Genomic DNA, 143,398 nt, shown 5'->3' on the forward strand with positions numbered 1-143,398 from the left:
GGCCCACAGGAAGGTTTTCTTGGGCCGCGGCTGAGGCGTGAGCCCCCTCCTGCTCGGTCTGAACCAAACTCGTCCATCTGAGCAACATCAGACAAGTGTGAAGACTCTGAGACAGTGACGGCACGTCCCCGGCTGTTTTCCCTGCTGCCTGTCACGGAGAGAACGGCGACTCCAGGAGCAGAGGATTGGAAAAGTCATTGAATGGGAACCAACACCTATATGATGGTTTGTCAGCTCGTGTTTAAATTAAAAAAAATATATATATTTCTGCCAAGATATAGTACTTGAACGCTGCAGATTTTCTCTGAAGGCTCCCAGAACTGTGCGGAAGAGAAATACTGCTAATGGATAAAAAGGAGTACGGGGTCAGATGGGGGGGAAATGTCAGCATGATTGAGGTTCCTGCCCAATTAACTGGAGATCACTTAAATGGTTGGCGAGCTGAAGAGGTCATTATCCTGAAGAGCTCTAAAGAAGCCCATTAGGGCTTTCCACAGCTGGACCCGTGACTCCTCCACTTTGGTTTTCTCCAATGGAAAAAAAAAGACACATGGCTGATTCTGCTCCGTGGAGGCTGCCCGGCCCGTTTGTTAAACGCTTTACCTTCAGCGGATCTGAAGAAACATGTGCAGTCACCCATGTGTGCGTGCCTGCGAGCTCAATCATCCATCCATCACTACCCTGTAAGCTCCCCGTATAAGCGGAGGAGAAAGTTTATCCTTCAACGCCGAGCGAAGCCGAAAGAAAAATACCAAAAAGAACAAATCAATGCTTTCCACCAACTGAGCACTGCACACAAAACAAATCCCAGAAATATCGACTTCCGCGTTAGCCCCTGAAAAAGAGATGGTAAAGCAAACAAACAATGTACAAATGTTTTCCTGAACAGCCAGAGAAACAGGAATCGCAACGTCAATACATATAGCTGTGAAGGGAGCACGTATAGGAAGTCTTTTTCAACATGCACGGCGCCTCCACGTGATCAGGCCGCTCTGACTGTGACCATCATATCAGCATCTGCTATTGTAGTCACGCTGTCCGACCGGCACGTTCAACAGGACGCCGTCTGTCTGAGGCTCCCCCGCCTTGTCCTGATCACCTCACCAACACATGACTGAAATCTACAGTTATTTATCAGGCAGTAGTTCCAATTTAAAGTGGTTTAAAGAGAGTGACAGGGAGTAAGAGTGCTGCTAATTTGTCGCTCCACTTATGCAGGAAGGCTGAAGTTCACTGGGATCTCCAGGAACTCTGTTTTATGTGAGATGCAGTGTTAGCGGTCCAGAATAACGGCCCCAAATTGCAATTGTGCATGTTGCAGAGCTCACAGTGTTGGGAACATGGTGCACTGATGAAGGATATCAGAAACCTGCAGCGGTGGGAATATAACAAGACAAAGAACTGACGAGCTGCGTCAAAGTACTTGTACTTAATTCAATTTCACTGGTAAATATTATACATTTCCTCCACGACATGTATTTGACATAACCTAGCAAGCTACCTTGCTAATTAAAGGGATATTCCGGTGTAAATTTAATCCATGGTCTAACACACCGTGAAACTGTGTTAGACTCCCTCTCCAGAGATCAAGTTAGCAGACCGCTAATTTAAAGCTAAAAGCTAAAGCTAATTTTAAAAGCCACAAATAACGCTCAGAACAGCACCAAACTTCAGCAACAGTACAAATAGGGTCTCAGCACATAGTCCGGGGCATCTAACCTCCGCTAGCTTAGCTGGATTTCCACTGAAGAGCTGACTAAATTTACCACTCTTCTGCAGCAGCTTCCTGTTGACGGGAAGTCCTGACGAGTCGATTACCGAGTGCAGTAGAGTTCCGCGGCTCATGGATGAAAATGTATGATTATGACTCCATGGAAAAGCAATCAAAGTTCATATGTGTCTTACCTGCCAGTTTATAACAGTTATTATCGAGAGCGGACAGGGAAAAGAACAGAATTGAGCATTTCTAACCGCACTCGGTAAATCGTCGCGTCGGGACTTTCCCGACCCGGAAGCTGATGGAGGAGAGTTGAAATCTGTTTTTAGCTTCACAATAGAAATCCAGCTAAGCTAGCGGAGGTTAGATGCCCCGGACTATGTGCTGAGACCCTATTTGTACTGTTGCTGAAGTTTGGTGCTGTTCTGAGCATTATTTGTGGCTTTTTGGTGGCGGTTTATATTTGGATCCATTTACTGCAGTGTATTGTTGTCGTGCGGTCGTTTCTGAGGTTGATAAAACTCCGTAAATTAGCGGTCTGCTAACTTGATCTCTCGAGAGGGAGTCTAACACAGTTTCACGGTGATTTTGACCATGGATTAAACTTACACCGGAATTTCCCTTTAAGATCAAGAACCAAAAAAAAACTCTGAGGCATTCTTATGAATTTACCGACTTAAACTACCGAAAGGTGTAAGCAGCAGTTAGGATATGCTGCGTACACATTATTGCACAGTATACATGTTGCTCCATATGCACCAACATCAAAACTTCTTTTTAGAGATAATAATGCAGAAAAAGATGACTTTGATAATTTATGATTGTTAAAGTACCAGGAAATGTTGTTGTTTCCGTTGACTGATGTCAACACAGACAATAAAAAGGAAAATGTGGAAGGTGCAAAGACAACAAACGGCACAAACATAATATTTCATGAGCAAATTAAGATTTTGATGATTCAAAAGTGAGCAGAGGGCTTCATATTTTCTCATTCTGGAGGCAGATTTTGCAGCTTTTCGGCAACAAGAGATCCTCACTTCACTTATCCCTCCTGTCATGTGGTAATATGGCGGGTACTCACTCACACTGGTGATGGGGAAAAAAAGGTCCTTTTCATAATGATAACTTGTTATTGCTAATGAACTGTTCATTTGTAATGGTGGTGCATAATGGTGATGAGACGCTGGAGTTCATAGTTTGCCCACTTTTTTATTCCTAACCGCTCTCGCAGCACAGCCCCGGCAGAGACGCTGCCATATGACCTAATTATCTCTCATTAGCGGCCTCAGTAATTACCGGCCCTTTTACAGCTCCATCCCCTCCGCCTAGCATAGGAGGGGATTTCAATTAGGCCTGCCTTGCAGCTCTGCCCGGCTCGCTTTCACAGCTAAGCCACGCTGTCACCTGTGTAGCCAAGCATGGCCAAGAGGCAGGCAGCACCGGCGCACACGGAGAGCTCCCCATCTCTGCGGCCGGGTTTTAATCTATTCTATATCATGCGCTCATCAACGAGACATGACGGCGAGACAGCTTGAAGAGGAGGGAGAAAGATAACCTCTTATGCCGTCTCCTGAAAGCGGCACATCATGAAAAATACATAAGAAACAAACTACGCACCGCAGCACAGGTAAACGGCGTGTGAAATGCTAATTCGGAGGCATCGGAGTGGCAGAAAATGCCTCAATCACGACAGATTCGTCAAAAATAACTAGGAGGGGGGGGGAACTGCCTGGACGTTTTTCAGCTAAAAGCTCAGTCGACTCATAAGATGGAGAAACAGAAGAGGAGGAAGAGGAAGAGAGCAACAGAGGAGGCTTAAAATTGTCGAGTAGCGGCGAGGAATTACTCCCCACTCCCGCTTATCATTTATCTCTCACTCCAACCCCGCTGCCAAATCAGTCACCCTAATTAACAGGCCAGCGAGAAAACACCAATCAATACTGCAGGGGGATAATTAACCCCTTGTGTTCTCGATCGTCCCTACAAAGGTGAAATTGAAATTGATTGAGATTACCTTTTGTCGGCTAATTGCGGCCCTCAGTCGGGTGAAGGAGGGTCGACTGATGGCATGTGTGCCGTTATCAGAAATCGGTGAGGATGGATGTGAGCTGAGGAGATGCAGCGGTGAGGTGATGAGGGACGCTCTCACACTGGAAAACAACGCAAGCATGTGACGCTACGCGGCCTCATCCAGGCCAGGACTCAGTCAGCAGACCTTTATCTCCGCAATATCGGATTTTAAACTGTCGGTCCAGGTGCTGTGGTTTGAAATTGGAGAGAAGAAAGATGTCTGCAACTCCCAGCAACACAATCTAGGTGGATTAAAGCGTGACAAGCTCAGATCTGGTGACTTTTTGTGAGCAATATCAGTTCCTGTGTCTTTTAAGTTATATTCTTTAATACATTTGGTGAAATCAGCTGAAAGGTATGGGAGGTAAGATGCACAAAAAACAGACAATCTCTACAAGGAAAGAAACATCTTAACGTATGTATTCAATGCCGATTCTACAAGAAGGCACCAGTTCTTCTAACGTTGCTGCAGCTGTTTCACAAAGCTCGTCGAGTTTCTCCTCACGATGCGAGAACTCTTAAAATCACCTGATCTGTAAGGGAGTCTGGGATATCGGCCATATATCCATTCATGAACATGAGTTTCACTGCAACACGGCCAATCCTAGCTGACATGCAAGACCAATTACAACTCGCTCCATCGACAGTAATTCCTGCCGACCTCTCTCCATTCTGTCTCCTGGTTTGTTTACCTCTCGCTTCTGTTTACGTAGCGTACACTGCGTCATCTTTTGACTATATTACACTTTATGTAGTTCATTCACTCAAAACAGTTCATGGAAACGCACCAGATTTTGAAAGTTCGCTTTAAGTCGCTAGACATTTTACGGAAACATGAGGGACATCATGTAGTTATCATGAGTGGTGAACTGCCCCTTTAAAATGCACAGATTCTTGATTAAACACATACCTGCTGAGTGTTTGTTGGAGGTTCAGGTTTGTCATTTTGTACAAACACCGTGTGGTTTATGCATTGAACACACCTGAACCCAAACATACACACACCCTCCTCTCGTTACTGCTCTCACTGTTTGCTTTGTTTGCATTAAATCTGCTTTTATTGTCTTTTTCTTTGCGCCGCCTGAGAAATAAGTTTATGGGTCAATAAAGCTGGAAACAGGAAGGAGTTTAGAGCACCACGCAGGTAAAACTAATCCCTCACACTTCCATAACTATAAGGATATATATATATATATATATATATATATATATATATATATATATATATATATATGTATATATATATAGAATGTAAGGAGGAAAGTTGGAACATTTTAATGTGAGCTGCAGGCCACAGGTGTTAATATTCTCAGTAATTATATGGAGGGATATTAAACAGCCCACAAGGCCCAGAAGGCCCAGCAGAACCACACCACCCTGGGTTCATTTGCATCATCTATTGAAACAGGTGTAAGGATCAGTTCACCTCAGGGACGCTGGAGTGCAGATTAATCCATCTGGTTCTGGGTGACAGTCCGATTTCTCTGCAGAGCCTCCTCCACCCTCTGAGGGGGGAAGGTACCACCGGCCTCAGGAGCCACTTTACTCCACCACACAGCGGGTGGGTGAGTCCAGGTGGAACAACCCGGGGGCGCCGCAGGTGTCCTCGCGACAACTTCCACGTCCAGAGTGATGAGCCTGGTTCTGAGACCGGTCTGTTGAGCATACAGAACATCCAACAGAACCGCCAGTATGCACACTTTACCCCGACCTTTCTTCACTCTTGTCAAACTTTCGTCAAACTTTGCTCACCAGTCGACTGCGCCACGCAACCACCTGCGTCCTGACGTCATAATTAAGTTTCTGCTCACATCAGAAAAAGAACAAAATAAAGGATAAGGTGACAGAAAAAAGTAGAGAAAGTACAACATCAAGTCCAGGGTCAGCTGAGTCAGATATGATCACGATATGATTCTTTTTATTTTTAAAGCACCTTTTAAAAACAGAGTTACAAACAGCTTCACAGCAGGAAAATACAAACAGAACACGATAAATGATGAAAAAAAAGCCAATTAGAATGAACATAAAAGTGAGAATAATGTATAAATATATCTTCGTCTTCTTCCTCTTCTTCTTCTTCTTCCTTCTCCTCCTCCTCTCTCTCTTCCTTCTCTTTAAGCTTTTACTGATATAATAGAAACATCAGCCTCTGTCTGAGTGACAAACAGCTGGAATCATCTCTTTTCTAATGAGGTGTTACCTCTTAAGTCGTTCAAGTTGTAAGATGCAACAACAGAATGAGACAAAGCAGCATAAGTGAGCATTTAAAGATGGAGACAGAACATTTTCTAAAATGTGAATTTGCCTGTCACATTAAAACTAGTCATCAGAATCCAGTCCAAACAGTAGGATCCCTCATATTTTGTATTTTAATCACCGGACGACTGTTCCTGTCGGGAAACAGAAAGCTGCAGTTTTAAATAAAAAGACATCAGACTTCGGGCAGGTAGAGCTGTGAAACCTGTTCCAAAGAGATGTAACAGTTGGAAAGCTGTGGACAAAATATTTCTCATTAGGACCGAGAGTAAAGAGCAACGAGCGATTTAATATCGCTGTCGACACCAGCCAGGAAAAGGTAATTTGAGCTTGATGGATGCAGCCTCCTTTGTTAGCACAAATTATAAAGCCATCCCCACTGTGAAGGGGACGAGAACTGAAGCATCACGGGAAGGAAAACAAAAAGCTCATCTGGTCGTCAGTCCAGAGGTGTCGCCTGATTAACAGTGACTGCGTGGGATCAGAAACAGCAGTGTTTCTTCAGGTCAGATCAGGACAGGACCGGCGAATGATCTGTTATTATTCTCTCAACACAATTCAGAGAGTCAGTTTTATGGGCATTCACAAAAAAGTCAGATCATCACAGGTACACAGGAGGTGCAATGTGGAGAGGAAGGAGTTCTGTGGCGTTTGAAGCGGTGACAGTGATGAATCAGGATGAAGACCGGGACAAAGTTCACACGACTGGGAGGAGATAAGAAGAAACAAATTGGACGAAGAAAGAGTCGGTCTTTGTGGAGGTTCAACTCAATCAGCAGAGGAAATACTAAAGTATGTGTCTGCAAAACCACAGGATAGTTGAAACTTTAGGTTTGTTTAGGAAGTGAACATCAACGACGTCTGATGTTCCCACTATCAACATGACGAATACAGCAGCCTGGACCGCGGCACTACACTTCGAAGTTTGACGTTCTAGTTACCGCTCTAGGTTTCTTCCTGATGCGCCCCTCAACTGCAGGAGGACAAAGAGACAGAAGTCAGACGGTGGTTTGGGTGGTCGGATGGTTTAAACACTCGACTTTGATCATTCAGATTTTTTTGCTAACACTGACCAACAGTGCTGTCGCACCCCCTCGTGGGCCAATTGTTGAAAAATGCGCACTAAAGTGCCCTATGGGAGCCAAAACGTGTGCTAAAGTGCCCTCTTGGGCGCCAAAACTCGTGCTAAAGTGCCCTCATGGGAGCCAAAACGCGTGCTAAAGTGCCCTCTTGGGAGCCAAAACGCGTGCTAAAGTGCCCTCTTGGGAGCCAAAACGCGTGCTAAAGTGCCCTCTTGGGAGCCAAAACGTGTGCTAAAGTGCCCTCTTGGGCGCCAAAACACGTGCTAAAGTGCCCTCTTGGGAGCCAAACCGCATGCTAAAGTGCCCTCTGGGTTGGTAAAACACACTAAACTGCACCCTTGGCTGGTTAAAGGGTGCATGATAAACTGCCCTCTTGGGAGCCAAAACTCGTGCTAAAGTGCCCTCTTGGGTGCCAAAACGCATGATAAACTGCCCTCTTGGGAGCCAAAACGCACGCGAAATTGCCCTCTTGGGAGACAGAATTCGCGCTAAAGTGCCCTTCTTCGCCCCTGCCCTTCAAAAAGTCTGTGCAACTCACTGCTGACCAAGCAGGGTTTTTGACAACCTTACTTTACCGTACCTTTTGATATCGTAATAACAGTCCAAATGTCCTCAAATGTGAACTGTTCGCTTTATTTTGAAAGTCTAACGTGACGCCTCATGTGACATATTACTGCTAACTTGAACTCTGAGCCGTTCTCTTGCAAAACTGACATTATGGATGGGTAGAGCGTCATAGTTCGAAGCTTAAAGCCACCGACAGAGCTGCTGTGTTTGACGAGTTGGGAGTGAATACACTTTTTGCCTCCTCAGTGTTTAATCCGAGTTGGCGCCTTCTCCCAAACTGCAGCTGCTGTCGTTGCCTGAGACTAAAAACTAGAACGAGCGATGAATGTGGACAAATACGTGTCAAACAGAAGACCTCTGACAGTGTGTGGTTACAGGCGCCATCAAACAGTCTGATCTCCATATGTTCTGTTAAAGATGAGGCCAACGATTCCTCAGTAAATAACACAAAGACTTTTGTCTGGATGATTCCCGTTTGTTGAATAGTGGCGGTGCAGACATGAAAGGCATGCGGAGGAATCTCCAGAGAGACATTATGGGCTCAATAACTCGTAGATACACCGCTGCATCCACTCACCTGGCTGATTTGGTATCAATTCTATAGTGGCCAGCTCTGAAAAAAGGCATCAGTCAGACGTGTCGCCTGTGATGTGTTCGAAAAAGGTCGCCGCTGATTTCAGAAGTATTTTCAAAGCAGTCGTTATCACATGGGTGACAAAAACGGAGCGGCCATCACGCACGCAGGTGATTATTAAGCTGCCATCCCAAAATGAATGGGTATCCTCAAATAACAAGAACTCACGCTCGTGACAAATACAGGATAAAAAACAGTGTTTTAATACTTCAAACCTCCACTTTTTCATGTTGCACGCCGCTCTGATAAGAATTCCCCTCACATGTTAACCCTCGACAGAGCTCTAATCCGGTTAAACGTATGCAGTCGTCGGTCGGCATGAAACATGACAGCTGTCAGACAACATATTGGGGTCGTCACTGGGAGAGGTAATGGCCAGTACAGTGAAAATTGGACAGGCTTGCTTTTAGAGCGGATTCAACTCGCCCAAAGAGACGCGACTGACACCAGGGGCTGCTCCTGAGTGACTGCAGCTTACTGAGAGATGACATGACAAGCACATAGTGCTGTCTGCTGCACATCCCTGGTGTCATGCGTGACCCACTTTCCCTCCTCTAATTGCAATTCCCTCTTTAAAACTGTATTAGCTCGCACAAAGGATGTTCAGTGCTCAGCTTCAGTCTTCACACAGTTCAGAAGGGAATTAGACTTTATTGTCGGAGCGGGAGAGAAGTGTGATTAGTTTGTAAAATATGAACATATTAATGACTTTTCTCTGGATAACATGCCAATTTTAATTGTGTCTTTGTGTGGATTCTGCAGCGAGATGCTGAAGACAATTCGGACCTCCCCGAGTGAAACACCAGACTTCAGAGTTGAAGAAGTTGATCGCATGTACACAGATATTTTACAAAACAAACACTTTCCGCTGCTTTTTGACCTCTTGTCCGCTCAGGGTCACCAAAACAGACCTTAAAATGTCTCAAGTATAGATTTTTTTTTTTCAAACTTACTGAGGAGAATCTGGATGCAGCACTGTGGGCGGAGACCTGTCCATGCTCGTGAACGTTGCTCAGTTGCACACACACTGTAAAGCCAGAAAAGTTCAACATCCAGGGTGTAAAAGTCCCTGGATGTTCCTCCATAGAGTGTTCGTACCAAGTGGCTAACATCCGTTTTCACCCTCCTTTAACTTAAATGTTGATAAAATGATTTAGCTGTGCTGCTCTTTTGGACTTTTCTTGAACTGGTCGATTTCAAAACGGTGCATTCAGGCACGTCCTCCACAATACTCTGAACTGTGGGAGTGAACTAATATTGTACCATATTAATAGTGCGTATATCCATGCATCCTCGATTTAACAACATGTTCGGGCTGCTAACAAGAATTTTCTGCTTGGCTTTCCCTTATTTACACCCCGTAGCGGCTTTCTCACAGGTCGTACTCGTGATATATTCACCAGCAACAGCCTCCCGGTACATACGATGCGTCTTGTGATGCATCTCCACTTTACGATTTGATTAGGATCTCCAAGATGCTCCGTTAAACAACCTGTCACGGCACAATGGATGGCGTTCTGAAGCAAAACAAAGCCGCGGCGATTTGAAAAATGGGATATTCCAGTCCAGCGATTTAATGATAATGTTGACGCAGGAAGAAAGCTGCTGTTATCAATGCAGTTAATTGTAGAAAGGCCTCTCGAAACAGCCCGTAATTCATGTGAGCAACGCCGCGCGGCTTCTCCTGGGTCCACCGCTGCAGCGCCGGGTGTTTCCGCCCGTTAATAAGTGGCTGACGGAGAGAGAAAACCTCAGACACTTCCTGTTTTCCTGCCGGGGCTCACTCACGGGGGATTCTTCCACAGATGAATAATACATCTTCTCCATTTAATTTGGAAAGCAGCTGTAATGAGGCACTTTTGCACAGTATTTCCCCACTCAGGGCTCTCACGTGCTCTAAACACTCTGCGGTTGATGTGAAGCTGTTAATAGGCGGTGATAAACCGACAGAAGGGGCCACAACACGTACATAAACAGACGTTCGTATTCTGAGGAGGTGTAAATTGATTTATTTTACACAAATGAAGTCAGGGTGGCAACAGCCTGGAGATCACAGCCGAGGCAACGGCAACTTGTGACTTGAAGAGCGAAGGACTGAATGTTTGTTGTGTTGTGTTTGACTGGCTCGCTCTTCTCACAGGGATTCAAAACCTTCTCTGCAGGAGCATTTTAACCGGGTCTCTCATTAACAGTATTCCCAGCAACAAATAAAAGCAATAAATCAAGTGTACACCACCTGCCTGGAACCAAATGGCACAGTTAGCAACCAGCTGGTGAGGCGAGTGAAGTATCTTGACCTGGCTGCAGACCTCTGAAGTTAACAGCAGACCGCCCACAGCTCAGTTCAGTGATTCAAATCGATCTGGTGTTGTGCTCATTAGCAGCCGTTTCTTGTCTGGTAAGAGGAACTGAAGACCTTCGTAGGCGGGATTCAGGATGGTTGGGTTCCACTGCAACAGCTCGTGGAGTGCTTATTTGCTTCAACACATTAGCGCGTTTAGAAAAACAGGCAGCTAGGGAGGGACCTGTATTAATTGGTGTTTAAAAGGGTGGTTCGGGTCTTTTTGATGTGGGGCTGTATCATGTACATAACTGTAGTCGGCGTTTTACCTGCAGCAGATGACCGTCCGCTCTCCTCCTGTGTGGAGAAGCAGCGAGTCGCAGCAGTAAGACGTGTTTCCTGCGGGGCGATATGGCTGGAAAATGTAGCACGATATGAGTGTTTCATATCAGTCAATATCGATAATTATTGATTTTTTTTTTTTACCCATTTAAATAAGAAAAAATGTAAGAATAACCCTTTAAATGGTGACTACAGATGAGACAGAATAGTGTAGAAGCTGACATTGCTGCTTGACAATATATTAATGTGATAGTTCGGGTTTTTTGAAGCGGGGTCATATAAAGTACATATCTATCGTCAGTCTGTTGGCACTTTTGGCACTACATTTTCTCAACCATAGAACCTCCATATCCCTACGCATTAGCGCAACTGGGCCGTTGCGCTAATGCGTAGGGATATGGAGGTTCTACGGTCGCTTTTAGACAGAGCACCAAGCCGCGTCCTTTTGGCGGCTCGGTCCGCGGTTTTAGACAGAGGGCGGCAAATTGGGGGTCTGTTTTGGTCCGCCGATTTTCCGCCTCGGAGGGTACACTTATTTCCGCCTCATCTGCTACCTAAAAACAAGGCAGCAATGTGCCGGCCTCTGCGTGAGGTGGGCGGAGGTGTCAATGACCTGCACTGTTGTGCGACCCACAGCCGGGGAGTTTTAAATCCAGGAAACAGCTGATCACAGCAGTCAGTCCATCATTTCATCTGCAGACATTAAGATGAGCAATTGGACAGCTGCTGAGATCCAGGAGATGCTAGCGTCTCCTCGGTCTCTGTAGCTGTTTGGTTGTGTTAGCTTGTTGTTGTGTCGGCAAGCTAGGAACGGTTGCTACTTTCAAATTAAAAGCCCCCGCTAAGAACCCAGTTCTAAACTTCAATGGGGTGCAACGTAAAGCTCTTATTTTGAAGACAAATTCTATGTCACTGTTCACAGCCCGACTTCGAGCTTCACGTCAGGTCACATGTTTACGCCTACCTCAGAGGCGGCTTTTGGAAAAGGAGGAATATGTTTTAGAAAGACAGGGCGGCACATTGCCGTCCTTACCTTGGAGCAAATGTGCCGCCTTTTCTATCTAAAAAGGGCTTGTGTCTGAAATTGTTAAGTTTCGTTTTGATCGAAAGTAAACAGAGTTGCGTGCATAAACCTTTCGTCCAGCAACTGTGCCTCACACTGTATTTCGCCGCTCGCAGATCACCCTGTTTCTGACAGAGTTCAGTGAAATTATCGAACGTATTTTCTATTGATATTGATCACGTGTCCATCACGATAGATATCGTTATTATTGTATCGCCCAGCCCTAGGTGCAGCTGGACTCGTGCGTAGGAATACAGGTGTTGCGCGGTTGAGGGAAAGTAGTGCCGAAGGAGAGGGCTGTTTGACGTCAACGTAAAGCACCGAAAATGTTTTTTTAAAAATAGCGCACACTTGACCAAACACATACTTTTGAGATGGGGCTTGCTGCTGGTTCGGTTTTAGTTTAATCACATCGAGCAGTCATGATGAGCCGCATCAAGTTTTATCCAAGCAAGCGCAAAAAACACATTTCAAACTGAATCCAACAGTTTGAATCCACCACTCAGCCCCGACCTCGCCTCCTCCTCTTCCTCCTCCTTCATCCTGAGCGTCGTGAGGAGCAGGGAGGAGAAGTCGGGGAGTGTCCGTGTGATTAAAGGGGTGCGACCCGTTAAACCCTCCAGGCCCGAGTAAAATACAGCGGCGCACAGTCTGACTGCAATTTCACCATAAAAGAGTCGGCAGCCACTCTCGGATGTAAATTTATGGGGGAGGTCGTAACATTTTTACAGCTGGTGCTCCGTACTGGATATGATCACATTTACTCAGAGTTGTTAAGATTATGATCCCGGACGACGTGTTTTACGGCAAACAAGCCATAACCTCCTTACAATTACTTTAATCACTGGTGAAAAAAAATTGCAATTAATGACCAATTGTGGGCATTCAGGAAGCAGAAGGTGTCCTGCACGGTGGAGATGTGAGTTTCACTAATGAGCTTGTCGTCAAGGAGTTCTTGAGACCGAGGAGTGTGAAAGTATCTGCCTATCTTTGATTCAGATAACGGCGGAAAAATAATAAGACTTTCTTCCTGTGCAGGAGGCAGATGGGATCTGGTTTACCTCATAATCCCCTCTGAGTCGCTATCAGAGCATCAGGACCGCGTGGCCTTTTTTAAGTCTAGACTTCTTTATCACTTAGCTTATTCACAGAACAACAAATCAATTTGGGGGGAGAAAAACAAAAAGAGAGCTTAAAAAAAGTCCTCCTTTCCGTTTCTTATCCGTGAACTCGACTGTTTTCTCGCCTTTTTGTGACGATAGCGAGCATCGACGGCAAAAACCTGCACAGGAATCGCACTGCGGAGGGAGCGTAATTAAGAAATAATTGACTTATATTCTCAAATGATTGAGCTGTTTGAAGTGCTGTGAGCTATACCTTTAGACAAGCAGCCGCCGCATGCAGAGTGGTTGAAATGTGAAAAAGGCTTTTTTTTTTTTTTTCCTGAGCGGGGAAAAATAACATGAAGTAAATGGCTTGAAATTGAAAATCTAACACGATTTGAGATGCTAAGAGAGAACATCTCTCTTCTGATGCTTGATAGACTGGAGGGAAGACGCAATTCTCTTTGTGCATCGGTGAATATGCGCGCGCTTGTTGGGAGCTCTGAGAGGAATTCCAGGTATAAATTGCAGAATTATGGCCGAGGACCGACGCGAGGACGGTACGATTCTAACATCCGAGCTTTGCATGTCTGCGCCTGCAGACTCTGAACATATAATCTCCCTGCTACAGCGGCCGTGACTTCACAGATCTGTTGTGACACCTGATACGAGTGGCGTTTAGCCGTTATCGACAAGCATTCTTCAGGCCTCCACTCCACACAATCGAAAAACCACACTTGGCTCTCGCCTGTGAGAGGAATATTTGAAATTCTAGGGCTGTATGCATGAAAGGGAATAGAAATGATGCCTAATGTATATGAATGGGAGCCGTGGCGTTCAGGTATTTCACGCCGCATGCCCTGACAGAGGCTAAAGTGAATAAGTCGTCAACTCGCATTGAAATTCATATTGTATCCCCGGCTGGAGCTGAGCCCATTTTCTCCACAGTGCTCTCGCCATGAGCCATACAATAGTCAGGGAGACGTCTAATGAGGCAGGAGAAAAAAAATATTAAGAGGAAAATCCTTAAACTCAGGAGTTGGCATATTCAATGGCCAGTCTCTAAATTCAGTGAGAAAAAATCTTTTGTTGGGAGCTTCAGGCTGGTGGGAGGCAGAGAACAAAACTCAGGAAGAAGAAAAGATTGAGCGAGTGACTGAGATGGGCTGTGACAATGTCAGCTTTGGTCTGGTCCGCCTGCTCGGATGATGGGTGAATATGAGGGCAGCTCGGAAGAAGAAAGGCGGGAGGGGAGGGTCGGAGCGCGGAGCAAGAGCAGGAGGAGCTTCTCCAAGTGGTTGGTGGAGACGGTTTGAGGCCCCCGAATCTCAATCTGGAAAATCTGTGCAGGACGGCTGATCTGCGTCTAGATTTTACAGATCAAGCTTTCTTTATGTCACACACTGTGCTTATGCTCTGATTAGCTTAAGGCACAAAAACCACTTGGTCACGGTGAGAGAACATCGTGGATAGACCCAAAATACCATTTTTTTTCAGCACAAACACAGCTGGGGATGTCCCAATTTCCCATCAAAATATCACCTTTTTGTCATCACGAACACAACTGAAAATTGTCTCGAGGTCTCATTAAAAAACATCCCATTTCATCTCCACAAACACAGCTGGAGACGCACGGGGGTCTCGGTAAAAATGACCAGTTTTGTCGGCACTAATGTGGCTGCAGATGTCCTGACGTGTTGTTGAAAATATGAATTTTTTTGGTTGCTGCAGACACGGCCGGATCACTGTCACGAGTTAATATCAAGTTGTTCCACACTTACAAAAGCTGGAACTCCATCACAGCCAACTCCACGTCCCAATATGAAAGTCAGGTAAAACAAAATATGCTACACAGCCATTGACACGTACCGTACATATGGACGTATCTGTTGTTTTGCATTTTACTCGACTGTACTCTGCAGCTTCCCTCTCTGATCTGCTGCCACGGCGGCCTCGTGCGGTCCGACCCGTCCAGAACCTTCTCCGACTCTCCATCTGCTCTGCTCTCTCTCCGTCAGGCGGCTGCTGAGACGCACTTTGCAAAGTTGGTTAATGCTCCAAGATTGTTTCTTTGCTGCGAGAACTTTATGTACTTCAGTTAATGGCCTTCAATTTATCCCTTGCGTAAGTGCTATTGAAGCCTGAGAGTGGTCAGGTTTTCATTTCAACTACACATTAAAGCCGCTGATTTCACAGACGAGCTTGCGCCTCATGCTAATCAGGGAGCAATCACCTGCGGCGTTGTGCTGGAATAGGAACTTGTACGGTCTTGGGCTTGCGTGTCACTTAGTCGAGAAGCTTAATATTTTAACTTTGACCCCGGAATGGCCCGTTTTCGAAGCGAAGACCACTAAGTACGCTCACTCTCTCCAGCCCTGCAAGTTCAGTGTGGAGTTGCCCACCTTCTGACGTCCTCGCCTTCTAATCCACTCGTGTTTATTAGCACACTGTGATGTGTAACATGTCCATAAAGATAATCCGGCCCACAAACCAGGCAGAGCCTCCTCTGTGATGAAATTCGGTTTAACCTTGAAACCACAGGGGGATGAAAGCAAAAAAATAACAAACGTGCAAACAAACGTACACAAAATCTGCAACAAATACTGCAATTTTAATCCCCACTTGACATTAAACTCGTGCATTTTATCAAACAGCTGTTTACAGGCAAAGATCAACTCCCTATGTCTGTGCATCAGTAATTAGTTGTAATTATAAACTGATTTCACACACATGAAAACAATCTCGGCGCTGCTTGTTTGATGTCTGCCCGCGCATTTTAAATCGTTTCTAAGCAGCAGCAGCAGCAGCAGCATCCCTGATTCTGTTGCCTGGTGGATTTCTGCTCTGGTGTCACCGTTTGTCTCTTATTATCAGCCGCAGCTCAGACTGCAGCTCCAAGTCCTGTCCGGCTACACACTGCCCCCTAGTGGAGGAAGCCCTGTGGTCTGTGAGTCCTGACACTGCATTACTCGTCGTGAAAGTTTGTAATTCGGTGATGTGAGTGAAGCCGAGCGACCGGGTGCGTACTTCATCAAAACCACATGATGTTTTTCAAGATTATTTTTTTTAATCCGCACGCCACTTTCCCCGGAGCTGATGAGCGTGGAAGGTGTTTATAGAACAACCGTTTGGAGTTGACAGCTGCAAAAAAAAGATTTATGGATAAGTTCATCCAACAATGAAAAATTCAGTCATCACCTTCTCACCTCTGCACTGAAGTTGCTGGAGCTTCACGACAAAAAAGCGTCGCAGCATTCTCCTGATAAACAAAAGTAGCTGGGAGCTTGTTTTGAAATGTACAAAATATACGAAATCAAAGGTTTCATACAGGTAATAAGGTAATCCGATTAAACTCCCCCGACTCAACTACTCGATTAAAAAAGCCCACTTGCACTGGAAGTCTCAAGTTCCCTCATCTCACTCATTGAAAAAAAACTAGCTGTCATGTCCTAAACTCTACCCGCAGGTAAAACATGTTGAACTCAGATGTTCAGGTGAGGAGAGAGAAACTTTCCCCCCGTCCTCTTCAGCAGATCGATGTAAAAAAAAAAAACAGCCTTCTATCATCAGACTCTGCTCATACATCATTCTGCACCGCCAAGGTCAAACATCCAGCTGAAGTAACAATGTACAAAACACCTTTTCAGCGGTGGGCACTTTAAACGTTCGATGAAATTTCAGGGCTGCGGACCAAATGTTAACACTGAAAACTGCTCAGAAGAAATAATCCTCTTTGTGAAATGGAAAAAAAACACATTGAAATAGTTACCTTAAGGTTTCGCGTGCACCTGAACATTACATCCATATGTGCGCGTTGAGGCTTCTTCCCAAAACTGTGCATGTTAATGTGCCCGCCATGATAACAACCTTTCCCTCCCCGCAGCGACGGTAGACTCACAGTCTACAGGTGGATGCCTCCGGGTGGAGGTGGTGTTCATAAAAAGCTGTACGAGCAGCAGCAGCAGCAAGTAGCAAGTAGCTGACAGCTTAACTTCCAGGTGAGCGATGTAGCAGCAGGTGTGCGGCAAAGGTAGAGGGAGCAGAGCGCTGACAGCTTAAAAGTGCACCACCCGAATGAGAAAAAGGGTGCAGCGGATGTATATACTGTATCTGGCAGCGAGGAGAGGGAGCCGTGCGAGCGCAGTAGCCTGAAGTAACTGGAAGGCTCTGATTTATTCATGAGCTCGGTCTCTAATGTTGGGCGATGAGGCTCGCAGTCAGCGTTTCACTTCATCATAAAGATGGTGGATGGTGGGTTGAGGTCAGGCGACTTCCTCCACACTCAACTCAAAACCGTTTTTTTGTGGGGCCGGTTTTGTGCGCAGGGAGTGAAACAGAGCGTGTGCTTCTACAGACACGCCAGGTCTGTTTTATAAGATATCGTAAAGGTTCGTTTAAAGGTGCATTCTGTAGTTTGGGTGGAAGTTAATGCCTAAACAAACTCTCTTTGTTTTCATGTCTGACCTCCAAGGACGACACAACTTCACACCGTTTTACTTTGTTTGTGTTTGGCGGACCCTGCCACCCTTTCGACTTTCCCCTTTCAAAACAGTTTGCTGGCGACAGTAAGTGTGCACAGCAGCACCTTTCTACTCCTGACTCAGTACAAAGGCATATTTGATATCTAATAATCTGCAGATACCTGCAGGTGCTGGTCAACAGTGAGTCCTGTTGTTTCTGCCTTTTCTCGTTAACGGCAAACAGAGCAACTAAGTAATGTTCAGTACGTTCATGAAGTTCATGACCGGTAGTTTATTCACAGCTGAGGGTAAGAAAGGCTGAGATGGAGGATGTGAAGCGACTTTTACCTCCTCCACATACGTACATCTCTCTAGTCCACACTGTGTGGCTCCAACAGGTGACAGTTTGATGTCATGAGAGCCACAACAGCGTGCCGCACCTCTTCATTCCCTTCTTCATTCCCTTCTTCTTCTTCTCTTTGTTGTTGCCTTCTTCTTTGTTGCCTTCTTCTTCTTCTCTTTCTTGTTGCCTTCTTCTTTGTTGCCTTCTTCTTCTTCTCTTTGTTGTTGCCTTCTTCTTTGTTGCCTTCTTCTTCTTCTCTTTCAGGTTGCCTTCTTCTTTGTTGCCTTCTTCTTCTTCTCTTTCTTGTTGCCTTCTTCTTCGCCTTCTTCTTCTCTTTCTTGTTGCCTTCTTCTTTGTTGCTTTCTTCTTCTTCTCTTTCTTGTTGCCTTCTTCTTTGTTGCCTTCTTCTACTTCTTCTTCTCTTTCTTGTTGCCTTCTTCTTTGTTGCCTTCTTCTTCTTCTTCTTCTCTTTCTTGTTGCCTTCTTCTTTGTTGCCTTCTTCTTGTTGCCTTCTTCTTTGTTGCCTTCTTCTTCTTGCCTTCTTTTTTGTTGCCTTCTTCTTCTAATTCTTCTTCTTCTTCTTCTTCTTCAGGTTGCCTTCTTCTTCTTCTTCTTCTTCTTCTTCAGGTTGCCTTCTTCTTCTTCTTCTTCTTCTTCTTCGTTGTCTCCTTCTTTTTCTTTGTCTTCTTCTCTTTCTTGCTGCCTTCTACTTTGTTGCCTCCTTCTTCTTCTCTTCTCTTTCTTGCTGCCTTCTTCTTTGTTGCCTCCGTCATCTTCATCTTCTTCTTTCTTGTTGCCTTCTTCTTGTTGCCTTCTTCTTTGTTGCCTTCTTCTTCTTGCCTTCTTTTTTGTTGCCTTCTTCTTCTAATTCTTCTTCTTCTTCTTCTTCTTCAGGTTGCCTTCTTCTTCTTCTTCTTCTTCTTCTTCAGGTTGCCTTCTTCTTCTTCTTCTTCTTCTTCTTCGTTGTCTCCTTCTTTTTCTTTGTCTTCTTCTCTTTCTTGCTGCCTTCTACTTTGTTGCCTCCTTCTTCTTCTCTTCTCTTTCTTGTTGCCTTCTTCTTTGTTGCCTCCGTCATCTTCATCTTCTTCTTTCTTGTTGCCTTCTTCTTCTTCTTCTCTTTCTTGTTGCCTTCTTCTTTGTTACCTCCTCCTTCTTCTTCTTCCCTTTCTTGTTACCTTATTCTTCTTCATGTCACAGATCATAAACCATCTTTAAAGCTGCATACCTCCACCTACTGTGGTGTGTAGATGCTGCACTTTTGAGGTCAATGAAAGCCATTTGGCTTCACAACATCGGCTAAAAATGTACCAATACCAAATATGTAGTTCATAATATAAATGCACAAATATCAGACCAATATATACGATATAAATTTGGGAACATTGGATCTTGTAAACTGCACCTGTAGGTCTGTGTATGTAATTTTCAGCTCATTTAATTATCCTCTTTTTTATATTTAAAGTGGCAACAGACACTAACTTCCCACAAATTCACCCACTTTGTAGTATTTATGAACACAGTTTTTATTATTCTTTGTTGTCAGCTGTTCTAACAGGCATGTAAATAATGCCTACAAAGACGATGATCCCATGAAGAACAGCCACCAGACACACAAAACACACCAAAGTACCAGGAGTGTCGACATACTTACAGTGTTTATTAGTAAATCCTGCTTATGTTTTAGAAATGAACTTGAAGTACTTGACTTGATGTCCTTCAGGCGATGATTCAGACTGACAGGATCAACGTCGCCCTCTGCTGGTCGGAACCGTCTGTTTATCATATTCAGCTGCAGGTGTTTTTCAGCTGACATTGTCTTTTTTTATTATTATTTTTTTTATTCCCTGCGAGATGTACACAACCTTTTAAATCCTTCTCTCGTGTCTTTTAATATTCTGTCCCCCGTGTCTCGTTTTTTTTTTTTTTTGTGGGGGGGGGGGGGGGGGGGTGGGGGTAAAAACTGTGCTGTGTGTCCTTGATTGCAGAGGAACACAAGTTTTCAAAGAACACGCCTCTGGTGATTCTAAAATTAATTTTATTTTTTAATGCAGGGAAGAAGGAAAGAAAAAAGAGAAGATCAAAGCAGTTGATGTTGGCATCCAGACAGATTTCTTTCACCTAAACTCACCGCTCTGGTTTTTTTTGGGGGGGATTTTGTTGAAGTGGGGTTTTAAAAAGAGGCTTTTATGGAGGCCAGGAGGCGGAGCGGCAGGGGAGCCGGGCTTCAAGGGGGGGGGGGCACAGTCGGCGGTCCGACAGATGTTCACAAGATACAGGAGTACATGTGTAATACATTGTGTTCTGGTGTTTCAGTTGGAGTTGTTGTTTTTGTTGTGTGTTTTCTTCCTGTTTCGTTCTGTTTCCTGCGTGCCAGCGTTCCTGCGCATCCTCCCTCTGGTTTCATAATGTTTCGTGTCTCTTATCTTTTGTTCCTCTGTGTCTCAATAATCGTGACATTTTTGGTTTCCAAATGACATTAAACGGCTCTGACTCTGATCTTTTCTCTGCTCCATTTGTTACGATAAGATGAATCATACTTTGTGCACCACACACACACACACATATAACAATTTTACAAAAATGGAAAAAAAACACACACACATCCCGCCCTGGTGTCCTCCTACTCTCCAGGAACAAAAAGCTGCATTAGACGCCTCGTCGAGGTGATAGTTTAAAGTTTAAACTCCCGAGAGTCTTAAAAAAACAAGGTCGAGTGATTCCTCAAGGTCACACGATGACATTTCGAGCTCGGTGAATCAGATTAAAAGCCGTCTCTGATGTCGTCGAGTGGCTCTTTTTTTTTTTTTTCGCGGGCCTCTCCAGCTGCACTCCTGAATCTGCCACATTTTTCTTTCCACTCTTCAAATTTGACAAACAGGATTTGAACTGAAGCCTCCCACGCAGTAAACAGTCACCAGCGGAGGCTGCGAGTGGCTGAGGGAGATATTTACCACTCGATGTGTTTACCGCCTCGCGCAATCTGAAACGGCAGCTGCTGCCACCGGTCCCTTCACCAGCCTGTTTGTTTTGAAGGATGGCGGTCACAGCTAGCTGGGAGCCGGGAGGAGTCGATTGTGCCGCTGCTCTGGTTCACTTGGCCATGTACGCTGCCACCTCCTTCTCCAGACTCTGGGCGAAGCGGTGGTTGAGGAAGAGGAGCTGGCCGTGAGGGAGCAGGCGGCTGAGCAGAGCGTCGATGCGGTTGCTCCTCAGCAGGACCTGGAGGGGAAGAGTGTCGTTAGTGACGACCCTGCGCGGACTCTTTAACGATCAGAGTTACTTATAGTTGCTAATAAAAATCTGCACGGCTGCGATCTTGTTTCACTGCTGTTTCCATAACCTGTAATGACTTGTTCCTGCTCTGCGGAGGTAAACTGGTGCACTGGCTTGATTTCAGTCTAATGAGGCCCATAAACACGTGTACACACTCTGCTACAAGATGTTCCTATTTGAATACAGCATCGTTAAGGCCCGGACCAGAAACAAACACTTTGTTTTGTAATAATACGTCAAGTTTATCAGGCTTCAGGAGACACGCGGCGACACTCCGGTTAAAGTTACTCAAACTGGACTGAATGGTGCATTTGTTGGGATCTATTTTCTGCAGCGGATGAAGTATTTCTGTCGGCAGGACTGTGTTTGAATTCATGGAGATGATGCAGCAAGTCACCCAGTTACCCAGTACCACAGTGAGGGAGGGCAGGCCTAATATCAGAATTCAAGAGGTACAGAAAAGGCAGATTTTTAAGATTTATCTTTCATTCCGACCACATCAACAACCAGTGGCGTGCACAGACTTTTTGAAGGGCAGGGGTGAAAAGAAGGGCACTTTAGTGTGCGTTTTGGCTCCCAAGAGGGCACTTTAGCGCGTGTTTTGGCTCCCAAGAGGGCAGTTTATCATGTTTTAACCAGCCAAGGGGGCAGTTTAGTGTGTTTTGCCTACCAAGAGGGCACTTGGGCACGCTTTTTTGGCTCCCAAGAGGGCACTTTAGCACACATTTTGGCTCCCAGGAGGGCACTTTAGCGCACGTTTTGGCTCCCAGGAGGGCACTTTAGCGCACGTTTGTCAACAATTGGGCCACGAGGAGGGGCGACTGCCCCCCCTGCCCCCCCCTTGTGCACATCACTGTCAACAACTGTACTTCAGACCGTTAAATGTACAACACGTCCTGGAGCTCCCTTCATGAAGGTAAAACATGGTGCTCACCTCGCTGCCCGGCCCAAGCATGTGCAGGTGGTCCAGGCAGTGTCGGGTCAGGTTGCGGAGGGTCCCCTCGGCCAGCAGGAGGTTCTCGTGGGGCTCGCAGACGAGGGCGAAGCCCAGACTCTGGACCCCGAGCCACAGGGCGCTCATCTCCTCAGAGAAGGGGTCTCCAGCTCTCAGGCGCACCACCCCGCTGTCGGCCTCCTGCAGGGCCAGCGCCTCCTCGCCGGGCACCATCTCCACCAGCGGCTGGCCCGAAGCCTCCCGGAACAGAGAGACGGCGCTGCGGACATGCCTGAGTCACAGAGGGTCAGATCAGTGCTCAGTTAATATCCAGACATGACCTGGAGACGGCTGTGGCATCAGGACGTCAGCAGGATGCAGAGACAGCAGTGTGGATGCATGGTGAGGGACCAATCCTGAGGCTGCACGTCATCTCCACCATGTGTCTATCAGTGATCACAACTGATCCGTCAGAAACATGCTGATGTTGGTCAGTACAACACAGAGCAGCTTTGACTGATGTTGTTTAGCTGTTTGTTAGAGCAGCAACACGAGAAAGTGTTTGGCTGATATTCGATTAATAAGAAAAGTATAAAATGTGACCCACCTTGCAACCACAGCTGTCTTCTCCTTCTGCAGGAGTCTCCTCTCCTCCGGGCTCAGCTCGGACATCATGACCTCATCAGGTCCGAACACCCGCGAGTACAGAACCCGACTGTCCCCGGCAGCGACAGCACCGACCGGGCACACGGTGTGGATCAGGAAACATCGGACCATGTTGTGTTATGTGGACGAGAAGCAACGAGAAGCCTTTTGTTTCTCACGGACAGTGTTCACTGGACATGCTCATGTTTCTACTGGTTTATCACTTCCGCGTTTGTCAGCTGACTGATCACGTCTACGTTGCATTGCCCAGATCGAACCACCAGATGGTGCACTAACATAACATAATATAATATAATATAATATAATATAATATAATATAATATAATATAATATAATATAATATGATATAATATAATATAATATAATATAATATAATATAACATGATACAATATAATATGATATAATATAAAATGATACAATATAATATAATATAATATAATATAAAACAATGTAATATGATGTTATAATACAAAATAATAACATATAATATAACATAATGTAATATCATATAATATAACACAATATAATATAATATAAAACAATAAAATACAATATCATATCATATCATATAACATAACATGATATAATATAACATAACATAATACAATTTAATACAAAACAATAAATTATGATAAAAAATGTAATAAAATATAATATAAAGTATATAATAAAATTTTAAACAATATTATTTGACATAATATAAAATAACATAATTGTGTATTATATTATGTAATGCTATGTTATTTTATGTTGTTTTATGTTATGTTATGTTATGTTATGTTATGTTATGTTATGTTATGTTATGTTGTGTTATCATGTGATTTCAACCAAATAAGAAATTAGTTTCACAATTGTACATCTCTGGTTCTTCGTAAACATTGATATCTACCAGTGTGATGGTAAAATGTTCAACTTAGAGGCAGAAGCAGGCAGCAGACAGAACGAAGGAGGCAGCAGAGAGGATGAAGGAGACTGAAGGAGGCAGCAGAGAGGATGAAGGAGACTGAAGGAGGCAGCAGAGAGGACGAAGGAGACTGAAGGAGGCAGCAGAGAGGATAAAGGAGATTGAAGGAGGCAGCAGAGAGGATGAAGGAGACTGAAGGAGGCAGCAGAGAGGACGAAGGAGGCAGCAGAGAGGACGAAGGACGCAGCAGAGAGGATGAAGGAGGCAGCAGAGAGGATGAAGGAGGCAGCAGACAGAACGAAGGAGGCAGCAGAGAGGATGAAGGAGGCAGCGGAGAGGACGAAGGAGGCAGCAGAGAGGATGAAGGAGGCAGCGGAGAGGACGAAGGAGGCAGCAGAGAGGATGAAGGAGGCAGCAGAGAGGACGAAGGAGGCAGCAGAGAGGACGAAGGAGGCAGCAGAGAGGATGAAGGAGGCAGCAGAGAGGATGAAGGAGGCAGCAGAGAGGAAGAAGGAGGCAGCAGAGAGGATGAAGGAGGCAGCAGAGAGGATGAAGGAGGCAGCAGAGAGGACGAAGGAGACTGAAGGAGGCAGCAGAGAGGATGAAGGAGGCAACTGACAGAACGAAGGAGGCAGCAGAGAGGATGAAGGAGGCAGCGGAGAGGCTCAGTGACATGAGAGTGTGTCGGGGTCTCAGCAGACAAGCAGAGGCAGCTGTTAATCCAACAGCTGCTGCTGGTCACGCTTCTTTACTCTGAGAGGCCCAGTGTGTGTGTGCGTGTGTTAGTGTGTGTGTGTGTGTGTGTGTGTGTGTGTTTGTGGTGCTTTGTTAACACTCACTCCTCTGTCCTGTTAACCTCCTCACCCTTCTGCCCTGCACAGACCTGCTGAGACTGAAACGCACTGAAACACAAGCTGACCATGTGACGGTTTGAGCTCTTTGTGGGATTTCATCTTTTCTTCTTTTATTACTGTGGATGAAAACATTTCTGACTCTCTGCTGCTCCTCTGTCATTGACACGACTGACGCTGACAACTGGACGAGAGCGGCAACACTTAGGTGTTGACGTACGTGAGGAATGTGACCGACAAATCCACTGAAGAGAGCAAAGAAATAGCATCATCGACTGTTTATGTTGACGAACCAGCTCCTAACTATAGCTTAGAAGCAGTGGATCTATTAACTAGCAATCTCAACATATAGCTAATTAGCAATCCGGCATATTTACATGAACTATTGGATGGACTACCATTAAATTCTGAGACATTCATGGTCCCCAGATGATGAAACCACAGTGCTTTGATCATTTGATGATTCCTCTGGAACCACCAGCAGCTCAAAGTGTCCACTTATCCGCCTGCTGGATGGAATGGTACAACATTGTGTACATTCATGGTCCTCAGAGGATGAATCTCAACAACTGTAATGGTCCGCTGTCTTTTGATCTAGAGGTCAGAACCATTCAAAACCTTCCAAACAAATCCTGTGATTTAGCCTAGATTGCATGAAGTGATGGAAGGCAAAGTTTCTTCAAATGATGGCTGAAATTGAATTTCCAAGAAGACAGGTCTAACTTATTGTTGTTTCATTCAACTGTACTTCTTCTTCTTCTACAAGATTTGGATTTGCAGATAATTTTGCACAAAAAAAAAAAAAGATCACGGTTTCCTTAACTTCTCCTCTAGTGTCACAATGAGCTTTATGTTTTTTGGTCCAGACATTCATCATCATCCTGTGAACTCATCAGGTCAGAACCTGCAGAACTTCTCCTGGATTGCTTTTTTTTGTCTCGAGTTAATGGATTTGCCAAAGGATTGTAAAGGTTTCTCAAAGTTAAAGAAGGCTTAAACTGGATTTACCCTGAGATTAAGGTTGTGTTCCCCACAGTTTCCCAGTCTTTGTTATGCTAAGCTAACCAGAAGCTGACTCTGGCTTTATATTCCTCAATTTTTTTGTCTCTCTCACAGCAAAGTTAAGCGTAACTCCCCCCAAATTTTCCAGCTGTTTCTCAAGGCCAGGATGGACTACCTTTACACTGAGGTTGATTCTTCCATGATTAATGTTTAGCCCAGTTATGTGAAGCTTTTTATCTGCATATTTCTGCAGACGCCCACGCTGTGTGTGATCATTAGCCCGGACCGATGTGCAGGCACTCCTCTGGAGAGATCTCCGCAGGTAATCACTAACCAAAACCAGTGTGAACATTCAAAGTGAAAGTGAATTTTAGATTCCTCACATGGAGCTCCGCTTCATTTAGAGGATCGATATATAGAGTTTAACATTCACATCAAATGCAGCGAGCGTGAAGGATGTGCAGCCGCTCGTGCGCTGAAAACCACAAGAAAAAGTCTGAGCAGGTTTCAGTTCTTTCGGAGCGTGAGTCACAGCTACTCTGATGAAACAAACCAGCTGAATAACAACAACAGGATGTATCAGCCTGTATGCACGGACCAATGACTGCGAGGCCCGCTGGTTTGAAATAAAGGAAGCTGGCCGACTGAAATAACTTTCTATCCAGTCAGCGAAAAGATCCTGAACTTATTGTGAAATCATCCTGCAGATGGACGTCCAGAAATCACAATCACGCAAAAGAGAATACAAATCTTTGCCGTGTGTTTTTGATCCTCGATAACATCCGAGACCACAAACCCCCCCACCCCACCCTGCCTGCGAAACCACAGTGTTGTGCTAGATGTTCCTCCGCCCTTTGCAGGTTGTTAGGGCTTTCGTTTCACAGGCTGGTTTGTCAGCCTGCTGTCAATGTCAACGGGTCAGAGCAAACAGGGGGTTTAAAAGGTGACACCCAGGCTTGAGCTCTGGTGTGTGGGCACCTTTGATCGGCACTGTTGGTCGCCTGCAGGTGATCGTGGGTGGAGCGCATGAAGACCGAAACAGGCTGAGGGGAAAGAGAGGAGAGGAGAGGTGGTGATTGGAAGGGTGGGGTTTGTTTTTCAGTGCCGCTCTCTCCAGGGCGCTGTGAAGTTCCTGAGATGTCGGGTCAGTGTCGTCGCTGTGAGGACTCTGACAGAGAAGAAGATTTATGGATTTGTAGAAAAGACCAGCGTATTGTGTGTTTTGTTGCTGGTTTTGGTGCTTGGTTGTATCAGCACCAAAACACAACATAATGCTGGTCTTGCTGGTGACTCCAGCAAGACCAGCATATGTTGTGTTTTGGTGCTGATCTATGCTGTTTTTTTTCCAGCAAGGAAGCTAACTTTAGCTTTAAATTTAGCAAATAAGCACAACTGAACACAACCTGAATCGTGATTACTAGAGGTGTGCCAAAATATCGATACTACGATATATCGCAATATTTCGTCTTGAGGTATGTTATCAATACACTGGTGCCAAATATCGATATTTAAAAATGTAAAAAAAAAATATATTTTTATTTTTTGGCCCACCACCACCACCCCTCTTCGGAGGACAGCTTTATCTTTATTCAAACATAGGTATACAACCAAATAAAATTTAAGAAATGGTTTAAGTAGCTCTGAAACCCACACATATAGATATTTATTGATAGTTGTAGTCAGTGTGTGTGTTAAGAAGAGATACTGTGCAATATACTCTTTGTACATGGCTGTCATTCATGTGAAATTGATTGACAGTGTTTTGTAATTCCTGTGAAATGGATTCAGTGCAGTCAATAAATTCTGAATTTCTTCAGTGACACAGATATCGTGATGTATCAATGATGAAATTTCTTGCAATATATCGATTATCGCAGAATCGCTGTATCGTGATATTATCGTTATCGTGGGCAAAATATCGTGATAGTATCGTATCGCGAGGTACCTGGTGATACCCAGCCCTAGTGATTACAAGCCTGCCGACTTAATTAGGTCAAATTTAGAAGGTTTTATTTATTAGGCTGTCAGACAAAACACTCCGACTGTTCCGGCTTCTCACTGCAGCACGTCAGCTTTTATTCTAAATGTAATGATTTCAGTCTTTCGAAAGCTACAGTGTGCAACAAAACAAGCGACTCAGAAAGCCGACATTGTTAAACGTCGGGACAAAAGTTCCAAGTCCTTTTATCTTCTTCCTTTTTCTCCAGCTCCTAATTGGATGGGTCCAGTTACAAACCCCGGCTCAGGGAGACCTGCCAAGTTCTCATCTACATTTAAAAAAAAAAAAAAAAACCCACTGTTGAAGTGGAAAATTGAAGCTTCTCTTGAATGGCTCTTGCAAGTGTCGCATTATGTATGCCTCATGTAAAGGTGCGAGACCTCTCAAACCTCAGCGACTGGCCAATTAATCGCCTCAATGACACAAAGACGGGCAGCTTGATATGAATGGAGCGGAACCATTGACAAATACATGTAAAGATCACTGAAATTTAAAAAAAAAGTGCTCCTCTGTTTTTCCCCTCCACCCACATTAAATCTTCACTCTGCTGCCTGCAGTCATTCTGAGGGAAAGAATTAAAAACATCTTCAGTTGACTAAAACAACCGACAGACATGTCTGTCAGCTGGAAACTGTTGGCTGTAAATTAGTCTTTAGAGCTCAGTCGGAGGAATGCAAACAAAGGCCTTCCCTCTCTTTCCCATAGCCACATGGCCGCGGGGAAACTGCCTCATTTCAAACTTTGGTCAACTGCCAGAAGGGAGGGAGTCGCGCGTTTATAAGATCAGTCACGTTTTTACAGCACATGGTGGCTCTGATTTTTTTCCCCCTCCTCCTCCTGCAGCAGTGCTGTTAGGAGTCCTGTCAGAACGTGTCGGGCCGCCTGCCACAAAGCCACTCCCTCTACACACACACACAGGAATGTGTACATGTGTGTGTGGGCACGTGCTGCAGCGGGGAGGCCACTCCGAAACAAGGTCAACTCGAGAGGGAAAATTTGAAAAACAGGAACTGCCGTGTGAAGGAAAACCTGCTTCCCCGTCACATGCAGCAGAGGAGACCAAACAAACCGGCAGACGGGCTAAACTTAGAGTTCAAATGTGCAGAGTTGAGTTTGCTTTGGCTGAATCCTTCACACCGAGGGCCTCTCAGCACACAGCGTACAGCTTTTAATCTCACCTTGAAGTGCCTAACACTAGCTGCAACTAACAATTACTTTAATTGTAAGTCTATAAAAAGTCTATAAAATAGTAAGAAATGCTCATCACATGTTCCCAAAGCTCATTCAAAAGGATCCCACTGCTTTGTGAAGTGAAACCCAAACACTGTATTTACAATATAAAACTGACAAGCAGAAAGTCCTCACAGGAGCTGGAAGCAGAGAATGTTTGGCAATTTTGCTCAACAAATCAATTACACTGGTCAACACCAAATGTATTGTTTAAGTTTTTTTAGCTGATTTAGGATCATTTTGATGTGCTGAATCAGAGACGTTCTACTATTGTAGAGACAGATCACTCTGATCATTTTGAATGGGGAGATCTGCGACGCCAAAGATGGCGCATATCCCGCCCTTTTCACCAACAGCCAATCACCTGCGTTGTCACAGCCGAACCGGGAAAATTATAGCCCAATCATGTTGTTTCACCAGCGCGTGCGCACAAGTAGTTTTTACGACAGAGACCATCAAAGTCCTTCACGTCTCTGTCTTTATCTAATTTATAGAGTGAATGATAAGAAATGATGTATTAGACATTATCTGGTCCATACATCAATGGTCAGGTAGAGTAGAGCCAGAGCACAGCAGCCGGCACAGATTCAGCCGTATGATGGACGTCGGTGTCGTAAATCCGCACGCATGCGCAGTGGAGTTCTCCCTGTAGGAAAAGAGCGTTTTAAACATAATTTCTACAGTAAAGTCGATGTTTTTTGGTTTTTATTTGTATCTTATTTCACTGGCGAGCATGTCTGTATGTTTTTTTCCGTCCTGCTATCACGTTAAAGGGTGGATTTGACCATGCCTCCATTCATTTAGATAGGGGTCTGGGGCCGTATTTATCAAGCTTCTTAGAATTACTCCTAAGAACCCTGCTAAGAGTTGACTTATGAGTAAAAAAATTCTTCGCTGAAAGCTGTACTTAAAAGTTAGTTATCAAGCATCTTAGTCACACTTTCAGCGAAGTGTAGGACTGAATCTTAAGTGTCACTCTCAGAGCTGAATTACGACATTACTATGTGCCGTAAACGGAATTTTAGGTGACGTCACTTCTGTGTCCATAGAAATGACCAATCACGGGAGGGAATCCGTTGTCTAAGAATAAAGAAATATCTTAGAAATATTTAAGTGGACAATGGGAGTGTATATTTTGACAATAATCTACAAAATAATACAAAACATATCAGCAATTAATCAAAAATACATGTTTCCTTATCTTTCCAATTCATTAATTAGGCAACTAACTTGAAACTGGTGTGGGTGGCTCAATATAAACTAGCCTACTGCAGCCACATGCAGAACTCAACATGGAATCAAAAAGAAAACACAATTGGCGAGAGGAGATAGTGTGATTAGTGGAGCTAGTCGAGGTAAGGAAGCTCATCATTAAAGGCAAGTTCAGCCCAACGCTTACCAGCCACGATAAAAAACAGGCATGAGAAGACATAGGGAATCAACTATATGCTTCTCAAGCCTTCTGCCATCGGTCACCAGCTGACTGCAAGAAAAAGTGGTAGAAAAAGTCTTTGCCAGGCGGAGGACCACCTGGCAAAGACTTGAGCGCAGTTGCAGAAGTTGTGCAGCGCATTCTTGGAGAAGATAACCCCAGCAACTCTGGGTTGGACGGTGGCCAGGATCCAGCTGCGATGAAGCTTGAGTTGCTTTCAAAAGCGTGAGTTCACAAATTATTCCTGTTACAACTCTATAGGGATATTGCGCTGCTCCTAGGTGCATTTTGATGAGAGATACGTTCGTAATTGTTGTTGGATATTTGCCAGGCTACTGTTCAGTAAATGTCTAAAATGTGTGTTTGTTCAAGTTTTAACCATAACAACAATAGAACCATTTCTGATATTTCATCCATATTCTTTATTTTTCAGTTTGGATTGAGATGCATTAAGAGAGTCTCCTATGTCCCCTGGCATCTCTGACGCGCACTCTCCCTGTGCTTTGACGCGGTGCAGCCAGGCCCAAGCACTTCGTGTGAGGCAACGGGCATCAATCTCGCCTCAGTGCCATCCCCTGCTGGCAGCTCCTAACCACTTAGGACACCTCTGGAGGTCTCTTAAATATCTGGGAGAGTAGGAGTGATTCTTAGACTTAAGAAAGTTGATAAATAGCTTTTATTCTTAAGTTTGAGAGTAGGACTAAATTTCACAAATTCTCAGGACTTAAGTGTAAAATGGCACTCTAAGACGTTTGATAAATACGGCCCCTGGTCTCTTTGGGCTTTTCGAGGCGTTGCCAAGATGGCCGCCGAGTGGCATGACTTGCCAAGAAGGACTTTGGCTGAATCCAAAAATCACATTGGTTCTGCTCAATCAGGTCAACTTTCTGAACAACGCTACATATTTGTTTTTTAACGTTTTTGTTTACATGTACGGGTATTTTCACGTCATATGATGCAAAGTTCTTTTTCATGTCTTGCAATAAACAAATTCTGAAGATTTTGCATGTGCCAACTTATGACTAATTGTTTTTTTTTTTATATTACAAGTGAATGAAATGGCTTCGACTAGAAGATCTTGCAAAAATAAGCCTGACGTATTCTGCTACATCTGCGGTGAATACACCATTGTTCCTAACAGGAATCTGGTCACAAGTTTCATAAAGCATGCTTACCATGCTTATTTTGGTATTAAACTTGGTGACCGGGATAAAGCTTGGGCGCCACACATGGTATGCAAGTCATGCACCGAGTATCTGCGTCAGTGGACCAAAGGCAAGAAGAGTTGTCTGATGTTCGGAATTCCCATGGTTTGGAGGGAGCCGACAAACCATGTCACTTACTGCTACTTCTGCGCTATTGATGTGACTGGGATCAACAGGAAGAACCGAAGCAGCCTCAAGTATCCTGATCTTGAATCAGCACGTCGTCCTGTAGCTCACTGTGATGAAATTCCTGACATCAGTGATGAAGATTCCTTCAGTGTTCCAGAAGATGAAGAAGGAGAAGAAGTGGTTCTTAACGATGATGCTCCACATCCTTTTTCCCAAAAGGAGCTAAATGATCTAGTTTGCGATCTCAGCTTGTCAAACTCCTCTTGCCGAGCTATTGGCATCCAGATTGAAGGAAAAGAACCTCCTCTCTGACAGTGCTCGCATCACCTTTTACCGCAACAGACATCAAGAGTTCCTCCATTTTTTCTCTGAAGAGAAGGACTTGGTGTACTGTACAGATATTGCTCAGCTTCTGCACAAGCTTGGAGTGCCACAGTATGAACCCAAAGATTGGAGACTGTTCATTGACAGCAGCAAGCGATCGCTGAAATGTGTTCTGCTTCACAACGGCAACCAGTTTGCCTCTTTACCCCTTGCTCACTCGACTACACTGAAGGAGAAGTATGAAGCGGTGAAGTACGTGCTGGAGAAAATGTGTTATGATCAGCATGAGTGGCTTATTTGTGTTGACCTGAAGATGGTGAATTTTTTGTTGGGACAACAGTCCAACTTCACCAAGTACCCATGCTTTCTGTGCATGTGGGATAGTAGGGACACTGCTCAGCATTACACAAAGAAGGACTGGCCTGTGCAGGAGGAACTGGTGCTTTGCAGAGCAAGGAACGTCATCAACAATCCTCTGGTAGACAGAGACAAGATACTCTTCCCACCGCTGCACATCAAGCTCAGCTTGATTAAACAGTTCGCCAAAGCTCTAGACGAGGACGGTGGCTGCTTCACTTACTTGTGCCATGCTTTTCCAGGATTAACCATAGAGAAGTTGAAAGCTGGCATCTTTAATGGTCCTCAAATCCGTCAGCTCATCAGAGATCCTGAGTTTGAAAACTCAGTGAACGAAATGGAACTGGAAGCATGGAAGGCTTTTGTTCTGGTCGTGAAGAACTTTCTTGGCAACAACAAGGCCAGGAACTATGCAGAACTTGTCACCAATATGCTGACTGCTTTCAGAAACCTTGGATGCAACATGAGCATCAAAATGCATTACTTATTCTCACATATGGATCGGTTTCCTGAGAATCTGGGATCAATGAGTGATGAGCAGGGGGAGAGATTCAATCAGGACATAAAAGCGATGGAGACCAGGTATCAGGGACGCTGGGATGCAGTCATGATGGTTGATTACTGTTGGATTCTGAAGAGAGACATCCCTGCTGCTGAGCATTCGAGGGGTTCGAAGTAACGGAAGTTCATGCCCTGAATTTTGCACAATGACGACGTAACGTTCAGTTTACATGTACTTACCTTTATCAATGTCTATTGTTCAGTTTACAGAAATTGAAGTTTGTAACATTTAATTAATACATTCTGTTAGAAAACGATTTTTTTTCTCCTAAAACCTTTTTTAGATGAGAAATATTAACGAAAATCAACTGACAATGTCACAAAAATGTACTCAATTTAGTCAGAAAATCGCATTTTTTAAAATCAAATTAGCATAAAAATCTGACCTGATTGAGAAAAATTGATGTAATTTTTGGATTCAGTGGTGCAAAATGGTCCCAATTCATAGACAACTTACAAAAACATTTTTTTGTAACCCAGTGTTATCAAAACCTTTAACTTTGTCTTGACTAATCTTTTAAAACGATTACTGCCAACACTGAAGTGCTGTATGGTAGTTTATACACACAGAAGCTACGTTTCATTTAAATGTGTATACGCATTTTTAAGGGTGTCGTGTACTTTAAGTCGAGCGTGCAACATGCAGGAATTTTAGTTTAAAACATTCAAAAGTTAACAGAAGGTGAAGCTACAACTGTTTATGTTCTGTCAAAGACATCTGTGTGCTGTGTTGCAGATATATCTACTTAAGTTATGGAATTAGCATGCTAACCTGCTAGCCCTTACCTACTTTGTACCTCAAGAACTTTGAGTCTAATAAAACCGCTAGCTGAACAGTCACTTGGCTAAGCAGCCAACGTACAATTTGAAATATTTAACCTTTAATCTGGTCATTTTCTTTTCAAAATGTCTCCTTCAAATTTAGAGTAACTTCTTACCCTCCCGTTTTACACGTCAATGTTATCCAACCTGATGATTCCACCCATTAAAACAAAAATCTCACAATTCAACAAAGTAAAGATGCCGTACATCACATTTGAACACACGTTAGATCTTTATTTCAGCAGCTCCCCCGCGAGCCTGTACCAAAATATTCAAAAACCACCCAAATCATTAGAAACTGACATTAGCTGTGCAGAGGGGAAGACATTTTCTCTCTCTCTTGAAATTAAGGAATCAAATGCAAAACAAAAGAAAATCCTCACACTTGCCGACCTGCAGCATCAGAAAAAAAAATCTCACTGCAAAAGTTAACAGGTAGCTGGTTTGCTTTGGCATCTTCTGAGAAAACAAAGTTACCGTGTACTGCAACCGATCAGGAAGGAGAAAACAAAAAGCTCTGCGTTAATCTTAAACTTCTTTAAAATGTCCAATTTGCACTTTGAGTCGCCTACAGAAAGGCACACTTTGAACAAACCAGTGGAAACGGGGGGTAAAAACAATTCATAACAGAAAAATATCAAAATCAGTATCAAAAAAAAAGCACCTCACCATTTCAAGGTATTTAAATTAAGTGCTTAAATAAGGAGGGAAATGACAAGTGGAAAATTAAAACATATCCAGAGAGGAGACAGAGACTTGGCAGTGTGGTTTACTTGTATTATTGCAATCTGGCAGTGATTTGTGCTGTGAATGCCAGCATATATAAAAAAATAAAAACAAAAAAAAAAAGGTAAAAACAGGCAGTAGGTCCAAGTGGTTTTTAAAAAACAGATCACATTGCTTCAGATCACCTTAATGAAATCTGCTCACTGCACGATCATTTCACGTCCTTCCCTCTTTAAAATTTGCATAAATAACTAACTTTGCTATAGTTAAATGAAACTTGGAGATCTCCTTCAGTCGGCTGAATCCCAAAAGCAATTTCCTCGTTGGCGGTGCGAGGCCTCGGGCTCTGAGAGGAGTTCTTTTTACTCAGTCTGTTCAGGGGGGAGGCAGTGTGTTAGAGGCAGTGGAAGAGGACGAGGAGGCGTTCACAGCTTCTTCAGGCGGCTGTACATGTCTCTCTTGCTGCGCTCCCCGGCCCAGGTGCGACTCTTGAGGCGGAACTTCCTCAGGTCGTCCTTGTGGTCCTCGTGGTGCATGGGCACGTAGGACTCCGGTTCACATTGTGGCTGCGCAGAAGAGAACGAGAGGATGTTAAACTACTGAAGAGGCAGCAAGCATTTTATTCAACCGTTGCACAATGTGCCCACATGTGAGCGTTTTTCTGAACTTGCATCACCGTGAAGATGCACTTTGAAAAAGCTAGTGAGCAGGGACGGACCATTCAATTTTTGCCAATAAACCGATATTTTCCAACTCATTATCAGATTGCTGATGCAGATATATAGATTTAGTTAAAGCTCGACTGCAAGTGAGACCTCTAAAGCCGAACTGACCTTGAACTCATGGTAGAAGTCTTTGTATCCGCCCTTGAGGATGTAGAGTTCTGGGTAGTGGAGTTTGGGATACTCGTTCATGGCGCGGTCTCGCTCCCTGACGAAGCGGCACATTCGAGGGCCGCGCTCCGACGAGAACTCGCAGTGGAAGATGATGACGACGCGTTTGTCCGGGCAGGATGAGAGGATGGGTGTTTTGAGGAGGAAATCCTCCACCTGGTCTTCCTGGTGCAGGTTCAGAGCGCCCTGTAACAAAGATGAACCCAAACACTTTAACCACAAAGTACAGGAAATGAAACAGACAAGTGTGCGCAACTTGTGTTTCAACAAATATGATTTGAGATTTTGCTCACCTTGATGTGTCCTCCGATAAACTCGTAGGGGTATCTGCAGTCGATGATGATGAGTCTCTCGACTAGATGATTAAAGTGATCGGACACAGCTGCCACCATCTGTCGAGCAAACGGAAGACAATTTATTAGTAAAGAAGTAGAAACAGTCTATATCGGATCTCTTTCCATCTTTGCATCCCAAGAGAAGCCAACAGTTGAGCCTCTACTCACCGTCTCTGAGGTAATGTACTTGAGGTCTTGGTGTTTGCCATCCACTGTGGGGAGTATAAAAGGCTAAAAAGAGAAAAGGAATTGGATTAGAAGTGTCTAATCAAACAGAATTAAGTCATTAGTGTAAGAAACACAGTAGTCTTCCTTACCTTGGTGAAATCTCCTATTAGCTCATTAGAGCCGTCCTCACCGTCCAGCAGCTTCTCAATGTCTGTCTGGCAGAAGGACTTGGACCGCTGCAACAGAGCGGAGCCCTGGAAGAAAAAAAAAGGAGGTAGAGTTTAAAAGGAGGCAGTCGAGGAGAAAATTAGGTAATTTGAGATCGTCTATAAAGCCGGTGACAATAGCCAGACAGCCTCAGAAGACGTTCCTCCACTTCCACTAAGGAGGTGACAGATGGTGAGTGGAAACTGGTTTCTGAGCTGTCAATTTATCCCCACAACAGGTTTGTGCTTCTGTCTGAACTGATCATGTTTTCCCCTCCAGAGGGTTTTCAAATATCATCCGCCATCTCAATAACAATCAAATCCAAAAGGTTAGAACAGCAACCACCAGATGAAACCTACTAAAAAGGGGATGAAGACTGACCATTCTTGGGGATTCAGGGTTTTGTTCCAGGTTGGTGACGTGCGTTCCAGCCAGGCTGCGCCGCCTCTTCACCCTGACAGGCGTGGTTTCGTCTCCGGGGCAGTCGGGACGCTTGATAGAGGGACGGGACACCGGACTGGGCATGGAAGGGGAGCGGAACAGGCTCCGCGGCCGGCAGCGAATCACAGGCTGAACGAGACAAAAATATACAATTTAACTCATCATCCATTTACATTTAAAATTGATTTATAAAAATATAAATGGTAAACATTTCAGCTACTAAATTCAGACTCACCGAGTCTTCTCCTGCGCTGTCAGACACCAGTGGGGCAGTGAGCAAGCTGGCCATTCCCATCGGCATCCCAGAGTTGTTCTGTAGGTGACAAAGCAGTGTCATCAGACAAATACAGGACAGATCATCAAAGTGAAATCATGTGGCTCCTTAATTTAAAAAGCAAGGAATAAGAATTTTGACTTTCTGTGAACCCTGTTAACGTGTGATCTCTATTCTCCCAAGGCAGGGAGTGATTTCAAATATACCAAAAAACCGTTTTGGAATATTCTTAGTGACAACAAATGCGTCCTTTTCATGAACGTAAGCGACAGGGGCCTCACCTCCATGTTGTCATCTAGAACTTCCAGGAAGCCGTCGTCTTCATCGTCTAGAGACGAAGTGAGGGAAGAGCGTCTCAGGAACAGGGGACTGGAGTCACAGAAGTCAAGCTGCTGGATTGGAGGAGGTGAAGAAAACTGGACAGGAGAAAAGATCAGAAGTGTTAGTTTTAAGAACCAGATCAACACTTTGTGCACCAAGATGAAAACTGAGTCTTCACATGTTTACATACCATGAGGGCTGGTGCTGAACTGGGGCGGCGGGCAAACGCGTCCTTTGACTGACCACCATTAAAGGAGCGCATGCGGCACCGCGACACAGGCTTGGTTGGTTTCTTAAATTCAAAACCCTCCTAAAAGAAAAGAAACATTTGAAGAAAGTGAATCAATGCTCCAACTCTTTAAAAGACGACTTTCACAGACTTGAATTGTCGATTGTACAGAAACTGTTCAAGGGAATCTAACCCTCAACTTTCAAGTGGCTACTAATCTGTTTTTAACAATATTTCAGCAAGCGTCTCTCATGTTACTGATATGCTTTAATAATAAGATGATTCTACGGTAGCTTTAGTACTTGACCAGCCATCAGTTCATTTTACAGCAGGTTCTGTCTTAGTGTTGTGATCTAGTGATGACACAAACTGCATCACTGACCTCTGGCATGTTCTCCTTGTTGTCGCGTTGTGAGGAGATTTCGGCGGGTTGTTGTCCAAATATCCCGTAGCGGTGAGAATCCGTTTCCTGTCCCTTCATACATGGACTGAAGCCCTGGAGCTGGAGCTGTGGGGGAGGACGGGGAGAGAGCGACAGTCAGCAGAGACTCAGCCACAGTAAACAAGCTAACAAACTGTCCTGTGGTAGGTTTACACCGGAGGACCATTTCAGATCATTAATTATGAAAAACTGCCCTCAGGACAAAATTACAACACAGCTACAAGATTGGTTACTGTGAGGCAAAACAGTCAGTTGGGATTATTTTAAAAAACACCACTATGCAGTTGGCCCCTCGTGTGTTTTATGATCTCTTGATTTTAAATTTGTCTAGAGGAATATTTTCAGATGGGACCATTATATATTTTACAGCCTAATTAAGACTAATCTCACAGCATCTGTCAGCCCTGAACATCAGCCAAAAAAAACAAAAAAAACTAATTAAAACAAGACATGCAGGACTGTAAACAAAAACCATGACAAATCTGCTTACTGGCAATGAGTTGATTCTTCGAATTGGCATCTTTCTATAATTGGTACAAGAGGGGAAAACGAAAGGAATTACAGTCAGTACAATCAAAATCAACAGGCAGACTGGCAGTTTTAATTTGAGGAGTGAAAGACTCCCTGGTGGGCAATAATCTTCAAATAAGGAGAGGCAATCCCAGCCAAACACCAGTTAATAATTTGAGGTTATCGACTAAAGAGCAACTTACTGGTTGACAACTCTGCTTGACTGTTGAATGGCCTTTTCAAATCTGAAAGAGAAGACATGACAAATTATTTAAAATTAGATTAAAAGGTTTGGGATAAGAAAAGAAAAGTAGGCCTACAACTGACAATCCCATTTATATATCATTTTTACAATCAAGTGCTTAATTATTTTGTCAGAAATAATGTAATAAAAGTACATAAAAATGCTGCCAACATGTTCTCAGAACCCAATTTTTGGTCTTCAATACGCTTTCAAAACATCTGTATTTTTTTTTTTTTTTAAATCATAATCAGTAAATGTCAACATCTGAGTGAAACAAATATTACGATGGGATTGCTTAATTTAAAATATTAAGACTTAGGTTAACATGAATGATTGTACAGGTGACACGCCATATAATGTTAAGCATTAAGTTCAGATTCAAGGACATTCTTAAACTTAAAAATATAACTCTTTTTTTTAGCATTTTCCAGTGAAAACTAACATGCCTTTGGAATAAAACCTGCAGAGAAAGAGGCCAGAGGCACCTTCATTGGCAGTCAGAAAACACCTTGTGCTCATAAACTACAAAGACAAAGAACCTGCAGCTATATAAAGGAAGCAAGGGGAACGGTTGGACCAGAGGAAGTTGGGTGAATGCATAGAGGCAAGAGGTGGTCTTTGCACTGGAGTGATGCCCACCTGTATGCTAAATGAGTGGAGAGCTCAGTGTCTGGGGGGAGGGAGGGCAGGAGAAGGGCGATGCAGAGATCAGCTAATCTACCATATGCCTGCTGGAGCCAACGCCGCCAACCCCTTTTCTTGCAAGGGCCCTTTGTTTGTTGAGGAGAGAGCGTGTCCCATTCAATGCAGACCAGGAGAAGGGGGGGCAGTTCTGTGGGGGTGCCCTCATTTCTATAGCCCTGACGCAGAAAAAACTCCAGCCCCTCTTTTCCTATTGAAATAACAGTGCAAAGGAAGAGTGTGCCAAAACCCAGAGGGGGTGGGCTATCATTAAACCCAAGTCCTCCCCCGGCCTGGGGTCTCTTAGCAACCGAGCAGCTGTAAAGGAGGTGAATGAGGTCTCGAGGACCAAATGCTGCTGTAAAGGAACTTACACATCTGACAGCGGCAGATGTCTGCAAGGACTCGCCCAAGTGAGAAGTATGAAAAAAAAGGGCCACCCAAGATTAGCAAAGTATGGGTATGCTGACAAACTGGTCAAGATAACCAGTTCTTGTGCTGATAGGAGTTGATACAACCTAGTCTTGATGTGCCGTACTGAGGAAATTGCCAGTTAAAATAGTCGTTCCATAGCATTCCTCAACTATTTCATTTAATAACCTAAAGAAAGTTAAGCTCAGATGCCGTGTCAGCTAATCTGCTTAACAAAATGAGTGAAGCCATCGTTTTTAAGCCAACGGTAGAAACTATAATCCAACAGATGAGAAATAATGCTTGGCTCAGCTGAGCCCAAGCGCAGGGTGGAGGCAGTGGGGGGATGGAGGTGGTGATGGTGGTGGTTGGTTAGGGGGGGGGTGCACAGGGACACAGCTCACAGGCTGATTGATTAGGACAGACATGATGAGGACAGTGCAACTTACGTGTCCTCCATTTCAATAGAGTCCATGGGGCTGGGGGGATCCATGCCGAGGCCTGAGGGAAGAGATTTGTGTCTCAGATCAATAAAAGCATCAGGTGGTGCAGCAAACAAGAATACCAGCAGTTTGGCATTTTGGATTGACAAATTAAAAGAATTGCTGCAAATTAATTTCCTATTGATAAAGTTATCGATACATTCATTTTTCTATCGATTAACCTGCAGCATCTTTTGTCCAACAAACCACCTAAAATCTAACAACTATACATTTACTACAATAAATGATAAAGAAAAGCACCATATCCACACATTAATAACCTTTAAACAGCCATCTTTGGGCATCTCTGCTTTGAAAATGGCTTAAGTGGGTCATAGACTAATGGCTGCCGCTTTACTTGCAGTAATAAAAGGCAATCATTGACAATACTCACTACCATAAGACCACATCTAAGGTGAAAAGGCATGACTATTAAATCAGATGCAACACATGAACATTAGGCCCTCAGGCACCAATTCTAATAGCATCAATTAGCACAGACAATAGGTTCTCAGGGAGGGGGGCTCACCAGCATCAGATGAGACGTCAGAAGCAAAGGAGGGAATCTTCTCAAGGGGTGCGTGCTTTCTCCTTTTCGGGGTATCACATTGGCTGCATGGGGGAAAAAAGATGAACAAGGAAATCAGAGATGTAAATAATAAACTAGGCTGTGTATGCTAGTACAGAGATGCGGGAAACTAGTTGTAGTTGTGTCCATGGCTTGCATGGAAGAGCAGCTGCAGTTCAAGTTAACACAAGTTGAAGTAATATCATTAAAATTGAGTGATGGTACCTTCCAAGTCCTGCTAAATTGTTCATGTCCAGAGCCAAATTGGTGACAGGAGACAACACAGTCGCGGGTCCTGGGGAGAAGAGGTTCTTGCAGTGCGTGTTCTTTGTGCTCAGCTCGGGGTGAGTGAGCGAGGAAAGCCCGGGGATCCCATCGGGCCTAGTTTTCAAAACGTTGTTTACAGGACTGGTGCTGCCGAAAAAGTGAACCGACTCCATCTTCAGTGGTCCAAATTGTACAAATCCTGCCGTAGTTATTGCCTTATGGTTGAATCAGTTTGAATTTCGCGGTCGGAACGTGAGAATTAGCAAGACGGTCCAAACTTAAAAGCTAACCCGGAAGCTAACCAGCCAGCTAGCAACATTTAAGTAAACATTTCCAAAACATACGGTCCGAAACAAAGGCGGGAAGTGATTCGGCAGTTCCGTGTGGAGTGAATTTGATTCAGTCTTGCTCGAGTACTAAAGCCACATAGTTGTTGTTACTGTCAGAGAGCTGTAGCACAGCGTACTCCCTCTCTGACAGCCCCTGGTTTCTGAGAAAGAGAGGCCAGGGGCTGCCTGTATTTATGTTCAAAATAGCAGCTCAGGAGCGGCAATCTTCGAGCCAATCAGCGCTGTTGTTACATCGTCTCGACCAATCAGAGAGCGGTACGTCTCTGCGCTGTTGTCCCCCTCACCGGATGGGGCGGGGGAAAAATTAGGATGTGACACAATCCTTTAAAATTTTCATCTTTCTTCTCAGATATCTTTTGTTCTCGTGGGCTCTAACTTATATTATTATAAATGCGACAAAAATGGCATATTGTTCACCGATAAAAACACCTGCTTTTTTGACATTTTACTTGTATATTTGTGGAGTAAAAATGATTCAGCTGCAGATAAGAGATTTGGAAGAAACTGAGCAAAACAGGACAAAGCTTTGTAAAATGCTCTTTGCCATTACAAAAGGGCTGCCTTGCAACTCTCTCTGACCATAAATAACCTAATTCACACATCCAAGATTAAATCAAAGATTACTGGATAATTGTTATAGATAGATAGATAGATAGATAGATAGATAGATAGATAGATAGATAGATAGATAGATAGATAGATAGATAGATAGATTCTTCCTTTCACATATTCTCTGAGCACATTGTGACCTGATTTTGTGAATGCACGCTGGTAAAACCAGCTCATTCTCCTCCCACACAAAGTGACTCAGATGACAGAAATGACTTTTTCATTTTGATGCATCACTGAAAACTTCCTTTCTGCTGTTTCGTTCCCTCTCTGTTCCACCAGCGAACACATTCTTCTTCTCTCTAAAATCATGTTAAATTCATGAATGTTTTATCTGATCAAATTCATGAACTGAGCTGCTTATCGTTTCTGAAAACACGTGTGGTTTCCACTGGTGGTTGCGTAAGTGAGTCGGTGTGGGAGTGAGAAAGGATTTAAAGGTGGTTTGAGTTATTCTTCCCCACATCACGCATCACTTCCTGTCTCAGATGTGACAAGAAATGCAACTTAAGTTGCCCAACCATGCAAATTCAGTCTTATCTACTCACCTATATGTAAGTGGAATGGTGGATGAAGACCACAAGACATTTTTCTGGAGCTTCCCAGCAAAACAGTATTACAACATTCTCCTAAACAACTGAAGTAGATGGAGACTTGTTCTAAAATTAAAAAAAAAACAACCAAAAATATAAAATTTGAATATAAATGGCTTCATACAGCTTATTTGGCATTATAAGTCTCCAAGTGCACATTTACATCAGCTGTTTAGGCAAATGCTGCAATTGTTTTTTGGTGTAAAACCCCAGAAATGTTTTATGGACGCTGAAACGTCACCAGATTTTTCACCTACATGGTAAATTATTACTACATTTCACTTAGGGGTGAAGTGGCCCTTTAAGTCCCAGAAACCAGAAAAAAATGAAGCTAAAACTGTTACAAAAAAAGTTAAAGAGGGACACAAAAACAGCTACACTGCTTCTGCTGGCAATATGGTTATATGAAGAAACAATCTGGATTTCACATTGTTTAGTGTCGGTGTAGAGTAGAATCAAAAATAAGTACGTTTAGACGAGTTCTGTTGCCTGCTGGTCGTCTAATGTCTTCTGGATTAGGCCCTTGTGTCTTGCTGTGAGCGTCACATGCAGGCTTCTTCTGCAGGACTCCATTTTGAGAGTTTAAAACACTGAAAACAGGGACCGAGCCTCAAACTGAGGCAGTCCAACTGACGACACCAGACAGCTGTTACCACTAAAAACACATCAGTGTTTTGCATGAGGTTTATTTGAGGTCTCTGTTTGTTGTTCTGAAACTTTTTCCTCAAGTGTCTCGTGCACAGTCCTCTCTGTATTTACAATGCTGACCGTGCAGTTTTGTGTAATTTCAGGGTCTGATATGTTATCAGGAAGGCAGCACCCATTTTAGCACAACAACAGTGCTTTAGTATTCCAACGAGAAGCTCTTTCAGAATCATTTTTAGCAAACCTGTAGCTGTAAGCACGGGGGTGGACCTGACTGACCTTTGGCCGCTGTTCACCGGAACAGTCTTCATTCGGGCTAAAGTATCTGCTCTGTGATTGGCATCACGAATGTAAATGAGGTTTAATGAACTTCCCTGGAGAGGTACGAGCTCAGGCCCGAGACCCCGGGCTCCACACCCCACATCTGAAAAGAAGAGACAAAAGGAGGGGAGAGGGAGACTCGACTCACCTCGAATAAAACCTCCTCCAGCCTCCCAACACCTTCTGTTCCCACCAAACCTGCACCGACTCCCCACTGCCCGCCAATTTCCTCCTTATACAAGCTCACACCAACACACACATAACAAGGAGACAAGATTCACAAACTACTGACTTACCAAAGCTAATGATGCCACCATGAAATATAAGACAGATATCAAAGATTATTTAGATTTAGAGGGATCAATTTCCCACAGTTTTTTTTTTTTTTATCTCTTTATCTCTTCGTCCACTTTCTCATCACTTTGCTTTGTATTCCTGAGTTGGTCGGACTTTTCTCTCGTCTCTGCACAGATATTTCGGACGGATCGTTTGCGTTCGTGACCTCAGTCTGAGACATCTGTGACGTGTTACGCTCAAGCTGTGTGAAATAATCTGCAACAGGATCGACAGAAAGTGAATCAGCAATGATTTTGTTCCTCCAATAAGAGAATCTTCTGCTCATCTCTGTGTTATGTAAGACTAAACTGAATATTTTCTGATATGGGACTTTTTCTTGTGACATAACAACATTTGAAGACGTCACTGTGGACTCAATTTTATATAACTGCATCAGCAAAGGCGATAATCACTCAACTTAATTCCTTGTAAAGTATTGCAAAGGCAGAACAAAATAAACATTACATTACATTATATGTGACAGAATGTGAAACCAGTGAGTTGTTGTTCTGCAGGAGCTGACAAGAAATAGGTGGAGGCAGCGTGCAGCCTCGCCGACTTCCCTGTGAAACCACAACCTGCCAGTTTCACATTTCTATTTGTCTAGCGTACAGATTGAAGAAACAAGAATAACATGTTCATTAATAAAAGAAATGTCAACAGCATTTCCAAATTCGCTGCAGCTAGCTGTCGCTTCATATTTAGCCACGCATGCCATACAAACCTGAGAGTGGGATCAATGGGCCTCATTCATGAACCGTTCTCACGAACAAATTTGTTCTTAAGTCCCACTTACGAAGATTTTACGAAGATTGTGGCATTCATGAATTTTTTCTTATCTAGGATTTTTTCTTAGGCAAGAACAAATCCTACGAACACTCAGGAGTACTCTTACGCACATTTCAGTGCCGAAATGTTGGCATGGTTGTGTTTTCTTCACTTGTGTAGTTCAATAAAATGCAATATTACAGTGATAATTCTGTCATATTCATTCATTTATTTATTCATTTTATATTTTTGGTAATTTACAAATAGTTTAAATTCTAAAATAAATTAAATGTGCCAATGATTTAGGATAAATCAAGTAAATTGGAAACATGCCATCCATTAGTAACCCCCCCACCATATTTATACGTGGCATTTCTCCATCCAAGGCCCGCGAAACAATGGCATATATTGCTCCTGCGGCTTTCATCAGGGTTTTCTTAAGGAACCTCTTAAGAACAACTTAAGAAAGAATCTAAGAAGATTCTTAAGAAGATATTGGTGAATGAGGCCCAATAATCTCCTCCAACTCTTCAACAGAAAGCAAACAAGCACATTTTTCGCAATTCCACAAGTGGAAAACAAACAAATTATACAAAAGAAACTAAATTCATTCTACCACCGGTATTTAAATGCCTTTTTTGAAACTTCCTTGTCGGTTTTGGTTATATAACAGTCCTTGGATATGATCGCTTTTCTTCCTCATCATTAACTTTTATCAGGGGTTGAAAGGCGCTGTGTAGATTTGTACTCATTCACTTTATTACCCGATGAAACAACGAAGGTCAGAGTGCTTTATTTTGCTTTGATGGCTGTGAAACAGCAGAGGAAGGCCCGTGCTTTTATTTTGAGGACAACAGAGCTCGTTTGGCACTCCGGTGGGAAACTAAAGATTAGCTTGTGGTGAATGTGACAACTTTTTCGTCAGGGACATCTGATCCGATGAGGTCTCGATACTTTAATGATGAACCTGACGCATGATTTGGAGTCAGTCAGCTGCTGTTGGTTATAATGATCAACACATCTTCTCTTGTGGTATAGGAAGGTCTAAATAGCTGTGATCACACTGCAGCGAGCAGAATTCATTACAAACCGCTGCAGAATGAAGTTCTGACACATTTTTTTTTCTCGTGAGCAGCCTGTAATGTTAATGAGCCCGAGCCTGGTGTCATCAGCTCGCGGTGGTAAACTGTCTCTTCTGCAGCGTGGCTGCCAATGAGTCTGCGTTAATGGCCTGTTTGAACCAGCGTCAATGTTAATGCAGCGGCGTCAAAACATTTACAGATAAGACGAATGCAAATGTGCGAGTGAGCGAGCGTCCAATCAGACGCTCGTCGAATCATTCTCACATCAGAAGCCTGCACAGGAACTCGGGCCGTCTGTGAGGAATTTCTGTTTTACAAGCTTACAACTTACACCGCCGCTGATTATGAGAAGTTTATTTTTTCCCTGTCTTGAAATAATCTGAGTTTACTTAAATAACCCCTTTCATGCAACGATGCAAGTGCTTAACAAAGACAGGGATTCAAGAATACACAATAAGAAATAAGAAAAAAAGGGGGGGAAATGTTAAGAAACAGGTTGAAACAAGCAACAATAAAGCGAAATAACTCTAACTCATGTGTGAGATGCTGAATACTTGTAACATTTATGAGAAAATTGCCGCATTTCTGCAGCTCCTGTGGTCACACTCCAGGCTTCACACCTACAAAACTAAACTGGGCGACGGCTGTTTGTGTATGTGGGAGACGACAGCGACAGCTGTAAATGGAGGGAGGGGGGTTTAAAACTGTGCAGACTGTTGAGTACTGAGGCCACCAGTGACCCAATTACAGGTTAACCAAGATCCAACACAACTTTTAAACTGTTCGTTTAAGTGAGTCACACTGTGAGATAACAACAGATAAGACTGGGCCCAACGACAATACACCGCAGTGATACGCTTTATAGACAGAGGATTATTTTATAGCGGCATTTATTCAAATTTAAACTGTTATATTGTTTGCACGAGCTAACTGTGGGGATGGTGATGGAAAGCATTGGGGCTGGTTGGTGAAACTATTGGTCTTATTCTTAAAGGACCACAGTGTGTTTGCAAGTTCTATCTGACAGATATTTTGAATGCATGTCGTGCAGTTTTAGGTTTTTTTATGTTTCAAACGTGTGTAGCTGTGTTGTGTAATGGATCACAGCGAAACCAAGTTTGCATTCATTCTGTCCACTGGATTTATTCAGAACAATAACGTAACTTTGACAATCGTCTCATCTACTGTACTTCTTAAAAGCCAAACTATTCCTGTAACTATTTCCAAAACTACCCTAAAACAGGCTGGTGTCTCTGTGTTTCTCCTCTCCTATGAGCAGGTAAGAGTTTCCTCAGGATATCTTTTGGTTTCCCGCCAGAAGACTTTTTCAGATAAGAGGATTTTCAAGATAAGCTGTTTGCAAACTGAGCCGATGCAGATACGTTGTCAGAGCATTGGGTTTCATGTCAGTGCTGTAAACCAAAGAGGAGACCTCTGCTGCCACCGCTGCAAAACTGACTGCACCTGATAGAGCATTATCTTTTATAAAGCCTGGTGTATGTCCTGGTTTTGGTCAAAGATCTGAGTTTCATTCCAGTTGTTGTGACGGATGTGGGTCAAGATTTAGACAAGACTGAAACGGAAGACACTTACATTAGACAGGGTTCGTACGGGTGCTTGAAATCCTTGAAAGTGCTTGAATTTCAATTTTGTGTTTTCAAGGTCTGAAAAGTGCTTGGATTTTAGTTTAAGTGCTTGAAAGTGCTTGACATTATAACTCTGTGTCTTTCACAAAATTGGGATCAGACTGGATAATTAATTTCTGAAGTTTTTGCTATTATAAAATGTAATTTTAGATGTTTACAGCATGATACAATGTACATAACTGTGATAAAAAGTGAAGAAAAAAAATCATAAGTATATATATTCCTTTAGATACGTATTTCACCCCAGCGATAAGGTGCTGGAAAATCTTAAAAATTACCCTTAAAAGTGCTTGAAAAGTGCTTGAATTTGACCTTGAAAAATGTGTACGAACCCTGATTAGATAAGTATGCAAGAAAATGAGAGTGAGTGAGGAAGCAACCAACCTTTATCTCAGCACATTTTAATGGGCAGCATTGGGAAATTTGGATTTTTAAAGAAAAATGTGAGAAGTGTTTGTTTTACACTGAATCGTTCTCCAATTTTATAAACGTGAAAACACAAAATGACCATAAATGATCATCTTTCCTGGATGTTCTGGCTGCTGCATCATGATCCTCCACATGTTTAATATGTAACCTCTCAGGCTTTTCCTCCTACATAACTCCACACTCCCCTCACAGAGGACTGAGGGGTGTGTTTGCATGGAGACGGTCAGTCAGCCACTGCTTCCCCCCGCCGCCTCCCCCGGTGTTCATCCATACCATTGTTCCCTCTTATTGTCTCCCCTAGTGTCAATGCGGACTCTCCCCTGGTCGGGGTCACCCGTCCGCCGGTCAGCCACCACCCCCCACACACACACCTCCAGGCTCAGGTCGAGGGGAGAAGGAGCACACATCTGCTCGTGGAGGAGGCCCGGCACCCGACAGATGGAGGGCAGCGCAGGGGGAGAAGCTCGAGGCTCGGTCAGGAATTCTGGAGGGAAAGGGAGACAAAAGACGAGGAGGGGACGAAGACGGGAGGCTGCGGTGGATGTATGTGGGGGTTAAAGAAAGGAAGGAGGAGGTTAACTGAGTGCAGTGACACATCCTGACAAGGCTTTCAGTATACTCTCATATGATGTGGGGATTTAGAAGCATCTAAAAGTAACTACAGCTGGGTATCCAGTTTATTGTCCATCGCACCAAGTACTGAAAACTGTCACGTTGCAAAAACTGACATTAAAAGCCTCTTCTTTTTTATTTATTCTTAAAAATGTCTGAATTAAATAATAATGTCACCAATTTAATTTAAGTTCTTGCATGGCTGCTTATGATTTCACATAATTACAAGATTTAAGAGATAATTCTATTTTGACAAACAAACGTGTCATTTTATAACAAGGAATTTTTCATCTTAACAAAATGTCATTCATCTTGTAATAATGTAAAATAATATAGATTATTGAGAATGAAACATCTAAAATTTCTTTAACTTTTTCCTGTTACTTAATCGTCTTATATATCATGAAACATTAAATGTTGTCTTGTGTTGTTAGAACATGAAACGTTTCATGTAATCACAATAAATTAGCTCGTTACAACATGAAACGTGTCCCGTTAGAACGAGATAAACAGTATTTTGTTATGACAACAAACGTTTCTTGTTACAATATGAGTTTGTATCATGTAACAACATGAAAAAATCTTTTTTTTACGTTCTGGTGTTGGAGCAATAGACTGCCGTATCTTTGATATATATAAATATAATATAGAATAACATAGTTTTAAGATTATAATACAAGTAAAAGTGTCTTCTTATGTTAAATGAAATATCTCATTCTCAAAGTAAGGTTTCAGAAATGTATTTCAACTTTGGTATCAGTGCTGAAAATCCAATAAATTGTTGGCATTAGCGTGAAGAGCTGCTGACACTCGGCCATGAAAAGACAAAAATAAATTATTACTTAAATTAGTCACGGCCAAAAATGATAAAAGCAGAGTTTACAGGAAGTTTTAAGACAAACCAGATAAAAAAAAGATGAAACTTTGTTGCCTCCTGGAGAGAGATTCAGTAAAACCTGGTTGAAAGTGTGCACATCAAAACATCCCGCTGGGTTAACAAATCCCCAGAACAATAATGGGTTTAACTTTACACAGTACCAAATATTTAATTCATCGTCTTCCTCGTGCATTTGAGGATTTTCAGCTTTTTTGTTGAACTCATTTTATTAAGACAAGCACTGTGAAGGTGTCACTTTGGGCTCTGGGTCACCGGGAGGGTATTTTCAAAGGCAAATACATAATTTTATGCAACATAATGAAAATGATTTGACTTTAAGTGTATTTGCTAAATCAGGGAGACACTTTTGACCCATTTAGGAGCAACAATATCACTGATTACACTAACAAAACATTATACTTTACACTTAAAGCTCTACAAAGTTCAGTAGTGGAGCAGTCTGTGAAAAGGCGTCACCTTCTCAAAGACGTTCACATCTCGTCTCTCTTCTAATGTACATGTGTAGCAGTCCCTCCGCCCTGCTCGCTCCGCTGCACATTTACACATGTGAGACGGAGGGTTCGGCTCATTTGTGTTGAGCAGCTTGTGTGAGTGTCTGTCTGCTGGTTCCTGCTGCAAACTGGAAGAAAAAAAAAACACCCCAACAACCTCACTGAGAGAATTTGTGTGTGAATACACTCGACGGTTTAGAGCCTCTAATTAGCTGATGTTAATCTATGCAGCCCAAACACTTTGTTTAAGACCTCTGTCATCAGCGGCATTTACACTTTTACGATCAGGAGCTCCTTATATTTAAACGTTAAAATCTTCTTTTTTACAGAGTGGAAGACGTTTGTATAAATATATATCCTTGCTATGTTGACTTTTGAGTGTGTTTTGAAGCAGCAAGTACATTTACGGAATGTCTATTTTTGTGCTAACTGTTCCTTTAATGTACTAAAACACCCTGGTGAAGCAGCTTCAGTGAGGAGAGGATGCACCGAGTAATTACACATTTTCACTTAAAACCACCAGTGAGCGTTTAATCAAGTTTTAATCAACAGAAACTTCAATCATCACGTTAAAATCCTCCCTTTCGTCTTTATGTTTGAAGGTAATTTAAACACATGAACGAATAAGATTTATTTGACATACTAAGAGTCAGTTTTGCTCTTCGGGGCTGCAGTTTAATGTCTCGCACACACTGACACTGATTCATCGTCTCTCTATTATACCTGCCTGCTTTTCTTATGTAAATGATTTTTTGTGTCTACGTCTTGCTGATGAACTCATAGAAAAGACTGACTTCCTGTTCAGAAATCAGCCTCTTTGTTTGACTGCTAATAAGACCGAGGGGCACGCGCTGTGTGTATGTGCATGTGTGCATGTCTGTGTGTGTGTGTGTGTGTGTGTGTGTGTGTTACATACATCCTGCATATTTCATGGAAAGCAGTTGGCAGCAGTTGGGCGGCCCATCTGTCAGAGGCAGAGCGAGGCCTTCGTTTGAAAAAAAAAGGGATCAGACGGAGTTATTAATCATGGATGAGGTCAGGGATTAAAAGTTAATAAGTTCAGCGAGTATCAAAGGTAACGTTATTAAATGGTCATAAATGTATATCAATTAACAGCGGCTGACGACGATGTCCCAACCGACCGACTCTTAAAATGACCTCATCATTAATGTGTCTCACACCTTAAACACCGCAACACCTCATTGTACTTTTAGCACCTTTAGATGATGATCAGCAAATAAATTACCTCCGTCCTAAAACACTTTTTGTGTCCTAAAGGAACATTTTGCACATTTCCTTCACTCATTACGCTAATGTTTGCTCTTAAAAGGCTCATTTGATGGCATAACTCTTGTGCTTTCAGTGCTGTAAATTAACTAATAATCTAAAGTGAAATCAATTTTCCTCCAAAATAATTCACAAATGACAAGAAACTGCAGTTAACATGAGTGAAGTGAGTAATAATTTCTTTCTAAATGACCCAGATGACGTATACAATACAAACATGTGATATACATTGTGACAGTTGCAAAAAGAGCCTTGAGAAAGTGTTTATTTGTAGCATGGTGCCACCTGTTGGTTATTTATGGGACTGCAAGTTGGGTACAATTAAAAACTAGGACTACAACTAGTTCTTCTGGACTACAAAAATGGTGGCAACCGCTGACACATCAGCTGAGCTCTGAACTCTGACCCTGAACTGGAGGGATTTCTGGTAAAAGACTGTGATTCTTTTCCATGCTCTTTGACAAAAATAAAATAAAAACAAATGTTAAGCAGATATGTAAGACAAGTTTAAAAGTTCAATGTAACTATGTGTGTTTGACAGACAGTGTCGTTACAGGAGGAAAGTACAAAGCAACATATAAACAGTATGAAGCATTCCAGTGTGGAAACGCAAAATTATACACAACAAATATATTATAATCATAATAACCTAATTATTATAATCAGGACAGGAAAGTGTCTTAATGTTGTTCTGCAGATTGTCCACATGGGGGCGTTGTTTACACCTTCACACCTATATTTTAATACATGACATGAGATAGTTTACAGACATCTATTTATAATACAAGGAATCTCTGTCTGTCTGTGTGTGTGTGTGTGTGTGTGTGTGTGTGTGTGTGTGTGTGTGTGTGTGTGTGTGTTCCTCAAATATCTCTGCGGATCAGGATCAGACTGACCTGAGACTTTCAACATGGCTGCTGCGTGGTTCAGTGGTGTGCAATAAGCATTTGCTTGGACTGCAATGATAGCGTGAATAAATAATTTCATAAATGCTTTACAAATTCTGCAAGCATTGTCCACCGGAGCCACCACAGTCACGTGCGCACCAGAGCCAATCATTGCAGAGCTCAAGCCCATGACATACCTTAAAAAAACAAGTGGATTTATACCTGCAGCGGCGCGAGTTACAGCTACACGACCCACCGCCCGTGTCGACGGAGCGGACGCACTGGCACGTCCAAAACCGGATTTAGGGTAAATAATGTCCAACACGCCTTTTCGCGAACATTGCCGTTACGTTTGCTTTGTGTCTGGTGCAGGAAGAAACAGTAAAAATGTGCTTTTGTCACAAGCGGATTTATACCTGCAGCGGCGCGAGCTGGTCCGGGATTTTGCCGGCGGTTCGGTCCCATTCTGTTCTGTTCTGTTCATCTAAACTGACTGTTGTGGATTATAATGAGATTAAACAAGTCCAGACTGAGTCTGTTCGGGTCTGAGGAGATCAGGAGACGCGCGGTCAACAAAGTGGGATCGGAATCTGTGGATGTTTGTGTGTAGCTAGCTGCTAGCCGCTAGCCGACCCACACGGCCTAACGTTACCTACCGAGTTGACGGAGCGGGCGCACCGGCACGTCCAAAACCAGATTTATGGTAAATTATGTACAACATGCTTTTTCGCGAACATTGCCGTTACGTTTGCTTTATGTCTGGTGCAGGAAGAAACTGAAAAAATTTGCTTTTGTCACGAAAGTTTCCAAGCAGCAAGTTTGGTTGTTGAGGAACAGGAAGATGTGGGAGGGACATCGGCGGATGATTGACAGCAGCAGTGATGTGTTGGAGACAGCGACAGAGATAGCGAGTTTTGAGAGTTGAGAGACTTGTGACATATAGCGTGTTTGGAGTGTATAGTTAGTGTGTTATGTAGTGTTTGGTGTGGTGTGTTTAGTGAGTAGTGGAGTCGTGTTGTGAGGCAAACCAAGGAGGAGACGGCTGAATGTGGAACAGGCAGGAATGAGCTGAGGAGCCTGAGGCATTGCCTGTATTTAAATGTAAATAGTTACACATAGCTTTGTAAATTTCAAAAACTTGTGCACCAATTTAGCAAACAACAATTTATATTTGCATTATAACTGATGCAATTGGTCCATTAAACATATTTGTGGTTTTCACAGTAAAAAAACTAACTTTTTCTACTCTGATTTTATGTTATTTTGTGATTTTAGGTCCATAGTGTTAATATAGTACCTTAAAATGAAAAAATAACTGTACAGTCACACATGTGAGGTTGTGCTAAAAATAATTACACCAAGTAAGGCAAGGTAAATAGTTTTTAAGGTGACATATAATGGTATAATCAAAAACGGCCAATTATATCCCTGACGTCCCACCTTCAAACACAGCCTCATTTGGCCATCCATGAAAAAGCTACTTAACCTCCCACTTTTCTATAGAAATACATGCTTCCTACGGGCACTGCACTAGTATAAAACTAATAGAAATGTAGTAAACATACTTTTTTAATCAGTTATTTGTATTGTGCATGTTAGCTCACTGGACAACATGCACATTAGACAGTTTGATCGTCAGGTGTGGTTAATCAGAGAGCAGTTAAGTGCAGCTTGACACTTTTAAATTAAGCAATTTACAAAATACAGTACTTGCATTCTCCTATTTAGTCGCTTTACAAGAAATTAAATGTATCTCCACAAACATGTAGAGAGCCTCCTGATATTTTCTGGCCACAGAGCTGGTGAAACTCTGCTCTCTGGTGCCAGCTAGTGGTGATAACATGAACGACACTGTAGCAGTCCGACATTAATGACGTCTCTGTTGTCATCAGAGGCACCTGTGTTTGACTCATCTGCAGTTAAAGTGAAACTCTCACCAAAATGCAACTTAGGCTTTGTTTGTCAATGTACCCGAGTCAAACCTCCGTGTAAAAGCATAATTACGACGAAAGAGCCACTTTTAAGATTGACCGTATTTTAATTTTCGAGTCAAACTCATTTTCAATGGGAGTGCATGGGGCACTTTTACGATTGCATCAAAATCTCTATTTTTAAAACACTAAGAAGGCTCGACACAACATGAAACTTTGCTCGTAGTATCACCAGGGTCTCTACACATGAACACGAGCATTGAGAACATTGTTTGTGTACACAGAGTTTACTCAAAGAGAGTTTTGGAACAACTCACGTTAGCATTAGCTTGTTCCGCTCCCAGTCATCATGGCAGTGTGATCCCAGAATGTGACGTAACATGGAGGACAGTTAAGGTGGAACTGCTGTCTTCCAGCGCGATATCTCACGCAGTAGCGCGGGAAGGGGGGTGCTGCCGGGGCTGCAGCCCCCCCTGGTGGTGGCTGCAGGGTGCAACATCACTGTAAACCTAAATGTTTGAAATAAAAATACCGTATTGACCCGAATATAAGACGACCCCTCTTTTCAAGACTAATCTTCAGAAAAAGACTCTGATAACCAAAAATCGTTTCTCAGTAACAAACTCACATACCCTCCTGTCAATCTCTTGGAAGCGGCCGCTTAGAGGACCACGATAAGCTTTTCTCTTACTGTTAGCGTTTTCAGACGGTCTTTTTGGACCCGCCATCTTCGGACGTTACACTCCGTAACTCCATATTTCTTGGCTGGCTGACAGTTGTTTGGCGCCTCCGCTGCATTGATCACCATTATCTTAAAATCAGCATCATAGCTCCGCCTCAGATGTCTGTTAACTTGCCACACTTTTGATCCACTTTGCTCCGTAAAATCACCGCGTCTCTCCATTTTTCATCTCCTGTCACTTCTTCTCCGCTGTGATTGACAGATAACCGCAGCCACAGTGTCAGTGACGTCTCTACAATAAGCTGGCGCCCTCTGCTGTTGCGGTCGTGTAGCGACCCAGACAACTATCAGCATGTGTCAACGGTTAGACCCGATTATAAGACGACCCCACTTTTTCACATAATTTTCATAGAAAAAAACCTTGTCCTATATTCGGGTCAATACGGTATTATAAAAGAAAACGTGTATATATATATATATATATATATGATATCTATAAATGATATGGGGTGTAAATAGAGTTTTGGGAATGTGTGGGAAAATACATTAAAAATATATATATTTGTGGAGGAGACTCCCTCACCAGGAAGCCGCTTCAGCATCGAATAGTCGAACAACAATGGCGAGTGACAACCGTGGACGTGGAGTAAAACAGAAAGGAATATTGGATTTTTTCACAAGTAACGTTACTGTGCCTATTTAAAAAAACAAACAAAAAACGAATATCACCGAGGAGGAGGACAACAAAGAAGATGAAAACAGCAGTAGTGTGCGATGCGTTAGGGTACAGTAGCAGAAAAAAATACGATGACGTCACCCATTCATTCATTCAGTTGGCAGCCCCCCCTACTTAAAACATCTTCCCGCGTGCCTGATCTCACGTGACTTTTCCGGCTTTTTATTTTAGTATTGTTTCTTATATGAGGCTCCCTTTTCAACTTCAGGGTCAATATTGTTTTTCACTAACGACAAAACAACAAATTATCCTGCATTTATATGGAACTAAGCTTTAGGAGCGTTCCACCTTAACTGTCCTCCAGGTTACGTCACATTCAGAGATTGACTTCTCCGCTGCCATGACAACGGCGAGCGGAACAAGCTACTGCTAACGTGAGTTGTTCAGAAACGTTCTTTTTAGTAAACTCTGTGTACACAAACAATGTTCTCAATGCTCGTGTTCATGTGTAGAGACCCTGGTGATACTACGAGCAAAGTTTCATGTTGTGTCGAGACTTCTTAGTGTTTTAAAAATAGAGATTTTCATGCTATCATAGAAGTGCCCGTAGCACTCCCATTGAAAATGAGGTGAAAACGAAAATACGTTAAATCTTAACGTATGTAGTGGCTTTTTCATCGTAATTATGCTTTTACACGAAGGTTTGACTATATACAGTCACAAAAAAAGCCTAAGTTGCATTTTGGCGAGAGTTTCACTTTAAAAACCTCCATTCAGGTGTTTCCCTCACTTTCATTCCATATTCTCTATTTTGTATTTTTGTCATTTTTAAATAAATATTTACTGATATCTTGATCTCTAGTCCAAAATCATGCAACATGTTGGTGTGTAATTTAAAGTGTGTCTGTGTACATATATTTATACGTATAATTTGCCTCATTTTGTTCTTTCTATTCGATTTAGTTTCCACTGTTAACATGAATATCGTCACAGTTTTTTCATTGTTTATTTTTTTTAAGTTTTACATTTAAAAAGTTATCATTATTATTATTATTCTCATTATTTATCCTCTTTTTGGGTCAGAGGATATGTGAGCATCTCTCGATTGTATTGGAATATAACTAAGAACATAAATACTTATGCTTTACTTGAGTATTATACTTTATACTTCTACTCCGCTACACTTTGTCAGCCAGTATTCAACTTTTAACTCCATTATAATTATTTGAAAACATTTACTTACTGGATTAAGATCATTAATACAGAATCAACAAATAAATGATGGTGGATTATGATAAGATCCAGTCCCTTCTGGATTATTTGCTATATTTGGTATATTTTAATGCTAATGTACTTTAACTTTTGAATGCAGGACATGTGTATAAAAGGTATTTCCCTGTTGGATACATGCAGTTGCTTTCCTCACTTCGTCCAGCAGATGTCAGCAGACGTTCAGCAGACTTCCTGTCTACCTGTCAGCCTGTGTGTGGTCTTGTTTGAAGTGTCCAGTCAGCTCTTGTAAAAACACTAAATTAGCTGCACTCTTTACATAAGTTAAAAGACAGGGAAGTGAGGTGCATCGGTGCTTTAGGTGGGCTGTCTGCGCTCATTATTGCTGCCGGCACATCCCAGTCCACATGTCTGTCTTTGTTGGGCCCTTTCTCCAGGGAGACGGACGCTTTGATCTGCTGCCGGAGCCTCTGATTGTCCTCTGTTCAGCTCAGAGCGACACGGACAGACACAATGGACGACAACTGAGGTGGGACGACTGTAAACCTGAAGCTACAGTCGTCCGCACAGAGGCTGAAATACAGGCCTGCTCTCTTTATGGGGGACAACGTACTGCAGGAAGAAAAAGGGTTTGTCTGATTCCTGAAACTCACAGAAGATGAACAGCTACAAGAACCCTCAGTCATTGCCTTGAAGTGATGAGCATACTGGGATATAAATGACACATCAGTGCATTTAGGTCCTTGAATGCAACGCTGTTAACAAGAGGACAGAGACTACAGTACAGAAACCGGATGTAGTATTCCCCTTTCCTTCATCTCTCTACGAGTGAGACTCCAGATTCAGATTTTCACTGTTGACGCCTGAATGTTTCGTCCACCACCTGCAGCTGAGAGGCCTGCAGGTGTCTAATCACTAATTATATGACGCTATATCATTTATAAGGAGTTACAATGAAGTTTCCAGTTTCCAGGTTTCATTGGTTGAGGAAGCAAAAGCTTTTCACTACCTGTAAGAGAAGAATTTAGCTTTTATCTAAAGGGTTAGCATTTTAAGAATGCAATCAATAATTCATCATTACAAACTAACTGCTGTACCATACAGAGATGACTGCAGTCATATATTTCATGTTTTTAAAGAAAAAAACAATAACATTAAATGCTCTGTCCAATTTGTTGTGTTGATTCGTCACGTTTTCAGCCCTCCGTCTCACATACTTTCTGTATTTTTGGTGCCTGAAGAATGTTCAGACACGTCTTAAATGAGAAAAGCTGAATTATGTCGCTTTATAAGGTGAATAAACAGGTAGAAAAAATAACATTTAATGCCATTACAAGCTGCAAGTGTTAAACACGCACTAAGAACTTACAGTAACTTTTTGTTTTTGAGATTTTCAGTAGAGATGAGATGATTCGTTCGGTGAATTTAAAAAGAAAACGTCTTTTTTTTTATTTAAAAAGCCATTTGAACATATGATGTTTCTACATTTTGGAGATATAATTCCTTCCTTTCTCTTACACTGAATATCTTTGGTTTTAGACTGTTTGTTTGACAAAACAAGATATGTGAAGACATCATATTGGGCTCCTGCAGATTGCAATGGCGGGTGATGTTGGTGGTTTGTCACCTTTTACAGACCAAACGATTAAACGAATAAACAAGAAAACACTATGTGCAGCCTTAAAACGAACACAAAAGTCAGTGTAAGCCAAAGAAACAATGCTCTCTATTTCTAACTGGAATCATCCGTTAAATCTCTGTTACTAACCGGGCTGACGCTGAGAGCAACAGTCAGGTTGAATCATCAGGTTGCTCATCATTTTCCTATAAAAGGCCCCGGGGGGAGGTGTGGGTGGGGGGTCGAGGAAGTGTGGCAGTAATATAAGCAAACAGAGAATGTGAGGAGAGGAAATGGCCTGTCCTAATAATCACAGCCCCGGAGCAGCGGAGCATTCAGCTCGCAGCGCCGGGGTGCTCCAGCGCTTTCAATGCAGCGGAGTCCTGCAAGCGGCGCTTTATGGACAAGCCCTGACACCCACAGGAAGTGTAAACAGAGGTCAAGTGTTAAAGTCCAACCCGCCAATTCTCACCTCCATTAAAGAGGCAGGAGAAGGGGAGAGGAGGGGGGGGGGGGGTCTCCACACAGAGGACTCAATGCACCTGGGAAGGGACCCCTTTAAAACGCCGCTGTGATTGGTTTCATGTAGCAGCGATGTGAAAAAGACCGCAGGACGTTTGCTTTATGTGCATTTATCAACAAAAAAAAAAAACTGGTGGCCATGTTCCCTCGAGTGAAGCGTGAAAACACAGCTGGAGGTTTCATTTGAAATGGGATATAACCACGTCCGAAACTATATATTCATACAAAATGATGAATGAATCTCATCTGGAGGCATCAGCTGACCTTTAACCTTTTCTGACATTATATTGGCAGTTTTTGGTAACAATAATATCATACTTATAACAAGGAGAAATAGCTAGTTAACTGGAAAAAAACACAGTATCCGCACACTGGATCACACTCAGCTTCGTTTGACTTAAAGGAGGATTGCAGCATGTTTTCTTCCTTCAAATTTAAAACTACTCTCATATCTGCATCGTAAGTACGGAGCTACAGCCAGGAGCCGGTTAGCTTAGCTGAGAACAGGAGGTGAAGCCAAACTAAGAGCTAATTCAGCACAAACCATCAGAGAGAATCTCCTCATACATCTGTCAGCGTTCATCACATTTTGTGGCAGATGATTAAGTGGCGGGAAGAGTTTTAAAACAAAGGCCCTACTGAAGTCGTGCAACAAGTGCAGAAGCACCGTGTGGGCGTCTCCAGCTGCACCTGCTGTTTGGGTTCATGTAGGTGCAGCAGAAAGTGACGGAGTGAGGTGGATCATGCAGGAGACGCGAGGATGTGGTGATGAATAAATACAGTCTCACACCACCGGCCTCATCAGCCTGAAACAGCTGAGATAATCACAGTGATGCACGGCGACAGCAGCTTAAAGAAGCTCGTCAGGGAGGTCATGTGTAAAATCTGGATGGTGCAGAAATGTGACTCATGGCATCTCAGATCTGCAGCCATGACTTTGTGGATCCATTTTACATATAATATTGCACAACATGAACGTGAGGATGGTGCTTAATGAATTGTGAGAGGATCATTAAAGTCATTACAGTTCATCCTGAAGGAAACATGAAGGTCTGAACCAAGTTTCATGGAAATCCACCAGATAATTGTTGAGATATCTCAGTTTGGACCAGTAAACGTGGCTACAAAGTTAGCCGAGTGTAATCTTTTCCCGATCTGCATGTTCCTGAAGCTCTCCTGTGTTAAATTACACATAAAATATCCAGTGTGACTCCTACATTTCTGCATAAACTGGCCTTCGCTGCATCCTGAAGTGTCCTGCAGGAGTGGCAGACAGGTCCAATACACACAGCCAGCGTTCCCAGGACAGGACGGTCATGTCAGTCAACAGAAACCGTTCAAGGGAGAAAGTTAATCCCTCATTAAGTTGGTAATGACATGGACGGTCATTTTCTCTGAGTGGATGGAGGACTTGCTGGCACTAAAATGGCTCGCTGTGAGCCCGGAGGAGAGCTGCAGCTCGTACAGTAGCACTTCACAGCAGCCGGCGTCGATGCTAATGGAGGAGCTGGAGGAGCGAGCTGCAGTGAGCGGAGGGAAGGTCCTCCTCCTCCTGCCACACATGCAAATGAAAAACACACACAATCTGCATAGTGACATGCAAAAGAGGCAGAATCACTGCTGGAATTAGGCAGTTCATTTCACATTTAACTATTTAGCTGATTGTGTGTTAATTCAGGCGGTTTTATAGAGAGAGAGAGAGAGCGGGGCTGAGAGGTTTTGGCCTAAACACAATGACAGGATAGATTGATGCAAATACTACCTCTGTTAAGAGTCGCACAGTCACTTACAGACACATTAAATGATAAACCGATCATATAAACTGCTTACTTTTAATAAGGTTTCAAATCTTAGCGCTTCGATTAGTGAGATTCGACTTGGACTCGAGTCAAAAATAAGGAATTTAAGGTCTGACTGCTGTATGACTGGACATGTTCAAGTGCCAGAATAATGTCAATTTGAATATAATCTAATTAAAATACAAAATAAACAAAAAAATCCTATATAAAACACATGATAAAAGCAAGGCAAAAAAGGTTAAATGTGTTGGCTACGGTGGCCTAGAGAGCTCAACGCGCAGCGGCTTAGCAGAACACATTCAGACAGACAAAACAAAAGCTAACAAACACAATAAAATGAGAAAACTTTGCTTTCTGCAGAGTGAGAAAGACACTAAAGACAAAAAGTAGCACAGACGATGACGGGGACCGTTTCCTAAAAGTGATGAACACGTCCGGACATGACTGCGACACGCTTGTTGTCCTCAAGGTTCAAACTACGAGGGAGCTCAAGGCGAATATGAGACATTCAGTATTTTTGGTGCCACTGTTTCCTCTCGGATTTAGATTTACCGACATATAGCTATTTATATATTTAGGTTCCTCAGATAAATATAGGGGAATAGTCTTCTGATAATGGATCATGTGTATTCCTGCTGCAGCCGTCCACACTTTGGGGTGCATCAACATATTTCACACACCATTAATTGTCTTTAGAGTGAGTTTCTTTGGCTAAATGCTGCAATGTTGGATGATTTTCTGTTTCTTTGTTGTCTCAGCCTAAATACTGCCAGTAGATACAGAAAGGTATTGACAGTGTATTTCTGCATGCAGGCAAGAACGTTCATGTTCAGACATGTATGCGTCTCACGCCGGCTCCCATGAGCACGTTTTTAATGCAAAAGTCCTCAAACTCTGAGATTTTGATGAGAGTTTCTATGTTTTTTTTAACGCAAAAGTTGTGATGATCCCACACAGGTTGAAGAGGTTAAGCTGCAGTGTGTTGAGCTCTCCAGGCCACCATAGTTATCAGCGCAATGGTCTGTATACTAGAGACTTAAGAGAGTTTATTTAACATTTGAGTGTATTTTTTATGTATTATATTTGTATATTTTTGATAAACAAACTGTCAAAAAGTCTTACAACATCCTGTCTGAACAGAAACACTTTGCTCGCTGGACTTCTGCGCACAGACTGCATGTCCAGACGTGTTTTTAAAGTGTTGTCTTTGTCTCATTTTGTCGTAGCATGAAGGGAGGATCATTAATGAGTTATCTAGGTAAACTACAACGATGCATTTCTTTTCATTTATTTCTTCTTAGCTGTTAAACTGTAGCTCACTTTATTCTGTTTAAGCTGGCACACATAAACCGCTGTGTTGCAGCAAAAGTAAAATACTTTTGTAGTTTTCCCCTGCCGCTCGCATCAGACGTAGAAGAGCAGGTGTCTCAGTTGTACCTCTCCATCAAATCAGCCTCCTCGTGCTGCAGAAACACATCCCTCAGCCCACAGCAGAGCCCTGGATGTGTATTGGAGCCAGACGGAGCGTACCTGGCCTTTTTACTGGACTCCCATTCATAGTCAAGGTGAGGGCCAAGGCCCAGCAGGTCCCAGTAATGACCCCTCGGTCCCCGCAGCGAGGTGGCAGAGGCCGGTCGTTGTGGATCGTTCTGCAAATGGCTTCATAAACTCATTAGCGATGGATGTGCGTGGACAGGAAAGGCCCAGGTCACAGTGGCTGTTAAATGTGTCGGGCAGGTGAGAAAAACGATCCCCCTTTCACCTCAATAATAATAATGATGACAGTGTTTCTCCAGCGCTTTTGTTCCATTCAATCATGTGTGAACTGAGCCGGGAGGTGAGACAGAACCGGCCCACCGCCGCTCTTATTTTCTGCACATCTCACTCCTCCGTCGTACGTCATAAGAGGCAGGTTGATGTGAGGCATCCTCTGTGTGGCAGTCACGACTTTTGATCCTCAAAAACTGCTGAAGATAGGAGCAGAAAAGTCTATTCAAGGTTAAATCTCAGGGTTTTTATATGCAAAAAAGAGTTGAGACACTTTACAACTCTGAAATTAATTTAATGTTTTACATCAGAAAGTTGGCTGATGATCACCAGCTCAGGTGAGGTGGAGTCACTAATTACTGACTTCTTTTTCCACCTGTCAGCGTGAAATATCGTCCTTTCACTTTACTAGATTTACACGATACTCTAAAATGTTCCTTTACAAGTTTATATATGAAGTGCACTGGTATCATGTTGATTCATCAGGACAATCCAGTAATTAAATATTCTTTCTACAACAAGGGCCACCGTGTATAAACAGGACTTTTATTTTGACACTTTCAGTCCACTTTGCTTGTTTATACTTTTAAAAAGCTGCAATGATTAGTCGATTATTGGATCTTTTGATTGAAAGAATTCTCTATTTTGATGATTAATGATTCATTTAAGGCATTTTTCAAGCAAAAATGTCAAACATTTTGCTGGTTCTGGCTTCTTAAATGTAAGAATTTGTTGCTTTTCACCGTCATTTAGGACATTTATGAGAGTAAATTAAGAGTCTTTGGGTTTTGGTCAGTTGGTCGGACAAAAGAAGGGATTTGTAGACATCGCCTCAGGGTGAATAGAACTTTTAAGGGTTAGTGGAACAGTCTGTGTCAGGTGATGGTTTGGCTAACCCTGCATGTATTCTGCAGCATTTAGGATATCAGAACATGTTCACCACAATAACTGCTCCACACATCTGTCCAGCTGCTGCAAAACTACTGAGTTAAGTTGTTTTACATGCAAACTTACTGTTTTACAAGAAATACTTTCTGTATTTTTAATATCCGACATGTGTTTTTTATCTTTGCGTGAACACTAAAGTGCCCAAACAACCAGTTATAATACGCAAGAGAAAACTTGAACAACAGACAACCTTCTGATTCAGTTTGATCTATTTTTGCATGATTTTATAACTGTAGTTTTGTCGGCGGCTCCTGGAAAAGTCACACCGGGATACTCAGGAGAAAATGAGCCACCATTTTGCGTGTAAGCAAGCAACCACCAGATACTGAATGAGCGAGCGCTGATGAGGAGTTTCAAGCTTTTTTTGGGTGAGAGCCTCATTTGTGGACGATGGCCATTAGAGAGCAGCCCTTCAGCCTCTTTCTCTTCTCGGGCCATGACTATGAAAAGAGGACTCTCCGGGACAATGGTGCGTGTATTCCTTGTCTGGCTCCAATACACAAGGAGGGGACCGTTGGCTTCCCTGCAGCAGCTCAGGTTCCTCTCATTAGAGGGTGCAGAGATGCAGTTTTAAGGAGGTTTCAACCCGGATATCATGAAAACAGAGTGAGTTTAGTGAGGCAGAATACTGGAGGAGCACTTAGTGGAAGATGGGAATAAGATGGACGTACATTTACTCAAGCTTTAAGATATGTACTTGAGTATTTCCATTTTTAGCTACTTCATACTTCCGCTCCTCAACATTTGTAGGCAAATATTGAACTTTCACTCCACCACTTCTACCACTAATACACTTTTACACCACTCTGAAGATTGCATGCTGCATCAGAGCCAAAGAAGACGTACTTAAATACATTTCATATCAGATACTTCTACTCAAGTCAGATGCCAAAGCAACATTTTAGCACAACGTCTTTACTTTTGCTCAAGCATGACTTTTGGGTGACTGTTAAAATACCACCATGAACTATTTAGTTTTTGAAATGTCCCAAAAATGTATAAAAGTCTCCATTAGAAGTTTTCTGAGGTTGACGTGATGCCTTCAAATGTCCAAAATATAGATTTATTCGTCGGTTTACATTCAACAAACCAGCAAATATTCACATTTTACCACCTGAAACTAGTGTCTGTTTTTATTCTTATTTGAAGATTAATTGGTCATCAAAATAGATTACTGATTAATTTTCTGTCAGTCAGAAATTGGATTAATCCACAGATTGTTTTTCACTGCAACAGGTGTCCACGATCTGATAATTCAGGTATCATATTCAGTCTGATCTTGAAGACAAGACAAGATAAGATAAGATAAGATAAGAGTTTATTAATCCTAAAGAAAAAGTCCTGTGCCAGAGATGCAAGAAGTAAGTAAAGTAAAAATATAAAGTGTAAAATAAGATAAATTAAGAGAAACAAGTAACCTCAAATAAAACCAAATTAGACAGAGCAATGGTTTTGAGAAGTAATTAGAACTTATAAATAGATAATTAAGATAATTCCGCGTGTCTTATTGGTTTTCGACCTATTACAATCTGAAATCGAGTCATCGTCTGAAGGTTTCGACACTAAAATGTGAATTCTGTGACTCATCAGGAAGGAGATTTTCTGCAGAGCACGCCAGCAAACAGCCGCGGTGCAGGGGGTGGGTGGTCCGGTCGGGGAGGCATCAGAAGAAGCGGCCTTATTGTTCCGACGCAGGTCGAGAAAGTCTGTGTTTGCCCTCTTCATTAGACATTCTAGTGTCAGTGGAGGAGAATAAATAAAACGCTGCGAGGTCAAAGGGAGCGAAGCGCTGCGCCTCGGTGTTTAAATGTGTTTTAACAGTTACTTAAAGCTCGGGAGAAACTCTCAGCCACCTCCAAATGATGGAAATGAGCCCGGAGAGTTTGCAGAGCTGGCAATAATCCAAGTTGAAAGAGAGGATGTCTTTGTCTTCGGGCAGTGTAAGGAGGCAAATCACTTCCTTTAAAGACGCCGCGGAGCGCTTCATCTCCAAAACCTCTGATGACAAACCAATACAATAAAAGAAGTTTAAAGATCATTTCCTGCGTGAAATGGATTTTAGAGTGAAGGTCGCGTTTTCTGAGCCTTTTATTTACACATGTTTGTATTTACGCACAATAAATCCACTTTAATTTAAGGTTTTTAGACTTTGGGTCGTTTCTGGAGGCCTTTCCCAGCCCGAGCAGCGACATTCAGGGGTGGATCAACCTGTGGATTAACGCGCGGGCTGAGATTCGTTGCAGTTGCAGTTTGGTTAAACCAGCAGCACCAATCTGTCACCACAACCGACCCGCCGAATTTGACGCCTCAATTACGCGCAGGCCGTTATGCAAGTTTTAAGAGCGACACCGCCGCTGTTAAAAGACACACTCTAGACATAGGGGCGCATTCATTTTATACAGGAAAAAGATTATGGACTGTTTACATACAGGGGCGATTCTTGGTTAACAACTGGCTGAGAAAAAAACGTAAATTAAAGCCATGAAGCGGGAGGGTGAGCCGTGCGTAAAAAAGAGGAAAGACGATCCAAATGAAATCAATAAAACAGAAGATTCTCTGTCAGGCCTCCAGTCGCGAATCGACTTGTTACGCTGCTTAAAGCATCTGTCGGCCAGGCAGGACTTAAAAGGCTCCAAATAAGATGATTTGGCAACATCAAGGCTTTCCCAGCGGTAATGATTACATTTGGACTTAAGATCCATGCAAGAATTTGTAGCCCAGTAAATCTCCTGAGTTCCCTGCCCCCCTCCACTCTTCAAAAGCCTTGTCATTCAAAGGGTTAGGATGTTTGACAATCCCAGCTTGTACCACTCCACCAATTAATTGGGTACGTTGTCGGGATGTTCGTTTCTCTCATCTGCTACTTAGAAAGACAAAGGAGCGATGGGGGGCTGTTGACACCTCTGCGTCCGGCTCGAGTATAAATGAGGAGACTCCTCTGAGGAGCGGCATTCTTCCTCCTGCTGCACTTGGAGCAACAACTTTCTCCGCAGAGAACTTTTACAACTTTTTGAAACAACCAACAGAATGCAGGTGCCCAACAGACCAGTCGGACCGTATGGATACCCTGTGCGTAATTACGCACCAGCATCGCTCTACCCGCACTACCAGGGGAGCCAGTGCGCGTCGCCGTCGAAGCCTCCCAGTGGGAAATCTTTCACTATCGATGCTTTGCTCGCCAAGCCGGAGGACACAAGCAGCAGCCGGACGCCTCTTTCACCAGCAGCTCCGGTTCTGCCTCTCTCCGGACACGTCGGCTTACCGATAGCGACATCCCCTTACGTCTACTCCCCAAACATGCTGCACTCAGCGCTGCATCAACAGCCTGGATATTCAGTCTACTGCTGCCCGCCTTTCAGCTACCAGGCATCGTGTCGTGGAGCATTTTACGCACAAGGTAAATACAGTGGTTTTCATGACTACCAAAACCAGATAAATGTAAAAAACAAAACACATGTTCGTGTTTCGTGACAGTGTGATTAAATGTGTCATCTCTTTCTTCGCAGCTTCAATGTCCAAAGTGAACGCGGGGCTTCATTCGTTCAAGACTAAAGGTGGCAAGTCGAAACGGATGCGCACCAGCTTCACCAGCGAGCAGCTCTCCCGGCTGGAGAAGGAGTTCGCCCGGCAGCAGTACATGGTCGGCTCCGAGCGGTTCCTCCTGGCGTCCGCTCTGCAGCTCACAGAAGCTCAGGTGAGAAAACACTGAAACTCACACATCATGTAAACTGCGGCCTCAAAAACTTATCTGAATACTTGTGTCGGTACAAAGTGTCTAAATGCGTCTCGTTTTTCGTCTCCAGGTCAAAGTCTGGTTCCAGAACAGACGCATCAAGTGGCGCAAACAGAGTCTGGAGCAGCAGCAGGCCAAGCTGGCCAAACTGGGCCTGGCCGCTCCGCCGAAAAGTCCCGGATCTCAGGGACACGGAGATGAAGGAGATGAGGATGAGGAGTTCTCCGACCTGGACGTGGATATCGACGTGTCCGATGACTCCACGGACCACTGCTGACCCGCCGGACTGAAAGAAAAAAAGACTCTGTACATAGAAACAGCTGAGAAAAGGAGCCCTGTGTGTCTCCATATGAATATTTAATAGATGTATAGTTATATATTTAATTTTCTACATTTATTGCTCTTTGATGAGTTCACTTCATGTGTTTTTGTATATTTGGATGAAATATTCAGAAATATATTTTACGACATCAGTGGAAACGCTCTCCTGGTCTTCTTCTCTCCTTCAGCCATAAATCTGCATGTTTCAGTGATAGAAACTGACAAAGGATCTGAAAAATCTTCTGTCCAACTCCTGCTTATCACATCCCTGCTCTGTAAAATCTGACAAAGTGACTTTACATGAAAAAAAATAACAAAGTAGACTCATATTTGTAGGTTGTTGAAACTTTTTAGCTCACACAATTTGTGTTTAATCGTCCGCTTTACTTGCTAATTCTGAGGTAATCTGCCTCCTGACTTCTCTTCGCCATAAAAAGTCAACTTTTAAAATTCACAGTGCACCAAATTCAAGTCAAGATGTCAGTCTGGGATGTTTTCTAACCGCTTTGACTCAAATTTCACAGTAAAGATGAAGCAGATTAACTGTTTTTGGGTGTTAAACTCTATAAATCCTGTACTTTTAACTCTGATTGTGCCTCGTTTAGTTGTAAATGTTCCCGAGAAATATTAAAGCTCTGATGCCACATTATCAGGGGCTTTAAATAGTTCACATAAAATACATTTACATGAGAATCTGTGGCATGTTGCCCAGTTAAACAGCCGATGACATCTCATTTTAACAGACTATTTATCTGGAGAACAACCGAATTATCAAACTGAAGCACAAAATGAGATGAGATTTTCCTACACAGAAAGAAATCAGATGACACTTTTCCCAAACACTGACTAAAATGACATTACAGCGTCTGTTAATCTGCACTGATGAGAAACCCTCGTCTCTAATGTACCCCGTCAAACCATCATCCGACCCTTTGACCTCTCCTTATTGCCCAGTTTGAGGATGATGGAGACATTTCCTCCTGGTTTGATCTGACTCCGTTGTTTCTTCCCTGAAGTCTGTGTCTGACTCGGGGTTCCCCTCTGACTTAAGCTAAGCAAATAAATAACCAGCTCGGGGATTATCTGGGATATCTGTAACCCGGGGTGGTAGGGGTCAGTCTGTCTCGGGGCTACAGAGCTCGGTCTCACTGTTTAATCCCTTTTAAACGGTCGCTACGCCTGTTCTCACTGCTCCTCTGCGGACCGGGGCTCCGACGTGCCCACCCACCGCCGGCAGGTGTCCTGTCTCCGCTCTATTCAGACCCTCCGCTTCCAGGTGGAGAGGGGGCTTCACGCTGTCCGCCGAAGCCCCCTGCATGCCTGGCAGACATGAGGGATGAAACGGGAGAGAGGAGAGCGTGCAGAAAGGATTGGGATGTAGCAAATGAGTCCATCAGAGCAGCTAATTGGGGTGGTCAACCTGAAAGTCCCGTCCTGTGGAGGGCCGAGTCGCGCTAAACAAAGAGAGATGATGGGAACACAGAGAGCTGATCCGTCTCTTTAAGCCGTGCTTTTGTTTTCTGCGGTTAGTTATTGTGTTAAATATGTTGCGGCGATAACTCCACGGTCACCTGCTTCAAGCTTCAGCCAAACTGCTTTACTGGAGATAAAGAAAAGAGAGCAGACGGCAGTGAGTTAAGAGGCAAATAGAGGTATGATGATGTAGTAAGAAGTAAAAGAAAGGTCATATAGATGTTGAGTTAGTGCCCGTCTACATCCGTGCTTCTTTTTACACGCGCACCTTTAAAATAAAGCAATTTCTGAGCTCTGAATCGAAGACAATCAACCCGAAATCAGGAGATTGGTTCTGATGGTTCAGCCTTATCAATCATCAGCTGAAAAGTGCATCAAATGAGCATTTTACACTTCATATATCTGTTGGACTGTTTGGCTATTAGTCCTCAAACTTGACACCCTTTCTCCAAATATAAAGTCACAGCTCTCTGCCTTTTGGAAGCTGTAACAACAGGTCGATTAATGGAGCACTAATCAAACTATATTGGTCATTTTGAGTAATTTTCTAATGAGAAATGAGGGAAAAAATGGATTTCAGTTTCTTAAACGGGAATATTTTCTGTTTCTTTTACTTCTCTGTGAAAAATCAACACATTAGGGGAGCATGTTCGGCTTTGGGAGACACTGATCGGCATGTTTCAGCACACAAATGATCGATTAATCGAGAAAATTAGCAGATCGATCCACATTAAAAGTAATCATTAGTCGCAGCTCTGTCGTATTCTGAACACACCTGAGTAAAGAATCTGCATCCCCACAGGATCAGATGAATCTCCCTCATCTTTCTTTTGCTCTACTGCTTTTTATTTCCTGAGCAAAATGTTTTTCAGAACAAGAGTCTCTCTTCCAAGTACAACACGTGTGCTTCAGTTCCTTTACCATAAAAATATGAGATAAGAAACTGAGCAGAGAGATGAAATGCAAGCTGGAGATCACACAAGTTACTTCAGTCAGATCAAGACAACGTTAACTGTCCAAAACCACCACAGCTGCAGGCAGCAGAGGTTCTGCAGGGAGCAGCCGGCTGCTGACAGTATCAAAGAGCCCACTTTAATAAACAGTAACAGAGCTGATCTCCTTCTCCTGTCCGACACCCCCCGCCTGCTCTCTCCTGGCGTCCCCAAGCTCCGTCTGATTAGGGCCGAAGCGCCGCTGAAGGAGCAGAATTTGTGTAAAAACCCCAGAGAGCCGTTTCTGATGTGATCAGCCGGGAATCAGAGCTCCCCCCCCTCCTCTGCTCTCTCCACAGCCCAACGTAATCCCATTGAGGGGGGAAGAAAGAAGCAGTCAGAGGCCTGGGAAAACCTGGAGAGTCCTGGAGAGGGGAGGGGCGGGGGTCAGCGGGCTCGTCGTCCCAATTAGCACAGGGCACCTTACCGGCTGGAGACATGCCAACGCTCGCTGGGCTTCTTAAGACGCTCTCCGGTGTCTGAAGAGAAGCTCTTATCAAAGGACACTGTCACAGCTTCATTCTCTCCGTCCCGTCAGCAGAGACGACACGTTTTATTATCAATCCACACTGTTCAGTAGGACAGCGTTGTGTCTTTGCTGGTTTGTTCTGTGTTTATTAGAGCTGGAAGAATCAGCTGATTGGAGAAAAAGTGAATCTGCAGCAACTCTGACAGCTGGATTAGTCGTTCAAGTCGGATCTCTGAGACAGAAGATGTTTGTTTAAACCTCTCAGATGATCTTGAGCTTTTCTTTGTCATAATAATTTAAACACAGTTTGGATTTTAACTGTTCACCCCAGCTGCCAGAATACAATGCTGGCAAACCACTGATACGTTCACATTGGTATGCATCATATGCCACGTACCATGTTGACATTTTCGAAAAGTTACAGCGAGGCTGATCTCAGGACAGTTTCCACTTGTGTTTTTGGTGACCAAAGCAGGTATTTAAAGACAAAACATGATCTTTTCCTGAAGCTAACTGAGTGTTTTCTGTGCCTAAACCTAACCAGACCATAAGCACGATGTACTAAAGCTAAAACGTGAAGTTGCAACATGAAGAAAAGTGTCAACAAACGACGGTTGTCTCAAACGTATAATGCCAATATTTATTCTGGCGCTTCGATTGGAATCATACAAGCAAACTGAACAGTCACATCAGGTATTCCTCACAATTTCCTGGCATTTTACAGATGACAGAATTTGGCAGATGAACTGATAATGACAAAGACTTACAGTTATGTTTTTATAAGGCTTCCTGATTGAAAACAAGCAGCCAGTTACCCAAAAATAGTTATTAATATTATTATTTAAAGACAGCTGAGGCATTTTTCTCCCGGGTTGTAAAAGGAACCCAAAAGTCAGACTGTAGTAAAAGTAAATGAGACATATATTTACATGTATATATATTCTGTTTACTGTCGACAGATTATCAGACTGGACAATGTTTTAAAAATCCAATTGCCAATACAATAAATCAATCCTTTCATGTCTCTTCTAATGTGATTAGAAGTTATTGCTGGATGCTGACAACACTCACAAATTAATATTACATATGTTATATGTGTCTTTCTGCAGACTCTTTCAATATAAAGCAATGAGAGTCTGTCTTCTCTCTGAAGACTCTTACATTGAAAAGCAGTTGGTCACGTGACTCGTGCGGCTCTGAGAAGGTGTGAAAGTTCTCATGGAGAGCAATAACCTGAGTGCACTGAATTTGACCAACGCGGGTTTTAGGGTAGGCGATTGTAAAAAGAAAAAAAAAATCCTCCTTTGCATTTTATTTGTAAAGCTGAGGGCCCCTCTACTCCATCTAATAGTCATTAGCTTTCATTACAAGCGTTTGAAGTAGAAGCTGCTCTTTGTCCCGCAGTGAAAGAGCCGCACAATGACTTCTGACACGGGCTCTGAGGAGAGCAGAGCGGCTCTGCTGTCTGGAGAGGAGAGTCTTTTCCTCGCAGGAAGCAGCAGTTCCTGTCCGTGTTGAGCAACAGAACATGTTGGAAATCTTTTTATGCGTCCTGGATGTTTATTGTCGTTGTTGTCTGTGCTTTTTATTCTGCCATCTTGGCCAGTGTTTAATAAATGTCAATGGGACTAAGCTGGTTAACGAATAAAATATACAATGAGACAAGAGAACAAACAGAAAGACGTTTGGGAGGGCTGGAATTGAGCCTCGACCGGAATTAGCCGGTTCCAAATGAATGCGTAATTTATCCAACGTGCGTCTTTTACGCACAAGAATGAAGTTAGTAAAATCGGGAAATTATGGATCAAATCTTTAAAACGCTGTCAGTCTGTCCATGATGATCAACATGAGAAACATTTATACTACTTTTCAACATAGATTATTGCAGAAGTCATTCTCGGTGTTCTTAAATCGGTATGTAGCTTTTAAAAAAGATCATTTTACGATTTTTTTACAACATCTCAGATTTACGCCGTTGTCGTTAAATACTTAAAAATCGATTTTAAGATACGATACCATCGGGCGACAACTACCTTCTCTTGATATGAACACGTATTTTTTTCTCTAACCCGTGTTAAAAACGGGATGTTTGTTTATGCGGTGCGGAGGCGCGGAGCCGCGTACAGGTGGCTAAACGACCGCACTTCTCACGCAGGTGGCACAAACGCAGCGACGTGCTACTTTTCCCATCTCGTTATAACGGGGTGAAATTTTCCAAGTATTTAAGTGGAACAGATTAGCTGAACACACAACGCTAATGCGAAACAAAATGGCCAATTAGTTTATTAATGAGCGGAGAGGGAGGTGAGAGGGAGAGCCCGAGCTGCAGCTGTCTGACCGATTAATCAACCTCAGGGAGGAAGATCTGAGGGCAGAGAGCAGATTTATAGCTAATTAAAGTCAGATGTTCAGAATTATGTCTGCTGATTCCTGTTTATCACCACGGCTGAAACGATTAGTCGACCAAAGGAACATTAATGGCCAACTTTTTGTCACTTTTTAAGCAAAAATGCCCAAATTCGCTGCTTCCAGCTTCTGAAATGTGATGATTTGCTGCTTTACTTTGTTAATTATGACAGTAAATGACGAGATTTGGATTTGGGAACATTTCAAGACGTCCTACAGGCTCTTTTTTTCACATCTTACTGACTAAAGAATTAGTTGATTATTCGTGATCGACCACAGCTGAAGAGATTTAGACTTTTCTGGGCATGTTTTAGCTCTGAACGTGATATTAATTACTGCAAACATTGTTATCAATATTTTGTGACGGGGCCTCACATTTCTGTAACATTATAAACATATTATTTGGATGTTTTTGGTTTAGTTTGTTAAGAGTGTAACATTATGTTCATTACTAAGTTTTGTATTTACCTCCAAGTCATTAGGAAGCACCAGAATAAGCTGAACTGCAGCTAATTTAATGCAGGAAGAGAATCAAGTTATCTGTCAAAACAAAAAGAGTAATCAAGATTGACAAAAAAGGCAGCAAATAAAATGAGTTCATTGGTCAAACATGAACGAGAAATGTAATTAAATTCCCTGCTATTCATGGGAACGTGAAATAAATGTCAACACACACTAAAGAAGAAATCGGAGAATTAGATATAACAAAATTCTTCTTCACATATGAACCAAAGTTGGTTTAAAGTCGTGGGAAGAGTTTAATTTAACTATTTTAATCACTGTGCAAATATTAATGTAGTTTAACTACCAGCAAGCTGCTGCTGATTAATACTGATTTAATTAATTGTAGTTTACTCCACAGTTTTTCTAATCTGTCATTTTTATATAATATATCTAATTTCCCAAGTAATCAGTTGGAGGTGGAACCTCCTGCAGCAGAAATTAAACTGAGGTCTGAAGCTCCAGGTGAGCTCTGCAGGAAAATTTAAAAATAATAATAAATAAAAATATGTCCTGCCTTCATTCAGCCACTGGGTGGCAGCATTGGACTAAAAACAACAAACCATCTTCAGTGAGCACGTTGTTTTTAGTGCAGTAAAGTCAGAAATCATCTCTCTTTGGAGGTTAAATGATAAATTACGCTAAAGGAAAACAGCTGCTGGTGAGAGAGATGTAACATTTAAAAAAAGATCAATATAAAGAATACAAATATAAAAAATAATAAAAAAAAAAATCATATTAAAAGTAATAAATAAATAAATATATAATAAATAATACCAAAATTAAATCATGTTAAAAAGTAAAACATAAATAAATATATAATAAATAATAAAAAACATTAAATTATGTTAGAAAGTAAAAAAAAGTTTTTAAAAAATGAAAATAAGATAAAATGAAAATAAATAAATAAAATGAAAATAAATCAATTTTAAATAAGAATAAAATTAACTTAAAAACATAAAACATATTTTTTTAAATATGTGAGGTTTCCTCTCTTCAGGCCACTAACACTGTAAAAACTGTTTGATAAAATATAAATCTATTCAGAGCTTTTTCATTGTCACTGTTCAAATTCCTATATAAGGTTAATTTACTGTTAACACGCTCATTAACACGCATCACATGTTGTTAACAGAGTGACCACCAGAGGGCAGCACTCGTGCAACACTGACCCACCTGTCTTCAGAGGGCCCTCACACTTCCTGTCAGCACTGTGGATGATTCACTGCAGACAAACTTACAGAATGTTGCTTTTATTTTCAACATAGAACTTTTGGACAGACCTGTTACAGAAGAGTTGTACTGATTATAATTTAAGAAGACGAGAGTTAGAAGAAATCTGATATTCATGATGAGCCTGATGTGTTTTATTTGTTTTCATCCAGGTTAGAAGTCAGACTGGATGATCTTGGTGTCATTAAGTGACTTTGTTTTTTGAATCCACAGCTCTAAATTTGTTTCTACAATTTGCTCTGACGCATTAAATAATAACTATGTGTGTTTCTTCTTGTTTCTTAAATCAAAATTGTAGTTTTTCGTGTCACCAGTTGCCAGAATTTAACAACACCATGAAATCTGAGTTTTTACCCAAACATGATAAAAACAATATTCTTCACATTTTCACTGCATTAATAAGATGTGTGTGGTTGAGTGTTTCTCTGAGGCTTTTTCCTCCAAGAATGATAATATTTTTATGAGGAAATTAAAATACTAATTAACTCGTTTTATTATGTCTCTCACACAGAAACGTGGGCCGCGTGTTGCACCGCGGAGCGGCTCAAATAAAGAGGAACGCGTCCTGTTCAACCTCGTCACCATCTCTCAGTTTACTTAATCAGTCACTGTGTAACCAAACCTTTTCTCCTCCACTCTTATTAATAAATAATCTGAAGAATTGTGATTCCAGTGTGATTCACAGAGGACATAAATCTCATCATATCAAAATCTGGGTTTAGATTGTCACGTACGCGCCCCTAAAATGAGGATTTTCACAATAAAAGAGGTTTTACGCACAGATCTGATCAGCAGCGGAACAACATCAGAAACACTGCTTTGTTTTTCTTTGTTTTTCTTTCTTTTTTTTGCGGGTCTGGCCACATATTAACCAGCAGCCACCCGGGTCAGTGCGTAAAGGCCCCGCAGGGCTTCATCATTAAACTGGCGCGGCTCGGTCAGCCCTCCGGTTCCTTCCTCTGAACTGAGGGTGGAGAGTTTAAATATAAATTCCAGCGACTCCTGAGAATGTTTGATCAGTCTCTGCTTCATACGGTTATTAACTTGTGTTTGATTTGATTATAATATGACCTTTTCTTGTTTCGGGAAGGACGCGCAGACTAATGAACAGATCTTTTTTGTCCTGGTGCAAAATAACTCCACAGCAACATGTTGACGCACGCGTTTTTAATGAGATTAGAATCATTCACAGGTTTATTTTATTCAACAGTGGCTCCAGTGAGTCCTGCAGTTTCCGGGAAAAATGTGATCTGTCCGCAGAATAATTCTAATTATTTAAAAAAATGATGCTTAAAGAGAGAAATAAGGAGATTTTTGGGGGGACAAGTCTTTTAGGAGCCTTTAGCTCTAAACGCTCTAATCAACAACTTGTTTTACCTCATAATTTCCACCGGTAATGATTTTCTAATGCAACCTCCGCGCAAACGAGCGCATTAAGAGGATAATTATTAACTTGGTTAGTGCAGCTTGGAAGCGGAGCGCCGAGGGGATTCAGCTCCCAAACACAATTACCTGCTGCTTCCTCCTGCAGGAGCCGAGCGCTCCCACAGAGGACGAGCTCCGGCTCCGATCTGCGTTTTATTAAAACGTTCAGGCGTCAAACTCGATTCAGAACAACTGATTTGATTCTAATTGATGCATCTGAGAAGTCTGAAGGGAAGTTTGTGTCTTTGAATAAGTAAAACTCACATAAATGTTTGTTTTTTAATGTTTCTGTTTGTGTGTTTGTAATATTACCGTTTCTTTGCTCTTTCCCGAACAAAAAAAACAAATAAAATAATATTAAAATATGCATATACATGACGTTCATTCTATTACAGCTATTGATATTATTATTATGATCAATATGTTTTGCATTTATAGCGCGAGAAATAAGTGATAAATAAAAAATGTCCATAAAGAAATCTTTATTTCCTGATTCAGCGTGTATAAAACACACACACACACACTCCCACACACACAGTAATACAACGAATTACAAATAAAACTAATCAATAAAGATGATCAACTGTTTTATTTTTATGGGATTGAAGAAAATTAAAAAATGGTGCTTCTGTTTTTTTTTTTTATCTTTGGTGAAAGTTCACCTGAGCGCAAAATGTGCTTCAGCAGCGGGAGAGAAAATGAAGTTACAGGCCCGTCGGTGCTCTGGTGAACACGTCCAGCGTCACTTTAAATTACATGGGAGGATTTTTTTTAAGTGTACTATCTGTTAAACCAGGTAATTTAACTGTGTGGAGGAGTGAAACACGTCCAGGAACAACAACCACAACCCTGGTGAGGTTTCCACTCGTGTCCATGAGACTCTCCTCTGACCCCGCGCCTCCGTGTCAGCGTCACCTCTGGAGAATTTCCTGGCTGACTGAAGTTTCGCCGCTCGGCCCCCTCCGGCGGGTTGTTTCCCCTCCCGAACACCGACATATTACGGGCTGAATAGGACGCACAATGAGCCATTAATTGGAGCACACATGTTTTCTCAGCGTGCCTCTGTAACTAAGCTGCCCTCGCCGGGGCCCCCGTGTCGATCTATGAAGCAGGTACTTGAATGAGGAAGACCTATTGGCAGGTGCTCTGGTCCAATCAGCTCGCTCCCGTGCGCGGCGTCGAGACGCACTGAAAGGTTGGAGGCGCTTTGACTCGGTGCGCAGAAACCCTCTGAGTCCACGGATCGGGCTCATTTGCAGCTCTGTTGAGTTCTGTAGCAGCATCTCCTCCAGGACGAGCCCGCGCAGACACGAACCCGCAGACCGTCCTCAGCGCTCCACCTGTGGTCATGACGCGCCTCTGAGAGGGAGCTTTACTTCTTTCCCCCACAGCGACAGATTTCTTCTCTTCTGGTCTCGTTTTGCCTCCCAGAGATGATGTTTTCGTCTGCAGGGAAGCGCTGCTTCACGATAGAGTCTCTGGTCGCCAAGGAGAACCCTCTGACGGCCGAGGATCCGATCCGTCCCACGGCTCTAAGTTACTCCAACCCGACGACGGATGCCTTAATGAACAGCTACCAGGGGCCACCGGCCCGGTCCCTCTACCAGACCCCGGACCTGGTGTTCCCAGAGACGGTCGGCCACCCCTCCCTCACCGTGGCTCCACACCAGCTCGGAGGCTCCCACCTACAGCATCCGCACTTCTTCGGGACGCAACACCGAGACCCGCTCAACTTCTACCCCTGGGTGCTCCGGAACAGGTTCTTTGGACACAGGTTTCAAGGTAAAAAAAAAAGAAATGCAAAGACGCAGATTTTTATTCCACTTGAAGACGTGCGCAATAATTAATTATCCTCTCAAGCCAAACAATTAAAGTAATTCTAGACTCATAATAAACTAGATTTAGGAAGAAGAATTGTGTTCATTTCTCATCTCATTGAAGCCATCAGATCGATCAGTCCTTCATATTTCATCGCCACGACACGACTGTGAACATTTGTGCCACAGCTCGCATTAAACGAGCAGGCCGCCGGCTGCGCTGCTCTCATGTTCCCGCTCTCCCTGCGCCCTGCAGCGGCTCTCACACAGCCGCACAGCAGCGAGAAGATAAGCGCTGATTTTATTTCCTTTTTTTTTCCCCCCATTCATGAAAACTCGCCCTGGGTCAGACTACAGGTTTTTTTTCTAAAGATCTGGCACAACAGCCAGGCCGAGGAGACCAAACAGATCAAGTCCAGGATAATAAAGTCGGTTTAATGGGAACAGAAGGATTTACGCGCAGCCTGCAGTGATTTATTCACCGGACCGAGCTGAGCGCACAGAGGAGCCAACATGGCACAACCCAAACTGCGCATGTGTTTTTATCGACTTATACAATAAAGACAGAATGATGCCAGTTTTTAATACATTGCACGAAATTATTAGTTAGTTTTTTCCTGTGATTTTTAAAAAGAATATCTAATTTTGTCTTCTGGTTGGACAGAAACGAAGGAAACAGTTTAAATAATCAGTTTATAATTAAAAAGGAGAAAATTAGTTTGTTCAATTATAAAATCGGAGAGAAAACAAACAGTATTCTGGATGTTTCAGCGACACATAAACATTTAATAATGGAGAATATTTTGCAGTTTCTCTTTCCTGACGAAATATTGGGAAGAATTAAAAGATAATTGTAAGTGTGAACAAATATTATTGCTGCAATAACACAAATATTTAAATATATTTAAAAACATTTTGATGCAAATTAAGCTACAATGTATAATTGTGTATCCGACTGATACGTGTATTTTACAGGTTTGTGTCAGATCCACATTTTTAGTTTCCAAAACTAGAACCGAGCACGTTTGCTTCATTTATTTCAATTAAAAGAAAAACATACCAACCTTCAAAAAAATAACCGTCAGGTCTACAAAACATTTTTTATCGGGCTTGTTCACAGTTTTACAAATTATTTAGGCATTCTGGGACACGAGTTTAATAACATTCAAATTAAATGTGTCGCATAATTTTTTTTGTGCACCAGAAATAATCACAGAACACAAAATAATAATGAAAGATAAGTCACAGAAGTGTGTTTGTCTCCGTGTCAATGCGCGATATTCAGACGGATTTCATGGCGTCATGTGCGTAAAATAATCAAATTAAATTATGATTGAACTGTGAGGCTGATACAGAAATAAAACAGCAGGTCGGGTTTCACTTCAGAAATTAAATAACATATATATTATTTTTCTATTCTTATAAATATTAAACTCCCACATTTTATTTTCCACTCTTTTAAATAATACCTTTCCAGACGACATGTTGCTGGAGGTGTGATAATGACGCCGCAGCATCACTTCCTCACACCACAGCAGAGTGTTTGGACCTATTAACGCTGTTCACACTGTTTCTGATGAGGCAGCCGCCACACACACCTGACCGGTCCAGTCGGAACCAGGTGTTCCAGCTCCACCCTCACCTTCACCACCTTCGTTGTTTCTCTTCCAAGGTAACGACGTGTCCCAGGACAGCCTGCTGCTCCACGGTCCCTTCGCCAGGAAGCCCAAACGCATCCGGACCGCCTTCTCGCCCTCCCAGCTCCTCCGGCTGGAGCGAGCCTTCGAGAAGAACCACTACGTGGTCGGAGCCGAGAGGAAGCAGCTGGCGAACAGCTTGAGTTTATCCGAGACGCAGGTGAGCTGATGGTTAAAGTCCTTCACTTTCAAAGCATCAAACGAATCGAGTGTATCAATTAATATTCACATAACGCAACTTGTGCGTAATTGATTGGCACAAAGCTCAGAAGCAGCATTTATCCGAACAGCTGACTCGGCAGAACCTCTTCATGTTCTCCATTAAGAAGCCTAATGGACTCATTAAACATCAGCATCGATCAAATGTACACTCTTTAATCTTAAACACCTTTAACTGAACCCTCAGCAGCTCTGATTTATAGAAATACATACAAATAAATGTCTTCTTTTTGGTGTCACCGCTGCCGGATCAGTTCATCTGTAATTCCCTCCGTCATTAAAGGAGCAGTTTGTGGAAATTCAACTGAGAATTTCAATGAGTAATAACAGAAACTCAGAAACATTTTTTTTTGTTCGCATCGCCGAATAAACAAGCTGTTCTCAGAGGAAACACTGTCTGGAGCCAGAGAGGTGGCAGGGTCCGCCACTTACAAACACAATAAAACGGGTTTGATTTTATCGAGTCATGAAAAGAAGAGGTTTTTTTTTATTTATTTAATTTTATTTAGGCATAAAAAAGTGAATGAAGCTTTTTCACCCCTGACCAAAATGTACGCCCCGAAAACTACGTACTGCACCTTTAACAATGTAACAACCATATTTAGCATCATGATAATTTATATTCAGATAATTCATGATATGTAAATAATAATAAACCAAAGATTAAAGATATTAACCGATATTAACAATTACAGCCGTTTAAATAAAACTTGCAGCGATTAATCTGTAATTTTGCTGCTTTAAATTAAATTATTATTATTATTATTATTATAATTATTATTATTATTACTGACTCTGCAGTATCAGGAGTTCACCTCATTTTAGTCTATTATCTTTATATTTACTGATATTTCCATGTGACATTTCTCTAGCTAACTATTTTGGGAAAAAATCAGGAAAATGCTTGGGATGTATCTTAAACTAAACATGTAAAATAATATAAAATAGTAATCAATTATCCCCCAAACATCCCAAAAAACACCCATCCAACCAGATTAATTTATTTTATGCATAATGAGAAAATGGAGAAAAATGTAGCTAACTGTCTGTACCAGAAACAGTCTCACCACTTTGATTTTATTGTCTATATAATTACATTTTTGCCTGATTTCTCGCGATATTTCACAGCAACCATTCGATTCTGGACTATAAGGGAAAAGAAGGTTGTAGAAATGCTGCCGTGAGAAAATAAATGATGTTAAAACAAAAGCTCAGCATTTGACAAATGATAAAATGGCACACCTGTCTGTTTCCTGCCTCTGTAGAAACATTTGGACCAGCGGACTGACAAAGTCAGCGGTTATAAAAATGCCTTTTTTTTCTCAGTATCACCCCGAGCAGCTGAAGGGAAACAGTCAAACTGTGAGATGATGATTATTTCTCTCTTGCTTTTAGATAAACTAACAAAAAATACTGGAACTAGTCCAGTTGTTTGTGGCTCTTTGAGAGTTTCAGCAAAACTGTTTTTACAACGTAGAGTGAGTATGAGCGCTGTGCTGCTATTTTGAAAATGCATCCCGGCCACGTATATATTCCATATCATATTCCAAGGTCACACTAGCGTCGGTCAGGAAGCTATTAAACCCGGCTGACCTTTCCAGGACATTAATGCATCCTCGGTTATATAAACACGAGGGGCGAGAAGTCGTTGTTAGTTTGTTTAACCAGGAATCCTTTAAAATAAACATTTCTGCAGAATAAATGTAAAAAAAAACCCAGCAGGGATCAGATTGAAGGAGATAAACCATTTATGTGACGGTGGATTGAGAATACAATCAAATCTTTAGTTTTAAATGTAGAAATTGATGCACGGATTGTGAAATTCATTTTTTATTTCATTTTATTTTGACTTGAAGTGTTTTCCATACGAACCGGCACGCGTTCGTCGTCGCAAAAATCAAAGGTAGAGCCAAAAATATCAGCCGATTCGTTGATCGGTCAAACTGCAGGACGCTGTGAAGCATTTCTGATAATCGATTCACGGTTTCAGTCATTTGTCGAGCAGAATCTACGACGTTTTCATGACGCAAGTGTCAGAATCTAATATAACAAGACATTAACACGGCAGGTTTTTGGCATCCGATGGCGTCAGCTTGGACTTTGTACATTTTCTGACATTTTATAGTTGAAGCAGTTCATCGATTATGTGAGAAAAACACTCAGCGGATTAATAGATAATGAAAATAATGGTTCATTTCTAAAAACAGACACGTATTGACCCAGAACCCGTGAACTTAAACACATCGTTTATGTTATCGGCGACACCCGAGTGTGAAAAGTCAAAGGAATTCTTAAAAACTTGTGTCTGACGTGGATTCTTCCCCACATTTAAACACTTAAAAGTTCACAAGTTCTGTCCATCCTCAGTGTTTGAGCACCGGAGGCTTCAAGTGTCAACATCACACTTGAATACCGGCCCACGATTGGCTGGCAAATGCAGTTTGTGATGTCACAAATCATGCTGGTAGGCCCGCCTCTTAAAATCAGAGAGAAAATGCACATCAGGAACAAGAAGGAAAAGGTTTTACATCGGAGGTGGGCTTTAAAATGAGTGACCACCTGTGTGCATCCTCATCTTTAAACCCTGCCCGTGTGTCTGTGCAGGTGAAGGTGTGGTTCCAGAACAGGCGGACTAAGTACAAGCGGCAGAAGCTGGAGGAGGAGGGACCCGACAGCCAGCAGAAGAAGAAGGGGAACCACCACATCAACAGATGGCGCATCGCCACCAAGCAGGCCAGCTCCGAGGACATAGACGTCACCTCAGAGGACTGAAAGAGAAAAAAAACACACAACCTCCGACCCCGAACCCTGCGTCTCCTTCTGACGCACCAGAGGACCAACCGCTATTTATTATGTAATATCATTAAGTATAATTAGACCCGTTAGAGGACTGCTGCGCATCTCTTCATCGAGGTGTTTGTACTCTGTGACACTGGGAGAAGAAAAAGAAAGAATTATTTAATGACGTCCGTCGTGAACGTCTCCGGACGAGGAGACGCATCGTTTAATGAATCTTTGGTGTGACGACTGAAGACGAAGAGAGAAACAACGTCAACCTCTATCATAGTGTTTGTTTTTTGTTTGTTTTTTGTTTTTTTTAAATTGTACATAGGCCACGCATAAAAGTTGTTTTTGAAAAGAAGGCTATTTGTTTCATTAAAAGCTGTTTTTAAACCACCTGCTTAGGTCATTAACACCTCGTCGCGCAGCACCAACCCGTGAGCCACGTTAATTTAAAAGCTCGCGCTCGTTGTGGCACGATTTCGAGTCGGAGGGGACGAGCCAGAAGAACAAAAGCGGGGAAACGAAGCACGTGTGGGAGAAGATCCGCGGTTCCCTATAATGAAGATTCATCCCCACAGAGAGGTGATTCACGAGCAGCTGTGCGTGACTCTGGGACAGACGAGAAGCTGCAGAGACCTCTGGCGTCAGGGGCGAGTTGTGCCACATAATAAAAAAAAAAAAAAAGAAAAGAACAAAAGCAGCCCCACAGATTTGTGCTTCTTCTGCCAACGTGTAATTACAGAAAAAAAAAAAAAAAGATGTTTTAGAAATAAAAAGAAAAGATATTTCTCTCATGAGAAATGTACATTTTTCTGTCTACACCAGGTGCTTGATTTGTTCACCCTGACAGCCATGTTAGAGTCAGGCAGGGTTTCCTCTTGTATAGAAAAAAAAAAAAGCCATTACAGCGGCAGGTTTCACTCATTAGTCGCTTCCCCTCTCCCGGCTCGAGCTGCATGTGCAGATCAGTGTGAGGCATGCTGCTGCAGTGTTTGATTGGAATGAAAACGACCTGCAGACACTCGAGCCTCCCCGGCGCAGGGGAGCGGGCGAGCACTCTGAGCCGAGAGGGATTTTATTGTTTTGTGCTTTTAAAAAAGAAAAACCCTGAAAATTTGGAGGAGTGTCTGTGTGAGGTGGCAGGAGTGTTGCAGGGACAGTTGCACAGGTGTCAGGTGTGTTGTACCTATTTCCTCCAAATTCCAGCAGCAAAAGGAGGAGGAGGAGGAGGAGAAGGAGGAGGAGGGGGGGCACAGAGATGATTCCCATTCCAGAGGGAGCGACCTCTGGAACAAAAAGAGAAAAAAAGAGGGGAAAGTAGGTACTATTGTGCGGCGGCTCTTTCACCAAAGCGCCTCAGTAATCACCTGTCAAAAGAAACGGAAGGAATCTCCTCCTAATGACCCCGAGAGGCTTCAGAGAAGAGCCCTGACGTCTGACCCCTCACGTCTTGTTTTGTGAGCTAAGTGACAGAAAAGACAAGCAAGGGAGGGAGGGAGGGAGGAGGCGTGAAAGTCAAATACGGTGCAGAGTTTTTTTTTTTTACAAAAGGCCGACTAAACGTCAAGACATCTGCAGTCGCCTTGTTTTGAGTTTCCTTCAGGACATCCTATACTCACTGCAGGTGCAAATGCACGTGAGAGGAGATTCAGCATTCCTTAATGTCCAAATAAACAGCATGAGAGGTGGGACTTAAAGGGGCAGTTCACAAAATACAGATTTGCGCGGTTGTTTTGGAGATGCATCAGCTCGACAAAAATGACGGTCGGCGTCAATAGTTGCTGCGTGGAACAAGTCGAAAGAAGATCACGGAGACGTTTTCGGTTCGAGGCGTTCAAATGTATGATTTGGCGGCAACGAGAAGCGCCATCTTCTTCCATTGCATTGGAGAGAGAAGGCAGACATCTCTAAGGCAGCTCACCGTGACACTGAGAAGCCCTCTGAGGTTCGGGCCCATCGCATGTTGGGTCAGGCAGAAGGTCAACATGACTAACGAGAGCCACACCTCTCATTCGTCTGCTAGAAAAAACACTTAAGGGGGGGAAAAAAAAATCACACCTGTCTCCCTAAACGCCGTGTCTCCTGTCGCCTGAGTCAGCAGAGCGGAGAGTTCAGGAGGAAGTCTCTACGGAGAGCAGCGGAGCGCCGAACAGGCCGAGAGGGGGAACGAGTCTCCAGATCCCCGCTGCTGCTGCTGCTGCGAAGACAACCGGTTTTCATCATCATCATCATCATCGTCGTCGTGGCGGGCTTTGATTACTTGTTGTCTGCCTCTTTTCTCACCTAGCAGCACAAGACGCACGTGTTTTATTGTTGGTTTTAAAGTCGCGTGTCGAGTTGATAAATCATGCGGCGTAGTCACAGCTGCCACATTGCATCAGTTTCAGCCGAGCAGCGGGAGGCTCGCCGAATCACAAACTCACAGCCCAATTACCCAAAGAAGAAGACGACGGATTATTATTGTTCGGAATCATTTTTTGGGTGAAATGACAAAACAGTGGCAGTCTGAGCACTGCGGACCGTGACTGGAATGACTCCAATGACCCAATTAGAGACATTTGAATAAGATTTCTGACACCAGTAATGAATCTGCAGCATGTTAAATCTCGAGGTGACGTTTTCTGTAAAACTCTCAGCGTTCCAGGGTGAAACTCGAGCCAAATGTGACGCCGGTATCAACAAATGAAACCTGCAATAATAACGATAATAAAAGCAGATCTGATGTATCTCTTTGAGTGTGTGGGGGTTTTGTGTTTGTGTTGTCTCGCCCGGGTTTGTGTGCAACAGCTTCCACCTTCCAGCATCCTTCCCCTCCGATCCCGGCGTGTGGCTTCTTGTCGAACTCGCGTCTCCTCGCAGCCTACCGTGCCGGGTTCCCTCGGCAACCGCGCAAACACGTTAATCACAGAGATCGTGACGCGAGATAACACGCGAGGAAAGAAGGTTTATATAAATCAAGTTAAAAAAAAGAAGAGAATCAATTTATCAAAATGTCTTTATTTGACTGGGATTATTACGCTTGTGTATTTACAGACGTCGAGGCAAATATTGGAATTTGGTGCTGTAATGTTTCATGATTAACTGCCTCGAGGTGAAAATACGAACACACAACCAAAACACAGCTCAGGTATTAGAAAAAGACTTTAGATGAGAAACAGTTCTGAGCTGTTTTGAAGATTAATTTAGCAGCACTTCAACAACAATCACATCCCAAAGCTTTAGTTTCTTTAATCATGCAACAGATAGTGAAGCGTCGCTTTGCTGAACCATCACGTGACGTCTCTCTTCAGCAGGGAGGTGAGTGTTCAGGCAGGTCATGTTGGGAGACAAATTAAATCCTGATAAACACATTTATGTTTATTTTTCTCCCATTTTTCCTTCTGGTGAAATTCTACTGTCTTATTTTACATACACACAATCATGTCAACGGTTCCCGCTGCTGTCTTCATCCTCTCATTCTTCCTCTAATCCATGATTAGTGAAATTCTTTTGAGTTAATTGCCTGTTAATTGTGAAAATGGAGAGACACCAGAGTCCAGGCTGGGTTAAACCTTTCAGGTTCGGGCCGGCGGTCCCGTTTGGGGCGTCTGTGTTTAAATGTGAGCAGCACAGAATCGGATTTATCTGTCGCTGCTCGGCCTGTCGTCCTGAAACCGACCATCTTTGGGTCCCTGGCTGGTAGATCGGTGCAACTCTAGTAAAAATTAGGTTGTGCCACACTTAGATATATCATACAATCACAGGAACAAATCTAAAAGCTAAGCTAATATATTAGTTATTAGTTCTTGTTATCCTAACACTTTTATTTTGAGGGTAATTCATTAACCATAAAAGGGACAAAACACACAGTTAACACAGTTAAAGATCGATCTCATTGGTTGCACCTGTTTTTCTGATTTCTTCTGATATTGCGATAATATCGTTATCGATTATCGTTTGGCCACGATAATCCTGCAGCGACAAAAAATCTGATATTATGACGGCCGTAATACTGAAGCAGGGTCTGGGGTTATTTTCTTTTTCAGGTTAGGGCAACAACACCTAGAAATAAATGCGCATGTCTCGCTGACGAAGCACGTTAGCTCCATCGTAACTCTTTCTGAGCGGCTCAGTTATTTTGCGTTACATCCTCGGTAAGAGCGATAATCTCTCCCGAGGTGTCAGCATGTATATTTTCATATATCACAGTATGTCATCATGTGTTATTGCTTATTTAACAACCATTGTCTTGGCATAAACACTGTGTATTCTCACTATCCTCCCTCTCTGTAAACATATGCTAACTGCTCGCCGGATAACACGGCCAAATTTACCATCGTCTTTACTCTCTGGCAGCGTCGGCAAGGAGCAGCAGGTCGCGTCTTCGGGGGGAGGGAATCACTCACAGGCCTTTATTGTATGTCACAATCTTACAGTCCGTGGCCGCGGCGATCTCCGGCTCCAGCTCGTTCACACTGATCTGTGGGAACGAGAAAGGTCAGGAGGGAAATATGTGAAACACTCGGCCCAAGCTGTCAGATACAACAACGCACACACGCCGCATATACATCATCTTTATCATGAGCCGCCACGTAAAGATTCGAAGCGGTTTCATTTGTAACTAAATAATTCCTAAAAGCTTTAAATGTTCCACATTTACTGCTAATGTGCAAAAAGAGCCAATTTGGCAGATTAAAGTCTAATTTGAGGTTTCGCATCTCCTAATATTTGAACGGGAGACAGATGGCTGCTGGAGTCGGAGGCAGAATCCTAATCAGACGTCTTGGTAGGTGTGAAATGGGGAAGTGGGACAAATTGAGTAGGCGGGGGGTCCGGGGGAACAGGGCATTCAAGTTGCTTTTTGGGGAGTTCGTTTTTTTTTTTTTTTTTTCCTTCATCTGCTATTCTTGCGAAAGTGTAAAAAAAGGACTTGTGAGAGGAAAAACAGGCCCCTCCGCAGAACCGGGAGGCGTCTTTTTCACAGGACTGTTGGCGGCACATATGTCTGAAGTTTTTTGCCATATGGCTGTCGGAGCTATTTCCAGCGGTAATTAAATCCTAAACATTTTAAAGCCAGAGAACGGTTGGCTTGTGTCAGCGAGTCATTTGGCAGAGGGAAGACAAAGAAAGATGGAGAGACGCGAGCGAAAAAACAAAATCGGGCTGATTAATGAGCAGGATGACACATACGGAGGTAATAAGGCTAAAGTTAGATGTCAGCCCGCTAGCCTGGATGGCATCAAGTGAATGAAGGCAGCAGTGGTTCCGGGCAGATCCTTAACAGAACAGGTTAAGTCTCAGAGGGCTACGCCTCATTAGGAGGGAGCGACTCTGTGAAGCTCAATGGGGAACGGTAAAGAGGTCAGAAGACGGCGGTCATCAACATCAGTCACCGAGACTGAGTCATGGCAGACCTGAGCCAGGGAGAGATCTAATAACGGTCCGGGTGAGGGTGGTAACACTTTGTATTAAGCATTGACTGGTTGCTTATTAGCGCACAATAATGACTCTTAATTAGTCTTTATAAAGCGTGACCGTGTTGTACAACAAACGGGCCGTGCACGATCCGATATCGGTGCGTTTGGGGTTGTTTCTGGACCAGAGATCTTTACGATTCAAGTGAAAAGACCGTCAAAATAATAAGTAAGCAACATGGGAGATGTTATTATCGGTGACTCGTATTCAACGTTGGGAAAAGGGTTTATTTCAACCCCAGACCGTGTTTTTACCAACATAACCAGGTAAATAATTATGAAGCTCAAGTAAAAACACCAACAAGAGTCGCACAACTATGATGAAAAAACATTACCGTAAATTCCGGACTATAAGCCGCTACTTTTTTCCCCGCGCTTTGAACCCTGCGGCCTATAATATGACGCGGCTAATCTATAGATTTTTACGGGCTAACGGCCTCCAGGGGGCGCTCTAGCAGGAAGCGCAAGAGCGAGACAGACAGGTGGAAGAGATAATGCGCCGAGGAAGACGCTAGTTTGTGTTTTGAACAGTCATTTTGCGCATCATGCACGCACCCTCGATCTGGCTGTCAAAGAAGGAAATAGAGCTGCTGCACGGAAGCTTGAGAGACGTTTGAGATGGCGGCGTGAAGAACTGACTCAATGCAAAAAGACGGCAAAAGCTTTCAGAGGTGATTAAAGCAGATGGCCCGAACTTGAAAACGTTCTTGAAGACTGGGTGAACACACAGAGAGCAGACGTGGACACCTGCGGTTTATAGTCAGGTGCGGCCTTTATATGTACACATTTTTTTTTAACTTAAAAATGAGGTGGTGCAGCTTATATTCAGGTGCGCTCTATAGTCCGGAATTTGTGGTAATTATGATTTTCTAGCCTTTGCTTGGTGAATCTAAGTGACGGATTCTGAGTTGGAAAGACTTGATCCAAACTTATTTGGACATTAATTACACTTTTGAGTTGTTACGTACAAATAGACGACATGTGAAGTGTAATTAAGGATGAATGAAACTCATGTTTATTGAAGGTTTATTTCAGGGTGGCGTACCTGTGACATCTGTGGGAAGAGACTGATGGCGAGAGGCAGAGCCAGTCCGAAGGCGGCAAGGACGACCAGGCTGTGGACGGGCAGGACGAGCCGCCGATGTCTCTGCAGGAGAGGAAGCCTGGAGGGACGCAGATGAGACGGGACGCTGTAAATTTATTGATCTTACAGTTACGGCACAGATATGTTTCGTGGTGTCGCCACTGGAGATGTTTTTTATCATTTTTTCGTAAGACTTGTCAGGAAACCGAGGCAGTTAATAAGTGAGAAATGAACGATGCTCTGTGGTTGACGCAGTGAGGGAACCTTGTGTCTTGAATCTAAAGATCAAATTCAAGAACTTTCCAGGCATAATCCCTTCAAATCGGCATAGTTTGAGACGCGGATCAACGCAACAACACCAAGAATTCAAAACTACAATTTGTCTTTTTGCACAAAACAAATTCAGGCACTTTCACTGACCAGTGGCTATTCTGAAAAACCCAACCCTCTTTATCTTTTGCCCCCAAGTTCAAAACCCTTCAAGGGCCCCTGGGAACCTTCAATTTAATATATTGAATATTGATGATTTATCAACTCCACGAAACTCTTCTGTTTTATCCCTTACAAATGTATTGAAACTGCTTAAAAAAACGGTGTTGCCATTAACTGCAAAAGCTGCATTTTTCTCTCCAAACCAAACAGACTTTTTTTTTTTTAAGGATCCATCTCCACAAATATATTCTCCCGTCTCAGCCCGCGTTCCTCCTCCCTCGGCGCTGCCCTCTGTAGGATAATCCCCTCTTCAGTGTGTGGGACAGCGAACTCAGCAGGAGCTTGAGAACGAGCCGCTCCAGCTCTCCTCCACCAGCGACGCCTCTCCCCCTAACGAGGAGAGCTACTGCCTAATGAGGGAGCTCATTAACACATATGGCTGCCATGGTTTAATTAGGCTACACACACACATAATACACACACACACACACACATCCGAGAAGTGGATTACAAAGAGGGGAAAGTCAATGGGAGAAAAAGTTGCGAGGTATGTGCGACGTGAGTGATGAAGGAAGGTTTGGGCACGCGTTTAAGTTTGAAAACCTCCAAATCAGCTGAAAAACTCCAAAATTAATGACACCACTTCAGGCAAATTCTGGCCCGCATTGGATAAACTGGCTGGCGGCCATGTTCCAGAGGCGAGGTCCGACCAGGTTTAACTGTTTACGTGAACCGGTGACACCGTGACTGAGCCTCCCTGTCGACCAATTAATAGAATATCCCCGCTGACTTGTGTTGTGTCAGATACAACTCGACGCCGCTGAATGACTCTGACAACACATTTCATTTCTAGGAGAAGTATTAGCTGTGGGATTCACTTGTATATATAATATAATATAATGCATAATCATACGGTGGCCCGGAGAGTCAAAACACAACATCACTCCACAAAACACAACGACATTAAACAAAACATGACATTTAAAAAGTCCCCAAATTTCCATTAAATCGCACAAAACACAACATTTCTGAATTTTATGAAACTGTGTTATATAGTAGTAATAATATATAATCTCTTATGGAACAACCATATGAATATTAACTGAAAAACATAATGTCATATTCAAAAAATACATTTTAACATGTACATATATTTAACAGTACATGCGAATATATTGTCATTTTGACTCAAGAATATATTACAAAATATAATTAATGTACATTTTGATAATACATCAGCAAAAAACTATTAGTTACAATATATCTTACATTATTTGTATATATACATTAGGAAAATATATGGTAATAAGTTTAAGTAAACTGTAAATAACTGCAATAGACTGCAATAATTGGTATATTTGTCAATAGATACAGAATATATAATTTGATAGATTTAATAATACATATTTCATTATAGAAAGATTACATTACATATTCTTTACGATAACCATCCATAATAAACAGTCAATCTATCGTTAATTCAACTTTATTCATCAGTTATTGCACTGTTAACAAATAAGTGCCTTAAAAACATATTAACTAACTATTAAACAAAGTTTATTTAGCTATAAATCAACCGTTCATCAATGGTGGTTATTAAGCGTTACAGGATGACACTGATCTCAAACATGAGCCTGTGTGAACGCGTCACGTCAGTGTAAAAGGTACTTACAAGGTGAAAATATTGTCATAACACATTTTAATTGACACCAATCAAGGAAAATAGCTAGAACGCCAGAATATCAGATCTTTATATATGGAAAACATATTTCCGTTACGTAAGCGGTTCCCCGAATGTGAGTATACGAAGAAAACAAACGTCAGAGATGATGCTTTCTGACCTTTTGTTCGGCTGTGTTTCTCTTCCTGCAGAGCCGGCTGTACTGTGTACACAGACGCATGTGAGGGGGAATAATTAAAGTGTAAAGCAGGTTTCTAATTATTGCACTAAACAAACACCTCATGAAGGAGGTGGGGGTGATTATGAAGATACAATAAAAGTCAGGAGGCGTCTCTTTGTCAGCAGCCGAAGAAGAAGAAGAAGAAGAAGAAGAAGAAGAAGAAGAAGAAGCTATTGTTTAAATGCTGCAGCTTCAGTCTTTTTCTACAGTTAATATTTCAAGAGTTCTGCATCACTGTTTTGCTGTGAAGCTCCACGAAGGACCACGAAACTTGACTCAGCTCTCCACTGGCAGCGGTGTGAGGAGATAATGACTAAATATTCATTTCTGGCTGAACTTGAGAGCCTGAAACATGAGCTGAAACACGGATACTAGGCTCCAAATCTGAAACTGAAGCGGAAGATGTAGATGTAAAGACGCAAAGAACAATAAATATGTTCTGAACACACTTACAGGTCTGTTTCGTCTCGTAGCTACTGAAGCACATGCAGGACAGAACCTGCTGTCAGGGACCCGACTCTACTCTCAGCAGTGTCATCCATCACCGAGGGGCCGCCGGGGAGCCCGTCTCTGTCCCCTTGTTTTCGCTCTATTGAGTGCCAGTGAAGGCGAGCTGACATGCAGAATAGCTGAGCCCTCCTCACCTGCAGCCCACAGTCCCTCCCTCCCTCATTCAGTCATTCAAGCTGCCAGGAATCCCAAACACACCTGGGCAGCCGGCCTCGCTGCCTGAGCCCGCCCGCTCGGAGCGGTCGGGACAAGTGCTGTCAGGGATTTACAAAGATGGCCGCATTCCTCGGCGCACCGCAGGCGCAGCCGGGGCCATCGATCACGGGACGTCCGTATAAACACGTTGCATCATTAAGACATCATTACAGTCATATCACACAGCGCCGAATCTCTGCGGCGGAGACGGGTCACCGGCTATGAAAGCGGAATGAAGAATGAAGACATCTGAGACTCCGTGTGTATGAAAATATTAATCTTTGTGACGTTAATTCACTTTGATGTGTCATTTAGTCAGGGGTCGTGTGCATTTCTGATTTAATCCAACTTGTGTTACAGCAGAACACTAAAGCCTCCATCGCTTTCATTACAGGGATCACATTTTTAATCTCTTCTCCGACAATGATTCAACATTTAAAGGGCAAAAACGCCTTTAGTGATGTGTTTCATATGTGTGAAGCAGCAGCAGAGACGTCACGATCTGAAGCAGGCACAGAAAGAAATTGGGAGGAAGAAGAAAAGGGGCAGTACCAATCGAAACTTCTGCAGAAAATAAAAGAGTTTAGGGACGACAAGTGCCTCCAAGCTGCAATGAAAAGCTTGATCGTTTACTAGCTACAGTCGAAACTGAGCGTCTCTAACTTTGGTTATCGATTAATTGTACAATTCCACAGGAACGGCCATATTCTCAAATTATAAGTCTGGGGAAGTAGAAGAAGTGCCAGCGTAGCCAAACCCACACAAATGCCAAAGGTGGATGAGTCGCCAGCGCTGCGTGTTCGAATGTGAGCTGTCTTACTTTCACCTTTATTTTCTAAATGTTTCGTCTCTTTGTCGAAACAAAACAAGCCTATTAGGATTGAGAAAACTGAGCAATTCATCAAAAGAAATGTAAAAATGTAGTCTCTTACTTTTCCAGCGCGGTCATGATCAGGGGGGGAAGCACCAGAATCGGCATGGGAAGGACCATTCTGGTCAAAGCCGTCTCTAAAAGTGCCTGACGGGAGAAAAATCAACCGTTTTGTTTGCGGTCATCGATTGAATCCATCGCATCAGTCAATAAGGCAACAAAACTGCTCCTGAAGAATATTAACATACATACATGCCTGGCTGCCACTTTGGACGTTCCCACCACGTTCCCGTTGTCGTCGAGCACGCTGACGCCCTCCGACAGCTCCGAGTGTCTCATGAGCACCACGTTGCAGACGTTTGCACTCGCTGCGGAGACGAGAGAAGGAGTTCGTAAAAATCAAAGCGTCTGACCTCTAGGAATTTCACTCTTCTATTTATAATTTCACAAATTATATTTCCAGTCTCCGAGCTTAAGATCAGGCAGCTTGTGTGGAGCCATCGGAGCAGGAATGGGTTCGGTTCCTTGCTCAAGGGCACTGCGGAAGATGCTGTGAGGATGAATGATTACTGAGCGGCCGACTGAGCCGTCAGACGGACTGACCTGGAAGGTTATTATAAACTGGAGGGGATTCACAGGTAATCTTTTACTAGAGAATGCTTTCAGATTTCAAGTTTTGCATTTTCTGTTAATCTACTACTTTGGAGATCATGACAAAATGTTCCGGTGCAGGACAAACTGTCCACATTGCATGTTGTCCTCAAGATGAATTAATAACTCTGGTGATCCCTCTTCTTCTAACTTCACACAGCACGTTGGTTTATGACCAAATTCCTGCACAACTGACGGGTTTAGCGGTAATTAGCGGACGTTAGTCTGCTGTTTCTAGCTACAAAAGGATGTTATTATTTAACAGAAAGCTCTCTCTCTGTCAGAAGTGTCTCCATGCAGTTGTCAGACACTTAGAATAACAACCTTTGACAGTCGGAGTTGCCCCAAAGGATTACGCTGCAGCAACCGCAGCTGTGTCACAGCTCAATATTAAGGTCCTTGTAATATGTGTTAAATAGCTGATGAGCCCCTTTAAGATGCTTATTGGAATTAATAAGATTGTATAAGCATCATACACGGATCTATTGTAAGATTATAGGACATTTACGGCCTGTAATAAACAAATACTGAGCACTGTGTGTGTGTGTGCGTGTGCGTGTGCGTGTGCGTGTGTGTGTGTGTGTGTGTGTGTGTGTGTGTGTGTGTGTGTGTGTGCGCGCGTCGGACACCGTAACCAGGGTGACAGATGGGTCGACAAACAGCAGCGTTGTCGCCCCCTGTGATTTATTCACGAGAGCCAAAAATGAACACAAATGTATGTTAATGCAGACAGACCTTTCTCCTTGACTCTAATAGGAATAAGAAAAAAACTCATTTTGGAGAGTTTAGTGGTGTCGCCGCGAGCCTTTTTAATTTAAGACAACAGCGTTCAGAGTTATCTGCAACCAGGAGCTGCAGGGCGGACAGGTCGCTTTGTGAGGGGAATTCAATTGACTGAGCAAATAGATCTTTTTACCTACAAGGGATTTTCTTTTTCTTTTTTTCGTTTTTAATCCAGACCAATTAACAAGAGGGACAGATAGTGGCAGGGAATAACAAAAAATAAAAAAAAAAAAACTACGGCAAACAGATCAAACTGTCAAAAGAAAAATGCAATCATAGATTGAATTTCATAATTACTTTGACGCTTTTAAACAATTTAATCATAAATCCGCGAGGCTAAACGCTGAAATATTTGGCTGTAATGTGCAATTATTTGAAATAATTACATTCATGTACATTCTAATTGTCCTCTAATAACTGGTGGCGCACCCGCCGAAATGCAATCCAAGAACTTTTCCACGTAATTACTTCCCTAAATATCACAAATAGAGACAAATATTTTCAAAACACAACAAATTAATTATCCAGTACATTTCTGGCGGCGCGTCTTTTTTTCCCTCCCCTCCGGTTAAAGTTCTTCGCAATCTAATTGAATGACGGCGGCCGCCCGCTTGATTAGGTTATTACAAATAAATCTAGCCTTAAGTAAGCAAACAAAATCAAGCGGGTGAAAACTCAAACAGCACTTTGCTTTCGCCCCGCTTCAATTAGACATTTTAATTACCTTTTATATGAGGCCGAGCAAAAACAACAACAGCAACCACAATGAACAAACAGAAATCAGGTAAATGAGGCCTTGACATAGACGCCACTTTGGGGGTAATTATCCAATTTGTTTGCGGCAGCAGAGTTCTAACGAGCAGCCAATTACCAGGCAAAGGCTGCGCTGTAGAAACCTGTTGATTTAATTGAAAGAACCGCCATGGTGAGAGAGGGGGAGGGGGGAGGGGGGGGAGGGGGAGGGAGGGGGGGCAGGCAAACAATTTAATTATGAGCCAGCAGCCCCGGGGCATTCTGGGACACGGGTCTATACCCCTGGGTGTGACTGTGTGTTTTGCGGGAGAGTGGCACGAAAATCAGCTTTGTCTGACAAAGAGAGCGGCCAACACGTCTGCGACCCTGCAGAGGGAAACGGACCGAGCGACGCAAATCGCTCAGCTGTGGCTTTGGCTCGCATACAGAGACTTGTAATGATCACAGAGCGGCTCTTTACTGACAGACACTGAGGAGAACAATGACTTTGTATTCACTGTATGTGGAGAGTTATATTAGCTGTTTATTCTTTTAAATCCTGTGCATCATGAAAATGGAACGAGCAGCGAGGAGAACGACATTTGTTGGTGGCTACGTGTCATTTTCTTTAAATAACATGTATCACACTTTAGCCAATGTGTTGACAAACCGGATGCATGAACATGGATCATTATTATTCGTCCCCAGAGGATTAAACTTGACCCTGACCTTTGACCCTTGTTCAAGATGAAATACCTCAAAGCTAATACCCCCAATTCTCATCATGTTGTTAACTACAATATTATAGCACTGCACAGATAGCATGCTAAACATTAGCATGTGTCACTAATTAACACAAACACTACATGATGAACTCTTAAAGGTCCAGTGCGTAGGATTAAGGAGCATCTTCTGGCAATCATAATTATGTTTTCATGAGCTTGTCCTCCACAGTCAGCCATGTTTCTACAGGAGCCCAGAACGGACAAACCAAACGCTTACAATATTTCTTAATTTGGAATAAATCGGAATATTAGGCTTCATGTGAACTTCGCGAGCGGCTCTAAGGAAAGTGGGCGGCATCATTTGGCCGCAATCTGCAACCTCACTGCTAGATGCCAACGAGTCCTTCACACTGGACCTTTAATCTAAGGGCCACTTACTCAGTTTGTAATCATTAAACCGCTGTTGGAGTCTGTGAGACGAGACTGAAAGCTCCAAAAGAAATTTGTCAATAGACCTTGTCGATAACGCATACAAAAATGTAAATAAATGAAAAAACAAAACAGACGTCTTAAATTTCTACTAAAATCTCCCAGGGTTACTTAAAATCTGGAGAAGTTATTCGTCCCAAACCAAAACTAAATAGTTTAAACTAATTTGGTTTAAAAGGCTGTTTAAGTAGAGACCTGGAGACCTAATCCCTGCTGCCGTGAGCCGTCTGAACTCACCCACTGCTGGGAAGGGGATGAACCTCTGCACCAAAAGCCTGGTCGTCGGGCTGAAGCGGCTGGCTCTACGGATTAACACGTTCAACCCGACCTGGAGGGGAAAACCACATGATCACACCATACAGACAATCAACAACTGAGGATTAGATTTGAATTAATGCTTGAATAAATGTGTTTTTGGAAGCTTGAAGCACGGACATAAGGATATGGTCTGATCGGGAGGAAAGTGACGCACGTTTTCTAAATACTGAGCTGTATTTTATCACACACTGGAAGGCTGGAGTCAGAAGTCTACGTGCTCTCAGATAACACACCGCCGGCCTCTGGCTGTCCCCCGGCCCGGCGGGGGGTCGTCACCAGAGCGTACGTCTAATTGGAGAGCTCCTAACCCCCTCCCCGCCCGCCGTTCCGCCCTCCAGGCACCCCGCGAGTTTTTTCTGTGCTCGCTGCCGTCACCGAGCCTGAGGGCAGCAGCCGGATGAACGCCCAGTGGGACCAGTAATTGGCTCGGTTTGAGCCCTGTTGTCCGCACTGTGTCAGGCAGGTGTGTGAACCTGCATTACAGCCTTTACAGACATTTGAGGCCTTTGGTGACATTAAAGGTAAAAAGAAAGGTTTAACTCATAAGAGTATTGTGACAATATATGCTGATATTCCCCCGTCTTTTGGAATTTGGCCATTTTCCTGTCAAAACAATTTAAAGCACTGGGTGTTTTGGATTCCTGTCAGGGTGGAAAAGCATCTCAAACCACCGTGAAACCTTTGAGCTCCGCGTTGAAGCCCAGATTAACAGTATTTGTACTGGGTTAAAGAAGGAATCTTATACCACGACTCAACAAACAACTCAAAACAAACACATCATGACTGCGGGTTCTACAGTCTTCAGGAGTCACAGCGTTTGTTCAACTCACAGCGATGGAGACCGCGCTGGTCACCGCTCCGAGGTACCCCTGGACGAATTTGGACGCTGGAGCCGGCTAAAGCGACAAAATCAGAGACATTACTACATGAAACTACTGTTAACGTACACTATGAATGGGACTGATTTACTGACCTTGGAGGCGTTGCGGTTGCAGTAGTTGACACAGGCGTTGTGACTCTGGTTTAACCACTGCAGAGGGAGAGACGTGTTCGTTAATCTGCAGATACACCTGATGCATTCATCTGTGATCACAGGTGCTACATTTAGCATTGTTATGTGCACGTCTGATTAAGTTTGTGTCAGAAAATTCTGGAAAAAGACGTTTTTATTTTATTGCAGACATGAGATGATGATTTAGACTACGACAGCCTTTGTCTCGCACGAGCAGTATTAGTTTATTTCAATGAGAACAACATCCTGCATGAGTTTCTGGTACAAATAATATATGTTTTTATGGTATCATCCATGTAAAATGTGTCAATTTACATACTCATGATAAAGGGAAATCCTAATTGGGTGGCTTATTGATAGTTCTCTTACTCTTCTGGTCAAAAACTTTGATCTGAAGCTCGGTTCTGAGGCTGTTCAGCAAATAGGTTTCTTTAAATCGGAATAATAGCAACTTCTGATTAATGCATACCAACTCCAGGTTTAAGCACCACCCACTCCGTGTATGAACAAAGATACAGATAATCCGGTCGATCAGCGGCATATAAATGGTGTTTGTCCCTAGTGGATATTATCATTATCATATAATTGCATTAGTGTTAATCAATAACTCTTTCCAGTGGCGTTATCCTCAGAATGTTGAATACTTTGACGTTTGCTGACAGGATTTGCTGAAAATTGTCAGACTGTGTGCTGGAAACGCTGCAGAAATGTTATTTAAAGCACGTTGTCTTTTTATAAATTAATGGCCTGAACTAAAACTGAAAAGAGGTCAGCCTGAGTTTTACAGGTGGAGAAGTTGGATGTTTACCTGCCAGAAGATGGTCGACACCAGCGTCTGATTTGGGAGAAGGAGGCCGACAACCTGCGCGAAGAGAACGACGCTTGAACAATCTGCTCGAGGTTCAAATTGAATTTAAAACACCGTGATATATACGTGAATATGCAGATGTAACACTGAAATCTTACCACCGGTGTGCCAAATGGGATGAAACCTGTTAGAGACAGTCCGTAATATCACTGTTTTAACTCATTACTGTTTGATTTTAGGTTATTTTATTACTTTAAATACGTCATATTGGTCAGAATATATTACATTTCCGGTGTCTCTTGACCGGACCGAAACTACTCGTGTTTGCGTTCTTCAGACGGCCGAGAGAACTCCTCGATCACCGTGGGAGAGAGGTTTTAATCAGCGCCCAGCTGAGTGTGACCTTTCTCCAGACAACCTGAAGAGCCCCGTTGAGCCGTGACAGTTCCCAGGATGAACGACGACGCCTCCATGTTGGACCACATAACAAGCCCCCACTCCCCCCACCTCCCCCACCCCCCGAGGGCATCCACACCAAGCTACTGTACCTGACATCCGAAAGGGCATGAGGATCTTCTCCCCCGTGTCAGGGTGGATGATGGCCTGTAATAGGAGCGTAATGATTAGAATCAGGCCGATGATGAGGGCTGAAAGATTCGGTGAGTTCAGGTCGAGAGAAAGTTTCGCGCTGGGGCTGAAAACTGAAGGAAAGTTTGGACGAATCAACTGTCGAAGCGCTGACGGCGGTCTGAAGGCCTGGGAGAAAACCTTCCGATCTTGGCTGTGTTATTTCCCACGTTTCTGTTGTGTCTTTCATACGTACGCAGGGAGAAACGACAGAGCTCTGTCGGTGCAGTACCCTCTCTGCCGTAAGATAAAGACTGATGGGAATCTCTTCCCCTCTTTTGCTTCAGCAGTGAGGAGATCTGCCGATTGGAGAGGAACGGAAGGAATCTCGCTTCTTCAACTTGTGAAGGATGAGGGCGCTGTCAAGTCTACATGGAGGGTACAGCGTAGACCTGGTCCTTAGTCTTAGTCCTAGTCTACGACTGTAAACACTAAAAATTGTTTTAGTCATGAACATTTAATGCTTCTCACTTCTTAAATGTGAAGATTTACTGCTTTCCTTTGTCATATTCTGCAGTGACTGAGAAGTTTGGGAGCTTTTGACTAAAAGATAATCGTGAAAATGAACTGCAGATTACATGCTAATGAATATGATCATGAGTTGTAGCGAGGGCTGTCACAATATCAGATCTTCGTTTATCGTGTCCAAACAAAATCACGATAACAAAATTATTGCGATATCTGCAGGCGTTTTGAAATAAAAGTGGCATTTATTGTGCGTTTTCTCTTTTTTTGCTGAATAAATTACCATCAAAATACGAGAATAATGAGGTGAAGAGAGAATCTTTAACTATTACTTTAACAAAAATAGGACATTTGGTGACTTTTAACGTTTTTTTCCAAATGTGAAAACATATTCTGAAGTAAGAAAAAGGGGCGAGGGCCAAGTGATTAAGTGCATTTTGAACATGCTGTTGATCAATTTCAGAAAAACTATTAAAAAGAGCACAGAACTGAGCTCTACCTCACAGCTAATTCATTAAATAATGTATTAATTCATTAAAATAATTAGATTCTCGTAAAGCTGGTGTCTAAATAAAACTTTAAGTAAAGCTGCGTTTCCATATGTCTGTTAATAGTCTGACCGGCTGCACCTGCAGTTCAGTGACAGTCAGACGTCTTCTGAAGCTGCTAATTAGCACCGGCGTCTGTTTTTTCTTTTTTTCCATTTTCCTGCTTCACCGTCTTCCTCATGTGACCGTTAAAGCTTTAAATGTTGCGTTCTACTGTTTCGCCCGCTCTCTCTCGGATGTTTGTCGTGTCAACAGGTGAGGTGTCGAGCTGAAGTGTGAAGACTTGTTTGCCGGCTCATGACATCGTGCCACAACAAACCAGAGACGACAAAGATAGTGATCGGAGAGCGACGAGAGAGGGAAGCATCTTACCTGCTTTATTTTTTGAGCTCGCCACAGCTGTAAAGACAAACAACAAATGGAGAAGAACGTGTCACGTAACCACTTTAATTATAAGTAATGTAGAAACACAATCCTTTGTTATTTATTGGTTTATCAACCAGGGACAGTGAGCTTATAACAGCTCTGCTTCTGTCCTTTTTGTCAGTTAAATACATGAAATGTAAAAACAAAAAATGGGGCGTTTGAACATCTACCAAGGAGATATTTGGATATTTTTACATCCTCGCTCTAAATACTCCACAAACACCTGTTTCATTCTCCCCCTTCTGACGACCAATCAACACAACCTGAATGGTGTTGCTTCTCAAAAACCAACACTCGGAGAACAAAACAAAGAGTCTGAGCGTTTACGACACTCGTCAACGCAAAACACCTCCCTCTCTGTCACCACACGGTCTCACTTGCCGAGTTTACCTGAGCGTCCGTCACTCCTGCAGGCAGAGTTCCCTGCTTGAAGCGGCGCAGCAGCTCCACGCTCTCCTGCAGCCGCTTCTGATCGGACACAGCGGATTAAAAAAGTCAGACAGATGTGAAGTCAGGTCAGGACACTGTTCCCTCAGGAGTCTCAGAGCTCAGAGATGTTTTGTTCTCCTCCACTATGCGGCTCAATGTGCGATAATTGTGTTTCACTGAAACTTTCATGCTGATTTCCAGTTGACAAATGAGTTTCCTAAAAGGTAATGAGAGCAGCTTTCTGGGGTGTGATCATTGTCTAATGCCGAGCAAAATACAACGACGTGCTCCAATTTGTTCTAATGAGCTGCCATCTGTGTGTGCATGTGTGTGCGTGTGTGTGTGTGTGTGTTACTCTCGCTGAGATGGAGTCAGGTGTGTACTTTTTCCCAGTGCGCGCACGAGGTTGTGTGTGCATGTGATCATACGCAAAAAAAAAAAAAAGAAAAAATCCCAGCCGTCCCAGTTCCACTCTCATCATTAGGGGGCAAGTCGAGGCTACGCCTGGCTCAGCAGGATGCAAGGTGTGTGTGTGTGTGTGTGTGTGTGTGTGTGTGTGTGTGTGTGTGTGTGTCCTCCCCTCACAGCTGCCCCACACGTCCACACCTCATCACATCCCAGGAGCTACTGCCGCTATTACTGTCACCAAAGAGCCCGCTAACAGCTTCATTACCCAGAGCAGCAGAGCTCTGATGAGTCCATGAGCAGAATCACCACAACACGGCCGAGACGAGGGGAAGTGTGACGACGGGCGGACCGGCCCAGAGTTTAGAGAGAAACGGTTCTGTGACCCGATAAGGTCAGAGATTTGTTCCCTGCGAAGCCCTTATTATCAATAATAAATCCTTTTTAATAAGTGAAAATACAGTGAAAATACAGAATTCAATGCTTGTTGTGTTTCCTTCCTTTGTTTCTTTCTTCTTTATTAAATGCTACTGTAATAATGTCATATAATGTGACATTATTCTGCTGCTTTGACCTTAAAATACTTGATTACATCTTGGTTTACAGCCTCTCTCACTGTCTAAACTACACAGATTACAAAATGGTCCAGTTTAGCTGTTATCGAATCAGATTAAGACTCAGAAACAAAAACATCAGGTGTATTTATATGGCTGCCATCTCTGACTGAGTACAATCTGACGTGGATAAAGGTCGACCGCTGGGTCTTGGCGGAGGTTTGCACTCTACTTTGCGGCATTCTAGTTGTGATATGAGATTATACGTGAAATATATTATACATACTGTTGGTTTATCATTACCATTATCTATCTTTACCTGCTCGGTCATTATCTTCACCTCACTGATCGTTATTCATCGAAAGTCTGATTGTGTTCTTGTTTTCTGAGGAGATTTAAAGGGATATTCCGGTGTAAATTTAATCCATGGTCTAAATCACCGTGAAACTGTGTTACACTCCCTCTCGAGAGATCGAGTTAGCAGACCGCTAATTCACGGAGTTTTATCAACCTCAGAAACGACCGCACGACAACAATACACTGCAGTAAATGGATCCAAATATACACCGCCACCAAAAAGCCACAAATAATGCTCAGAACAGCACCAAACTTCAGCAACAGTACAAATAGGGTCTCAGCACATAGTCCGGGGCATCTAACCTCCGCTAGCTTAGCTGGATTTCTATTGTGAAGCTAAAAACAGAGTTCAACTCTCCTCCATCAGCTTCCAGGTCGGGGAAGTCCCGACGCGACGATTACCGAGTGCGGTTAGAAATGCTCAATTCCGTTCTTTTCCCTGTCCGCTCTCGATAATAACTGTTATAAACTGGCAGGTAAGACACACATGAACTTTGATTGCTTTTCCATGGAGTCATAATCATACATTTTCATCCATGAGCCGCGGAACTCTACTGCACTCGGTAATCGACTCGTCGGGACTTCCCGTCAACAGGAAGCTGCTGCAGAAGAGTGGTAAATTTAGTCAGCTTTTCAGTAGAAATCCAGCTAAGCTAGCGGAGGTTAGATGCCCCGGACTATGTGCTGAGACCCTATTTGTACTGTTGCTGAAGTTTGGTGCTGTTCTGAGCATTATTTGTGGCTTTTTGGTGGTGGTTTATATTTGGATCTATTTACTGCAGTGTATTGTTGTCGTGCGGTTGTTTCTGAGGTTGATAAAACTCAGTAAATTAGCGGTCTGCTTACTTGATCTCTCGAGAGGGAGTCTAACACAGTTTCACGGTGCTTTAGATTAAATTTACACCGGAATATCCCTTTAAACACGTTGAGAGTCAGATTGTGTATCACATGTGGCCTGAAAATGACTGTAATACTATTCTAAGGCCATGTTGCCGAGCCTGAGACCAAAGGCCTGCAGTAACTCATGATGCCTGCGTACCTCCGTCACAAAGAGCGTGCTGGGGTCGATCACATCCAGGAAGTGCCTGAACCGGCCCAAAAACGTGCTCTGAGAAGACAAGAGAAGAAGAAATCACATCATACCACAGTTGAAATGCGTCCTCTGATCTTTTAAAGTGTCCCTGTTTTAATGTGTCATCGCCGGAACACCTGAGTCGGGATGAGAATACAGAATACAGGTCAAATACGTCTAATCACGCTCAAACACAGGGAGTCAAATGTGGATCCTGGACTGTTTCTTTATGCAGAGAGAGGCACGGAGAGATTCCAGCTGTCACCCAGTAAACAGCGATATTACAGCCCGCCAGCTGTTTCCACACGCCAGGTGGAGTCTCCTCATTAATACCCCCTCACAAACTGTTTCCTATCTGCATCTTTTAGGGACCCCGGATCCACTCACACCATCCCAGCAATTACTCTCTGTAATGACTGTGCCAGAAATACCTTCTTTTTTTTTTTGTTTTCTTCTCCTCGATCATTTCTTCATAACCGAGCAGATTGAAGGATATAATTTTTCGTGGAGACGCGGCCCTGAGAAGCCACCCGTCCCTCCTCTAACTTCGGCTTAATTACACTAACTGCTAATTTGGATGAAAATCTGGTATGTGACTCACTGCTGCGCCTTGTGACTTCCTGAACATATGGATGTCTGGTGAAAACACGGCGCAGGGGGATAGTTGGTTTTTTTTTTCTTAAATCTGTTAGATTCAATTATTCATCAGCGTCAGTTTAACTTGACCGCTGTGAGGAGAGGGGGACGCACCTCACCTGCACTGCACGGCAAACAGCGGCTTCACTGGTGCTGTATCTTCTTCTGCGACCTGGTTTTGACCCAATCACCCTTCTGGAAATATTGTTACTACGTTTTTTGGTCACATAACCTTCATATTTGTTTGTAAATCACTGAAAATCAAAGTCAAATTCCTTGCACACTAAGATGAGACTGACTAGATTTCAAGCAGCTGTGGCTCAGGTGGAAGAGCCGGCGTCTTGTTAACGGAAGGTTGTTGGTTCGATTCCCCTGGTCCTTGGGCTCCTTGCATGGCAGCCACCGCCAACAGTGTGTGAATATATAACTTACTGCAAGTGGCTTTGAACAGAAGTGTCTGCAAAATGCCTTAAAGTGAATCCACAAATGTCTGGTCAGGTGGAGAGGAAGGAGAAGATGTTGTCGAATGGAACTAAGTACATTTACTCAAGTAAATAAAGTCATAAGGGTAACACTTTACTCGTGTATTTCCTTTTTTATGCATCTCTATTCCACCTCATCTCTCAGGCATAATGGTCATTTTTACACCACTGCATTTAAGTTACTTTTCAGATTGCAACTTATTTGGATGCTCCACTTTAAAGCTAAATTCAAAAAATAAATAAAAAACCCCCTCTTGGATTACTTCCTGAAGCAGGTCACATGACACCTCCTGTAAACACACTGATGTTGACCTACTGCACAGTTAACTGTTAACAAGGCAGACCGAGAAGAAGCTGCAGCTACAAACTCTGCTTCACATGTCTGCATGTTCTCACAGGTCACATGTCACAGCTCCCTGCAGTAAACTTCCTGTTATTGACTTTAAAAAATAAAAGTACCTGGTCGAAACGAGAGCTGCCATGCTGGAATGTAGGATATTCAGACATGCTGCTGCAGACACACACACACACTTCTGTCCCCGAGAATAAGACGTGCGTTCAACCAACACTGCGTGGTCAGCTGGCTGGACTCTGGCAGGCAGTGTGCATTCTGGGTAATGTAGTTATCTCCTGCTCTGCTCGGTGCAACCTCTGAGAAGCTGACTACACTTCCCAGGAGAACATGCGTTGTTTTCACTGCTTTAGGAAGGAAGTTAAGGGGGAAAGGAGTTGTGTTTCGGTAGAAGGACGACAGAGAAAAGAAAAAAAGAGACATTTTTAGTTGTAATGTTGTCTGTGGGAGCAGCGAGGGAAGCTGCTGGAGTTTGAAGAATGAGTTTAGAGAGTATAATATAGCCCCCTGGTGGTGGTTTGGGATTAAAGTCAGGAGCAGTGAAATGTGCAGGGGTTGGACAAAATAACATGAACACCCTCATATTCATTAAAACTCAAATAACAGTCAGGAATATTATTCTGCCACTTTATAGCTCCACTCCACTTCATTTATCTGACTTTAGTTACTTTGCAGATTTAGTTTAAATAATGCAAAATATGATCAATAGATAAATGGTGATGTGGTGACTGTGACTTCTCTCGATAAGACAAGATAAATTCCCCTTGCTCGTGGATCATTGTTCTTTTTTGTCATTATTATTATTATTATTATTATTATTATTATTATTATTATTATTATTAACATTCATCAGTCATGGAATGTAACTAAATACATTTACTCAAGTAAAGTAAGTAAATTTGCCGGCTCTTGTATTTTTCTTTATACTTCTGCTCCACTAGAGGTGAATATACTTTATTCTTTTTACTCTATTACATTTATTTGTTTACTTTAGTTACTAGTTACTTTGCAGGTTCAGTTTAACAATGAAAAGAATATAATCAATAAATAAATGATGATGTAATATTATCAGTGATGGAAACAACTTTTTATTCAAGTAATATTTGTTTGGGTGGCTTTCACTTTAATATTTTTAACACAGTATCTTATAAAACAAACACATATTATAGATTAAGATAAAACTTTATTGATCCTCGAGGGAAAAGCCGCCCAGCAGATATGAAGGAGAACTTTTAAACAGATTTTTATCCCAATACTTTTGCACTTACTTATTACTTTTGTCGTTATTCTCCTGACTCCGACCTGCAGTGTGAAGTATATAAGGTGATTCCAGTATTTTTAGACTTATATATATTTAACCTGACAAAAAAGCACACGTGAATGTCTCCCGCCACGTTGGCACCCTCTCACGTGAGAAATTCCCTTGTTCGACTGATTTTCAGATTGATCACATGTGCTATGTAAGGCATCGAGTGTGAAAACGGAAACGTAACAATTAATGCTACAGGTGCATCGTTTACACGTCGTGCAGACGTGGTTTGAAGGCATTTCACGTGTAAATAACAGAATCCGCTGCTGCATTTCTCCAGCAGGATGTGATATGTGCAGGATGTGATATGTGCAGGATGTGATGCGTGCAGGATGTGGGCTTAAAAAACAATAAATATAATGTGAAAAGTTGTAAAAATGTAGGGGGTTTGAATGTGCTGGACATGAGCTCAAGACATCAGGGTGACTAAAGTCCTGACTACAGATCTGCTCGCAGTATTGTGAGTGTCTTTAAAACTCGTGTGCTCGTTTGTTTAATGAAGACGATGTTGAAATTTGATTCAGTGTGAGCGCGTACTTTTTTAAAATTGTTGAGTTGCCCCCCAGTCAAAAGACACCAACGGGAACGGATTTTAATTGGATCTCGACCCATTTGAATAGGTGTCATCACAGCAATTCTCACATAATTACTGTCAGTATTGTGACAGTTACGCCTGTGAAAGCATCAGATTAATTCAACACATGCTATACTTAATAAGTTGATTTTTTGTTGTTATTAATCAATATCTTCATAAGTGATATTATCTGAGGAGTTAAACATCAGTAGAGTTCAGCTGTTGCAGCATTTTATCTGAACTGTTCTAGACCAAAGAATTAAGTAATAAAAAGGTGTAAATATCACAAACACTGACATAGAAATCACCCAAAACCAGCAGCTTATTTAGTTTTATGATTAAGTAAATGTTTGATCATCTATATTTTTGTATTTTACCAACTTTAAATTAAAAACAAATCCTGAAAGCAACCATAAAAACCGTGCACAAACACACGCCCAAAGAAAAGATTTACAGCCAAACATACGGTGAGCAAGAAACACAAAATATTCTTTATTAAATATACAAAATTTGTGAAACAGAATTGCATCACGAATTGTAAACTTTCCAATCTTACATACTAACCTTTAAGCACATTCCACCAGCTACACAATCAAGGACAAAATACAATCAGTTTAAACTTAAATTAAACAAAAAGAAAAAAAAAAGAAATGGAAGACATGGAGGAGGACGTTTTTTAATTCATTCTTGCGCTTCGTAAGTGCCGAGTCACATCGAGTATGTCTCTACGGTCATCTACGCACTTGATATTGAGATCGCACAGCAGGAAAACTGACACGACGAGACGTTTATTTGTCTTTTTTTTTGGATGTCTTCGTATGCGTCAAGCTCACTGGGAAAAAAAAAAAAAAATGTTGTGGTGTCAAAGTAGGCCGAGTGCTTAAAATCACAGAGCGGTTAGAAAGTGCAGTACGGTGTAAAGTAGATCTAACTATACCAGATATCAACAGACAGGTACAGTAATGTTCTGACGATTAAGTAGTGCAAGAACATCCACAAACGCTGTTAAAAGTGGCGTCATATCTGAAATACTTTATGGTGTAATCGATCTGCTCCATAGATTAAGTTTCAAGGCTTTTTTTTGGCATTTCACAGGAAGTTACTGCTCATTTTTTTTTTCTATTGGTATGCATACAATTTTTATTATTGTGCGGTGATCTAAAAACGATAACAAAGCATGGAAAGAGGTGAAACTTTCAGTGAACAGATGGCTTTTTCAAAACCTGGCCCCCCCTGGAGCCCCGACACGTAAAAAAAAAGATGAAGTGCGAGGTTATTTTTTTTTTTTAATGGAACGTCAAAACAAAACAAAAATAAGGCAGCATTTGGCATTTCAATACGGCATATATGCTGTAAAACGCGGTATATATCCCTTTGTAACACCTGAAAGCAGTAGCGATATGCGTGCTTGAGCAGGAGCGGATGTGACACATAAACTGTGGGGGGAAGGAAGGGAGGAAGGGAGGGAGGAAGAGGGAGTCAAGTACCGGCATGTCGCAGGCATTTTCTCAACAGTGGCGTCGTGTTGATGGACGGCAGAAAGCATGAGATCAGAGAAGCTGTGGTGGCTCATCGTCATACTAAGTGATACTGTCTTCACCTGATAACACTGTGACCCATACCAGAATCAGTTAGCTTATTAGGCTGAGCATTATGGGTAATTTCAAGACATGCCCATTGAAACGGAATAAAAGGACAAAAGAAGAAGAAAAAAAAGCAAGGAACAAGCGAAGAAAAAAACCGGAGAAACAGCACTCATCGTGCGTAGAAAAAATGAAACCCATTCACTTGCTGGCTAAGAACACTTTTGAACATTCAGGAGCTACGATCAGTTCCCGGGGAAAAATGTGCACGTGACGAGTCTCACACTGCTCGTTTGGTTTTTAAAAAAAAAACTAGTCCCGAGCACTCGATGTTATCGCCATCGTAAGGGAACGTTTGTAGAGTGTCAGTCCAGAACAACACGTACGCCAGCTGGTGTCGCAGGAGGACGCCGCTGAATAAGAAACATGACGGTGGTTTTGCATGAAGTGACCTGATTAATGACCAAATACTGTGTTTACTTTGAAATACTGCAGACTATTTTTCCAAAGGGATGCTTAAATACGTCAATGCATTTCCTTCCTTCTGAGCAGCCACTGAAAATACAAGAAATCAATCAACCAATCAAGGGAAATACGCTTTTTTCGCTTTCTCGCCAGGAAGTATGTTGAGAAGAACGAGAAGAAGGATGGATCTGGATCCAGAAGGCGATTAGCTTAGATTAGCATTTAGCCACAGGGGGAAACTGTTAGCCAACAAAACCTTAAGCCCAACAGTCTGTTGCTGCTGCTGACACAACCAGATTTTTTAACCATCCTTTGAGATTCTGACAGCATATTTTAACTAAAACAACTGATGAATCAGCTTTTATGATAATCTGTTAATTGCTTAGACCAGTTTTATTTGTTGTTCCTAACTTCCCAAATAACTCCTCTGCTCTCAACTCCAGTACATAACTACCGACTGAATACAAAGGTAGTAAAATGTTCAGGTGTGACAGATTTTTGTCTCGAGCAGATTCACTTTGATTTGATTTTCATGCTGCACTGGGACAAACTGAAACCAGAGGCTGCCCCAAAGGTAAAAAAAAATCAATCTGAACCTGATGGTCCGCTACAGAAATGGCAAAAAAAATGCTTATAAAGTACACGCATTTCGAAGTTAATGGGCTAAAACATGCAAAACCACCAGAGTGCCCCTTCACGTTGTTCGCTCTCCTCCTACCTGCAGTAAAAGCCGACACTCTTGCAGAAGTGTTTATTTGTTTTAAACTGTGTGAAGAGTCGAATATACAGTGTTATGGACTGAAACGCTACCGTTTTCTCTCTTCTGTGATAAGGTGATAGAAGTGACAAGTGAGGTGAAAAGGAGGAATCTATGTTTTCTACAATCAGGATTCCAAAATGGAAGCATCTGGGTGTTTGAACCCCTCCCCCGCTGGGCTCGCTCCTTCCGCCAACGTAAAACCAACTGGCTGTGTGAACCTGAAAACAACCTGAGGACCCGCTACATTCAGAACCCGCCCGGAACCGAACCCCCTTTTTTTCGAACGAGGGGCCGCGTTTCAGCATGCCGTCTGGGAAAAAAAACATCGCCTCGACATCTCTCAGTGCCTAAATATTTGTATCAAAAAGGACAGCATAGCAGTGAAAAGACTAAAGAGCTGTTGTGGAGGTTAGAGTGAACAGATGCGGACTGGACTGCAAAACCCTCTCCGCCCCGCCGTCACTTTAACTTGGTGCGCACTTGCAGGAGAGTGGGCTTCTGCTCCATGATGCGCACCAGCAGCGTGTCAATGTAGTCCTCCAGATCTCTGACCTGCGGCTTCAGCTTCCTCAGCTCCACCTCCCGCTTGGCCAGCAAAAGTTTCTGCCGCTCAAACTCCGCCTTCTGCCTCTCCAGGTCGGCCTCCCGCTGCACCAGCAGGGCGACCAGTTCGCTGTGGTTCAGGTGGTAGTACGAGCCGGCTCCTTCCGTCACCAGACACTGAAGACACAGAGAGGAATCAACAAAACAGGAAGAAGAAAGGAAGCACATTTTACCTTCTGTTGATTCTGTTTCTGAAGGTGAAACCCCTTTTGTCTTTTCAAAACAAATCAGAAACTTAATAAGAAGCAGCACACAACTCTAAGAGAGGGTTAGGTTCCTGTTTTAACTTTTATTCTGAAGAGGTTTAAAGGGAAACTAGACCTTCTATAATTACGAGTAAAATTACATTATATAAGAAATGTAAGTAAATTAAGTCAAGATAATGTAATTCGACCCGTGATGCAGAATTTCCCTCTTTGTTTTCCAGAGTCACCTGCTAGTTAGCTGCTGGATTCCTGCAAAATTCATATTAATTAACAAAATCGCATTACTTAGTTGTTACTTAATGTCAGGGCTGTTTCCATGTAGTCGACTAAACAGCTCTTCAAATCTTTTTCCTCTTTTTTGACTCAAATATACAAACATAGCAGACATGTACTCCACAAGAAGGTACAGGGGAAGGAGCAATCTTAAACAAATAGTAATAAAATTATTATCTGATTGGGATTATGAAGATGACAGACAGACAACAACAAAATATATAATTCCTCTTTGAAAAGATCCTTAAACAGCTCGATGATTTGATACATTTGTTGAACTCTACGACTGTTATGTTTATGAAACTACGGCTGATTTTTTTAAACTTTACTTTCAAGTGTTCATTCTCTGGTTGTTGTCGGTTTACTTTTGTTTTATTACTCATAAAAGTAATTTGAGAAACATTTGTCGCACCATCTGGTGTCTGATGGAGTGATTATGATCATCATTACTGCTGCGTGGGAGACAAATGTTTATTTTTCAATTCAGTGACCCATTTTTTTTATAACCAGACGTGTATTTTCATTATATAATCTAAAACGAAACACAAGTCGGGATCACCGTACCTCAAAATACAGTCACATAGTTACTGTTGTTATCCTCTGAAGGGCAGTATTGCAGTGGTTTTATATCATTATCATTAAAGCACGCTGTGCTGTACCTTCTTCTTGTCCGCCTCCTGCTCGCTGAGCTGGCTGCTCCTCCCCGGGTGGATGGTGGACTTGAGCTTCTCCAGTCCGGTGGCCAGCACTGACCGGCCCTCAGTCCGCTTCTCGTCAGCCAGCATGGCAGTGGTCAGGGGCTTCACTGGGTGGGGGCTGGACGGGACGACAACAAAGCAGCACACACACGTACAGTCAGGTATCCAAACTTCATACAACAACTCCTCTGTGGCTGCTTCAGTTTCATATGAGAGACTCTCAGGTGATGTAAGGACTTCATCCGGCTGCCAAACTGGAGGTCCAAAACTCTTTAATGATATAAACGGCTGGAAACAACATTTACCTTCCAGCAATGGACATCTTATAAATCTCAGTCTGTGTCTGAAATTATTACATTTACATATAGTTTCCCAAAACACACCAGAGGGGAAGTGTGGGGATGGTTTGTGCAATGAGGGATTTTCAGAGTAAAGTCTTTTTAGTGGCTGTTTACACAGTTTTAGCCTAAATAAAACTAAACATTAAGAATTAAACAATACAGTTCTGGCCTTGGGTGATACACAAAGCTCATTTTGATTAATGCAGAATATATTATCATATGAGTTTTTAGTTTTAGAGACAATCAGTGTTTATTAGTATTTAAATGTTTTGGTAAGCTTTTATTCAAATAAGCCACAAGTATCTTCTAAAACACCAAATTACAAGCAAGTTTCTGATATTTGTTTGGAACCCATCTTTAGTAAGTGATTACTTTGCAGGTTGCATGCTGCATTGGAACCAAAGTTGAGCATTTTTCACAGTAATTGATCAGCAATGGGATAAATAAAACACAGAATCCGATAAAAACACTATAGTATCATCGATCAATCTATGTTATACAGTATGTACGATTTACTTTTACTTGAATTTGTGATACTTATGTACATTTAATATCAAATACTTTTGAATTTTGCTCAAGGACTATTTGTATAGGTGACTTTCACTTTTACCAAAGTAATATTTTAACTAGATTTCTTCGCTTTTACTCAAGTATGACTTTTCGATAACTGTAACTAGTATATTCGGTGCTGACAGACGAGGGTAGCTGCATACTCACATTGTCACAAGCTAAAATAACGTAACTAAACTGGGCTTTTGTTCTGAAAATCACAAACAACACAATTGTAGTTTCCACTGGGAAACTCTGATTTAAAGACAGACAAAACAAACAGAGATGTCCTAACTTTTAAAAACCTCCTCTTCAGCAAATGAAGTTCACTGCTTTGGGCTTTTTTTTGTCTTACATGGGTTAAAAAAGATGCCACAGTCTGGCTGTAATTAAATCAAGTTGCGTTCTTGGCCAGTTGGCAGGCAAACCACCAGACACCAGCTCTTTGTTCACGTCAACTGGAAGGATTTTCTCAAACTAAAACTCGACAACAACACAGGAAAGACAGCTTCCTGTGTCAGTGACCTACATTTACAAGGAAATCTATCATTTCAGACCCCTTCCTTTCTTAGTGCAGAGACTCACAATCATCTCTGTCAGATATGTCATTCTTTAGCCCAGGTTATACATGTTTACACAACAGATTTTCCTCATGACCTCCAGGATGACACCTGACACGGACGCTAAAGATCAACCTTTAAAAATCCCATGAAGGAAAAGGAGGTTAGACAGGTGTAAGATTCCTCATTAGTGGAAATACTGGTGAAAATTAAAATTAAATGAGCTGAAAACTGAAAGATGTAATTGCATGCGTTGGTGCAATCAAACATGTGTAATTGTGTTAAAGGTATTATTACCCCGAGGTGACAAGGAAATGCTATCAGTGACACAACAACACCTTTTTTTTTTTTTGCCTCGTAGAAAAGCCCGGGTTCTGGTTCAGAATTTGGAAAATGAGTGTGGTTGTGTGAGAACACCAGCTAGCCCTGTGGAGAGAGAGGGTGTGTGTGTGTGTGTGTGTGTGTGTGTGTGTGTGTGTTGGGAGGGAGGGGGTGTGTGTGGAAGGATTCAGGGTAAAATAATAACTGCTAATTGGCCTGAGGCTGTGTTTCCCCTGCTGTTACCACAGAGCCAGGACACACACAAGACACCTGCAGAGGAGTCCTGTTATTAACACCAGTGTGTGTGTGTGTGTGTGTGTGTGTGTGTGTGTGTGTGTGTGTGTGTCATAACAAAGTGAGGAAAAATAGAAGGTCACACCACAAAGGATGGGCCCCTTGAGAGTCGACGGCGCAGAAGAAAAGCAGCCGGAAGCAGAGCGGCAGAGGGAGACTGAAGAGAGAAATTTCTGGAAGTGGGAAAAAAAAAAAAAGAAGTGCTTCTTCTCCACCTCCACCTTTTCACTGAGCATGTGCAACCTCACCTGTTCTCCTGATTGGCTGCCTGCTCCTGCTGGGTCTCCTCAGCGATTGGTTTTGGCGCGGCGGCCCGCGCCACGCTGGGTGGTGACCTCGCCGTAGCGTTGGCAAGGGGAGAGAGAGAACAGAGCGCTACAGGGAAGCTACTACTGTCAGGAGTTAAGGAAGGAGCAAAGGAAGTCAGAGGGGGGAGGTCAGGGCAAGGATCAGCTGAAGAGAACTCCTGGATGGCGCCGGGGTCGCTCCCAAAGGAGGGCAGGAGGATCTCGTCCAGGGCGGGCGTCAGGGTGCCCTCAGAGTGGGAGCGGTGTAGCGGAGCACTTTGTACCTGAGGACATTTCGAGAACTCGTCTATACCTCCTTCGGTAATCTTCCGTTGAGAGTCCGTCAACGCCACAGGAAGGAAATCAAAGTCACCGTCCATCGTGAAACTTGGCTCGAGAGTTGCTGTTCTTTCCTCAGCGCCAAAATCTTGAGCTGGATCAGTTTGGTTGACTTCTTCGATAGACGGCTTGCATGCATTTGTTGAAAGTTGTTGGTCTGAAGCAGCATCAACAGTCGTCTGGATCTCACTCAGCTCGCCACAGAGCGTTGAGTTTGCGGAGTGTAGTGTCTCGTTCTGATACGAGTCCATAGAGAATTCGGAGGCTGGGTGAGACACACAGGTTTGGTAGTCCTCCGAGTCGATGCTGACATAAAGGCTCTGAAGAAAGCTGCTGCTGCTCAGATCGGATGCTCGAGTGTGCGACAGTGTGTCGTCGAAGCCTTTGCTAGGGCTGTTCGCAATGGAACTGGTGTTGAGGAGATCGAACCCGAATGTTAAAGGAGAACTTGCTTCCTTCCCTCCTAAAGTATTGCTCTCAATGTCGGACGAACTCTGCCTCACCTCTGGAGAAGAGGTTACGATGTGTAATGACGGGCGTGTGGAGCAGAGTTCATCAACTGGAGTCACCACTTCTGTCGGAATACTTACAGATACAGAGGAATCTTTTAACACCTCTGATCCGTTTGGTTCACCTTCGTCTTTCTCTTCGTGTTCATTGTCAGACTTTGAAGAGACGATTGATTTTGGTTCTAGTTCTGAGAGTTCTGGCACGTCGTCGAAGCCATGGCAGGGACTGTTCCCGGTGCGACTGGTGTTGAGTAAATCAAGCCCATATGGTAGCGGAGAACTGGCATCCTTCACTTCTAAGGGAGTGCTCTCGGTGTCAACTGAACTCTGTCTCACATCCGGAGAGGAGGTTCTGATGTCTAAAGACGGGCGTGAGGTCATCTCATTGTTAGTGTTGCTTTCAGATACAGAGGAATCATTTAATACTTCTGCAAGAGATCTGTCAAATTCACCCGTTTCTTCCTCTCTATGTTCATTGTCGGACTCTAGAGAGACGTTTGACTTGGGTTGTAGTTCTGAGAGTTTTGGTGTCTCGCTTTCAGTGATCGAAGGCTGCTCCAGAACAGTTAGATCTACCTTTTCATCAACATCCCCGTGGCGGTCTACATCAACTGAACTGTCTATGATGTCGTCTTCAGATTCTGAGGGCTTGACCACAGTTGACTCTGAGGATTTCTCAAAGTTGATGTTTTCAAAGTTCTGCGTCTCAGCTTCCTCGGAGGAAGATGCAGAGAATTTGTCCGAATACGAGGAGACGCATGAGAGGAAGTCCTCTTCTGCTGAACTGCCGAGTCCTGACGAACCAGGATCTGGAGAGCTGCTGTTGAGCTTTACGGACGAGGCTTGATGCATATTTGTGTCGTTAGTGTTAGCAGTATTGTTAGCTTGATTAGTCTCAGTGCAAGCAGCCAGTTCTGCTGAGTTAGGAGAAGTATTTAAAGTCGTGTTTTCACTTTCAAAGCTTGTGTGCTCTGGGATCGTCTCCAGAAATTGTGCAAATGAGTCAAAGTGATGCATGTTAGTGTTGGTCACCTGGCTGTTGGCTTTATGCGCTTCGAATCCAAAATCTGCGTAAGGTTGATGAAGTAGTGTGTCATCTGTTACGGGGAGTAATGCCCCTTTGTTATTGCAGTGTTCCAGTGGATCGTCACTGAGTGTGTTTTGCTGTGTTTTGCAATCTGTGGTCAGATCCTCAGGAGACTGCAGCCTGCCAGCTGCAAATGCTTCAAAGGACTCGTCCCACTCTGAATCCGCTTCCAGCTCCCCGACAGACATAAAAGGGTTGGACGGCCTCCTGCTTAAAGGTGTCACCCCTTCCGCGGGAGTCGGAGGAAGCGGTTGCTTCTCAACTTTAGCCATCACGTCGCTCCTTGCGTCTGTATCATCGATGGAGCCCGTCAGAGTCAGGGTGGTGTTAGGGTTACTCGCCTGCGGAAAGAGTGTGGCTATGGGGGGCCGGGAGCTGGAGAGATAGGGCAGAGGAGGCAGCGAAGGTTTTAGGGGCTGAGCGGTAAGCATGTCTTCATAGAAAGGGTTGTGCTGGAGGAGAGAGAAGAAAGGGTTGCAGGGGGAGAGGGGAGGCGATGTGCTCTGTGAGGGGCTGAAAGGGTTAGAGTGATGCAGTGGAGAAACCAGAGGATCTACAGGGGGGCCCGAGGGGTGGTGGCTAGGTGGGAGGGGTGGTGGGTGGGGGTCAGTGCTGGGCACTACTTTAGGTGACACCACCAGGCTGTGAAAGGAAGGCACACAGTCCTCTTGATTAGTGAGGATTGTTCATACAACTTTAATACTGGTCTGCAGAAGGTTTTCAGTCTCAAATCACATTTTAATCACACATTCTTGAAGACTGACTTTATTTGAAACGTACAGACATCTTTATCCCCTTAAATCCTGTTTTAATTCACGCCCAGCAGTAGAAACTGCAGTAACTATTTTAGGCCACTAGAGGGCAGTGGAACAAACTGTACATACAATATTGATTTTTTTTTTCACCTTGTAAAGCAAACAGAGTTTCCAGATGATTGATCATGGGGACACAGAGCATCATGAGCTTTAATTTGGACATTCTTCAGCCTGATAAATGTCCAATAATCACTTTCTTTCAGCTCTGTTTTTGGTCTCCACCACCAGTACCTCTGTCTGTCTACTGTTTGGTAGGCTTGAGCAATATCCAAAATGTTGTATCACAATACTGTCTCGTCCAAATACCGCATTAGACATTATTGGTATGACTAAATAATGGACTGAGAGGTTGATAGGTTGTTCACTTTTCTGTCTCCCTTTACAGCAACACATACGCTTTTAAACAGCTCAATATAATTAAAAATTAAACTCTGAAGGGCCAGCCAGGTATGAAATCTCATCGTAGTAACTATCTAACTAACTAACTAACTTCAGTATTCGATATTGTGAAAAATGGTGCTAATGACAGCAAACATCGTGATAGTAGATATTATCTAATATCGGCCTGAGTCTAAGATTTGGTGAAACACTCTTAAACTGCATTAAATTCCATTTTAAACATAAAAAGCACCTTTGAAAGGTTCATATTAATTGTTGAAATCAGTCACTCGTGTTTTTTATATCTTCAAAGACATTCCTCTCTGTGCCTTTTGTGTGCTTTCTCTGGCACATGATGTAATATTTTGGGAGGGAAGTTGATGCAGCTGGGTGTAGTGATTACTTTGTGCTGCCGGTGCCAACTTGGCACCTCTCCCTCAAGGATCTCAGAGCATGTGAGTGTGTAGGCTGTGAAAATGTATAGTTACAGAGCTGGCAGAAAGGTATTGAGTGTACTATGGTCCAGAATAGCTGACCTCGCTCCAATCAGCAGGTGCTTATCGGTCCGATATTTTGTTTACGTTCAGCGTAAGGAAATATGACGAGGCTGTTCTTGTTTTTTTGTGCTTGGGCGAGTAAATTCATACGATAAAAAAAAGTAAACGTAACTGTTTAAAGGTTTGTCTAGACCTGAATTAAAGATGTGCATGAGAAATGCACTCGGCACAACAGAGAGCAGTACGAGAGAAAGTACAGTCGGGCAGGTGACACCCACAAAATAAATTACCCACTCAAGAATGTGCTTGTGTTAGAAGTGGAAATAAAATTCAATGGGCTTTTCTTCCCTCCATTCTCTCTGCCCACACACACACACACACACACATTACAAATGTATACACAAGCCCACACACACACACACACACACACACACACACACACACACACACACTCGAATATATACACAAAACCTGAGAGAGTAAGGAGTGCTCTGGCTCACATCATCATCTTTCCAACGATGATTATTATTGAACCATATTTCAGCGAGCACAAGGCCTCAGTGTGATAAAGCTAATTTCACAGGAGCAGCTCCCCTCCTCCATCTGCATTGCAGATACCTGATGTAACCAGAGACTGAGACCAGGAGCTCAGGAGGGACGAGGCAAATTCTGGCAGCCATGCTGGTACACAGGACGAGAAAGGTAAACAACCACTCCGGCTGCTGCCCGACACAATGCTGCTGCTCTGAATAGAGATCAAGAAATCTGACCCTCCTGTAATTTGATCGACGTGAGGAATTTACTCCAATTTTAGCTTCTGTAAGTTTTATTATAAGAACTCAATCACACGAGAGATATTTTTTTACCATATCCTCCAAACAGAGGGATATCATGTGACTGGTTAAATAGCCCTACAGTACATATACCTGTTAAAGGACTATTTCAACATGTTTGGGACGAAGACTTTATTTCTTGAGAGAGTTCTTCCAGGAGGCGATTAGCTTAGCACTAAGACTTGGAAACTTGGATCTACATTCTGTTGAAGCTCGAGCTGCAATATTTATTTCTATTGTCAATTAATCTGTTGATTATGTTTTTGATTAACTTATTAGGTGTTTGGTCTATAAAATGCCAGAAATGCAGTCAGTATTTCCCAAAGCCTGAAATGACGTCCTTGAATGTCTCGTTTTTGTCCCAAATATATTCAGCTCAGGAGGAAAGAATCCAGAGAATATTCACATTTAAGAAGATTTTTTTTTTCTTTTTTTCCCTCAAGAAATCACTCAAACTTGATTAATAGACAATCTCAATGGTTGGCAATTAATTTAACAGTTATAGGTAGTAGAGAGTGATATTTCCCAAAATGTTGCAATCAGACACCTCAGTCTGTGAGTTCTGATTCAGTACGAGCTCTCAGCAGGCTCTCGAGCACGTCATGGTTCACATTGAGATGATAATTCATCACTTGTTTGATGTTGTAACAAATGAAGCTGTCAGTGTGACTCGTCTCCTCTGTGATCTCAGTGTGTGTCTCACCTGGGTTTGCTGTGCGAGTCCTTTGATCCGAACCATCCCCTGTGTTTCTCCTCAGTGACAGCGGAGGCCTGTTCAGACTCATCCCTGGACTGACTGTGCCCCTTCCCTGCAGACTCACTCTTCCCGTGAGAGAACAAGTTCCTCCTCTGCTTTTTCCCCCGGCTTTCAGACTCCACGGCGGAGGAGGCGACTTTAGGTGGAGCAGCCTGTCTAACCTGCTCTTCTTCTTCTTCTTCTTCATCAGCCAGCATGGGGCCGCTCTGCTCCAGGGCCGCTGCTATGGCTGCCTTCTCCTCCTCGTCGGGCTTGTCGAAAGACCAGCGGCGCCCGTCTCCCACGGGGCCTTTGGGGAGATCTGTTTTAGCCCGCGGGCTGAGGTTCTGTAGAGACATGGAGAGAGGCAAAGACTTCTGCAACAGTCCCAGGCCTAAAGATCCTGCAGGTTTCCCTGAGCCTGGGTCCAGCGGCTGGACGTCGTACACATGGCTTCCGTTAACGTACACAGTGGGCAGAGGCACTGCGATGGTGATCTCGCCGGGATCATCACCATACTCACATTTGAGAGAGGACGAAGACTTGGGCGACGTGTCGCCTGTGTGCTCTGTGAGGCAAAGAGGAGGAAGACAGAAAGGAGGAGTGAGAAAAAGATGGACGACTACTAACTTAAATTTCCGGGCAGCGTAATTGGATGATAAAAATCTTGAAATGGCTTTAACTGGCACGTTTTTCACAGCAGGACGGCACATATAGCGTTGAGGGAGATTGGAAATTGATGAATTTACTTCTGTGTGAATCTTTTCTAGAACAATCTGAACAGTCACGCTGCGCTTCAGTGCTACTTCTCTCCAGTCAGGTGATTTAACAGAGACGACGGCACTCAGCGGGCCACACGCCTCCGTAAAGTCTTTTTTAACCGTCGTAATAAAGCAGCTCATGTGGGATTTTCACTCTGGGTTAATTAATTTTTTGCAGGCACATGATCAATTTGTTTCACAACAGGAGATGCACACATTTACATTACATTTCAATTCTAAAATCTTCTCAGTTTTCAAGCTGATTTTAGCAGCCGTGTGGTGTCGCAGGAGGACGATAAAGACAATCAGAGCATTTATAGAATCTGAATATAAAAAGTTTGTTTCACGCTCAGCCATGCATCCGTTCACTCTCTTCTATTTGAAATTAAATACTAAAATGAAAAGCAGCACCATTAACGGGAAGTAAATTATACAGCTGGTGTGAAATAATTTCGGGGAAGTGGTTTATTTTGTAACATTTTGCATAAACTTTTACATAAACCACCCTGACGCTTACACCATCCTGCAACATCTGCAGGAGGATATTTAAAGTGGCAGCAGATTAGTTTAGAGCTGAAACGATTAGTCAATGACTTGACCAACGTCCTCCTGCGGTTCCACGCTCTCAAATCAGATGATCTGCAGCTTTTCTTTGTCGTATAACATCATCAGCTGAAACAAAATATTTCTTTAGTTGTAAGATTTTTTTGCTGTTGCTGTAAAAGATAACAGGATCGTCCCACGAGAGGGAAACATGAACCTGTGCACTTCTTCCTCAGCCATGAAGCAAATCATGGATGACTGAGACGCTGTAATAAACTGTACCAACATGACACCTGCACTGGTCCTTCTCACCTGGGCTGTTATCAGCTGTCAGGTTGCTGCTGTTACTGGGCGAGTTGGACAGATCAGAGACCACCACGCTGATGCCGGCCGTGGGGCTGAGGCTCCCACCCCGCGATGACGACTCGCTGCTCTCCGAGCCGAGCGACGTGCTGGAGCGCGTGTCCGACGACTTCCTCAGCTTCCCTCTTAGAAAGAAGGTCCTCATCTTGCTCCTCCGGGCCTCGCCCCCCTCGTCGTCCTCGTAGTCCTCCTCCCCGCCTCCGTCGCTCGGCAGCCGTTGCCGCATCCGGCAAAGGGTCCCGTAACCACCTGGCAGGACGGCGGACGAGGCGTCATCGTCGCTGGATCTCCTCTTCCCCTTTATGCGCTCTTTCAGCTTGACGAAGGTGGAGGCGCTCTTGTCCTTCATGACCAGGTCGTACATGCTGGCTGTCAGGTTGTTTCTGGTGAACTGGATGGTGACTTGAATGTCTCCTCGCTCCTTCTCCTTCTTCCCCGTCTTCGAGTTGAGGCGGTACCACCTGCAGCAGGGAACAATTACACACAACATTAATTAGGCAGTGAAACAATTAGTCTAAATCATCAGTTAGCTGGTAATTTATCAAGCAAAGAAGGCAGAATAATCGTCGGCTCCAGCTTCTCAAACATGAGGGTTTACCACTCTTCTCTTGTGTTATAAACTCTATTTGTGCTGGTTGAAGCTCTTGTATCATTATCTTAATACCCGAATTTGATTTTTTTGCACAAGTGCTCACCCAGAATAGAAATTCTGAGTGGGCAGAGTTATTCTGGGTTCCTCTGGACTCCCACAGACAGTTTTCACATCGACGGCGTGACGTGACTCAGAGTTTGAGCGCTTCTGCAGCATCAAACTCTCCTGACTGAACCATCAGCACAAGAGATTAATATTTCTGTTGGAGACGATTCTTTGATTCAGAAAGCCTGTGTACATAAAAACTCAAAGGGAGTGGAAGTTAACTACATCTCCCAGGATGCATTTATGCAAGGAACATCCAATCAACAATATGTTTGCAGCGATAAACTTGTTTCGAGGTATAAAATGATATGAAAGTTGATGATTATCAGACCGTGTGCAATAACTTATACAGGATTAAACGCTAATATTTATATCTTTCAAGTTTCATGTCTCAGGACATAATATTTCTGAATAATACTGTAATAAAGCATTTGTTCAATCAGGAAACTATTTCTGTTTTTAGTCCGTTAAGTGTCGGTAATCAATAAGTTGATCCTGGTGAATTATTGCGATAATTGTGAGTATCCTGACATGAACGACGACAGCAAGATGAGGCTACCACCATTTATTTATCCTTTATTTATGCAAGATGACCTCATGATTCAGTGGCGGATCTAGACCAGTTTTAATAGGGGGGCCAGGTTGGGGCCGGCTTTTTTGTTAGGGGGCACCTACAACCCGGAAAAAAGGATAAATCGCTCATTCGGACGAAGCAGTGTTTACAATTTCAGCAATTTTGATTGGGTAGTAAACTGCTGAGACACTTTATTTATGACTTTCCCTTTAGAACAAAATCATTGCAAGAAATCTGTCATTGTATTATTAATGCAGACTCCCTGTCAGGGGGGCCACAGGGGGTCCAGACTCAGAGTAACGGGGGCACTGGCCCCTGTTGGCCCCCCCTAGAACCGCCCCTGTCCTGATTTCATATTACTTATCTAAGATTCTTATACTGTTTGTTTTCCATGTTTTAAAAGATATTGAAAAAATATTTGTTTCCTGACAAACTGTTGAAGGTTGAAGTGATTCCAGGATGTTTTAGTGCAAAAAATACATTTTATTTTGAAGTTTCAAGAATATTGTGATAATCATCATGAATCCTGTTATGTTTGACAGGATTACTGTGAAATGAAATTTTCTGTTTCAATTTTCAGTCGTCTATTACGCACACGCATACAGGAAAACACCTCTCTGAGTCATTAATTAGTCGAGCTGTGCGTGGGGCCATGAAATGATGTGAATGACTGTATTGTTATTATGAATGGGGTTAATCTGTCCTCACACAAGGTGAGAGTGTGTGTGAGAATCCGACTAACGCCGCGAGGCCCGACGTCACACAATATCTCGGAGGAGGCCTCTTGTTTTCTTCGTCAAATCCAGTAAGCAAGAACAATGAAGTAAGATCACGCTCATGTCAGGTGTAGCAGTGAGTGCCCGACATGAATATGACAGAAAACAATCTGCCCTGACTGTAAATTCCTTCGCTGGAAGAAAAACAGAGGAGCGGTTCTTAGAAATGCCGTGCACCGGTGGGTGTAGCGGCGCCAACAAGTTCACCGCACCGTGACTCATGGGAAAGTCTCATCTGGTCTGTTGTGACAGGGTAAAAAAGATAATGTGACTGAGAAAAAATCCCCCATTTCACATGTGTTTCTGACACTTGGTGCTGCCAAAGGGAAGTGATCAGCACTGAAACTAAGACCTGCTTTTATTTTTTCACTTCCTGTGCTGCTGGGCTATTTTCACCTCACACCTCCACCACAGTGCCTTCCTCCATTGTTCATAGAACAACTCTGAGGCTGAGTGCAAAAAATAAATGGACTTATTTCTAAAGAAATACGATGAAATTAAGCGGAAATCGTCTATAAATAATCTCCGATGCAAAAAAGCCAAAGTCGAGAAGAAGGAAGAAGAAGGGACTCATGCTTCAGTGGATCCCATTTAAATGTTATGCAAATGCAATAAAAATAACACTTAGAACATAATTTATTTATAATATAGCCTATATAATCATTTGAATTTGATGAACAGCTAAAAAACTTATTGATTATTCTACTTTTTATAAGTTATATATACTAAAGGTGTATAATCCAGGCTGCAACAAATGACCGTGTTCATTAATGATTCATCTTATTTGGGTTTTTTTTAATGATTAATCAATTGTTTAGTCTATAAAATTTCAAAAATAGTGAAAAAGAGCCAAAAATGACGTGATAAATTGCTTCTTTTGTCCCAGCAACAATCCAAAAACAAAAGACTCGTCATGTACTGTCATGAATGACGAAGAAAGGCAGCAGATCCTCACGTTTAAGAAGCTGGAACCAGCAAATGTTTGTCACATTTCTCTTGAAAAATGACAGTTAATCGATTGTCAAAACAGCTGGCACACAGTTTTCTTTGGACTGACCAATAAATCAATTAACTTACCCTTCCTCAAATGAAAACACTAAACAGCTGAGATAATTTAAGTGTTATTACTGCAGATAATTTTGTACCAAATAGATCTCCAAGTATAGTGAACTCACTACGGAGGATGTTCATGAACTGCAAAAATGTCCCGGTCTGCCGAATCAACGCGAAAATCTAAATGTCATGCTACGGAAAGTCTAATACGCAACCGAAGAGAGGAGCTGCAGAGGTTAAAGCATCAAAGACGTGACATGAAAGAAAACTGAGACTGAAGGAAAACCAACTGATGTATGATGTATGAAAAAGGAAGGAACTTCACACATTCTCTGCACGACTGTCTGAGAAACCAGACAGACTGAACGTACGGCATGACAACGCACAAAACCCAGCAAGCGTCACGACCCGAATACTTACAAAATAAATGAAACAGCATTTCAACGATCATGGGGAACACACTGTAACACGTTAGCATGCTAATGTTAGGACGTCATCATGGTCGCAGTTAGCATGTTAGCATGCTAGTATCTTATGTTTACCATGAGAGTAATAGAAGATAATATTAATAACAGCTTACAAAGGTTTAGTAGACAATTAAAGTGATTTAGATTCATGTTGCAGGGACAAATGTCTGCACCGAATGTTGCAAACAGTTCGGATATTTAACTATGAGCCAAAGTTGGACTCATTATGTTTCCTATAGTGTGACTAAAACTTAAATTGTAACAAAAACCGTCAGGGAAAATGATCTATATTTATCGGGCCGGCCACCTGATATTTACAGCTTTCCAGACATTTAAACCCAGTGACCTTATTCTCAGGTTGTTTGGTTCTATGAAGCTGTTTGTGCAAAAGGAACCGACACAGGAAGTTTCACTACTCCAGCAAAAACATTTGCATAATTGTAGGCTGCGAGGAGGAAAAAAAAAAACATAACATTATTCACAGCACAGGCTGTTATGTAATCATCATCATCCTCATCCTGCAGCCGACCTCAAGTTCAGCCCTGAAAACACGGTAACACCCCAGAAGAATGCCAGTGGAAAAACAATTAGCAACCGCAAGCCTTCCACTTCAACTCTGTGAATCACAAATAACAAAGCAGGTGGAGCCCGGAGAGGAGAGAGGAATGCTGCCGAGGCTTTTTATAGCTGCGCAGGAACAACAAACATTACGTCACATGTAAATAGACAGCGACGGCACTTTTCATTCACTAATCCAAACATCACTGAAGACGTGGTGAGGAAGGTATTTACTTTGGAGCATTTCAGCAAACCAAATCCTGTACCGGACTGTAAAACTACACGTAGACAAAAGAAAATCCCCGAGCTCTGAACCGGCCTCTCGTCTTTTCTTTAAGATTCTTGAGTGAGCTCTCGCTCGAGTGTCTGAGGTTGTGCACCAGCGCTGCTTCCCTTAAATGCCTGTTAGGGGTGGACTCGAGTTTCACGTCGATGCTCCAACAATAGTATCAGACCTCCTCCTGATTGGGCGGCCAACTCCCTGTAGCCAAGGTGGGGTTCACATTCCAAACACCGGACCAGAGAGCTATGCGAGGGTTTTTCTTTTTCAAAACCTACAACTACCATCATCATACCGTCGTTTACGCTGGGGTGGTAATTAAGGGGCTATATCAGGCAGCAGAAACTTGCAGATGTGCGATTTATCGACACTTATGTCACTATATTATGGTACTCAGTTGACTCACGGACAAAAGGATGAGAGAAAAATGAGCTTCTGCTGGACAAAAACCTTCCAAAAGCTACTTTTCATTTTCCCAGACGATGCAAATAAGTTGCAAGCCCGTTGACGTAGACGCACCTGCGCCCGCGTGTCTTATGAAAAAGCCTGACGACAACAAATGTAAACGTTAAGTCAACAGACGTGAGGCCTATATACAGAAACTGCAACACAGACAAAAGAGCGCAGCCTACATTTTGAAGCCCACTCACTCCGAGCAGAGCACAGTCTGTTACAGAAGAGGACCCAGTTTCCCAAAAGCATCTTCCCACACAGACGCCCGTGTAGTTCAACAAGGCCACAGCGCTGAGATTGTAAAGTGTTTTTGGTTACAGTCCTCATAACCGAATGTTCTGCCTGTTTTTTTTTTTTTGTGTTTTTTTGGAATCTGTGGGAGTCTATACGGGCTCCGCTTTGTAAACAGTCCCATTCCAGAGCTGCAGAGCATAACTGCAGAGCATGACCGCGTATCTGCTTCCCCAATCTCGCAAAAACAGGAAATCGCAACACTCCACCCCATCCCAGCATGACACCATCTCCTCATCTCCCCTCCCGGATCCACCGAGGAGCAAATAGGAAAAAAACTCCTCATCCAGGAGCTGCCGTCTTATTCTAGTCCTCTGTGGAACGAGTCTATCCCTTGAAACCACCCTTCAAGTCAGGAAAGGGCTGAAATTACAAAGACAAGTAGGCTATCAACCTATTTTATCCGGCGTGTGCTCAGTCTCTGTGGGGCTCTGGGAGCTCGGGTGGTATCAGAGCCAGACAGAAGAGACTCTCTGAAATAAAACTGGTGCCAAGGGCGCAGGATCTGTGTCAACTGCGGGACTTAGCAGTGCACTTGCTTCACCCAACATGTTGGTATTTAAGGTTAAACAGCTCTGCGATTCTTTTTCTGTCTACCCGAGGATTCAGAGGGGTCTTTGTGAGGCTCAAGGTACTCTACAGGAGCTGAGAGACTGACGTACACCAGAAAACACCTTCACCGCTCTGACACATTTAGAAACAAAAACTAATGCAGCCAGTGCTCGCTGCTGTGCTCAAGCAAAGTGGTGCTTACAGCGCAATAGTAAACATCAGCATGCCACCATGCTTACTTTAGCTAGCGCAGTGTTTATCATGTTCACCCTCTTATCTGAATAAGCTGGCATCCTATCTCATTTAGGTTTGTTTTACTTTCAGCTCTGATACTGCAGTTTATCTTCCACAGTTACCACAACAACCTCTTCGGACTCCTTCCTGGTCTGCTTCCTCGTGAAGCTCGAAGTTGGGCTGTGAACGGTGACATAGAATTTGTCTTCAAAATAAGAGCTTTACATTACACCCCATTGGAGTTTAGAACTGGGTTCTTAGCGGGGGGCTTTTAATTTGAAAGCAGCGACCGTCCTTAGCTTTCCGACACAACATCAAGCTAACACAACCAAACAGCTACAGAGACCGAGGAGACGCTAGCATCTCCTGGATCTCAGTGGCTGTCCAGTTGTTCATCTTAATGTCCGCGGATGAAATGATGGACTGACTGCTGTGATCAGCTGTTTCCTGGTTTTAAAACTCCCTGGGTGTGGGTCGCACAACAGTGCAGGTCACTGACACCTCCACCCACCTCACGCAGAGGCTGGCACATTTCAGCCTCGTTTTTAGATAGCAGTCGAGGCGGAAATAAGTGTACCCTCCGAGGCGGAAAATTGGCAGACCACAACAGACCCCCAATTTGCCGCCCTTTGTCTGAAACCGCGGACCGAGCCTCCAAAAGGACGGGCAAATTGGCGGATTGGTGCTCTGTCTAGAAACGGCTATTGTGGCTCGGACAGGTGAAGATGTTGGTGTGTTTACTGGGGCAACTACAATCTGCTGCATCAGCTCCACCGCTGGCTGTTTAAACCAACCAAAAGAAAACACACAAGAACAACTCACGAACACCAGACAACCACGAATACTTGTTGGATGTATAAAGCACGGAGTACCAGAACCCTCAAAGCTTTTAAGGCTATCGTCATATGAAAACAATGGACCCAAGACAATCAGAGGCATAAAGACACAAGACACAAGAATACTACAGACTCAGCAAGTCAAACCTAACAGAACATTAGGATACGTTAACAGTAAGTAAAGACTAAGGCTAGTTTACATAGTTTATATGTTAGCAACAATCTCTAAGAGCAGGTGAACCTTCTCATGGTCCAGGGATTTAGAAAACCATTTTTTTTCAAACCAAATGGGGACACAAACATTCGATCTGTCATAACAGAACTGTTCTCCTGAAGTGTGAAATCTCTGAACAGACATCAACATTCAGAGAGTCATCTCTCACCAACTGCCTCTGCTGCTAATTATACATGATGACACAGCAAAACAGTCACCGGCAAAGGTCCAAATCGGAGCCAACCCTGCTGGGAACACAAAAACTACAATCCACCTTCACCTGAAGGTGCTCAACGACGGCCCAACGGCGGCAGATTATCAACTCTGTGTGGACTGAAGAGGAAGCAAAGTAGGTAAGTGGTGCTGCTTCATTTGAATGATCAAGTGGACACTTCTGATTACATCTCTTTCAATGATACAAACCGTGAAACCCTCCAGGAGCGCTGTGGGCACGGCTGCTAATGTGGCCTGAATTCCAGCCCCTTCAGCAGAAAAATAGCAGACAAGCCGCGAGACTCAGACCACATTCCACATCTGGATGCGATGAGCTCTTACCTCACCACCAACTTCCCTCCCAATACTTTCACACAACCAAGCATTGTATCTTAAAACCTACAACTCCGTCAGATATCAGTGACAGATAACCAAGAAAACTGTCTGTTTTTGTGAAAAGGTAAGTCATTGTTGTGTCAAAGAAATGGAAAAAATTAGGCTCGCCATCCAATAACAGATCCCATTGGCAAACGATTTGAGTTATGACAATAATATAAGTTTAGGTCTTCGTTCTGTTCTTAAACACCAACTGAACAAATGTTAAAAGGTGTAAAGCAGGCGTACTTTCACATCACAGCGTCTAAATTCACGAGGTGGGTGTTGTTTACAGAAGCTGTAGCATCGGTTGAATGCATCAATAATGAAAAATAGATCGCCACAAACAGAAGCAAAAGCAGAAACGGTGTGACTCTTATCTGCTTCTTTACAAAGCCTGCAACAAATAACACAACTTTCAAATGAGGTCTGTTAGACTGTGCTGTTATTGCACAACGCCATCTTGTTTGGGGTTCAAGGCCAATTTCTGCATTACAGCAGATTGCAGTTAACTTTGTTTCCAGATGCTTCCTTCGCCAAACGCAGCACAATTATCAGGCTGTATATATGAGACAAGATCCACTGTGGTTTCCTCTAATTGAGCACACATTAAATACTGTCAGCCGCCTTTAGGAGATTTATGCCCAACAACAGGTGTTTAATCTCTTAAATAACTTTTTTTTTAACATTATTCTAATCCTCAAAGTGACATCAGCCTTAAAAATAAAAGACTAAAGCCTTCAGACTTTGCAATTACATTTGGGGGAACTTGAGCTATTGGACAGCCGGTGACATTTTTCTTAATATACAACTTTGCCCTCTCAACACAATTTGAAACACTTAATCTTACTGCTGATATTTAAGTGGAGAGACTTGCTCCATCCATCACTGATACTTAACTAGGAACCGGGCTGACATTTTATAAACACATCCCTCACATGTCCTGACTTTCTCCACCACAGATTAAGATTAATTTGTCAATTTAATCAGAGTCCATTGCGGGAAACGGAACAGGCTGGAACCAGGACGCGCACAACAAGTCAAGTTAGACCAAATTTTATCATCCAAAGTTTATTTCTTTTTGACTGGTTGCTGGTTTGCTTGCCGTAGCATGCTGGCTAATTGTGTAGCTAAGAGTGTTGTGACCTGAACTGAGTACAACAGGAACTTAAGACGAGACAATTTAGGCCGCTGTGTCACAGTGACCCAGATTTGGAAACAGCTCCGTCTCTTCTGGCTGTTCTGCTCGGCTAATAACAATGGTTCAGTGTCCTTTAGCTAAACCACAATAGACGTTGTCATGTGTCCTCTTGTCTGTAACTCGGTGATGATGCTCGACAGGCTGATGGGAGGATTTTTGAAGCCACTGCACAGCCCTTTACATCAGCAGCGATATCCTGCTACATATATAATGTTTTTAATCTGATGAATCTCCACTGAAATGTTTTCAACCAGCTGAAGTACTTTCATATGATCTGGGATGACTTGTCAGGTCAGGCCGTTATGTAACTTCGAATGTCCATTAGACTATATTCTCTCCATGCAGTGGCTCCTGAAAGACAGTCGGCTCTTAGCAGAGGATTTTTCTGGATGTACATCACACACATACGGACAGAAACACACACACACACACACACACACACAGTCTTTCTGCCTCACTCAGCAGATGGAGGTTCAGTTCTCAGGCCTGCCTCAGTAACATTCAGGTCTGCATCAGAGTTTTGCCTCCTACAGATACGCAACGTGACAGGGGGTGTGAAACTGAGACAGCACTGCACTGGAAAAACACCAAATCCAACTTCTAAATTACAATATTAGCACTTCAGGAACCATCAAACCATGACACTGAAAAATTCCTAGTCTGCAGAAAAAAAAAGAGCTGAAATGTTAAATGACTCTCTTGAGAAGAAACTTGATTATTAAGGGAAAAAATTGTGTGTAACAAGGTCAATTTTCAGCAAAAACACTGCAAAAAAACAACTTAATTTTCGAGGGTTGCTTGCTCGTGTCTGTCCACAGTTGGTTGATCTGGCAGTGTTTTTCGTGGTTTCCTCCTGACAGACCCTGCAGGGGGAATTCACCCAACGCCCACCTTACCAAGAATCTGCTCTACGCTGATAGCTCAACATGCAAATACATCAGGGCTGCTACATCCTCTCATGCCACCCATCTGTGGGCAGCTGCTCCGCTTTCATTTTATGACGAAATTGCTAAATAAAGATGAGACATGTTGGGACATGTAAAGCGTTGCTGTGGCTGTTTTTTACTCTCATTTTTAATTTATGTTGTACTCCAATAGATGCTGACACTGTGGGCACTGAACAGTTAATATAGTTCATTTACAATGACTGACAATAGCAGATTTCAATAGCTGCTGCTAGCAGGCTACTTAAGCTAATGATGTTCCAAGCATACTCGTTTTACTTGGCTTCATATATGATATTGCGCATTCTCATCAGTTCATGATTATGTAGAAGACTTTGAAAGAGTGTATACAATCAGTATTGTTCTTGTATTTCAGAATTAGCATGACCTGCACCTAAAAAACAGTCTGTAGTTTTAGAAACTGGTTCTGCAGCACATTAAAAGACGACATCCCCTCCAGCCTGGACCCTCACCTGTACGCGGTCAAAACAAACAGAACCACAGACGGTGACGTAGCCACCGGCCTCCACTCAGTCGTCACGCAACATGAGAATAACAGCTGTAGGGAGTAAGCTAGTTAGCCTTACATGCTAACATTTGCAGCTTGCCGTTAAAGACAGTGTTTAAAGCTTCCTTCACATTTGACTCCAAGTCATGTGACTCGAATCCGAGCCGCTGACGCCACCTCGCCAGTCTGCTCGTCACCGTTTCTTCGTCATCTTCCAATCCTCCTACAAAACCAACCGCATCTAAATTTAAAACCTCATCCTTTATTTCCACAGACTGTGACTGGAACACGCTGATTCAGAAGTACACTGTGTGGAAACTGATGAATCCTGGAGAGAATAAAACAAGTCAGAGGTTCGGAAGAAAGGTGCCGTTTTCGACCTGCCGTACCTCAATTTGCTGTAATACACAACCGGAGCACTATATCACTGTGGAGCCGGTACCTCCTCTAAAGGGCTTTATAAATATTAGAAACTGTAGAGTGAAGGAGTCTTGGCACCCTCCTCTGCCCTCAACCTCTGCAAGACTCACTGAAACTCCCACTAAGTGCATTTTTTTTTAGTTTTACTATTACACAGTTATGTATAAGTGAAGTGACTTTTGTTTAAGTTTGAAAATCGCCTGTTTTTCTTTCCTCCATCTCACCCGAGCAGAACATTGATCATTCCCTCTGTGCGCTTTTTTATTATCAGATTTTACTGCCATCATTTATCACCGCGCAAATAACGCTCACCTTAAAATGAAACCCTTGAAAAACCTATTATTGCTCCATCACGGGAGCCCAGAGATAAAACACACAACTCACACCGCTTTACTTTTAAGGGTGTTACTGGGAACGGCCCAAAACCGCAAATCCTCCTGAAGGAAAAACATACATGAGTAACGCTGGAGCACTGCTGTTAGTCAGTCTCTGTCTACGTAATGATGCAAAAGATAAAAACAAACATGATTATTCTGATGTCAGATGAGTTTTGGTTTGGTACCTAAAATAAGGCATCGTGTTAGCACTTGTATCCAAAGGTTTCCCTGCAGCCACAGTCATGACTTAGGTGGCAAAGCCTGAAAGTTCAGCTCATAGACAGCAGTGCAATAACAACTGTCTTAACTTAAAGGGTAACTGCAACAGTTTTACAGATCAAAGTCTGTCAACAAACATTTCAGTCTCTTAATCTTCTTTAAATTCACAACTTACTCATGAATTAAACTGTAGATCTGATTATGAGTGTGCAGGACGTTTTGTCTTTACTTGTCTACAAGGTAGCTGGTCCAGATTTAGCAATTTCAACTAGAACATCCCCTAAAAAGGAGGATTTCTGACTCAGGAAGTTGGTTGCACAACACCAACCCTGACCTTAAAAATCCAAGATGGCTGCCCCCAGCATCAACCTGCTGTGAAAGTTGTCGCATATATTGTTTATTAGCACACAAAAATAATGTGTGATGCATCATAATCAACTGATAGGGGAAATAATAACTTACAAAGGCTAACCTGGCTGGAACTGTGTCTCTGACTTGAACTGGATCGTCGTCATCATCATTTTTAAAAGGATTTAGAATTGTTATTTAAGATTGCCAACTGAATACCCCTCGTCTCACCCGTTTTCTATGGTGGTTTGCTAAAAAAAACATGACAAACACTAATAGCTCTCCGTAGAGCCGGTGTTTGGTTTGTCCTTCGTGGGCTACTGTAGAAACACGGCAGCCTCGATGGAAGAGGACCGTCTTCTTCTGTAGCTATCAAGGTTTTGCCACATCTAGGACCTCATTTTTTGGTGTGTGCACATTTATGCTGCAGACGTCAATTACACAACCAATCATCCAATTTGACCTAGAAATAAAAAGGTCATCACATGTAGTTGTCTTTGCACACGTGCCAGAGCACCTGTACATGAACGGACATCCCCCTTTCTATCTGACACCTTGTCGACTGAGCTCAGATTGAATATTTTGACTCGTTGATGAACACAAGCGCTCCTCTCGGCCCTCTCGGCCCTCTCGGGTTTCTGTCCTTTTATGGCAGTTTGTTTAAAATGACTACCAGCTCGACCCGACTGTGCTTTTCACTCGGCCCAGACGTGTGAACACGAGATGAAACGGGAACCAGTCCTCCTCCTCCTCCTCCTCCTCCTCCTCCTCCTCCCTCCTGTCGATCCTGCTGGAGCTGGTCACTTGAAGGTTAGATCCAGCCCGTGATGTTGACGTGTCAGCAGTTTGGCGTCTTGGTACATTCAGTGTCTCCGTGTGGTATTCAGTGAATCTGGGCTGGTCAGCTGCAACACATCCCGCAGCCAACCCTGCGTTTACATGTCAGTGTAACGGGTTTGAACGGGGGAACATCCTCCAGAACATGAGCCACAGTTTAGGTGAGACTGTTGTTTTGGTGCTCCTTGGTGCCAAATGCTTCATTAAAGGATGTTAAGCTCCGTCTGGGAGACTGTAAACAAAGTGCCATCACATGTTTTGATGGCAGGAAATGTTTCAGCCCTCCCAAAAGTCAGCTGTAAATGTCAGGTTCTGCTGTTGACACGTTTTGTATCCTATAATCTGCAGTCAAGCTGTGAGAAATCAATCCGGTTTCTCCACCGATCACATATTTTGAATGCTTATTTCTATGCCAACCACATTCACAATCGACAGCCGCAGGGAAACAGCTTCGGACTTGTTTACCGGGAGCTGCTGAAAGGCATCGTGGGGAGTGCTGGACACTGGGACTCGACTTGTTGGTTCATCCACACACAGCTGTCCTTTCACGGGTAACAACAACGCGACACACGGATCATAAAAGAGAGTTATCTGGGAGGTGGACGTCAGTTTAACAGACTTCTCCTAACTTATTTACATCCACGTCGGTGCTCCAGAGGTTGGGCGTTTTTTTATTTTATTTTGTAAAACAACATGTTGTGCTATAAATACCTTGGAGCTTTCCAGATCATGGATCTGTTAGATAATCCCTGGAATTGGGACAGGCATTAATCCCCGATGCTCTACGTCATGCAGACGGGCTGTTGGGAAACAACTACGCTCAAAGCGCCCCACAACAAAACAAAAACACAGCGAGCCACCTCATGTGGTCGAGCCCCTGGAGGAGGGTGGGAGGGAAGGGGTTTTTTTCTAGAAGGTTTGTTTTCTGTGGTGTTCGGTGGACAGTCAGATGGTCTCAGAGTTAGTTTGGTGTGTGTGGGAGGAGGGAGGGTGTGTCTGCAGGGCCCTGATGCAGCAACCAAGAGCTCTGACAGCTGTGTTTGTGTGTGAGCACAAAGTCAAAAATGGGACAAAAAGCAGCAGAGAAGAAGAAAAACACCCTGATGTGTTCACTGAACGTGGGAAAACATAGAAGTGATGGCAGATGAGGCATATGCACGCAGCTATTGGTTATCTGCAGGCTGGCACACACACACATACACACACACACGAGTATTACATGCATACACAGCTGAACTTACTCGTTTTTAGCGCATCGGCTCTCCAGAAACAGCTTGTCCAGCTGGATCACCGCCTGTCCGAGGAACACGTCCATGCCCATGACTGCCCGGTGCATCACGGTGAGGACGAGCTCGTTGCTCCCGGCCGGGTAGCCGCTCCGCCCGCCGGTGTCCAGCACGCCGGGGTGCAGCTCGAACGAGCACTCCTCCCTCCACTCCGGCTCGGTGGTCTTCTCCGCCACGCCGGTCGAGTATTTCTCCTTCCCCAGCTGGATGATGGTGTACACGTCGCTGGTGCCGTGCTTGCCCTTGCCCCGTAAGCCCCTGCCTCTCAGCACCGTCACCTGGACGTGTGTCGGTAACCATTTCTGGTCGTCCTCCACGGTTAGCGAGGACATGTCCCCCCCCTCCACCCGCCTCGCTCTCTCTCCCTCCAGACAGACACAGCGACCGACCGAGCGACCTGCCGCGCACACACCGTGACGAGGCGAGGCAACCGGGGGAGAGGTGGTGGTGGTGTCCGCCGCTTCCTCCCTGCTTTGGGTTGTACACAGTCACATCAGCTCCCGGGTCGGCGGGCGGTGCCGCATTATGGCTGCGTGTCGTGTCTGCAAAGTTTTCCGCGGGTTGCCGGTTGTTCGCTGCCCTGGTCTGCTCTGTCTGCTCTGCGGCAGCGGCAGCGTCCGTCCCCGCACGGCGCGTCCCTGCCTGCCTCCTCCTGCTGCTGCACGGGCCTCTCTGCGGGCAGCGACGTCACGCCTCTATCCTCCTTCTTCCTCTTCTTCTTCTTTCTTCTTCTTCTTCTTCTTCTGCAGGACGAGGAAGTTCAGCAGCCCCGACACAGCACATGGGGCTGCATGAACACAGAGTGCTGGGATGTGGGCTGTGATTAATCTTTCTTTTGTGCGGTGTTCAATCAAACCAGCTCCTCTGGAAGAATGTGAAACTGAGTCTGTGGTTGGCTGCGGGGACTGTCCACACTGCAGATACCCTGATAGAGGCCTCTGTGCTGCAAGATACTACAGAGTTATTTAGAAAAACCACATGGGAACATGATGTTAGGCATGAAATATTAACACAGGACACTTCAAATTTAACATTTAACATCCAGCAGGAGGCTGCAAAACAAGTTTTTTTCTTTATTTGCTAAACATAATTTTCTAAAATTGATATAAAGTGTCTTGTTTTGTCCAGCCAGCATCTCAATCACAAAGATATTAAATGCAAAAACTTATTTAAGTTATAGATCAGGGTTTCCCAAACTGAGGCATGTCAGCTAAACAGCCGCACAGTTCGATTTGGCCGGCTAGGAAACGTACAAAAGAAATTGTAATATAAATTGCTGTTCATCTTTAACACTCTTTAAAGCTCTTATTTGTAAGATAGCTGATTGTTTTTGAGTCCCAGTCCTAACTCACTAGCCTTGTTCATCCCCTAAAGTCTGATGGAAACAGATTTGCCGAATAACCTCTGACATAGCGAACATTTTGCTCACGTAACTTATCAGCTGTTTTTGCCATCTGCATTACAGTCAGTGCATTTTGTCTTCTCCGGACAGCGTGCAACATGGCCGACGCTAGCTGGCATGCAAAAACAGTTACAACTCAGTAATTCCTGAATACTTCTCTCCATTTTGTCTCCTGCCTCTGTTTACTCCCCTAACCCTTTAGGTTATGTTAGGGTTTGTGTCCCTAACCCTAACCAATAGGGGTGTACCAAAATATCGATACTACGATATATCGCAATATTTCGTCTTGAGGTACGTTATCGATACACTGGAGCCAAATATCGATATTTAATCATATTTAAGTTGCGGTCAGTGTGTGTATTAAGAAGAGCCGCTGTGCAATACACACTTTGTTTAAATTGGCTGTCATTCATGTGAAATTGATTGACAATGTTTTGTAAATTCTGAATTTCTTCAGTGACACAGATATCGTGATGTATCGTGGATGAAATTTCTTCCAATATATCGATTATCGATGTATCGTGATATTATCGTTATCGTGGGCAAAATATCGTGATAGTATCACATTGAGAGGTACCTGGTGATACTCAGCCCTACTAACCATTGAACTATTTTACAACTTGCACCTTTAACGAACACGATTTGAACTCTTCTAATGATGCCAGACCATCAGCTCGAAAGTTAAATGCTGCACCTTTACAATACATACAGCCTGTAAACATGTACTTACTTAACTCTGAGAGCAGACTGACATTTAAACAGTCTTGTTTCTGTTGTGTATGTGGAGGTTGAATGTACAGACGTGCACCCTAAGGCTGTGTCATTGGGTCAAATGTCCCAGACGGAGAATTTTTTTAACTTGGCTGAGTTTAGTCTGAGAGCAGAGAGTCCCAAGGCGATGATAAGATAACAAATACGCATGAATCCTTTGGCAGTGGAGACATTAAACTCAGGAAGATTTTCATTTCTATGATCCGTCCTTGTCTTCCTGCTGCTCTAACATTTCCCACTCCTACGTCATCATGTCTCACTTCACACACCTGCAAACCTGGAGGCACTTGTCTCGGGTGTCAAATGGACTCGGGCGCTCTGGAACTTGTTCCCAACAGCTTCTCCCTGATCCACTTTGGCCTGGATTGTTCGTCATTGGCACGTCTCTTTGGATAAAAGCATCTGCCAAATGAACAAATGCAAATTAGAACCATCTTGCAGCCTGTTGGAGCTCTGAAAAAATGCAAAGTAACAACAAGCTGCAATCAGCTGTTTTAGTTACTTGCTTTTAGACTTGTATTTTATATTTGCAGGGTTCTATGGGTGGCACTGACAGTCCACTTTCAACACGTCTACATACATAAACGACTCTAAACAAATTGATTATGTCTAAGAAAAGCTCATGATTTGGGTTCAAATAAGTATGCTAACTTTAAATACACGCACAAGATCGAGTTTTGGTTCCACATGGGATATGAACAGCGGTTTCCTGGGTGAAAGTCTTGGACTTGGACCTTGTCGCCCTTTATACTTCCTCCTTTGCTCTGGTTGTATTTACCACGGCCACAAGAGGTCTCCATCAAACAATAAACATGGGTCATTATAAAGATGCTTGTGTAAACAACCACAATCTGTCTGAGAAGGGCTTACACTTGCTTTTGTTTAGAATTAAATATCTGAACATCTGTTTGGATTGTTCACACATTCATGATTCCCAGAGGAAGAATCCCAATAATCTCCACCGATGTTTTCTCACGCACAACCACAAGTTTTACTTTCTTTATCCTAGAATGAAATCTTGGGTGGATCGCCATGAAGTTTGGTCCAAACATTCATGCTCCCTTCAGATTGTAATAACTTTGATGAACCTTTTACTTTTCCAGTAGCACCCACAACCATTTGGGAATTAGCATTTTTAGCAGTAGGTACAACCAGAGAGATTTATGGTGCTGTCACATTAAGGGAACCGACTCCGGATCCGAGTACACTTGATCCCAAAGTCCAGTTAGTTTGATTAGTGTGTAATGTCTGTATTTAGTGCTAATAGGGCTAATTAGCGAATGTTAGCATGCTGAAACAGTAAATCAAAATATCCAAAATTGTACCCACTAAACATTAGCGTGTGGACACTGTCAGTGTGCATGTTAGCAGTTAGCTCACAGCACCTCTGTGCTAACATACAGCCTCATAGAGCTATTAGCATGACTGATGTCATTCTTTTTCAAGCACTTACAAAATAAAATATTTTGGTGGTTTATGTCGCGGGGCGTTTGAGGCACCACCAGCGATGTTTGCACCGTTTTTGTCACCAACTGTGTGGGCCGGATTTTCCAAACCGAAGCACCAAATGTCAGCCGCATTTGATATTCAATCTACCCAGGTTAAAATGTTTGATACATCCTGTTAATATTTTCCACATGATGGTTTCACTATTATTACATGTTTCCACTCCAAAAAACATGACAGCGGCGAATTGTAACATGAGAAATCCTGGAGTCGTGTTTGTGGCTAAACAAGCTGTTGTCTTTTATCCTTTGTTCACTCGTCGTCCTCTCATTGTTCCCTTTTGTTTAGTTTTTCGTCCCTCTGTCACTATTCAGACCCTGTTTCCTGTCTCCAGCTGTCACTGTGAAGAAGAATTTGTTCCCAGTCGAGTTGCCTGCTTCAGTCTGTCTGAACTTACTTTGACATGTGGCTGTGAAAGACCTCGTTCGACCTCGGGGGGGGGCCTGTGATGTTACGTCTGCCTTGAGAGTGACTGATGGGAGGACTGGGCCGCTTTAATGTTGCTGCTGCTGGTGGCAGTGGTGGTGATGTAGTGCTGGACTGTGCACAAGCCTACATGTGAGGAAATCAATAAATAGTGGAGAATTTGCCACCGGCTGACCTGAGGGGAAGTGGACTGACATCATATCCCGGTCTATGTATTGACAAACAAGTGAAAGAGATCAATAATTCAGGTTGTAGGTTGAGGCTGTTGATTGGTTGATTTAAAGCCAGTAATGTCTTTCGTCATATGTCCTTGTGGTTTAAACATCTGTTAACTTAATTTAATGAACAGATATCGTGATGTATCGTTAGATGATGCCAAGAAGGCAGTTTTAGCCAAATAAAGCAGAAGTTAGCCTCAAATTGAAGAGACGAATAGACCGATAAGAGTGATATTGATCTGTCACTGACTTCTTTGCAAAATGCCGATCTCTGGTTTCCAGTACTTTGCCTGTTACCACCGGAACGAGCTGCAGCACTGAAAGCTGACACTCACTTTAATCTGTGAAAGTCAGTGAAGGTGTGATGATGACTTCCTGGTGTGATTTTTATTTTTAACGTATAGGCTGCGTTATCTGATCTCTCTTTCAAAAGACGGCTTCCTGAACAGATTAAAAACTCAAAAGCTTCCTGTGTGGCTCACAGAGCAGCTCTGCCATGCTCAAGAGCACATCAGCAGCTGTTAAAACCCAGAAGAGCACCACTTGTTCCGCGGCTGCCTTCCCATGCTTTTCCTCCAGCATCCGCCCACATATGAAATATTACTTTATGGAGCCAGTTTGTGGCCGACGGGGAGAGGAGGATTTTCTGTCTTCGAGGGTATTTTGACAGCAGCACTTGAGATTTTCCACTCAGGTAAAGACCGAGTCAACAGACCGGCTCTGAAGTGGCGAGCAGAGGAGAGGGAGGCGACTTGGACCACTTAGCAAATCTTCACGTCCGTGAAATCTGAAGTGCGGGGAGAGTTTTGTAGTCGACGGGCAGGCTGAAAATGTGGGTGATTATTTAAGTATTTCTGACTAAATCTTCCCACTCCTTCCTCGTCGTTCTCTGTCCATCCGCAAAACCAACAGCCAGCTCATCTCCAGCTATAACAAGTATTTATATCTGCTGTACACAGAGAGAAATAATTGTTTTTTATTGTAACATCCAGGATTCTCTGACTGTCCAGTTTATCGCAGCCCTCAAAAACATTTCATTTGTCCACTGCGGTCACGTTATTTCAGATAGCAGGGAATCTGTCCACAGTGTTTTATTGGAAGTTAATTTTAGTGGAGGCGGTAATGAGGTTTGAAAATAAATTAGCTTTTGTGGGAGTTAGGAATGCAGGTGTCAAAGCAAAGGTTGTGATTAATCTGAAATGAAACGTGGAGGGAAAAATGGCTCGAGCTGTACGAAGGAATTTCTGCTGGAGTTGGTGCAGAAAACGTTTCAGCCGTGCCAAGGCGAAGTTTTTGGCGGAGGAAAGATGTGATTTTGGCGATGAGGCAGGTTGTGTTTTGGTAGAAGTCCAGATATCTGTTACTGTATCCTGCAAGACAGGCAGTGAGGGCAGCAGTGCGAGGCGTCGTGGCTGTTCCATCCAGACTCGCATCAAATAAACCTTAATGTTGTGTTTCACTCACGCTGCCAAGGACGGAACGGTACATTTTTAAAAAGGACGAGGCTCTTCTAGTGGATCTTGTGGATGTCTTCTGTGTTTCAAGACAAAAACACTAATATGCGAAGGCGTTTGACCTCTGTGTGACCTCCCTTAAATCATATGAAACCTCGCGCTTTATCCATGCAAATCAAAACGCAGCCGACGTGCAGGAACGCCTGACACGCTGCTTTGCGTGATTTATGAAGGCCCGCTTAGGTTTTACCCACACAACCCCGAGAGTTATGATGGACACTTAGAAATCTGATAACACCCGAAATACTCGTCCTGAATAGATAAAAAAAACTTAACAGCAACTTCATCAAAATGCTTCAGATAAAAGTCCAGCACGGAGAGAACAGCTCGTTCCCTCAGCTGAAAGTGACTCTCCTCAATGAACCTTTCATCAACTGCTGCTCACATATGAAATCTTTCTTTTTTATGGAGCAGTTCTTTCACTGCTGTATCCTCCTGTCTTTGAACACAGCATGGACATGAACATGTGGGCTGCACAGCTCCAGTATGAGGCACACAGCGCCCTCTGTTGGGCAACACAGGGAACAAGGTTTAAAGTTTAACTCCTCACTATTGAGTCATTTTTTTTCTCCCCTGGCTGCAAAATAATAATTTCTTCCACTGTGAATTAATAAATCCTGATAATCAATTTAGCAAAAAGCTCTCCTCTGGACTTGTTTCAATCCAATAAATGTTTTCTATTATATCAACAAGTTTCCACATCAGACTTTTTTAAATTATACTGAATTTTACTCGGCTTGCAAAGGTGTGATGTCACTAAATAATTTTGCATTCATGAGACGGATAAAAGGTGATCACTGAGTAACTTTCCCCCTTTCTAGTGTCAAACGCTGCACATAAATCACTCTGCACAGTGAAAGTCAAACATTCAGGGGACGTAACAATAAGCAAAACATATTTTTGAGTATTGGGGACTCAATTTTGATTACTTAAGATGTCAGAAAGTAATTGAAAAATGCTCATCTAAGCCTCCCAGAAGCTGAAAGCAATATATTAAGATAGCACTCCAATTCCAAATATATTGTTTACAGAAAAAGCGGGAAGCAAAGAATATTTTGCATATTTTTTTGTAACCACCTATTTATTTTCTGTTATTATTTTAGCCCTGAATTAATCTGTTAAATGTATCATTCAATCATATTTGTAATCCACTCATCTGTTAGTGTTTTACTCTAAAGTTCCCATCAGAAAGCATGATAATGTCTTCAGCTGTCCATATTAGTCCACAATATTCAATTTACTCTTATAGAAAAGAGACAAAAAAGCTGCAAATCCTTCCATTTGTGAAAAATACGTGTCATTTTCACTTGATTATTGACTGTCAAACTGTCAGTGGCTCATTGTCTCTTGACAAACTTATTGTTTAAGCAGATTTTCCCTCTGAGATTCTGTTTCAAAGCTCAAAAAGAGTCTTTTCATCTCAACTTTTACCTCTCAGAAACGTCGATATTTGGAGATGATCAGAGCTCATAAAGAGCCTGCATCATTTTCCATGACACGGTGCCAAATTGCCTATTACATCCTAATCCTCCGCCGACCAATATGAGATTTTTCAGGCTGCCTCACATCCCTCCACGTCCTCTAATCACACGAGAGACAAAACCTATTTGAGAGCCATAAAGGCATCTAACAGGCCTCTTAAACGAGGGGCTGAAATGTTTAGCCGTATTTTTTCTAACAAACTAATCTGCCTCATTAAGATATTATCCGCGCCAATCACGGAGACGACAGAGAGATTTCTATAGAAAGCCCCGTGAAGAGATCAAGCCGGAGCTCAGGGGCCTCATCAAAGAGAGATTCCTCGTCTATTCTGGGAGCCGAGCTGCCAATCATCCACCTCATCAGGCTCGCAGATTCATATCAGACCCTGACACCGACAGCTGTTACATAACCACAGCTAATCCACATGTAAGATGGATATATACACACACACACACACACACACACACACTGTGGTAGACAATGAGGGCCAGCAGCTGCCAAACACACACTTTCTGTGGAGCCAAGAGAAACAGAACGATGGATCCAGTTCAAGCAGCGGAGTGCAAATGGCCTACTTAGAGTTTAAACTGGGTAATTAGAAACCCTAATCAGGGCTCACTTTCTCACCCCCCTGATGAACGTAATGAAATGCTCCTGTCCTCGAGTACGCGACACACATTTTCACAGTGTCACAAACACAGCTGTGACTGCCTGTAAACACACCTCGGATCAGAACACGTCAACAGACGCGAAGCAGCACCAACCCATCAGTTTATTAAAAGACATTTCTACATTCTTGTTGCTGTTTTGCACCAGATTACTGTTAATCAGCAGTGATGGAATGTAACTAAGTGCATTTACTCGAGTATTTCAATTTACAAGTATACTTGCAAAACAATTCTGAGGTACTTTAATAAATATTTCCATTTATTCACTACAAACGTTCACTACATGTGTTAAAAAACTTGGTTAGTTACTAGTTTGCAGGCTGCATGTTGCATGAGAGCCAGAGTGGATACATTTTTTAAATTAATTCACTTAATCTGCAATCAGATGAAGAAAAGAAAAAGAAAAATGCTGAATATCAGACCCGCTAATCAGCCTAGCTATTAATCTGATGATTTATATTCATATATGTACTTTTACTTGTACTTTTGAGACTTCGACTTGTAATTTTCAACCACAAACTTCACAAATAACATAAATAATGAACTGTTCTTTGTGAATACAGTATACAGCGGTAGATGTTGATGTTTCTGAGGAAGATACGCTGCTTTAAGTATCTCTAAATCATTTGCTTCTTGCAGTGTGACGCTGTAAAGATCACATCATACAGTACTCAGGTAGATTACAGTTTAATAATATAACTAATAGAACAGTTTCATGCAGGTATTTTACTGTCAGACTTTGACATGAGAGCTGCGCTGGAAACCACCTGTGTTATTAAAGGTTGTGTTGACGACAGGCTGAGTGCAGTCGTCCTCTTAATCAATGAATAAATGATGAAATAAATCTAATAAATTCCGTCTTCGTGAAGGAGGTGATAATCAGTCTGTCCCTCGGTGATGACGACGTGGTGGACATGATTCTTTCCCCTCCTGTCCGTCATGTCTCACCAGCAGCTGTCACTGGGCAGCGAGCGCTGGTGATACTGGTGTTACTGGGCTTTATATGAATCCAAATATTTAGACTGCAGGGGAGGAGATCAGGTGTCTGCTGGACCTCAGGTTCCATAATGAGTTTTTTTTTTTTTTATCTGGACTGGACCGGAGATCCAGACTGAGGACGCAAACTGAACCAAAGTCTGTTTAGTCAGCAGCTAAATATGTTGAATACAGAAGCTTTGTTTCTGAAACTAAAGTATAGTTGGCATGAAAACAAACAAAAATGACTGTCAGAGCTTCAATGTTTTTTTTTTTTTTCCACCTGTATGATAATAATGTCCACTATTTATGAATTTATTGAGAAATTTAAGGACTAATTGATCAATTAGGGATACAAAAATGATGTGTATTATATTTTATTATATAGTAGGTGTAGTAATAAATGATAATGCAACAGTTTAACATTATTTATGTTGATTATGACTGTGTAAAGCTGCCATTATGATGTGTTTTGACACTGTTACTGACAGATAACGTCTGACGAGAAGGCCGGCGGAGTTTATTTAAATCATGAACAGATCTGTGAGATTCAGATCAGCTGTGTGTGTGGAGGTAGATCTCTGTTATCCTCTCTAAACAGCACAGCACATTAATTCAGTGCCAACAGCCATGAAGCCTGGCCCTGTGAGCTGCGTTCAGGTGCCGTCAGTCAATTGAAAGCTGCTTTAATTTCAAGAGCAGATGGTAAAATAGCACA

The 143,398-nt window shown here is 43.0% G+C and overlaps 6 protein-coding genes and 1 long non-coding RNA gene across 10 annotated transcripts; 2 read left to right on the forward strand and 5 right to left on the reverse strand.

The window, feature by feature from the left end:
- Positions 1 to 19,860: 19,860 nt before the first annotated feature.
- Positions 19,861 to 23,031, reverse strand: ap5s1 (adaptor related protein complex 5 subunit sigma 1). The gene is made up of 3 exons (XM_030443134.1): positions 22,733 to 23,031; positions 22,126 to 22,417; positions 19,861 to 21,137 (listed from the first exon to the last, which is right to left on the reverse strand). Exons 1-3 carry the CDS (start codon positions 22,900 to 22,902, stop codon positions 21,009 to 21,011), a joined length of 591 nt encoding a protein of 196 aa, XP_030298994.1. The 5' UTR covers positions 22,903 to 23,031; the 3' UTR covers positions 19,861 to 21,008.
- Positions 23,032 to 33,816: 10,785 nt separating this feature from the next.
- Positions 33,817 to 41,340, reverse strand: cdc25b (cell division cycle 25B). Its single transcript, XM_030392174.1, has 15 exons — positions 40,766 to 41,340; positions 40,502 to 40,584; positions 39,940 to 39,991; positions 38,358 to 38,399; positions 38,135 to 38,168; positions 37,585 to 37,710; positions 37,164 to 37,283; positions 36,934 to 37,068; positions 36,614 to 36,691; positions 36,319 to 36,507; positions 35,880 to 35,984; positions 35,731 to 35,793; positions 35,521 to 35,619; positions 35,168 to 35,413; positions 33,817 to 34,900 (listed from the first exon to the last, which is right to left on the reverse strand). The coding sequence occupies exons 1-15, from the start codon at positions 40,978 to 40,980 to the stop codon at positions 34,760 to 34,762; spliced, it is 1,728 nt and encodes a 575-aa protein (XP_030248034.1). The 5' UTR covers positions 40,981 to 41,340; the 3' UTR covers positions 33,817 to 34,759.
- Positions 41,341 to 47,932: 6,592 nt separating this feature from the next.
- LOC115566461 (uncharacterized) lies at positions 47,933 to 50,574 on the reverse strand. Its single transcript, XR_003980985.1, has 3 exons — positions 50,504 to 50,574; positions 49,553 to 49,715; positions 47,933 to 48,118 (listed from the first exon to the last, which is right to left on the reverse strand). It is a non-coding gene; the product is annotated as an uncharacterized LOC115566461 (long non-coding RNA).
- Positions 50,575 to 65,908: 15,334 nt separating this feature from the next.
- Positions 65,909 to 66,986, forward strand: noto (notochord homeobox). The gene is made up of 3 exons (XM_030392145.1): positions 65,909 to 66,331; positions 66,441 to 66,628; positions 66,738 to 66,986. Exons 1-3 carry the CDS (start codon positions 65,962 to 65,964, stop codon positions 66,942 to 66,944), a joined length of 765 nt encoding a protein of 254 aa, XP_030248005.1. The 5' UTR covers positions 65,909 to 65,961; the 3' UTR covers positions 66,945 to 66,986.
- Positions 66,987 to 76,551: 9,565 nt separating this feature from the next.
- On the forward strand, positions 76,552 to 82,693 carry emx1 (empty spiracles homeobox 1). Its single transcript, XM_030392407.1, has 3 exons — positions 76,552 to 77,269; positions 78,977 to 79,161; positions 81,825 to 82,693. The coding sequence occupies exons 1-3, from the start codon at positions 76,921 to 76,923 to the stop codon at positions 81,990 to 81,992; spliced, it is 702 nt and encodes a 233-aa protein (XP_030248267.1). The 5' UTR covers positions 76,552 to 76,920; the 3' UTR covers positions 81,993 to 82,693.
- A 2,288-nt stretch (positions 82,694 to 84,981) lies between these two features.
- Positions 84,982 to 104,548, reverse strand: sfxn5a (sideroflexin 5a). 2 transcript variants are annotated; one of them, XR_003980994.1, is made up of 15 exons: positions 104,429 to 104,548; positions 102,819 to 102,887; positions 100,425 to 100,502; positions 99,981 to 100,007; positions 98,517 to 98,571; positions 98,127 to 98,152; positions 97,969 to 98,022; positions 97,122 to 97,178; positions 96,979 to 97,044; positions 96,068 to 96,158; positions 92,703 to 92,818; positions 92,512 to 92,597; positions 88,503 to 88,620; positions 86,318 to 86,463; positions 84,982 to 85,288 (listed from the first exon to the last, which is right to left on the reverse strand). XR_003980994.1 is itself a non-coding variant. In XM_030392406.1 (14 exons), exons 1-14 carry the CDS (start codon positions 104,474 to 104,476, stop codon positions 86,386 to 86,388), a joined length of 969 nt encoding a protein of 322 aa, XP_030248266.1. In that variant the 5' UTR covers positions 104,477 to 104,548; the 3' UTR covers positions 84,982 to 86,385. The 2 variants fall into 2 exon arrangements, 1 of the variants encoding a protein (XP_030248266.1); XM_030392406.1 differs by having other exon boundaries at positions 84,982 to 86,463.
- Positions 104,549 to 106,667: 2,119 nt separating this feature from the next.
- Positions 106,668 to 134,627, reverse strand: rab11fip5a (RAB11 family interacting protein 5a (class I)). 3 transcript variants are annotated; one of them, XM_030391354.1, is made up of 7 exons: positions 133,674 to 134,050; positions 119,955 to 120,466; positions 118,306 to 118,906; positions 114,334 to 115,721; positions 113,106 to 114,297; positions 110,754 to 110,910; positions 106,668 to 109,732 (listed from the first exon to the last, which is right to left on the reverse strand). In XM_030391354.1, the coding sequence occupies exons 1-7, from the start codon at positions 134,048 to 134,050 to the stop codon at positions 109,472 to 109,474; spliced, it is 4,488 nt and encodes a 1,495-aa protein (XP_030247214.1). In that variant the 3' UTR covers positions 106,668 to 109,471. The 3 variants fall into 3 exon arrangements, with proteins under 3 accessions (XP_030247214.1, XP_030247213.1, XP_030247215.1); XM_030391353.1 differs by having other exon boundaries at positions 113,106 to 115,721; positions 133,674 to 134,627; XM_030391355.1 differs by having other exon boundaries at positions 113,106 to 115,454.
- Between the last annotated feature and the right edge of the window lie 8,771 nt (positions 134,628 to 143,398).

Source organism: Sparus aurata, chromosome 16, assembly GCF_900880675.1.
Source record: "Sparus aurata chromosome 16, fSpaAur1.1, whole genome shotgun sequence".
Lineage (NCBI taxonomy): Eukaryota > Metazoa > Chordata > Actinopteri > Spariformes > Sparidae > Sparus > Sparus aurata.

Excerpts from the sequence above, each read along its gene's own strand:
- ap5s1 (XM_030443134.1), bottom strand. The coding sequence starts at position 22,902 with ATGGTCCGATGTTTCCTGATCCACACCGTGTGCCCGGTCGGTGCTGTC. Across the intron at positions 22,418-22,732 it reads AAGACAGCTGTGGTTGCAAG|GCATGTCCGCAGCGCCGTCT; the intron begins GTGGGTCACATT and ends TCTGTGACTCAG. Across the intron at positions 21,138-22,125 it reads TGCTTGGGCCGGGCAGCGAG|GTCCTGCTGAGGAGCAACCG; the intron begins GTGAGCACCATG and ends CTTCCCCTCCAG.
- cdc25b (XM_030392174.1), bottom strand. The coding sequence starts at position 40,980 with ATGGAGTCGGTTCACTTTTTCGGCAGCACCAGTCCTGTAAACAACGTT. Across the intron at positions 38,169-38,357 it reads TCAAGCAGAGTTGTCAACCA|AAAGATGCCAATTCGAAGAA; the intron begins GTAAGTTGCTCT and ends TACCAATTATAG. Across the intron at positions 36,508-36,613 it reads ACAGCGCAGGAGAAGACTCG|CCTGTGATTCGCTGCCGGCC; the intron begins GTGAGTCTGAAT and ends TGTCTCGTTCAG.
- noto (XM_030392145.1), top strand. The coding sequence starts at position 65,962 with ATGCAGGTGCCCAACAGACCAGTCGGACCGTATGGATACCCTGTGCGT. Across the intron at positions 66,332-66,440 it reads TGGAGCATTTTACGCACAAG|CTTCAATGTCCAAAGTGAAC; the intron begins GTAAATACAGTG and ends CTTTCTTCGCAG. Across the intron at positions 66,629-66,737 it reads TGCAGCTCACAGAAGCTCAG|GTCAAAGTCTGGTTCCAGAA; the intron begins GTGAGAAAACAC and ends TTTCGTCTCCAG.
- emx1 (XM_030392407.1), top strand. The coding sequence starts at position 76,921 with ATGATGTTTTCGTCTGCAGGGAAGCGCTGCTTCACGATAGAGTCTCTG. Across the intron at positions 77,270-78,976 it reads CTTTGGACACAGGTTTCAAG|GTAACGACGTGTCCCAGGAC; the intron begins GTAAAAAAAAAA and ends TTCTCTTCCAAG. Across the intron at positions 79,162-81,824 it reads TGAGTTTATCCGAGACGCAG|GTGAAGGTGTGGTTCCAGAA; the intron begins GTGAGCTGATGG and ends GTGTCTGTGCAG.
- sfxn5a (XM_030392406.1), bottom strand. The coding sequence starts at position 104,476 with ATGTCTGAATATCCTACATTCCAGCATGGCAGCTCTCGTTTCGACCAG. Across the intron at positions 100,503-102,818 it reads GCACGCTCTTTGTGACGGAG|AAGCGGCTGCAGGAGAGCGT; the intron begins GTACGCAGGCAT and ends GTGTCCGATCAG. Across the intron at positions 96,159-96,978 it reads CCAGCGCGGTCTCCATCGCT|GTCGGGTTGAACGTGTTAAT; the intron begins GTGAGTTGAACA and ends TTTCCCCTCCAG.
- rab11fip5a (XM_030391353.1), bottom strand. The coding sequence starts at position 134,050 with ATGTCCTCGCTAACCGTGGAGGACGACCAGAAATGGTTACCGACACAC. Across the intron at positions 120,467-133,673 it reads AGCCGATGCGCTAAAAACGA|GTGGTACCGCCTCAACTCGA; the intron begins GTAAGTTCAGCT and ends TCCCTGCTGCAG. Across the intron at positions 110,911-113,105 it reads GCAGCCAATCAGGAGAACAG|CCCCCACCCAGTGAAGCCCC; the intron begins GTGAGGTTGCAC and ends CGTCCCGTCCAG.